Source organism: Eucalyptus grandis, chromosome 5, assembly GCF_016545825.1.
Source record: "Eucalyptus grandis isolate ANBG69807.140 chromosome 5, ASM1654582v1, whole genome shotgun sequence".
Lineage (NCBI taxonomy): Eukaryota > Viridiplantae > Streptophyta > Magnoliopsida > Myrtales > Myrtaceae > Eucalyptus > Eucalyptus grandis.
The window spans coordinates 58,791,217-58,935,395 of record NC_052616.1 but is presented as its reverse complement, the minus strand read 5'-3'; the positions used below and the strand labels follow the sequence as shown (position 1 = coordinate 58,935,395).

General features: G+C 39.3%; 6 protein-coding genes across 6 annotated transcripts in view; all 6 read left to right on the top strand.

Moving 5' to 3' along the window:
- Positions 1–51,304: 51,304 nt before the first annotated feature.
- On the top strand, positions 51,305–51,733 carry LOC120294084 (putative F-box protein At3g19560). The gene has a single exon (XM_039313988.1). The coding sequence runs from the start codon at positions 51,305–51,307 to the stop codon at positions 51,731–51,733; it is 429 nt and encodes a 142-aa protein (XP_039169922.1).
- Positions 51,734–51,852: 119 nt separating this feature from the next.
- Positions 51,853–105,368, top strand: LOC120294083. The gene is made up of 6 exons (XM_039313987.1): positions 51,853–52,554; positions 101,927–102,187; positions 102,338–102,367; positions 103,639–103,789; positions 103,877–103,996; positions 105,175–105,368. Exons 1-6 carry the CDS (start codon positions 51,853–51,855, stop codon positions 105,366–105,368), a joined length of 1,458 nt encoding a protein of 485 aa, XP_039169921.1.
- Positions 105,369–119,174: 13,806 nt separating this feature from the next.
- LOC104456132 lies at positions 119,175–120,944 on the top strand. The gene is made up of 5 exons (XM_039313986.1): positions 119,175–119,187; positions 119,256–119,433; positions 119,878–119,972; positions 120,056–120,207; positions 120,696–120,944. The coding sequence occupies exons 1-5, from the start codon at positions 119,175–119,177 to the stop codon at positions 120,942–120,944; spliced, it is 687 nt and encodes a 228-aa protein (XP_039169920.1).
- Positions 120,945–120,952: 8 nt separating this feature from the next.
- LOC120294082 lies at positions 120,953–121,606 on the top strand. Its single transcript, XM_039313985.1, has 3 exons — positions 120,953–121,072; positions 121,195–121,224; positions 121,313–121,606. Exons 1-3 carry the CDS (start codon positions 120,953–120,955, stop codon positions 121,604–121,606), a joined length of 444 nt encoding a protein of 147 aa, XP_039169919.1.
- Positions 121,607–121,626: 20 nt separating this feature from the next.
- Positions 121,627–136,168, top strand: LOC104416119 (magnesium transporter MRS2-I). Its single transcript, XM_039313984.1, is given in 17 exon segments — positions 121,627–121,770; positions 126,879–127,106; positions 128,654–128,708; positions 128,711–128,724; positions 129,585–129,735; positions 129,823–129,944; positions 133,735–133,814; positions 134,310–134,374; positions 134,377–134,412; positions 134,415–134,510; positions 134,513–134,532; positions 134,631–134,675; positions 135,400–135,444; positions 135,556–135,585; positions 135,751–135,808; positions 135,811–135,885; positions 135,999–136,168. Coding segments are annotated over 17 exon segments (1,434 nt in total).
- A 7,175-nt stretch (positions 136,169–143,343) lies between these two features.
- Positions 143,344–144,179, top strand: part of LOC120294081 (protein SIEVE ELEMENT OCCLUSION B-like) — a 2,954-nt gene continuing 2,118 nt past the window's right edge. The window contains exons 1-2 of the mRNA XM_039313983.1: positions 143,344–143,409; positions 143,922–144,179. The exon at positions 143,922–144,179 is cut by the window's right edge and continues 197 nt beyond it. Coding sequence (XP_039169917.1) covers positions 143,922–144,179 — 258 coding nt within the window. The 5' untranslated portion in view covers positions 143,344–143,409. The remainder of the gene's footprint in view (positions 143,410–143,921) is intronic.

The following is a 144,179-nucleotide window of genomic DNA, read 5'->3' as shown; positions in this document are numbered from 1 at the left end:
GTAAGTGCTTCTGCGTGGCCAAGGCTTGCCATGATTGCTAATTAGTTTTTCCCCATGTGCCCTGTGTATTGGTCAGAGAAGGAAATGCAATAGGAAAAATGAGCCAAGAGGACGTGCCATAATTTTTGTACTACACTCGTTTTAAATGTCAAAAATTTCAAACAGTCATTAAGTGCCTTTAAAAGATGCCGTTGAAGTCCTTTCTTGCCCCACTTTAAGGATTCAAGACTAAAGTAGGTTGCAATTCAAAACCTAACCCCTGTTTCCACGTGCAAATCAAAATCAATGCTTCATCTCAAACGCCACGCCCCTCCTCCTTTGGCCACCACCACCATCATCATTTGAACTCCCTCTCTCTCTCTCTCTCCCTAAGTCCTCGGTGCCCATAATTCCTCTTCCCTTCATTTTGAAAGCCACGTCGCATTATTTATTCTAAAACAATGGCACGTGATATTTTCAGCAACACAAGTGACCAATGTCACTTGAATGATCGATTTTTAGAAGTCTTGGCACTTAAATGATCGCCTGAAAAGTTACGATGACAAAATGAGCGTCGTACGATGGCACTATTAGTGTCCTTCTCTTAAGAATTGAGGACCCAAAAGCTAGTTGCTTTTTAGTAGTGGGATTAATGGCTTAGCTTTTGACGATCTTTTGAAGGACAGGAGTATCAATGGGAAAGGTTTGGCCAAATTATTAATGGCTCAGAAATATTTATCCGAACTGCATATTTTTACCTTTCCAGGCAGTAGAGAAGTAAAATTTTCTTTCCATGAAAACGAACAGCCGAAACTGCTGTCAGCAGAACGCAAAGAAGAACAAATTAGCACAAGTAAGAAAACCTACTGTCAGACAAGCCCGCTGACAAGAACCAAACAACTCGAGATTCAAGCTATGCATTGCAAGATTCCCTGAAGATGGCATAATAGGTCTATAATTGAACCGATAGCTAGTCTTGTTCTGGACGTCCAACCAGCTAACCTGCCATTGACATCATTATTGAAGCCTTTACAAAAAATTGATGTTGTAGAACTCTACAAGGGTGTGATGCTGCCAGAGGAAGAATGTCACAGTTGGATTCTGCAACATTCTCTCCAAGAATACTTCGATGTCCTCGATTGAAATTACCATTTACTGCAGTAGTGACGAGGGTTGGGTATAAACCAAATGGATGGGTTGTAAGTCCCTCTTGAAAGATTTTTGTTAATAATGATTGTCACAAGTTGAGGTAGAGTGTATGAGCAGGGCCTTCCTTTGAAAAATGACACTTTTATGGAATCCAACGGCAATCACAATCTGTGCAGGAAAGGGTCCATTCATACCAATAATGTTAAGGTGCATGTGTGAGTGAATTATATTAGAGAAATCCTACATTGGAATGTAGAGCAGTTAATATATTCTAGTTGGCCTATTACTCATTGGCTTAAGCTTTTTAGTTAAGGTAGATGTAACTGGATATATTGACGGGTTCGAATTTAGACTTCCTCTTAGCAATCTCCCCAAGTGAAGGTATCAGGATTTTGCTGCTTGCTCCCAATGGGTAGCATATGCATGTAGACTAATTGATCAGAGTCACAAAATGCAAATAAGCTACTCTAGTGTCTATCTTCCGATAGGAAAAGGTGATGTTGTAAGCCTTGTGGAGAAAAGTATGGGTAACCGTGCGTACAATCCTGGCTCTAGCAGCTGAAGAAGCTCTGTATCGATTCTAATCTCTTCTGTAAGACATCATTTGGTGTACCGTTTAGTCAGTTATATATTGAATAGAATTGCTGGGAAACGGAAGATACCTACATCTAGTTTGAAAGTGTCTACGGAGTGTAGCCATCATGGTGAGTTGTGCTAGGAAGTTTGCTTTTGATAAAGTTGAATACTAATGTGCCGCACCTGAATGTTGCTGCTGTCATTTTGCATTATAGTGCCTGGGATACTATAAAACCTTAGCATTTATCATGGCTCGGCCATTTTCGATCTAGTTCAATACAAATGCATGTGAAGCATTGTTTTATAACAAGCTCTGCTAGATAGTCCCTAGCCAATGGGTTGAACACACTCTGATTGCAATGTCGTGCAAAGTTGCCGATCAATGGGAAAGTCTCTTCTGACAAATTGGGAGTCAGTTGTTCTCCAAGGAAAGAGTACCCTTATGACCTCCACTTTTGGAGGATCTTTCTTTTGCTGCCGGGTGCACCACAAAGCTTGTTTTCCAAGCGATGCTTCTGAGCCATCGTCCGCTTAAGCAAACAGTATATCACTCAAGATTAGAGTTTCACCTGGACAGATTGAAGATCGAAGTTGAATACTTCCACATTTTTTTCTTCATTTTTCTTCATCATTCTATCAGCGAGTTGAATAAGTCTTCACACCTGAATACCAGAAAGCTTTCCTCAGGACTTTATTAAGTTTGAGTTACTTTTTGGTCATCTAGCAAAAGCCTAATGAACGGGGCTTGATTCAAGTTGGAAGAGAAAAGTGTTGATATGATCAATCCAACCACTTCCACCATTGCCATGGCATAGCAAGGCTTAGGCTAGCAGGTCTTGCAATTTGTGCCAGGTCAAAACTCATAAACTTTTGCCCTTTTTATATGGAAAAATATGAAGAAAAAAAAGGTTGTATCAGCTGAAATAATTCAATGAGGAGAATAATAGGCAGAGCTATGATGCCAAAATCACTACATCTCACTGCTAACAAGTCAGTCCATTTAAGAAAATCTAGTCATCCTCACAGAAGAGATTGTGCAACATATACTAACTCAATTCAGGTCAATGATGACCGCACGCACCCCCCCTTCTCTCTCTCTTCCATTTCCTTATGTTCATGTACATCACTTGGCAATAGTTACAAGGATATCATCTTTGTTTACATTAGCTTGCCCTCTAACTTTTGATCGAACATTTTGTATGGTAAAAAATGGTGGAAATCCAAAATTCATGATCAAGGAGTAGGAGGAGCACTCGCCTAGAACCGGATGCATGCCCACTTTTCCATTGAAAATCACGGCCGGTCTCGAAAGAGAAGGTGGTCACGTAGCCTAATTTAAAGAGTCGAGCTTTGTTATTTCCCTTCACATATTTGGGATTTATTTGCTAATTAGCACAGTAACTTGCAACGGGAGACGAGAAAATGTGTTAAGCTCTAAATTCATCTCACTTCCCAAGGCTGCACAGTTATGATCTAAGGTCATGTCTAATATGTTGAATTGAACAGATCATGCAGGAAGCAAGTGTTCTTGACATTCACTTGCAAGCAAATATTTATATTGTCAAGTACCACCCTGGATCTAACACTCATGCTGCGGTGCGTATCTGCTTTTCTCAGTCTATGATTTAACCAATGGATTTTCCACATGAGGACATAATAATTCTGGAGAGATCAACAAGCCTCGTGCACTTTTGAGTTCAGTTGAGCTTGTTAACCTGACTTGACATTTACCTCAAAGCATGCTTGATACAAGACATCTTGATTTTGCACGCAACCGGGAAGTCCGACATTTGGAAACTCCACCAGTTGGACATATGCATCATCATCGTAGATCATTGGAGATATTGATGATGGCACATCTCTCATCAACATGTCGTCGGTGTTTCTACACAGGCCATCGCCAATCCTGCTGCTTGGCATCGGTTTGCTTCTTCTGACAGGAAATGACCAATGAGGATGCAAGTTCATATTTTATTTGTGCCGGAGTTGGAAGAACGATAACCCAGCCGCAAGCAGTAAAGGAACGATCAAGGTACTCGTCCTTGCATTCCGAATGGTAGGCTTAACGAAGAAAATAATAAAATTGAATGATGAAGGTCGCGCATCTGCATGTTATGCTGAACTGTTAGGCATCAGATAACGCTGGAAAGTGATTTTAATGTTAAGTCTCTAACTTCTATTTTGAAGAGAGGAGAATTGCTCCTAGCTTCCCAAAAATGTTTGGTTAATCATCGTCATAAGCGAAGCGATACGCTCAATTATGGGCTGGGCTGGGCTGGGCGGTAGTTCGCCATTGGGACGCCCAGGCTTTACTTGTCACGCCCCGATTCTCCGAGCGCGTGCCCATCCCTTTTTGGTCGATTAAAAAGCGATGTCCCAGGATGCATCGCCGACCCATTCATTTTAATGCACACGCGGAAGCAAATAAATAATCCCAAGACAATAACACAATGGGATAGAAAAACAGGGCTACGATTTTCTCGAAAACAAAACCACACTTATATATACATAACAAACCATGTCATATATAATACAAGTCTATAAAAGCAAAGTTTGCAAACCAAGGGGGGGTTTCATAAAACTACAGATCCTCATCATCATTAAAGCCTTCAGCGGAATACACCGGGGACTTTGGATCTATCATGTCTGACTCCACGTCTACCACTAAACCTTCTGGAGGATCTGTTGTGCCTTTCCCAAATGCGATTTCCAGCACATACATGAGGACCTCAAACTCAGGTATGGGACCTTCTCTCTCTCCATCCTGAGCATGACGATATCATGATATGTATTGATGGGGTACCTTATGGGGTAAAGCCTCATCAACCCAGACCACGGTCTTCACCAACTCATAAATCCATCCCCTAGGGTGCCCATGTAGTGGGATAAAATTCTTTTGCTCTGTCACCTTCTTAGGTTGACCAAAATGCTCAGGAGGAGCTGCCATCTAGGGACCTGAAATGTTATCTCACAACGGGGTGAGATGACGTCTTAGCGAGTTCACCCCCTAAGACCTGACTAGGAAGAAAATACGCCTCAAGGGCTGCCTAGGCACAAATACGAGTCAAATGACTTACCTTGGCCTCAGTTCCTTCTTGCAAGTCAATATAATTCAACCACTAAATCGATCAATTCAACAAATCAATTCACCCACTCATATCGAACCATCGATCAATCAACTCATTCCATGTCAACAATAGATAGTATAGATAGTATAGCTCAGTCAATACTATCTATAAAGTCTGATCATAATCATGATTGCTCACTCTAAGCTGATAATAGATAGTATAGCTCGCACTAAGCTGATAGATAATATATTGCTCGCTCTAAGCTGACATATCATCCATAGGCTGAAATAGTATACTAATAATGCTCACTAGAAGCTACCAAGTATACTGCTCGCTCTAAGCTAACATATCGCCCGCATGCTGATATAGTATACCGGTATACTGCTCATTCTAAGCTGATGTATCGAGCCTGAACGCTGATACAGTATAACACTCTGATCATCTAACCATTTCACCATTTTTATCATTCCCGATAAAAATAATCGTGTGTGGGTACACGGTTGACCTTAGCCAAAATATAATATTTTCACATTTGAAAATCCCACTAATTTCAACAGTGCACAAATTCATTTTTGGTGTTGTCAACCGACGCCCGGTGATTTTCTAATTAATTATTGAAATTAAATAATTTTGGGATAAAATCTCAAAATTGCGATTCACACTCAATCAGCACAAAATAACAGTCAATTAAATAAACAGATCACACCACTACAATCAATATAAAATTCCGTTACCGGCTATTACGATCTAATTTTCAGAAAATAATTAATTAATTAAATTATTACGAAAAATAATTATTAAATACCAAAAATAGCAACTTAGGCCGGAAAAGCCTAATTAAAAGCCGAGATGGGCCTGAAAAATTTCCAAACCACTCTAGATAAATACTAGAGCTTGTCTAGGTTCTAATTACACTACTCTAACCACCTAACATGCAATAACGATTAATTTAACTATCCAACTAATCCATACTTAGTCTAACTAATCAATCCTTAAAAGTCATTAACTTACTAAGTATGGATTAGTGAGTTAAACTCACTTGATTGGCAATTTGCTTGGATCAAAACGACAGGGACGCATAGGAGCTCGACAAACTCCAAAGCGGGATCACCAAGTGGGGCCGGGAAAGGCTCGAAAACGGGCCAAACAAGTTGAAAACCCAGGGGCTTCGGTCCTGCTTGCTGGGCGCACAAGCTGCAATGGGCGGCCAAGGGTGGCAGGGGTGGACGACGACGGTGCAGCGGGGCCAGGAGGGCTGTGGCGGAGCTCCACAGTGGTGGAGGTGGGCTAGACTAGCTTCGGCTAAGCTTGATGAGGCCTGAGGGGCTCCAAACTGGGCAGCACAACAACGGTTGTTGGAGAAAACTCCTTTATTGTTTTGAAGTTGACAAAACGTTTCCAAAAATCTAGCTTAAAGACTTCCAAACTCAAGTGTTATAGTCTGAAAAAATCCAGACTCTATCGTCAAAGTCTAAAGACTGCTAGACTCAAGATTCAAAGTCAGCCCTCACTGATAGTTTCTAGACCGAAGAATGAAGACTTATCCAGATGCTGGATTATCCTCAAGGATTCGTTCCGTATGGTTTTTAGAAGACCTTTTGGTTGGATTTAGCATTTAATTGATTGATTATTCTTATTGGAACTTACTCCAATATGAAGATCTTTTGAAAGGCGAGCAAACTTGGAAGGCTTTACTTATGGAAACCCAAGATCCTGATTGTATGGATGAACAGGATTAACGGGCTTTCATCACCAATCATCCAACGACTCGAGATCACCTTAATTGATTATGTCCAACGGGTAGATTAGAAGAATTCCTTTGGTAAGTGCCAAGACTCTTCAGTTGTTCGAAGGAATGCGTGAAAGAAGAATTTCAAAGTCTGAATCTCCATAGTTCTTTGCTCTTTCATTCATCAAGCTCAAATTGTATACAAAAGAGAGAAACACATAGTGAGACTTTGTGAATAGACCAGTAGAGACTCTCCACTGAGGAAGTCGAAGATCACAAGTTGTAAAATCTCTTTTGATTAATAGTGAAATCTAGCCAGTGGGCTGTCAGCATGGGAGAGTGAACGTTGGCTTGATCTAAGCCGAACTATTATAAAATTTGTGTTCCAATTATCTTTCCCTCAACTCTTTACTTTTAATCGTAGCTTTGCTTAAAGTTGTTTACGTCCTTAATCAATTATCTTTAAGAGGTAATTTACTTTTATTTAGTCTTGCGAGAAAATTTTATTTACACCTATTTAGCCCCTCTAGGTGTTTACACTTGTGACACCCAGAGACACCTAAGGTCGCCATAGGTACCTATCACTCCACCTAATGAATACTAGTTACATTTCTTAGCAGAAGCACCGTAGTTCTTAGGCATTTTTTTTTTTTGAAAACGGTCCCAGCGCAACTTATTAGCGGAAGCATAAACAAGTCTCACCATTCCTCCCTCCAATAACCATAATGCAATGTACACCAACTACACATCATATGAAAAGATGAAGCCGAGCCACTTTTATTTACGTATTTTCATGATGGATTTCTCGGGTCGGTACAACCAAAAAGAAAAGCCAAGACTGTTAACTAAACTTGGCCATAGCTCAAAAAGTGAGATCTCGACCCTTATATCGATCACGTGTCATCCTTCATCTACAAGTGTCAGCTATCCCAAAAAAAACGTCAGCTCCCACTCCTCACGCGGGCCATTACACCCATCCTGGTGCATCGGGCGGTGGCGGTGGCAACATCCCCCGAATCACTCCGCCACGGTGAACGTGGACCGACAAGAACTCTTGGATGACCGGGCCCCCAGCCAGGCCCACATCATACATCACCAGCACCCGCACCCGTATGAACGTCAGACCAGGGATGGTGACACAATCAATCTCTCAACACTCGACCTCCACGTTAGAAGGAAGGCCGTAAAAGGTACCCCGCGTGACCGGAGGGAGATGCATCTTTCTACTCTGAAATGTTGGTCCCCAAAAGGGGTGAGTACAACCACTCAGCAGGTAAATGATCCATTAAACTACTCAATGCATCACACAGAACAATCAAAGCATCACAAACAAAGCACATATCATTCATGCATCCAAGTATAACTTACCTTGTGGACATGCATATGTCATCATACCATATGTGCATACACCACTTTGCACTCATCATCAAGCATCCATGCATGTCCCATCATGCCATAAGTGCATACACAACCATGCACTCATCATCAAGCATTCATGCATATCCATGCCTCGTGTGCATATGTTCCTTGCATATTGTATCATACAGCCATGCATACATGTCACCATACCATGCATGATTCAATTTCAACTTTTTATCTTTCAATTGGGTCACCACATTTCTCTTTCCCGGGACCGGTGATTGCATCCCACATTTTATCGCTCGCACCCCACCTGGCATTGCGAGTAACCTCCGGCACACACCACTGGGCATCCGGCACCCCCACATCCCGGGCATCTCGTATCCCAACTGGCATCACGAGGTATCCCCTCGGCACACACCACCGAGGCTTCCGGCACCCCCACATTCCGGGCATCTCAAAACTCCCGAGGACATCCGGCACCCCCACATTCCGGGCATCTGGCACCCCCACATCTTGGGCATCCTGACACTCCCAGCGCATTGTTGGCTCACACCTCTGACAGCATCCTCATTCATCATAACTCATATTCACAATTTATGTCTCAATATCAACGTGGCACATGATGTAATGGCAATCAAGTCAATTTCAGCTTTTCATTATATATCAAATGTCAAATATCATCACATGTGCAGCAAGATTCAATCACTTATAACAATACAATTTATGGGGCTCATGCAAAACAGAATAGTCAATGCATTATAGTCTTTGAAATTCGCACAATCCAGCTTGCACAGTTTTAGAAAATATTTCAATTAAATACCCAAATGACCTTTAAAAATTATGAAATTTGAACATGTGATAGTCAAGACATAAGGGCAGATATTTCATGAAGAACACTACACCAAAAGGCCTTCATATCATTCGATATAGACCAAGCATCACAGCACCATTATTATAACTATTTAACTTGCACAGTTTTTGAAAGTTTTTTAGTTAAATAGGCAAATGAACTTAAAAAATTATGAAATTTGAATATGTTTCAGGGAAGACATAAAGAGATACATTTCAGGAAGAACACATTGCCGAAATAACCTTATAAAAAATGATATGGCCCACGCATTGAAACTGACTAAGTCCGAACGCATCAGATTACACGGTTTTAGAATTATTTCCGATTAAATACCCTAATGACCTTAAACAATTATGAAATTCGACTATGTGGTAATCAAGAAACTAAGGTATATTTTTCAAGGAGGAATAAAAGTCAGAATCGTCCTAGTTAATTAAATATAGGCGGTTAAAGCTTCTGTTCCTAGTACCCAAATTTCCAGATTCAACACCCTCCGAAAAACCACGATTTCACCTACCTATTATTGTTTTTTTTCTCTAAATTTTTTATATGTTAAACCTCAAGATGTCCTTTACAACTTTTGTTAAGAAGTCAAAGTGAAAATTCAACAAAAAGTTGGCCTTACAGTCCATGTATTCATCAAAGGTAGTTACCGAAATTTCCAGATTTAGTCTTTCCAAAGAATAAATATTTCACCCACTTATACTTGTTCGTTTTGTCCCAAATTTGAGTATGTTATATTTAAAGAAGTCCTTAACAACTTTCATTTAGAAGTAATGGCCAAAATCCAACTCAAACATCACATGCAAGCCAATAGAACATCCTAGGTCGAACTGTTTTCTCAAGAACAGTTTACTAGCCTCAAACATCCCTCTTAAAACTTCAACTTTTAACACCCTAAACGTCCGAAATTTATCACCATTCAAGCACACATACTAGGCACAACATATAAGAGCAGATCAAGGATCCCACTTGCCTCTAAACCGAGCAAGCAGCGAGCACACGGCGACGGGACACGGCGGCGACGGACGGCGGACGATCGGCTTCCTTCTTCTTCCGCACGCTCACTCTCCCTTTCTCTCGATTTCTCTCTTCCCCTCGGTAGCTCTCTCTCTCTCCCTCTCTCTGACGATGCTTCCCCCTCATCATCAACCGGTTCTCTCAAATTTTCCTCTCTTCAATGATGAACAATCATTGATTTTGCATGAAGGACACTTGGACTAAGGGGGAAACACTTGGCAAAATCTTCATGAAAAAGGGTGGGCCTCTCATGGGCCAGTTCCTCCTTCCGGGCTCTCCTTGGTCGACGGCCCAATGGGGCTCCATCCGGCTGAGCTCGAGGCTAGCTTGGTCGACAGCTCCTCCTCCTCCTTTGGGCTTTGCGGCTAGGCCCAAATGGCCGAAGGGTGGGGCTTCTTGTGGGCTGGTCTTGAGCTAGAATTTTGGCCCACACCTCATTCTAATAATCCTCCTTAAACCTTAATTTTATAAAGACCTAATTGAAATTTATAATTCACAAAACTTTGTGACCTAATTTAATAAATCCCAATCCATAATTCACATGGCCAAAAATAGAATATTTCCTATTAAATAATTACCCACCAAAAGCTTGGCCAAAGTTTTAATGTAAGACATAAATTAGAGCACCCCTAAAGATTGGCAAGAAATTCCAGGATGCCACTATTCTCCCCTTCTTAGAGAATTTCGTCCTCGAAATTAGACAGTTACTCATGCCTTTTGAAAGAAGTAGGGGTACTTTTCCTTCATCTGATCTTCACTTTCCCATGTGGCTTCTTCCATATCATGATGTCGCCATAGTATCTTAACTAGTGGAATTGTCTTGGTCCTAAGGACTTGCTCCTTTCGATCCAATACTTGCACAGGCTCTTCGATGTACCTCACTTTTCATCTACTTTGATGGCTTCATGATCGAGTATGTGACCAGGATCCGGCTGGTACTTTCTCAGCATCGATACATGAAACACATCATGCGAATTTCCCAATTTAGGAGGCAGCGCCAAACGATAAGCTACATCTCCTATTCTTTCAAGTATCTCAAAAGGTCTGAAAAATCGAGATATTCCTTTCATTGGGGATACTTTAAGGAATACATGATCTCCCACACTAAATTCCAAAGGCCTTCTACGCCTATCTGTGTAGTCCTTCTGTCTACTCTGAGCTGTTTTAAGTCTTTTCCTGATAATTTCAACAGCTTCAGTGGTAACTTGTACCAGTTCAGGTCCTGTCAATTTCTTTTCACCTACTTCATTCCAATAGACAGGAGTCCTAATCTCCTTCCATGTAATGCTTCATAGGGAGCCATACCTATACTTTTCTGAAAACTATTATTATAGGCAAACTCCACCAATTGCAATCTTTCATCCCAATTCCCTTTAAAGTCAATCACACAAGCCCTTAACATATCCTCCAATGTTTGAATCACCCTTTCTGTTTGTCCATCTGTTTGAGGGTGAAAAGCAGTACTAAACTGAAGTTTAGTTCCTAAGGCAATTTGAAGACTCCGCCAAAAGTCCGAAGTAAATCTCGAATCCCGGTCTGAGGTAATAGTTACTGGAACACCATGTAAGCGTACTACTTGACTTACATATATATCTGCATATTTGTCCATTGGGTAATCTATGCGAACTGCTAGGAAATGAGCAGACTTAGTCAAACAGTCCACTATTACCCAGATAGAGTCATGTCCACTTGATGTCCTTCGCAATCCTTGTACAAAGTCCATTGTTATATGTTCCCATTTCCATTCTGGTATGTCTAACGGTCTCAAGAGTCTTGCAGGTTTGCGATGTTCCGCTTTTACTTGTTGGCATGTCAAACATTGAGAAATGTGCTTAGTCGTATCTGCTTTCATACCATTCCACCAAAATTGCTGACGCAAATTTCTGTACGTCTTTGTACTACCTAGATGAACACTGTAATTACTCCTATGTGCCTTCGATAGAATTTCCTTCTTTATTTCTTCGTTGTCGGGAACACAGAGTCGTCCTTGGCATCTTACCACTCCATCTTCAGAGACTTGAAATTCTGGTCTTTTTCCTAAAGACACTGCATCTTTCACTTTCATAATTTCTAGGTCAGACTCTTGCAAGATCTTAACTTTCTGAATAATTTCAGGTTCAATCCTTAATGCACTAAGCATACTAGTAAGACAATCCACTTTTAACTTAAACTCCGAGTCCGTTACGGACTTTAACAAGCTCCATTCGGCCATTCTTAAACTGGCCATCTCCATGGCTGACTTACGACTAAGAGCATCCGCTACCTTATTCGCCTTCCCTGGATGGTATCGTATTTCACAATCATAATCCTTTAACAACTCCATCCACCTCCTTTGTCTCATGTTCAACTCCTTTTGTGAGAATAGATATTTCAAGCTCTTATGATCTGTATAAATCTCAAACTTTTCCCCATATAAATAATGCCTCCATATCTTCAAAGCGAACACTATAGCTGCTAACTCTAAATCATGCGTTGGGTAATTCAGTTCATGGGGTTTCAATTGTCTAGACGCATAGGTTATGACCTTGCCATGCTGCATCAAAACACATCCCAATCCTTTGTGAGATACATCACTATACACTGTAAAACCATCAGATCCAGTTGGTATAGTCAGGATTGGAGCTGAAGTCAATTTTCTTTTAAGCTCCTGGAAACTCCTTTCTCATTCCCCATTCCATTCAAACTTCACGTTCTTTCAAGTCAATTTTGTTAAAGTACCTGCCAATCGTGAAAACCCTTCAATAAACCTTCTATAGTAACTAGCCAGTCCTAAGAAACTTCGGATTTCAGTAAGTGTCGTTGGTCACCATCTTAACTTTCGCCAGGTCCACTACAATTCCTCCTCCTGATACCACGTGCCCCAAAAATATTATCTGGTCCAGCCAGAATTCACATTTGCTAAATTTGGCATACAACTTATGATCTCTTAGAGTTTGCAAAACTATCCTCAAGTGTTGTTCATGCTCTTTAGGCCCTCTCGAATATATCAGGATGTCATCAATAAAAACAATCACAAACTAGTCTAAATAAGGCTTAAATACCCTATTCATTAGATCCATAAATGCAGCCGGTGCATTTGTCAATCCAAATGGCATAACAAGGAACTCGTAGTGTCCATAACGAGTCCTAAACGCAGTCTTAGGAATGTCTTCTTTCTTAATTTTAGCTGATGGTATCCCGACCTTAAGTTAATCTTAGAGAAGACCGAACTTCCCTGGAGTTGGTCAAATAGGTCATCAATTCTAGGCAAATGATATTCATTTTTAATGGTCACTTGATTCAATTGCCTATAGTCAATGCATAAGCGCATCGACCCATCCTTCTTTTTCACAAACAAAACTGGTGCACCCCAAGGTGAAGCACTTGGTCTAATGAATCATTTGTCAAGCAACTCCTGTAGTTGCACTTTTAATTCCTTCAACTCGACTAAGGCCATCCTATACGGGGCTTTCGATATAGGTCCTGTTCTAGGCATTAATTCAATTTCAAACTCAATCTCTCGCTCTGGCAGTAATCCAGGCAACTCCTCAGGAAATACATCTTGAAATTCGTTAACCACTCGAATTTCATCAAGCTTAGGCTCTTCCTTAGTATAATCTTTAACCATGGCCAGGTACCCTTGACATCCTTTGTCAAGTAACGCACGGGCTTCTATGGCTGTAATAAGTGCTATAGATAGGTTGGTCTGACCTCCCAAAAATTTACAATTAGATTGATCGGGTAAAATAAATTGGATCACTTTTCTATAACAATCCATTCTGGCCCGATACTTATGAAGCCAATCCATTCCTATGATAACATCAAAATCATACATAGCCGTTACGACCAAGTCTATTTCCATATCCTTTCCTCCCATTGTTATCTTACAATTTCCACACATCAGCGTAGACAATACCATATTCTTTAAAGGTGTAGAAACACAAAGAGGCGTCTCAAGAGACGTAGTTTCTATCTTATTCAACTGTTTATATCTTTCAGACACAAATTAATGCGTAGCACCCGTATCAAACAATGCATATGCCTTCTTGCCATTTATGAAAATCGTACCTGAGATAACATTTTTGGAAGCTTCCGCTTCCTCTTGGGTGATTGTATACACCCTTCCTTGTGCTGGTGGCCTTTGAGGATTCCTTAGTAGGTTTAGTCTAACAGCACTCTGTTGTCCCTATTGCACCGTGCCAACATTCATTCGCGACCTTTCTTGTGGGCAATTCCTCCTAAGGTGTCCCACTTGTCCACAACCATAACATCTCAGTCGTCCATTGCAAGGTCCTGGGCCATGACTCCCATCACACTTCTGACAAACATCAGGCTGATAGGGTGCTTTCCCTATATTCAGGCCATCTTTAGCTCTCACAAAATTTCCAAAATTGCTCTTTTTCTTTGCATTCCAAGTTTGACCTTGACCAGGATAAAGTCTCTTACCCCTTCTCACATCACTAAAGTTCAGCTGCCTCTTAAACTTTGACCGCTCTCTCACCAGCTCTTACTCCACTAATTGTGCCATTTCATAAATCTCATGATAATCTCTTATGTTAAAAGGCACCAGTTGTTTCCTAATATCAGTTCTCAACCCTTTCAGAAACTTCTTAGCTTTCTCTTCTTGATCCTCAATTAGCCTAGGAGCATACCTAGACAGTTCAGAAAATCTTGCCTCATATTGATCCACTGTCAGCTCTTTTTGTTCTAACTGAACAAATTCTGAAATTTTCTTGTGCTTAGCACAGTCAGAAAAATGTTTTCTATTGAAAGCTCTGACAAACTCGTCCCAATTAACATCAGTTTCTGGTGGAAAGATTGTGTCCCTCGAAGCTCTCCACCAAAACTTTGCATTTCCCTCCAGCTGGTACTCTGCCAAAGTTATTTTCTCAGCTTCACTGCAGTCCAACAACCGGAAAATTCATTCCATCCCATCAATCCAATGCTCCGCCTCCTCAGGACTTCCCATTCCACTGAACTTAGGTGGTTTCAACTTCAAAAATTGCTCCACCAGTCCCTGAGTACGGCGTTCTGCTCCGGGTTGTTGTTGCACTTGTCTTTCTATCAAATTTCCTATGTTGGCCAATGCCTGCAGGATATCTTCCATCCGGGGTTTAGCCCTTGAAGGATGATGACTTCCATATCGTACCATGATTTTCCTGCAGTTTCCAAGCATTTGCCTCAGGAAATATCTGTGACTCAATGTCTTCATTAAAAACAACAGCAACTAGGGAAAATAAGTAACATAACCATGTTACTGGTACCTAAAAGCAACTCATAATAACTACTGGGGATCTACGAGTGAATACCCATCACCCGTTATTCAAAGTTACCCAACTATTCCAGCTAATATCCTATCGTGTGCATTGTCATCAGGTTTCCTCAATTTCCAAATGAGGCTCCTTATCACTCCAATCTATAACCATTGCTCTGATACCAAAAAGGGGGCTGTGGCACCCCAAGACACCTAAGGTCGCCACAGGTACTTATCACTCCACCTAATGAATACTAGTTACATTTCTTAGCAAAAGCACCGTAGTTCATAGGCATTTTTTTTTTTGAAAACGGTTCCGGCGCAACTTAATAGCGGAAGCATAAACAAGTCTCACCAATCCTCCCTCCAATAACCATAATGAAATGCACACCAACTACACATTATATGAAAAGAAGAAGCCGAGCCACTTTTATTTACGTATTTTCATGATGGATTTCTCGGGTCGGTACAACCAAAAAGAAAAGCCAAGACTTTTAACTAAACTTGGCCATAGCTCAAAAAGTGAGATCTCGACCCTTATATCGATCACGTGTCATCCTCCATCTACAAGTGTTGGCTATCCCAAAAAAAAAGTCAGCTCCCACTCCTCACGCGGGCCATCACACCCATCTTGGTGCATCGGGCGGTGGCGGTGGCAACATCCTCCGAATCACTCCGCCATGGCGAACGTGGACCGACAAGAACTCCTTGATGACCGGGCCCCCAGCCAGGCCCACATCATACATCACCAGCACCCGCACCCGTATGAACGTCAGACCAGGGATGGTGACACAATCAATCTCTCAACACTCGACCTCCACGTTAGAAGGAAGGCCGTAAAAGGTACCCCGCGTGACCAGAGGGAGAGGCATCTTTCTACTCTAAAATGTTGGTCCCCAAAAGGGGTGAGTACAACCACTCAGCAGGTAAATGATCCATTAAACTACTCAATGCATCACACAGAACAATCAAAACATCACAAACAAAGCACATATCATTCATGCATCCAAGCATAACTTACCTTGCAGACATGCATATGTCATCATACCATATGTGCATACACCACTCTGTACTCATCATCAAGCATCCATGCATGTCCCATCATGCCATAAGTGCATACACAACCATGCACTCATCATCAAGCATTCATGCATATCCATGCCTCGTGTGCATATGTTCCTTGCATATCGTATCATACAGCTATGCATACATGTCACCATACCATGCATGATTCAATTTCAACTTTTTATCTTTCAATTGGGTCACCACATTTCTCTTTCCCGGGACTGGTGATTGCATCCCACATTTTATCGCTCGCACCCCACCTGGCATCACGAGTAACCTCCGGCACACACCACCGAGCATCTGGCACCCCCACATCCCGGGCATCTCGTATCCCAACTGGCATCACGAGGTATCCCCTCGGCACACACCACCGAGGTTTCGACACCCCCACATTCCGGGCATCTCAAAACTCCCGAGGACATTCGGCACCCCCACATTCCGGGCATCTGGCACCCCTACATCTCGGGCATCCTGACACTCCCATGGCATTGTTGGCTCACACCTCCGACAGCATCCTCATTCATCATAACTCATATTCACAATTTATGTCTCAATATCAACGTGGCACATGATGTAATGGCAATCAAGTTAATTTCAGCTTTTCATTATATATCAAATGTCAAATATCATCACATGTGCAGCAAGATTCAATCACTTACTGTGGCACCCCTCGACGGCCCCCGATCCGATTAGGGTCGCTACAGTTCGCTTACCATTCACTTTTCCTAATAACATGTCACTCTGATATCATTTCAATTGCAGCGGGTCCATACAACCTGAGGGTTTACATCTTTTAGATCGGTCCCTTACGCAATTTATATACGGAAGCACATCCAACAACTCCCTTCCCTATATTTAGAAAACAATGCACACCAACTAAACATTTATAGGTAAAAGCCGCACACTTTTATTCACTTAAACCATATGGACATCATTCATCGGTACATCAAAATGCCATAGTTTTCTATACTAGACTATACTTCAAAAGATGACCGACTTCTCCTCCCACAATCGTATGCTTAAGGTTCATCAACTAGTGTCGGCGTCCAAAAGTTCCCTCCTTTGCTATCCTCCTCCTCGCGGTCATATCCAACCGCTCAATCCATCTACTAATCTGAAATGTTGGTCTCCGAAAGGGTGAGTACAGCCACTCAGCAGGTAAAGGACCAATAAACCACTCAATGCATCATGCCACACAATCATCACAATCATAGCATTACATGTCATTGAAGTGTCCATGCACAATTTACCTTGATATCATGCACATGTCATCATACCTCATGTACATACATCATCATATAGTCATCACCATCATGTCATACACTTACCATCATCATGTCACATGTACCACCATGCCATAGGTGCACATACATCCATGCACTTACCATCATCTTGCATTTATGCACTCATCATCATCATATCACATGTACCATCATCATTACCATGCATCCATGCACATATCATCATCATATCACATGTACCACTTACCATCATCTTGCATTTATGCACTCATCATCATCATATCACATGTATCATCATCATTACCATGCATCCATGCACATATCATCATCATATCACATGTACCATCATCATTACCATGCATCTATGCACATATCATCATCATATCACTTGCATATACCATCATGCATATTTCAATTTCAATTTCTCAATTTCATCCTTTCATGTTGGACTGCCACATTTCTCTTTCCTGGGACCAATGTTTGCATCCCACATTCATCACTTGCGCCCAATCCTGGCGTCGCGAGAATCCTCCAGCACAATACCTGCCGGGCATCCGACACCCCCACGCTCCGGGCATCTCATACCCCAACTAGCATCACGAGGACCCTCCGGCACAATACCTGCCGGGCAACCGGCCGTACCCTTCTAGCCAGTCATCTTGCACCCCAACTAGCATCGCGAGGCATCCCTCGGCACAATACCTGCCGAGCTTCTCGAAACTCCAGAGGAAATCTCTGGGGCTCGCCATGAAAATGGTTTCCCCTACCCTCCGGAATTACGTACCGACATACCACTAGGCCTCCCCTGGAATTACGTACCGTATACCACCGGGCATCCCGACACTCCTGAGGCATCGTCGGCTCACACCTCCGACGGCCTTCTCATTTATCTCAATTCTCATCTTCAATTATAGTTCAATTTTAACATGGCATGTGATGTGATGGCAATCAAGATCATTTTCATCCTTTGATTCATACATGCATCTCCAATCATCATCATACATGCAGCAAGACACAATCATTCATAACAATATAATTCATGGAGTCCATACAATTTAGAATAGTCCATTTATCATGCCTTTTTGAAGTTTACTAAATTCCAGCTTGTACCATTTTAGAAAACATTTAAATTAAATATCCACATGATTCTCAAAAATCATGAAATCAGGACATGAGATAGACAAGACAATAAGATAACAATTTCGTGAAGAACACATGCCCTAAAGAGTTTCACACAAAAAGAGTTTCACACAAAAAGATATAATCCACACAAATACAGCATGCAATTTCGGATAGAAACAGATTGCGCAGTTTCTGAAATAATTCGATTAAAATACCTGAATGACCTCTGAAAATTATGAAATTTTACCAGGTTATATTTAAGACACTAAATTATATTTTTGCGTGAAGAAATCTAGGCCAGATTCGTTCTAAATAATTTTCTATAGTCATCCGAAGCTTCTGATTCTAGCACCGAAACGTCCAGTGTAGGTATCTCCGAAATATCGAGTTTTCACCCCCTTATTCCTCTTAGTTTCCTCTGAAATTTGGATATGTTTTACTTAAAAAGGTCCCCTACAACATTAATTAAGGGATCTAAGTCAAATTTCCAAAAAATAGTCACCATATGGGTCCATGAAGTCTCGGGTGTCCAGCACCGTGTCTCCAGATTTACCGTCTTCAAGAGTAAGTCGATTCGCTAGGCTAAAATTTCTCATTTTACTTCAAATTTGAGTATGTTAATATTTAGGATGTTCTCTACAAGTTTCATGAAGAAGTCGAAGAGAGATTCTTGATAAAAATCGATAATGCAGCCCACAAAACTACCAAAAGGTCAGCAAAACAGTTCCAGATCTAGTGTCTTCGTAAGAAGAGGGTTTGACCCCTTAAATCTCCACCATTTTGTCCCAAATTTTAGTATGTTGTATTTTAAGATGTTGGATACAACTTTTATGAAGAAATCAAGGTCAAAATCTAACTCGAAACATCCATGCAAGCCTCCACAAGTTTCTGGGTCAGGCGGTTTACACGAGATCAGCAAGCATCTTTCAAGAACAAGCCACACTAGCTTCGGTTCCTTACCTCTAAACATTCACGAATTCAACCACACATGCAAGACACATATGCAAGAGTAGAAATCGATCCTAACTTGCCTTAATTCAAAGTAAAACACAGCAAGAACGACGGCGGGACTAGGCGGGCTCGACGGCGGGGCATGGCGGCAACGAACCTCCTCCTTCCTTTCTCTCTTCCTCTCTTCCTCTCTTTCTCCCTTTCTCTCCTTTCTCTCGGCACCTAGACCGACCACTCCCTCTCTCTCTTTCTTTTTGGTTGTATATATATTTGCATGCACTCTTATTTTGCATGGGGGACACTTGTCCCTAAGAAGGAGACAAGTGTCTCCTTTGTTGAAGACACTTGGGCTGCGCATGGCAACGCTTCTCTTCCCGGGAAGAGTTTTTTTTTTTTTTTTTTTTCAGAAATGGTTCTTTTCTATTTCTGCTCCGGGGAACAATTTCTGAGTAAAAGAACCCGTTTGGTAACGACACAAAATTTCTACTCTTGGAATAGAAAAAGAATAGAAATGCGTTTGGTAACGTAACAATTTCTTGTTTGTATTTATTCATTTTTTATTCTTGCCGACGGATCGCCGCCACGTGCCCGCCGGTCGTGGCTGCCGGCCCGCTAGCCGCCGCCGCCGCACGACCGCCCGGCCGCCGTCGGAAGCCCATCGGCCGCGGCCGGCGGTCGTGCGGCGGCGGCAGGCGGGCGGGCCGGTGGCCGCGACCGGCGGGCGGGCGGCGGTGACGACGGTTGGAGTGATGGCGGGCGCGCCGAGATGGCGGCGGGGGTGGCAACGGCGGCGGCCGGCCGGTGACCGCGTCGGCGGCGGTCGGTGGCGGCGGTGGCTGGCGGTCTGCGGCGACGGCGACGGCGGCGGTCGGCGACCGGCGGCGGCGGTGGCGGTGGCTCCGGGCGATTGACGGTGGTCGCGGCAAGAAAAGGAAATAAAAGAAAATTAAAATAGAAAATTAGCTTATTTCTAGAAATTGTTCCCGGGACAAGAAGCAAATTGTTTTTGCTTCTCATTTCTGCTCCAAATCTATTCCTGGGCTAACTTTCTATTCCCGTGAATAGAAAAACAACTTGGCATTACCAAACAGGTTTATGTTCTTTTTTTGTTCCGGGGAACCAAAGAACAGAAATTTTGAGGAACAGAAACGTTGCCATGCAGCACCTTGGAGGCCATGCGGCTCCTCCTCCTCCCCCTCCATGCATTGACATGGGCCGGGCTTATGGCCCACTTTAGGCCCATCTCACTTGGGCCTAAAGTCCAAACTTAAATGGCCCAAGTTTATTTTTAATATACATCTTAATCCTCATTTAAATAAATACCAAATTGCATAATAAAATGGCCAAAAGACTTAGCAACACAGTTTAATAAAATCCAACTTATAAAATTCATGGCCAAAAACATAATTTCCTCATCAAATAAAATCCTTGGTCTCACATGGACATAGGATGTGTTTCCAACAACAATAATTATCCATTTATATAAATACCAAATCATTCTTATTCACTTGGCCATAAATCTTGAAATCATAATTCAATAAAATCTTACTTATAAAACACATGGCCGTGAGTTATTTTTGGGATGCCACACTTACAACAATACAATTTATGGGGCTCATTTAAAACAGAATAGTCAATGCATTAGTCTTTGAAATTCGCACAATCCAGCTTGCAAAATTTTAGAAAATATTAATTAAATACCCAAATGACCTTTAAAAATTATGAAATTTGAACATGTGATAGTCATGACATAAGGGCAGGTATTTCATGAAGAACACTACACCAAAAGGCCTTCATATCATTCGATATAGACCAAGCATCACAGCACCATTATTATAACTATTTAACTTGCACAGTTTTTGAAACATTTTTAGTTAAATAGGCAAATGAACTTAAAAAATTATGAAATTTGAATATGTTGCAGGGAAGAAATAAAGAGATACATTTAATGCATAGCTTATTGCCGAAAGAACCTTATAAAAAATGATATGGCCCACGCATTGAAACTGACTAAGTCCGAACGCATCAGATTACACGGTTTTAGAATTATTTCCGATTAAATACCCTAATGACATTAAAAAATTATGAAATTCGACTATGTGGTAGTAAAGACCCTAAGGTATATTTTTCATGAATGAATCAAAGTCAGATTCGTCCTAGGTAATTAAATGTAGGCGGTTAAAACTTCTGTTCCTAGTACCGAAGTTTCCAGATTCAACACCCTCCGAAAAATCACGATTTCACCTATCTATTCCTGTTGGTTTTCTCTAACATTTTTATATTAAACCTCAAGATGTCCTTTACAACTTTTGTTAAGAAATCAAAGTGAAACTTCAACAAAAAGTTGGCCTTACAGTCCATGCATTCATCAAAGGTAGTTACCGAAATTTCCAGATTTAGTCTTTCCAAAGAATAAATATTTCACCCACTTATAATTGTTATTTTTGTCTCAAATGTGAGTATGTTATATTTCAAGAAGTCCTTAACAACTTTCATTTAGAAGTCATGGCCAAAATCCAACTCAAACATCACATGCAAGCCAATAGAACATCCTAGGTCGAACTGTTTTCTCAAGAACAGTTTACTAGCCTCAAACATCCCTCTTAAAACTTCAACTTTTAACACCCTAAACGTCCGAAATTTATCACCATTCAAGCACACATACTAGGCACAACATGCAAGAGCAAATCAAGGATCCCACTTGCCTCTAAACCGAGCAATCAGCGAGCACACGGTGATGGGACACGGCGGCAATGGATGGCGGACGATCGGCTTCCTTCTTCTTCCGCACGCTCACTCTCCCTTTCTCTCGATTTCTCTCTTCCCCTCGGTAGCTCTCTCTCTCTCTCTCTCCCTCTCTCTGACAACGCTTCCCCCTCATCATCAACCGGTTCTCTCAAATTTTCCTCTCTTCAATGATGAACAATCATTGATTTTGCATGAAGGACAATTGGACTAAGGGGGAAACACTTGGCAAAATCTTCATGAAAAAGGGTGGGCCTCTCATGGGCCGGTTCCTCCTTCTGGGCTCTCCTTGGTCGATGGCCCAATGGAGCTCCATCCGGCCGGGCTCGAGGTTAGCTTGGTCGACAACTCCTCCTCCTCCTTTGGGCTTCGCGACTAAGCCCAAATGGCCGAAGGGTGGGGCTTCTTATGGGCTGGTCTTGAGCTAGAATTTTGGCCCACACCTTATCCTAATAATCCTCCTTAAACCTTAATTTTATAAACACCTAATTGAAATTTATAATTCACAAAACTTTGTGACCTAATTTAATAAATCCCAATTCATAATTCACATGGCCAAAAATAGAAATTTTCCTATTAAATAATTACCCACCAAAAGCTTGGCCAAAGTTTTAATGCAAGACATAAATTAGAGCACCCCTAAAAATTGGCAAGAAATTCCAGGATGCCACAACACTAGCCCTTACAATTGGTATTAGAGCTTGTGTACTCATTTTATTGAAGTGTTTTTACTTTTGAGTTAAAGATATATGATTAGTATTTTTGCTCCAGGTTTAGTTGAAGGCCAAAGCAACACAAGACCTCCCCACTTTGATGGGAATGAATACAATGTTTGGAAAAACAAGATGAAGGTATTCCTGATATCGAAAGATCCCATGGAATGGGAGAAAGGGATCATTCCTAAAGCTATATCAACCTCAGGGAAGGATGTTGCAGATGCTGGAGAATTGACACAAACGGAAATAACCAAGAGACAAGCTCTTGATGCTAAATCTGTCTACTCTTTATATTGTGCTTTATCTTCTACTGAGTATACCAGAATTTCATCTTGTGAAATAGCCAAAGAAGTCTAGGACAGGTTGCACGTCACCTATGAAGGAATTGATCGAGTTAAAGAAACAAAAATCAACATCCTACTCGGACAGTATGAAGCCTTCAAGGTGAAGCCAGGAGAATCCATCACTAATATGTTTGGTCGTTTCACATAAATTGTAAACGGTCTAACATATCAAGGACAACCAATTTCAGGACCGATGAAGGTCAATAAATTGATGTGAGGACTCTCCAAAGACTAGAATCATGTGAAGACCTCAATAAGAGAAACCTAGAGGATCATGCCTCTTTCTGTAGACGAATTGGTTGGTACAGTTCAATCATATGAAGTAGAGCAAATCAATGAAGAAGAAGATCCCAAAGGTAAGAAGTCAATTGTCTTAAAATCTAACGATGATTTTGATGTTATAGATTTGGAAGATGACTTGGACGATGAAGAAATAACACTCATGATAAGGAAGTTCAGGAAGTTAAACAGAAAAGGAAGAAGGTTTAACTGGAAGAAGTAGAGTACGCAAAGATTTCATAAGAAATCAACTGAGGAGAATGAGACCAATAAAGATGTGATTTGCTTCGAATACAAGGAAAAAAGGGCACATTAGACCCAATTGCCCTCGGTTGAAGAAAAAGAAAGGAAAATTAGAGAAATTCAAAAAGGCTCTCAAAGTAGAGACAGGGAGTGATACAAAATGCGAGGAAAATGATGAAGAGTATGCCAACATATGTCTAATGACAAATTCAGAATCAGATTCAGACTTTGAAACAGATTCAGACTCAGACTCAGACACAGAAGTCGAAGTGAGTAATTTAAAAATTCCTGCTAAAGTCTCAAAGTATATAGATGAACTATGTCTTAGTCTCAAAACATCTCTTAAAAGGATTTCCGAGCTAAAGAGGGAAAATTCTAAACTAAAACAACAGGAAAATTCTTGGAAAGAAAAGTTTGAAAATCTAGACAAAAGTTTTGTTATTTTGGAAGAAAATGCAAACACTCTTTCGAAAGAAAATACTTTTTTGAAAGAGGACATTTCAAATATCACAAAAATGTTTTCAAAAGGATTTGAGAAGTTGGAAAAGATTCTTTCAGTACAAAGACCTTATTTCAACAAATCTGGTTTGGGAATGACACTCGAAACCATTCCTTTAATTGATTTTCCAAAAGTGAAAGAAAGAATCAAACAAAGACCTACAAAAAAATTTTACAAAACCATTTTCAAAAAGTTTTTGTAAAACCTGTTGGCCGAAGTGCTCTCAAATGTTCGAAGTGTAACAGCTCAGAACATTTCGAGAAGGAATGTCCCAAGGTTTGGAGACCTGTTAAGAGGGATTGGGTAAAGACTGTATTTCGTACTAACTCCCTTGGACCTAAGAAAGTGTGGGTATCAAAGAAAACTTGAGTTCTTTTTATGATTGTAGGTCACTATCAAGAAAAAGATCAAATGGTATTTGGATAGTGGCTGCTCGAGACACATGATAGGAGATTCAAGTTGTTTTATAAAGGTCGTGCAAATAAATGGAGGAAAATTTTCTTTTGGTGGAAATAGCAAAGGAATGATTGTTGGATGTGGAACTGTAAGAATTGGAAGTCTTACAATCAATAATGTCTCATTGGTGGAAGGTTTGAATTACAATTTTTTTAGCATTAGCCAACTGTGCGACACTTGATTCAAAATTAATTTCCAAGAAGGCACTTGTTTGGGAATTAGTAAAGATCTCTCTCAATCTTTCACTGGACGAAGACATAGGAATATTAACTTCTGGATATAAAACCAGAAAGCTCTCAGTGTCTAATATCGATTCAAGATGAAGCAAACCTTTGGCATAGAAAGCTTGGCCATGTTAACATGAAGCAGATTGCCAAGATCTCCTCCAAAAAGCTTGTTCGTGGACCGCCCAACCTGACTTATCAAAAGTCTCAATCATGCATATCATGTGTATTGGGAAAATATGTTAGAAGTCTCTTAAACCAATAAATCAAGTTTCTACTAATCGAGTTTTGCAGCTTCTGCATATGGATCTTTTTGGACCAACAAGAACCCAAAGCATTGGTGGAAAGAAATACTGCCTAGTAATCGTGAATGATTACTCTCGCTTTATATGGGTATACTTCCTGGCAAGTAAGTTTGAAACTTTCTCTTACTTTTCTAAATTTGCTAAGAAGATTCAGAATGAAAAAGGTTATGCTATTTCAAGTATACGAACATACCATGGAGGTGAGTTTGAAAATCAAAACTTTGTAAATTTTTGTGACGAATCTGGTTTCCAGCATGTTTTCTCTTCTCCATATACTCCAGAGCAAAATGGGGTTGTGGAAAGAAATAATAAATCTTTGCAAGAGATGGCAAGAACCCTTTTAATTGAGAGTAATATTTCCTCTCGATTTTGGGTTGAAGCAGTCTCTACAGCTTGATATATTATTAACAGAGTATTCTTGAGACATATTCTAGAGAAAAATCTTTATGAGGTATTTAAAAGGAAGAAGTCAAATGTTTCTTGTTTTCATGTATTTGGTTGTAAGTGCTTTGTTTTGAATAATGCAATTGATCAAACTGGTAAGTTTGAAGAAAAATCAGACGAAGGAATTTTCTTTGGTTACTCAACCTCAAGCAAAGCCTACAGAGTATTCAACAAAAAGACTCAGTCTGTGGAAGAGTCTATAAACGTTAAGTTTCAAGACTCTACGCAGAATCAACTGAATCAGACTCAACTTGAAGAATCTGAACATGCTCTAAATGTCATAAAGTTTACTTCCCCAAAAGTGGTTCAAACTTCTAAAGCTCAACAACAAGATGAACCAGAAGATTCAACTGAAGCAGAGGATCAGCAGATTCATAAACGAACTAGCAACCGGAAGCATAAATCAAGTCATCCTAAAGAACTCATCATTGACAACATTGATGAAGGAATTCGTACCAGATCCAAAACATAAGAAGAGTCTAGTGCTTTAGCACTTGTTTCTGAGATTGAATGCAAAAGTATAGAAGAAGCCTTGGCTTATGAAAGCTGGATTGAAGCTATGTAAAAAGAGCTTAGACAGTTCAGCATCAACAATGTTTGTGAATTAATTCCTAAACCTAAAGGTAAATCTATTATTGGAACTAAATGGGTTTTTAGGAACAAGGTGGACGAGAAATGTAAAGTGGTCAGGAATAAAGTAAGACTCGTGGTCAAAGAATATACGCAAGAAGAAGGGATAGACTATGACGAGATCTATGCACCAGTAGCGAGGTTAGAAGCTATTAGATTATTACTCGCTTTTACTTGTTATAAAAATTTCAAGTTATTCCAAATGGATGTAAATAGTGTATTCCTAAATGGATTCATCCAAGAAGAAGTCCGTTGACATCTAAATTTTGGCGATCCGGTTAGTGATTTATTGCATTAAAAAATTGGGGATTAATTTTAACCCCTAAAAAAAATTAGTTAATTAATTAATTGCATACCATATAGTTTTAGGTGCATTTATTTTAATTTGCATTTATATTGGGTCAGTGACAGATGGGTTTGATTTGGTGGTTCTGAGTTTTAAGTTGACAAGTCGGACTAAGCCCACGAAGAGAGCAATTTGGCCCAAGCCCGTATTTGAAAAAAAAATCCTATTGCAATTTTTGAAAAAATCAATAGAGAATATTCATTTTTTACAAAGGAAATCTAGAAGAGGAGTGGAAAATAAAAAGTGATATTGCATGCGGAAAAGAAATCTTTGTGGATGTTGATTTGAAAAGGAAATTAAAATCCTAATCTTTGGCCTATAAAAAGGTTACTCGTGTAGGGTTTTGATGGGGGACACATACTAGAAACACATGGCCACAAAAAAAAAAAGAAAAAAGAGAGAGAACTCATGTTCTCCACGGTGAGGGTCAGCAAATCAGAAATCTCAAAGCATATTGAGAGAAAACACGTTGAGAAGAGACAAAGGAGCCTCATGGCCGAATACCCTCGGCTGTGCGACCCTTGCGTCCGAGACTTCCCCGATGTTGGTGCTGCCTCCTAGCCTTGACCAGCTTGCTGTCTTGACCAAGCCGCTTGATGCTCATCCGTGAGCCACCTACACCGATGATTGACGCTGCCGCTTCCTCCTCCGGCAACAACTTAGCACCTGCATTGCGAGGCGACAAAGCATCCAGTTACCGCAACAACGATGAGTTGATGAAGCTACTACACTGCGACGAGGTCACATGCACCGAGCCGTGATGCAACTCGACGGCCCGGTTGTGTCACCGATCCACCCGTTGCTCGAGACTGCACCACGATGACAATATATTACCGCAATCGCTATTCTTTACCAAGCTGCAGAATTGTATTTTTCTTTTCTTTTGTAGGTGAGTGACGCCGAGCACACCCACGGGCGAGAATCACCAAGCCGTCCCACCAAACCTAGAGTCCACGGTTAAAAGGGCTGTTGAAATTTTGGTGAAATAAGTAAAAGAGGGGAATTTGTCTTCTTTTGATTGTTGTCCAGAAGTTATAATACGAAAGATAGTCAAAGCTTCCTCACTGCGGAATTGCCCTGATGTCTTCGCGCCGAGCCTAAAGTTCATGGTCCTCAGAAGCTCGTCTTCAATCACTAATCCAAGCTAAAGCCAACGTGGATCTGCGAGTCTCGCTGAGAAGCACCTCCGGTCAAATTCTTCCATGGCCCCGCGTTTGGTTGTGACAATCGTGAAGGTCACGAATTCGAGCCACCGCTGAACCTATTTCAACGCTCTAAGCCCCAACAATTCCAAGCGAGATCTCGGCCCAGTGTGTCTTTTGCAAGCCTTTCCAGCTAGTAACCTTGGTCGAGCCACATCAAGCTGCAGTAACGTGTCTGGTTCCATACAGCCGAGACCGATCCTGCAAGAAGTGGCCTAAGAGGGTTGCTCGGTCAAAGTCTTCAGTGGAGGCATTCCACATTGACCTTCTTTTGGGAACAGACGAAAAGCAGGAATTAACCAAGGCATTCTTTATCATATTTCATGCTGGCGTTCCTTTAATATTATTAGTCGTGGAGTCCCTGGCGAGTTCATTGACTCGCTGTTGCCTTGCCATGCTGAGCCGTGAAGCCTCAACGTGAGCTGCTCCGACACCATCCTTTGGCCCAACGTCAAGACAAGCTGCGTCCCGTTGAGCTCATCTTCGAACCAAGCATCCCGTGAAATTTCTGTTTTGTAGGTTTGTCGATCGTAAGCACCACCGAGAGACCCATTGGCTAGCATCATTATGAACCACCACGTGACCTGCCTGCTCCAAGAGCCTTAGCCGTGTTCGGTCAAGTTCTCCCACAAGCCGTCCATTGACAAATTCGAATTTGGAATGTTTTCGGCAATTAGGTAAAAAAAATCTCATCTTAATTTGATTTAAACATCATATTGCCTAGATTGATGAGATTGATATCTAATTTAAGAGGTATAATATTCATTGGGATATATTTCATGATGCGCAACCGCGCCTGGGTTTTTTTATTCCATCTATAAGGCTTTAGATGGAGAAATTAATGAAGCGGGAATAAAATTGATATTTTGATCTTTAAGACTTAAGATCAATTTATTAATTTTATTAGCGAGATATTATTCCTTGAGCTGAATGATATATGATATCTTTGATGATTTTGAATGGCCTGGCACTTGTCTTGTCTTGATTGTTTTATTCATCTTGAAATATGTTTGAGCTAGATTAGGTTCACATTAGAATGTTGCATGCTTTAGGGTTATTTGCATATTTAGACTAAGCATTTTATTTGTCATGAATTTTTGAAATTAAAAAACATAAATTTAGGATGTTAGATTTTTGTTTCATTAGCTTAAGTTGCATGTTTAATTATTTAACATTTTTTTAATTTCGAAATTAATAAAAAAAACAACAAAAAAATCATCATGCATATGTCATGAAGAATTAGGGCATCATTTGTACGTCATTGCACATTAGGGTAAAATTGCATATTTCATTTTAAGTTTAGATTGATTTAGATAGACTGCATCTTAGGTTAGCGATTGCTAGGTTAAGATAATATCTTGGTTTTAATTAGGGTTTAGCCTGACCTAATTCTCAATATGAGTTGGATAGAATCTTAATTTAGTTAGATAATTTTCACATTTTTCCAATTTCGAATTTCATAAAAAATACAAAAAAAGTCTTAGAATAAATTAGTTTCAATCCTTAGGATAGATTGCATTCTTTTTTTTTTAAATAAAAAAAAAATGTCATTGCACATCATTTAGAATTAGATTCATGAAATGCATGCCATTTAATAATTTTTGCTAGATCCATTTAATTAGAAATTGACTGTCATTAGAATTAAGTCATTTAGTTATATTGCATTGCATAAAACATGATTCTTATTAATTAAATGAAAACAAAAAGAAATTGCATGTCAATTAAAAATCATATCTAGGGTTGATGATGTGAATTCTAATCTAACAACTCAGATGTTTTCGTTGCTACGAAGTAAGTCATGCATTTTTTTATTTGCTTTCTTGGGTGTTAAATTGGTGGTTCGTGCACCCACATAATCACCTCACATGTTAGGGAGATTTAAAATCAATCCTGTTGGAGAAAACTCCTTTATTGTTTTGAAGCTGACAAAACATTTCAATCAGTCTAATCTGAAGACTTCCAGACCCAAGTGTTAAAGTCTGAAGCACTCTAGACTCTATCGTCAAAGTCTAAAGACTGTCAAAGTCTAAAGATCGCAAGACTCAAGATTTAAGTCTGTCCTCACTGACGGTTCCAGACGAAAGAAAGAAGACTTATCCAAATGACGGATTATCTTCAAGGATATATTTCATATGGTTTTTTGGAAGACCTTATGGCTGGATATAGTATGATTGATTATTCTTATCGGATACTACTCCGATTTGAATGTTTGATTGAAAGACGAGCAAACTTGGAAGGTTTTACTTATGGAAACCAAAGATCCTGATTGTATGGGCGAACATGATTGATGGGCTTTTATTCTCAATCATTCAAACGACTTGAGATCACCTTAATTGATTCTATCCAACAGGTAGATTGGAAGAATTCCTTTGGAAAATGCCAACGGTTGTGAAGGCATGAAGGAGTATATAAGGCGGATTCTCTAGTTGTTCGAGATGGAGAGAGTGAAAGAAAAATTTCAAAGTCTGAATCCCTAAAGTTCTTTGTTCTTTCATTCGTTGAGCTTAAACTATAAACAAAAGAGAGAAGCTGATAGTGTGACGTTGTGTGAGAGATAAGGAGAGAATCTCCATCGTGAAATTGAAGATCACAAGCTGTACAATCTCTTTTGATTCATAGTGAAATCTAGCCAGTGGGCTGTCAACGCGGAAAAATGGACGTAGGCTTGGATTAAGCCAAATTACTATAAATCTTGCGTTTAATTTCTCTTACTCTTACACTCCTTATTTATTTGTTGCTCTACTTAATTGCTATATAGAAATTTGTTAATACTATTTGCATCCAGAGTTTATCATCATCCATAGGCATTTCAATTTATTAAGTGTTGCAAAAAAGTTTTCGTACACCTATTCACCCCCCTCTAGGTGTACGTGCTAGCCTTTTCAATTGGTATCAAAGCCTGTGTGCTTATGTATTGAAGTGTTTTTACTTCTTAAGCTAAAGATCTATGGCTAGTATTTTGGCTCCAGGATTGGTTGAAGGACAAAGCAACACCAGACCTCTCTACTTTGATGGGAAGGAATACAACGTCTAGAAAAATAAGATGAAAACATTTCTAAAATCGAAAGATCCCCTGGAATGGGATGTGGTAGAAAAAAGGAATCATTCCTAAAGCTACATCAACATATGGGAAGGAAATTGTAGATGCTGAAGAACCGTCACAAGCAAAGATAACCAAGAGACAATCTCTTGATGCAAAAGCAATTTATTCTTTATATTGTGCGTTGTAGCCTACTGAGTATAATAGAATTTCATCTTGTGAAACAGCCAAATAAGTCTGGGATAGATTGCATGTCACTTATGAAGGAACTGATCGAGTTAAAGAAACTAAAATCAATATTCTACTCGGATAGTATGAAGCTTTCAAGATGAAGTCAGGAGAATCCATTACTGACATATTTAGTTATTTTACAGAAATTGTAAATGGCTTAGCATATCAGGGGCAACCAATCTCAGGACCTATGAAGGTCAATAAATTGCTGAGAGGACTCTCTAAAGACTGGAACCACGTGAAAACTTCTATAAGAGAAACTCAGAAGATCATGCCTCTTTCTGTTGACGAATTGGTTGGCACGCTTCAATCATATGAAGTAGAGCAAATCAATGAGGAAGTAGATCCCAAAGGTAAGAAGTCAATTGCCTTAAAGTCTAACGATGTTTTTGATGATACAGACTCTGAAGACGACTTGGATGATGAAGAGCTAGCACTGATGATAAGGAAGTTCAGGAAGTTAAACAGGAAAGGAAAAATGTTTAACTGGAAGAAATAGAGCAATCAAAGATTTTGAAAGAAATCAAATGGGGATAATGAGACCAATCAAGAAGTAATCTGTTTCGAATGCAAAAAAAAATGGACACATCAAACCCAACTGTCCTATGCTGAAGAAAAAGATAGGTAAAATAGAGAAATTCAAGAAGGCACTCAAAGCAGAGACTTGGAGTGACACAGAATGAGAAGAAAGTGATGAAGAGTATGCCAATATTTGTCTGATGGCAAAATCAAAATCAGACTCAGACTCAAACTCAGAAAGCGAAGTCAAGGTTAGTAATCTAAAAATTCACGTTAAAGTTTCAAAATATATAAATGAACTTTGTCTTAGCCTTAAAAGTTCTCTTAAGAGGATTTCCGAACTAAAGAAGGAAAATTCCAAACTGAAGCAACATGAAATTTGCTTGAAAGAAAAATATGAAAATCTAGACAAGAGTTTTGCTATTTTGAAGGAAAATTCAGATTTGCTTTCAAAGGAAAATATATTTTTGAAAGAGGAAATTTAAAATATCACAAAAAGATTCTTGATGAGATTTGAGAAGTTGGAAAAGATTCTTTCAATTCAAAGACCATATTTCAACAAGTCAGGTCTGTGAATGACTTCTGAAACTGTTCCTCTAATTGATTTCCCAAAGGTAAAGGAAAGAATCAAACAAAGACCTACAAAAACCTTTTACAAGAATCATTTTCAAAAGGCTTTTGTAAAACCTGTTGGCAGAAGTGCACTCAAATGTTCTAAGTGTAACAGCTTAGAACATTTTGAGAAGGAATGTGCCAAGGGTTGGAGACCTTAAGAGAGAATGGGCAAAGACTGTGTTTCGCACTAACTCCTATGGACCCAAGAAAGTGTGGGTACCAAAGAAAGCTTGAGCTCTTTTTATAATTGCAGGTCACTATCAAGAAAAATATTAAATGGTATTTGGATAGTGGCTGCTCAAGACATATGACAGGAAATTCAACATGTTTTATAAAGCTTGTACAAGTAAAAGGAGGAAAAATGTCCTTTGGTGGAAACAACAAAGGAATGATTATTGGTTGTGGAACTGTGAAGATTGAAAATCTCACAATCAATAATGTCTCTTTGGTCGAAGGTTTGAATTATAATCTTCTGAGCATTAGTCAACTGTGCAACACTGGGTTCATAATTAATTTTGAAGAAGATATTTGTTCGGGAACCAGCAAAGACCTTTCGCAATCCTTCATTGGTCGAAGACATAGAAATATTTATTTTCTGGATATAAAGTCTAAAAGCTCTCAATGTTTGATATCCATTCAAGACGAAGTAAATCTATGGCATAGAAAGCTTGGCCATATCAACATGAAGCAAATTGCCAAAATCTCCTCCAAAAAGCTTGTTCGTGGATTACCCAACCTAAAGTATAAAAAATCTGAATTATGCACACCATGTGTGTTGGGAAAACATGTTAGAAATTCTTTTAAACCAATAAATCAAGTTTCCACTGACCGTGTTTTGCAGCTTTTGCACATGGATCTCTTTGGACCAACCAGAACTCAAAGCATTGGTGGAAAAAGATACTGCTTAGTAATCGTGGATGACTATTCTCGGTTTACATGGGTATCTTCCTGGCAAGTAAGTCTGAAACATTCTCTTACTTTTCAAAATTTGCCAAGAAGGTTCAAAATGAAATTGGATACACTATTTCAAGGATTTGTACAGATCATGGAGGTGTGGCACCCCTCGACGGCCCCCGATCCGATTAGGGTCGCCACAGTTCGCTTACCATTCACTTTCCTTATTAACATATCACTCTGATACCATTAAAATTTCAGCGGATCCATACAACCTGGGGGTTTACATCTTTTAGATCGGTCCCTTGCGCAATTTAAATACGGAAGCACATCTAACAACTCCCTTCCCTATGTTCAGAAAACGATGCACACCTACTAAATATCTTATATAAGTTAAAACCGAACACGTTTATTTACATAGAGCAGATGGACATCTTTAGTCGGTACATCAGAATGTCGTAGTTTTCTATACTCGGCTACACTTCAAAAGATGACCGACATCTCCTCCCACAATCGTATGCTTAAGGTCCATCAACCAGTGTCGGCGTCCAAAGGTTCCGTCCTTTGCTATCCTTCTCCTTGCGGTCATATCCAAATGCTTAAACCATCTACTAATCTGAAATGTTATTCCCCAAAAGGGGTGAGTACAACCACTCAGCAGATAGGGAAATCCAATAACAACTCAATGCATCATGCATATCATCATACATTGCAGGCATTACTTACCTTGAAGCCATACGCATACTATCATGTATCATCATATCAATTCATAACACATTCACGTGTATTATCATTGTAACATACATGTCATGACATCATTACATCATACATGACATCGTCATCATAGCATCATCACATCTCACATGTCTTTGAGCCATATCACATATCATCATCATTATCATTACCATGCATATTATCATGCATATCATATCATAGGTGATCATCCCTATTTCACATTACATATCATCATCATCATCATCATGCATATCATCGTGCATATAATATCATGGGTGATCATCATTATTTCACATCACATATCATCATCATCATCATCATGCATATCATACCATAGGTGATCATCATATCACATCACATATCATTGTCATCATGCATATCATCATGCCATGAGTTTATTTTCATCTTTATCTTTAAATTTGATCACCACATCACCCATTTCTCAAATCATCAATTTCATCATCCCTTCGGGCAAAGACCTCCGACAGGGTTCCCAGCATTCAGCCTCCCAGGCCACTGGGCTTCCGGCCCCCCTACATTCCGGGCATCTCGCATCTCAACTAGCATCACGAGGCATTCCCTTCGAGCAGAAACCTCCGACAGGGCTTCCGGCCTTTATCATTCTAGCCAGGCATCTCACACCCCAATCCTGGCATCGCGAGGCATTCCCCTGGGCACAAACCTCCAGGGCTTCCGGAATTATGTACCGACATACCACCAGGCCTCCCCTGGAATTACGTACCGTATACCACCGGGCATCCCGACACTCCCGGGGAATCTCGACAATCTATCTCTATACATTCCGGCCATCATCCTCCACCACAACCATCTCCTCATTTCCCATCATCCACATTTGCCAATATTTTAATCTCAATTTAACATGGCATATGGCGTGACATCACACAAGTCATACTTGGCATGGATTCACTCATGCATCTCAATTCAATGTCATACATACACCAAGACTTTATCACACATGCAACATGATATATTTATTTATTTATTTATTTATTTATTATTTATTTATTTATTTTTATTTAATATCTATAAATTCCCAAAATTACAAAAAAATTCAAGAAATCATTTAACAAACCAATAGGATGATAATTACATGCAAAATTCATGGCCAAATTGAATTTTACACAATCTCACAATTTTCACAAAACATCCTATGATTCTCGGACTAAACCAGAATGCACGGTTTCCGAATAAATTAAATTAAAATATCCATATGGCCTCCAAAAATTATGAAATTTTACTGGTTATAGCCAAGACGTTTTCGTACGAATCTAATGAAGAACTCCAAGCCAGATTCTTTTTAGATTATTTTATACAGTCTCACGAAGCTTCTGGATCCATTACCGCATTGTCCAGTGCACACATCACCGAAATATTGAGATTTCACCTAGCGATTCTCTTTCTTTTTCTCTGAAATTTGGATATGTTATACATCAAGATATCCTCTACAATTTTTATGAAGAGTTCTAAGTCAAATAACCAGATTATGGTCATCATTTAGGTTTTTGAAGTCTCGAGTGTCTCGGAACACATCACCAGAATAATCGTCTTCAAGATCTAGCCGATTTACTGGGCTATACTTGTTAATTTCACTTCAAATTTGATTATGTTGTAGTTAAAGATGTCCCCTAAAACTTCCATGAAGACATTGAAGTGAGATTTTCAACAAAAACCAACATGCAATCAAGAATCCAGCAAGAGGTCAGTAAAAACTTTCCAGATCTGGGGTCTCCGTAGAATGAGAGTTTAACCCCTTAAAGCTCCATCATTTTCCACCAAATTTTAGTATGTTGTAGTTTAAGATGTTAGCTACAACGTTCATGAAGAAATTGAAGCCAAAATCGGACTCCAAACACACATGCAAGCTCAAACAAGTTACTGACTCACACAACCCGAGCAAGATCAGTCACACGACTTAGGAACAAGCCAACCTTACCTCGGTTTTTCTCACTTAGAACACCCAAAATCTAACAAAAAAACAATATACAAGCATGCAAGAGAAGTTAGAGGACTCCACTTGCCTCTAAGACCAAGCAAACACGACCACACGGATGGCACACCGGCGACGGACGAACGGCGTGCGGGCGGCGACGGGTGGACTCCTTCCTCTCTCGGCCGTACCCTCTTCCTCTCTCTCTCGCACGGTTCTCTCTCTCTCCCCCTTTCTCTCTTGGCCGAATGGCTAACCAGCCATTCTCTCTCCTTTCTTGGTGGCTTTTATATTGCATGTGGCCTCCCAAGATGGCCAATGGGGGCAGCCACACCTTGCACAGCCTCCACGCCACTTGGCAGCTCGGAGGAAACACATGGCCTCCTGCATGCAAGATGGGCCTCCACCTTCGGCTGGGCTTGGGCCAGCAATGGGCCGGCGGTTTCTCCTCCTTCTTTGGGCTCCGCAACTAGGCCCAAATGGTCGAAAATGGGGTGAGGTTATGGGCTGGTTTTAAGCTAATGCTTTGGCCCATATCTCATCCTAATAATCCTCCTTAAACCTAAATTTTATAAACACCTAATTGAAATTTATAAATCACAAAACTTTGTGACCTATCTTAATAAATTTCAATCCATAATCTCACATGGCCAAAACTAGAATTTTTCTGTCAATTAATTATTCACTAAGAGCTTGGCCAAAGTCTAAATGCAAGACATTAATTTGAGCACCCCTAATGACTGGCAAGGAATTCTAGGATGCCACAGGAGGTGAGTTTGAAAACCAAGACTTTGCAAAATTTTGTGATAACTTTGGTCTTTAGCATAACTTTTCTTCTCCATATACTCTAGAACAAAATGGAGTCGTGGAAAGAAAGAATAGATCTTTACAGGAAATGACTTGAACACTTTTAATTGAAAGTAATATTACTTCTCGTTTTTAGGCTAAAGCAGTTTCAACAGCTTGTTATATTATTAACAGAGTATTTTTAAGGCCAATTATGGAGAAAACTCCCTATGAGTTATTCAAAGGAAAGAAGCCAATTGTTTCTTACTTTCATGTGTTTGGTTGCAAGTGTTTTATCTTAAAGAATGCAAATGATCGTACTGGTAAGTTTAAAGAAAAATCAGACGAAGGTATTTTTCTTAGCTACTTTACTTCAAGTAAAGCCTATAGAGTATTCAACAAGAAGACTCAATCTGTAGAGGAATCCATGAATGTCAAGTTTCAAGACGCAACGCTAAATCAAGTGGATCAGACTCAACTCGAAGAACCTGAACTTGCTCTAGATATTGCAAAATCCAATTTTCCCGAAGAGGTTCAGATTCTTGAGAATCAACAACATGATGAACCAATAGATTCAACTGAGACAGAGGATCAACAAACTAACAAACCAACTAACAACTGGAAGTATAAGTCAAGTCATCCCAAAGAACTCATCATTGGCAACATTGATGAAGGAATTCGAACTAGATCCAAAAGGCGTGAAGAGTCTAGTGCTTTAGCACTCATTTCTGAAATTGAACACAAGACTGTAGATGAAGCCTTAGCTGATGAAAGCTGGATTGAAGCCATGCAAGAAGAACTCAAATAATTCAGTATCAATGATGTCTGGGAATTAATTCCTAAACCTAAAGGTAAGTCTATTATTGGAACTAAATGGGTTTTCAGGAACAGAGTGGACGAGAAAGGAAAAGTGGTCCGGAACAAAGCAAGACTCGTGACCAAAGGATATACGTAGCAAGAAGGGATAGACTACGACGAGACCTATGCACCAGTAGCGAGGTTAGAAGCAATTAGATTATTACTTGCTTTTGCTTGCTACAAAAATTTCAGGTTATTTCAAATGGACGTGAAAAGTGCATTCCTAAATGGATTTATCCAAGAGGAAGTCTATGTGGAACAACCATCTGGTTTTGAAGATCTAAAAAAGCCAGACTCAGTCTACAAACTAAAAAAGGCCCTATATGGATTAAATCAGGCACCTCGAGCTTGGTATGGAAGATTAAGTACATTTCTAACTCAAAATGGTTTTGTTAAAGGAAAAGTAGATACTACCTTATTCATTAAAAAAGAATGTAAAGATTTCATACTTGTTTAGATTTATGTTGATGATATCATATTTGGTTCACCTAATGAAAATATTTGCAAGAAGTTCTCTAGATGCATGGAGGATGAATTCGAAATGAGCATGATGGGAGAATTAACATTCTTTATGGGATTACAAGTTAAACAATCAAAGGAAGAAATTTTCATTCTCCAAGAGAAGTATGCAAAGGATCTAATCAAGAAGTTTGGATTAGAGAATTGCAAAAAGATAGAAACACCTATGTCAAGTTCTTCAAAGTTAGATAAAGATGATGATGGCAAGAACGTGGATCAAAAGCTATACAGGAGCATAATTGGTTCACTTCTGTACCTTACTGCATCTAGACTTGACATTTTGTTTAATGTTTGTATTTGTGCTAGATTTCAATTGAATCCCAAAGAATCTCACTATTCTGCTGCAAAGCGCATCATCAAATATGTTGCAACAACTCCAAAGCTAGGTCTATGGTACCCCAAAGAAGGAGACTTTACTCTCTTTGGATATTCAGACACAGACTTAGCAAGATGCAAAGTGGACAGAAAGAGTGCCTCTGGTACTTGTCAACTACTTGGCAACAAGTTGGTATCATGGTTTTCAAGAAAACAAAGTACCGTAGCTCTTTCAACAGCTGAAGCAGAATATGTAGCTCTTGGAAGTTGCTGTTCTCAAATCTTGTGGATACAACAACAACTAAGAAACTTTGGAATCGAAGAATCCTGCACTGAGATCAGATGTGACAACACCAGCACCATCAATCTCACAAAGAATCCAATTCTTCATTCAAGAGCAAAGTATATAGAAATTCGACATCATTTTATTAGAGATCATGTTCAAAATGGAGAAGTTATGATTCAGTTCATTGATTCAAAGAATCAGCTGGTGGACATATTTACAAAGCCACTAGAGAAAAGCCTTTTTGAGTCTATACGCACCAGACTGAATATCTTATCTTCTATTGCATAAAGTCTAAAGGTATTCAGACTGAGAGGTAAAGTCTAAAGGCATCCAGACTTAGAATGACTAAGAGTTACGACTGTAAGTTAATTCTTTCTAAATGCTTAAGTTGTTACTTTTAGATGCTTTTTCAAATTGATATATTGCAATCATCACTTGCCTTTTTGATTTTAGATTTTATCCTTTCAAGATTTTAATTGATGACAGTTTTCTTTTTCAAAAAGACGGTTTTCCATTTTTGAAAAAGATAGTTTTTACTTTTTCCTTTGTGACGTTTCGTTAACCCAGATTTACCTGCTATAAATACCTTCAATTGTCTTGTTCTTTGTTTTCACTGTAAAACCCTAGAATACAATACTCGCACTTGCTTTCTCTTTTACTCTTGTTTAATAAAAAAGATCTCATCTTTTTCGAGCAAGTTGAGTATTTCTCCCATAGAAGCGACAATGTCTTCGAGAAAGTCTTCAAGGATTGCGAATAGGGGATCACAACGCATGGCTAAGGGTCCTACTCACTTTGATCTAATTGAGGAAGAGGATTTGCCTCATCAGTATCGGTCGAGTCAACAACAACAATCTCAACAGCGTCAGTCTCCTCCACTGCCTCAACCAGAAAGAGAAGCAGTGGAAGATATCAAACCAGTAAGAACACTGAGACCCAATGTAGCTTTTTCTCTTTACTCCAGACTGAAATTAGGAGGAACTCCTATGAGCTTAATCGATGATTTCCTGAGAGAAAGATGTTTCAAGAATGAAACTCTATTTTTAAGAGAGATGGAGAAGTTAGGGGTTGCACCTAAAGGATCGACTGACAAAGCTATTAGAAACTTTCCAAGCGACCCATGTTTTGGGACTGCTAATCAACCACAAGGATAGGATGACGACGAACGAATGTTCTCTCATTTTCAGCCAAGAATGGGAGTGGCTGTTAATGCTATTGGTGATGGAGTGAGCGTCTTTCGCTCCAAAGAGCATAAAAAGGTTTATTCTGGGTTGCTGAAAAGAGGGGTGATGAACCCTAGAACCGTTGACTTTGATTTTCTCGACTTTGTTCAAGTAAATTTGCGAGAGAAATTTGCACGACTTCAGTTGTAACGCTTCTGTTCTGAATCATCAGTTGCATTTCCAGAACTCATTGCATATTTCTATTCAAATCTATCCTTTTTAGGTGCGTATAGATTCTCTTTCACTTTCAAGGAGAAGGAATTTATTGTGGATGTGGACATTCTAGTTGATCTAATTGGAGTGGAAAGAGGGTGTTTCCAACCAATTAATGTATCTATTACTCATGCTACTTTAGAACTGGTACGAGACAGGTGTGTTGAGGGCAAAATCTCCTACATTAGGATGAATGCCACAAACGTCTTGCTGCACAAGATCGTGATAAATTGCATTCGTCCAAAATCAACTTCGAAGACAGACGTTTCTCATTCAGAAGCTAAATTGATGTATGCCATCAATGCTGGACTCAAGTTTTCTCTCCCGCACATCATCCCGTTCCACATGTACATGATTGTGGTAAAAGATAAGGGACAGCTTCCTTATTTTGCTCTCATCACTCGCCTTTTTAGGCATTTTAAAATTCACATTCCTGCACCCTTGTGCTTGACTAGTTATGCTCCTATGGTAATTGGTTTCAAGATGATCACAAAAATGAGACTGAAGGAGTTGAACAAGGTGCTAGAGAAGATGAAGGAGAAATCTCCAGCAAAGCCAAAATATGACTCTTTTGCTTCAAAGAGGAAGGGAAAGGAGCCCATGGATGCTCTTGTGTCAAGGAAGCGAAAACTCATCTTGCAGGATAATGAAGAGGAGGATGAGATGACTCTTTCAGCATTCACTTTAAAAAACTTGAAGAGTTTTGTTCAAATTCATGAGATAAGGGACGAGCACGAGGAGATGGAAACCGGAGAGGAGGAAGAAATAGTGAAGGCATATACAGAGAGAGAAGAATAGAGGGAAGTAAAGGAAGAGAAAGAAGAATGAGAAGAAGGAAGGGGAGAAGAGGCAGACGAAGGAAGAGAAGACTCTTTTGAGCCTACTTTGGCTGTTCCCTTGTCAAGCAATTCAGAAAAGACAAGGAGTGGAGATGCTAGAGCAACAGGGAAAGAACTACATCACTCTGAAGAAGAGATTGCACTGGAGGAAGAACTCTCTACTCCACCTGTCGGCACAAAAACAGGGGGAGATGCAGCAAAGAAAGGTATTTCTTCACCTGTTTTTACCAGTGATCTCAGTCGCTCTGCTGCAAATCCAGAGGATGCATATGCCTCCTACTTTCTAGAACTAGAATTTGAGGCATCATCTCCTGGTCAAAGTGGTCGAATTACTGAAGATCCATTTGTTGTCAAGACTCCCGAAACCGAATTAGCTGGACCAAGTGCTACACCTGATCAATCAGCAGACTTCTCAAGGTTGCTAGACATCATGTTAGATTTGCAAAAACAACTTTATGGTATGGAGTATGAATAAACGATCTCAAGAAGGCTTTCATGGTAACATCAATGTCATTGCAAGAACAGCTTATCGCCCTGAAGAATCAAATCTAGAACAATGTGAAGGGTGAAGACTTACAGCCGCTGAAGGATACTCTTGCAAAGCTTGAGAAGACAGTCAATTCCATGGGAGAATATTAGCTTGTTCGACTTCCCAAACAGTCTTGACTCTGACCCCACTTTTTCAAACAATTCTCTTTATTCGTTCTCCACTTTTTGCTGTTGACAAAATGGGGGAGAATGATGCAGATTTGACTCTGATTTGACTTTGGTTTATTTTGGTTTGGTTTGGATTTATTTTTGTGTTTGGACTTTGATGCTTGGACTTTTGACTTGGGTTTGTTTGACTGATGAAGTTGATTTGATATTTTGATGCTTGCAGTAACTTAGGCTATGATATTGATTATGGACTAATGTGTTTTCTATGGTTGCAGAATTAATTCTATCCCTAGTCAATTCATCTTTTATGAGATATCATGTTTTGCTTAAGTATTATTTTGCAGGACAAAAGTTTTCAAATCTACAGGAAAGTTTTGTCACTATCAAAAAGGGGGAGATTGTTGGAGAAAACTCATTTATTATTTTGAAGCTGACAAAACATTTCAATCAATCTAATATGAAGACTTCCAGACCTAAGTGTTAAAGTCTGAAGCACTCCAAACTCTATTGTCAAAGTCTGAAGACTGTCAAAGTTTGAAGATTGCCAGACTCAAGATTTAAGTCTGTCCTCACTGATAGTTCCAGACGAAAGAAAGAAGATATCTCCAAATGACGGATTATCTTCAAGGATATATTTCGTATGGTTTTTTGGAAGACCTTATGGCTGGATATAGTATGATTGATTATTCTTATCGGATACTACTCCGATTTGAATGTTTGATTGAAAGACAAGCAAAATTGGAAGGTTCTACTTATGAAAACCAAAGATCCTGATTGTATGGGCGAACAGGATTGACGGGCTTTTATTCTCAATCATTCAAACGACTCGAGATCACCTTAATTGATTCTGTCTAATGGGTAGATTAGAAGAATTCCTCTGGAAAGTGCCAACAGTTGTGAAGGCATGAAGGAGTATATAAGGCGGATTCTCTAGTTGTTCGAGATGGAGAGAGTGAAAGAAAAATTTCAAAGTTTGAATCCCTAAAGTTCTTTGTTCTTTTATTTGTTGAGCTTAAACTGTAAACAAAAGAGAGAAGCTGATAGTGTGACATTGTGTGAGAGATCAGGAGAGAATCTCCATTGTGAAATTGAAGATCACAAGCTGTACAATCTCTTTTGATTCATAGTGAAATCCAGCCAGTGGGCTGTCAGCGCAGAAGAGTGGACGTAGGCTTAGATTAAGCCGAATCACTATTAACCTTGTGTTTAATTTCTCTTACTCTTACACTCCTTATTTATTTGCTGCTCTACTTAATTGCTATATAGAATTTGTTAATACTATTTGCATCTAGTGTTTATCATCATCCATAGGCATTTCAATTTATTAAGTCTTGTGAAAAAAATTTCGCACACCTATTCACCCCCCTCTAGGTGTATGTGCTAGCCCTTTCAAATCCAAGTTGCATTCAAAAACAATTTTGAAAATAAAAAGAAATGGTATTGAAAGGACATTAGAGAGGTCTAGTGTAACCAAGTCCCCATACCCAAAGTTTCTGGTTTGTAGGGCTAAAATAATTCTCCCATTATTTTACTTAGGTGTCTAATCGACCTACCATAAACTGATTAGTGGCAACTCCTAGATAAAATTCACTTGTATGTTAAAAAACTTGAACATTAAGTCGCGAATTGTTATGGGCTTGGGAGAGCCCGAACTAAGTCTAGGCTTAGCAATCCATTAGCCTAATTTTAGGTGGTACACCCGAAAATTAGGTCGCGACAAAGTCTATGTGGAACAACCACTTGGTTTTGAAGATCCAAGAAAGCCAGACTCAGTTTACAGACTGAAAAATGCCCTATAGGGATTGAAGCAAGCATCACGAGCTTGGTATTAAATGTTAAGTAATTTCTTAACTCAAAATGGTTTTGTTAAAGGAAATGTAGATACTACTCTGTTCATTAAAAGAGAAGGTAAAATGCCCTATGTTGATAAATATTTTCTACTTGTTCATTAAAAGAGAAGGATCACCTAATGGAAATCTATGCAAGAAAGTTTCTAGAAGCATGTAGGATGAATTCGAGATAAGCATGATGGGTGAGTTAACTTTTTTTCTAGGATTACAAGTTAAACAATTAAAGGAAGGAATTTTCATTCACCAAGAGAAGTATGCAAAGGATCTCATCAATAAGTTTAGATTGAAGAATTGCAAAAAGACTGAGACACCTATGTCAAGTTCTTCGAAGCTGGACAAAGATAAAGAAGGAAATAGTGTAGACCAGAAGCTGTAAATGAGCATTATTGGTTCGCTTCTTTATCTTACTGCATTTAGCTCTGACATTTATTTAGTGTTTGTATCTATGCCAGATTCTAATCAAATCCCAAAGAATCTCATTTAATTGCTGCAAAGCGCATCATCAAATACGTTGCAAGTACTCCAAAGCTAGATTTGTGGTATCCCAAGGAAGGAGATTTTACTCTCCTTGAATATTCAGACGCAGATTTAGCAGGTTGCAAAGTTGATAGAAAAAGTACTTTTGGTACATATCAATTGCTTGGCAACAAGCTAGTTTCTTGATTTTCAAGAAAACAGAGCACCTTAGCTCTTTCAATAGCCGAAGCAGAATATGTAGCTCTTGGGAGTTGCTGCTCTCAAATCTTGTGGATAAGGCAACAACTAAGAGACTTTGGTATTGAAGAATCATGCACCGAGATCAAATGTGACAACACCAGCGCCATCAACCTCACAAAAAATCCAATTTTTCATTCAAGGGCAAAGCATATAGAAATTCGACATCACTTTGTTAGAGACCATGTTCAAAATGAAGAAGTTTTGATTCAGTTCATTGACTTAAAGAATCAGCTAGCAGACATCTTTACAAAGCCACTGGAGAAAAGCTTATTTTAGTCTATTCGCACCAGACTGAACATCATATCTTCTATTGGGTAAAGTCTGAAGGTGTTCAGACTCAGAACGTCCAAAAGTTACGACTGTAAGTTAACTTCTTTTTAAATGCAAGAAATTTAATTTTGGATGGATTTTTGAAAAGGTATGTTGATTTTTCAAATCAATACTCCCCTATTTTATTTTCTTTTTCAAATTTTGAAATTATGGCAGTTTTTCATTTTCAAAAATACAGTTTTTATTTTTCCTTTATGACGTTTCATATACCACCTTTCACTTGCTATATATACTGTCGATTTTCACATTCTCCGTTTTCACTCTCAAATCATAGAATACAAAAATCCCACTTGCTCTCACTTTCTCTCTAGTTTAATCCAAAAAGATTTCACATTTTTACGAGCAAGTTCGAGAATTTTCCCAAGAAAGTGACAATGTCTTCCCAAAGAAAGTCTTCTAGAATCGCAAGTAGGGGACTACAACATATGCATGAGGGTCCTACGCACTTCGACCTGATCGAGGAAGATGACTCTCAACAGCAGCAGCAGCAAAGTTAACAACAACATTCTCAACCGCGTCAATTTTCTCAACATAGGACACAAGATCCTCCACAAGAAGAAGAAGAAGAAGAGATCATTGAAGAAGTTGAACTTGTAAGAACTCAAAAACCCCAATTCTTGTTTAGACTCTATTCTAACTTGAAGGAGGGTGGTTCTACGATGACTTTGATCAATGAGTTTCTGAAATCACATTGTTACAAGAACGAAACGTTCTTTTTGAATACCATGGAAAAGTTAGGCATTGCGCCTAAAGGTTTGGCAGTAACGACTTTTGCGAATTTTCCAAGTGATTCACGGTTTGGAACTTTTAATTAGCCTAAAGGGAAGGATGATGATGAGAAGATGTATACGAATTTTCAGCCTAGGATGGGCGTCGCTGCAAATGTTCGTGGTGAAAGGACGGACCTTTTTCGTTCTAAGGACCACAAGAAATCCTACTCGAAACTGCTGAAGCGAGGGTGATGAACCCTAGAAGTGTGGATTTCAATTTTCTTGATTCTGTGAAAATCAATATGAGGGAGAAGTTTGCACTCCTTCAACTCGAACGTTTTTGCTCTGAGATGACTGTCACCTATTCAGAACTCATAGCTTACTTCTATTCAAATCTATGATTTTTGGATGCGAATAGATTTTCTTTTACGGTTAGGGACAAAGAATTTGTGGTTGATCAGAACACATTGGTTGATTTCATTGGGGTAGAAAGAGGGAGTTTCCAACCAATCGGTGTGTCTGTTGCTCACTTTACTCTGGAACTTGTTTGGGACAGATCTGTTGAAGGCAAAATTTCCTACAATAGGATGAACGCCTCCAATATTTTGCTTCACAAGATCGTGATCAATTGCATCAGGCCCAAATCAGCATCAAAGACTGATGTCTCTCACTTGGAAGCGAAGTTGATGTACGCCATCAACATTGGCTATAAGTTTTCACTGCCTCACATTATCCTCATGCACATGTATAGGACAGTGGTGAAGGACAAGGGACAACTCCCTTACTCTGCTCTTATCACACGACTCTTCAGACACTTCAACATTCATATTCCCGCTTTTCTGTATGTTAGAAGCATTGCTCCAATGGTGATTGGACTGAAGATGGTTACCAAGATGCATCTGAAGGAGCTCAACAAGGTTTTGGAGCACATGAAAGAGAAGTCCCCTTGTCAAGGAAAAACAAGACTTTGCAGCCCAGAAGAGAAAAGGCAAGGAACCAATGAACGAACCTATCAAGAAGAGGAGAACACTCATCTTGCAGGATGAAGAAGATGAGGATGATATTACTCTCTCTGCCTTTGCCTTAAGAAATCTACAGAGTTTTGTTAGTTTTCAAGAGACAGAGAACAGAGAGACAAGAGAAAGAGAATAGACGAAGAAGAGAGATGAAGAAAGAGAAGAGGAAGAAAGAACAGAGGAAGGAAGAGAAGAAGAGGAAGAAGAATGTCAAGATGACTCTTTTGAGCCTACATTGGCTGTATCTTTGTCAAGTGACTCAGAGAAAACAAGGAGTGGAATTGCTGGGAAAGGTAAAGAAAAACATCACTCAAGTGCTGAAGCAGAGCAAGAACATGAAGAAGAATTTATTTCTCCACCTGAAGGCATACAAACATGGGGAGCTATTAACAAAAGAGGTATTTCTTCACCTGCTCTAACTAGTGATGTTAGTAGATTTGCAGTAGATCCAAAGGACGTGTATGCTTCTCACTACCTTGAAGTAGAAATTGAGGCATCAACTCCTAGTAATGGTAATCAAATTGTTGACGATCTCTCATATCTCAAGACTCCTGGAACTGATTCGGCTGGACCTAGTGCTGCACCAGATCAAAAAGCAGGCTTTTCAAGACTGTTGGATATCCTTTTGGATTTGAAGAAACAACAATATGGTTTAGAGTTTGAGATAAAGGACCTCAAGAAAGCTTTCCAAGCAACTTCAGTTTCTATGCAACAACAGCTACAAGCCCTAAAGACTCAAATGCAAGATTTTGTCAAGGCTGAAGATTTTGTCAAGGCTGAAGATTTTGAGCAATTGAAGGAGACTCTGAGGAAGCTTGAGGAGATTGTCAAGTCTATGGGGGAGTTTCAACTTGTTCGAATCTCAAAGCAGTCAGGATTTTCACCTAACTCTTTTTTATCATTCTCCACTTTTTGCTGTTGACAAAAAGGGGGCGAAGTTTTCCAGATTTGACATGACTTATCTTTATCTTTGTTTTTTGAGTATTTTTACTTGGTTTGATTTTGATGATTTGTTTGGTTTGGAATTTGTTATTTTTGGTTTGGCTTTGGATTGATATTTCGACTTTAACTGCTATTTGAATCTTTTGACGTTTGTAGTGACTAAGCCTGTGATATTGATTGTGGATAGATAGTTATCTTATCTTGTAGGATTAACATGTTTTCTATGGTTGCAGAATCGATGCTATCCAAGTCCTAATCAACATACTTTTATAAGATATCATGTATTGCTTAAGTGTTGTGTTGCAGGTCAAAAGTTTTCAAATCTGCAGGAAAGTTTTGTCACCATAAAAAATAGGGAGATTGTTGGAGAAAACTCATTTATTGTTTTGAAACTGACAAAACATTTCCAAAAATTTAGCTTGAAGACTTCCAGACTCAAGTGTTATAGTCTGAAGAACTCCAGACTCTACCGTTAAAGTCTAAAGACCGCTAGACTCAAGATTCAAAGTCTACCCTCATTGACAGTTTCTAGATCGAAGAATGAAGACTTATCCAGATGCAGGATTATCCTCAAGGATTTGTTCCATATGGTTTTTAGAAGACCTTTTGGCTGGATTTAACATTTAATTGATTGATTACTCTAATTGGAACTTACTCCGATATGAAGATCTTTTGAAAGGCGAGCAAACTTGGAAGGTTCTACTTATGGAAACCCAAGATCCTGATTGTATGGGCGAACATGATTGACGGGCTTTCATCACCAATCATCCAACGACTCGAGATCACCTTAATTGATTCTATCCAACGGGTAGATTGGAAGAATTCCTTTGGTAAGTGCCAACGGTTGTGAAAGCATGAAGGAGTATTTAAGGCAGACTCTCTAGTTGTTCGAAGAAGTGCGTGAAAGAAGAATATCAAAGTCTGAATCTCCATAGTTCTTTGCTCTTTCATTCATCAAGCTCAAATTGTATACAAAAGAGAGAAACACATAGTGAGACTTTGTGAAGAGACCGGTAGAGACTCTCTACTGAGGAAGTCGAAGATCACAAGTTATAAAATCTCTTTTGATTCTTAGTGAAATCCAGCCAGTGGGCTGTCAGTGCGGGAGAGTGGACGTAGGCTTGATCGAACCACTATAAACTTTGTGTTCCAATTATCTTTCCCTCAACTCTTTACTTTTAATCGTAGCTTTCCTCAAAGTTGTTTACGTCCTTAGTCAATTATCTTTAAGAGGCAATTTACTTTTATTTAGTCTTGCGAGAAAATTTTATTTACACTTATTCACCCCCCTCTAGGTGTTTACACTAGCCCTAACAACGGCAAGAGGCTGGACGCGAGCGAGATGAGGAGTGGCATGCGGGTGTAGCTTTGGTTGCTTGGACGGCGGCTAGGGGTGGTTGGACAGTGGGAGCGGGATGGTTGCTCGATTTTATGGGCTTGCTGGAGCTTCACATGGCATAAATTGGGGGGGGACGGAATGGAGGGGGAAGAGGAGAAGGGGAGACAACCACTTGGATGGGGGCCACCTTGGTCTCCTCTATCTCTTTGTCCCTTGGACTTGGTCACACCATGTCACAGCCCTATCCCTTGCATTTTCTAGCTGCCGAAGCTTCCCTTAGAAGCTAGAGAAGAGGTTCAAATGTTGTGGGCAAGGGGGGCATACGAATTTGCACAACATTTTCCCTCAATTGGATTCAATTTCGCGGTAAATTTCAATTTGACGCGATTTTAGTGTGACCTAGGTTACCGGGTAGCTTTCAGAAATTTTTAGTGCAAATGGCTTGTGGTCGATTTTCTTCGAGCCACAATGAACCTCTTCGACACATTGGTGACTCTCAATTGTCGTGAAAATCTCGAGGTTTCAAATACGGATACGGGGTATCAAAACGACAGAAAAATTAGACTAGTGCCGATCGACCAGAATTTTCCAATTTTGTGGAATCACCTACGTTTAACCACACATCTCAGTCGAACCGACCTATTTCTGATTCCTAATCAATCTTTACTGTGCCATAATGATCTCTACAAATGAGCACGGTCGAGTAGTCGATTCCTGGTCGAATTTCCAAGTCTATTGCATTAAAATCTCTTATTAACTTTCCCTGATAGTCTAGTTATCTCGAGAGTGATCAGCTCTGATAACAGCCTTATAGGTGCATCGATAAAAGGCCCGATTAATTTAATTGAAACTAGAGCTGGAAAATTCAGGATGTCACATTACTAGCACGGTCGAATTTCCCTTATCAACAACTTATGCATGTCGTGGAGTTGGAAGATGAGCTCGAAGCTTTCGCATCCGCAGATGCAGTACTCTTTTGACCTAGCAAGCAGCTTGGCTGAGATCGATGCAGAGAGATTTTGCACTCTCTCCATGATAATGATTGTTCTTATGCCAACCCAAGGAAATTGAAACGAGCTGATTTAAAATCTGAATCAATCAACCAATATAACGCGAGATTTTATGAGAGTACTACCAATTATTCTAAAATTTAAAATATTTTAAATTATAAATTACACATTCATCTAACAACTTGATTTAGTTAGATGCTTTAATGATCGAAACCAAACATAACAATTCGGTTCTCAAACTTCACTCTAAAAGCAGCCACCAGCCATATTAAAAATTCATGGACGAACTTTGATTTGTTAATAGCCTCTCCACCATTCAAATAACAATTTGATTAATTTATCAATTTCCTAAGTTTCTAGGAACTGTCGTTCAGACCATTTTTACTATTCATTGCATCACTCGTGGCCTAAATTTTAGCACAAATTCATCCCCTTGTCTTTCCTTTTTCCCCCTTTCTCATTCCCCTATTCAGCAATTTTTGTTCTTATAATCCTTGGATTTTGAATCAATGTGCAATGCACTTAGTGAACTTCTAATATGTTCAACGTGGTTCCTAGGCTTTTGTTGCATATTTGATTTAATCCCTAAATTAAGTGAAAATGTTCAATGTTGTCTCCCATTTTAAATTTAACAGAAGCACAACATGAAACATTTTTCATTTAATTCAAAGACCTGATTGAACACGCACAAAAAATTCAAAGCTCACGTTGAACATTGACTAAAAGTTCAATGATCATATTGAAAAAATTAAAAATTTAAAAATTATATCGTACTTTAAAACTATTTGGATTATTATCCAAAGAATTTACAATGAGGGTGTTGCACAAGTACGGACTCATTACGGAAGCCCCCCAATCGACGTGTTGGGAATTCAAAGGTCTCTTCTCTTCGCACAAGGTGACAAATCGAAATACAAACTTGATCACATTCGCTCAAGGCATGATTTTGAAGAATGGCAGTTTGATCAAGCTGTGGACCTAATAGGACACAAGAGACTCTTCAGGAAAAAGCGGGCGCGGGAATTTAGGAACAAAAAATTCGATTGTCTCTCCTTCGTTTTTCTTGCTGTCCACAGCAAAAAGCTCACGCTGCTCCATTGTTGAAATAATATATTTTTAATTCCAGCGTGTTCTCCACGGCTTGAGAAGGAGAAAGAGGAGAAAGAGAAAAGGTAATTCACGCTTCTTTTTATGCATCATCCACCACCGTAGAAATAACACAGCACGCGGTCGGCCTAGTCCGGGAAACACGAGCCACAGGTATTTGCTGCGATCTCGTGCGTGATTGACGCTAGAATCGATCTGCTCGACGGCCACTACAAAGACAGAACCGTATGGCAGCGCATCGCCCTCAGGACGGCTGGGCCTTTACTAGCATGGCCGAATTTCCCTCGCTCATGCACGGAGCTTTCACATCTGCGCGGCAACCTTTTGCCTCGGCAAATAGCCTTGGCTGGGATCGAACAGAGGAATTTTACACTCTCTCCATGATAATGATCTTATGTCGATCTAACTAAATTGAATCAAACCAATTCAAGATGAATCAACCAATAAAATTCGAGATTTTGTGAAATCACTACCAGGTGCATCACTTAAAGTTCTACTCATGAGGGGACCGATTTGGGACTGTAAAGATTTGGGGCCCTCCCGCGAATTTTGTGAGCGCAAATTTCGGGAGACTAGGACTAATATATTCACTCTGTCGTCCTCTTCAGTTTTTACAGCTCAAGCTGCTCTCTGACTCCTCTCTCTCTCTCCCCTGCCCCCTTCCTCCCGGCATGTAAGGGGGTGAGGTTTTCGAACCAAAGGAGTAGCGTTTTCTCATCATCATCTTCTTTGATTGTGTGGATCAGATTGTGTTTTCTCAGGGTTATCTTCTTCGTCGCGGCTCGTCTTGAACTGTGAAGAGGCGAGATTCGGAAGTATTCTGGGAAATGGAGGGCCTTTCGGACGATCTGATCACCAAGATACTGGAACGAGTCCCGAAGAAGCCGCTGCTCGGGTTCAGGTGCATGTCCAAACAGTGGTGTCGCTTGATAGACGAACGTTTCTACAGGAAGTCGCTCCTCTACCTCTTCCCCATGTTTTCCTCGAGCCTCTACTGTATCGATCTGCGTTGGCCGGGTGACTTTGAGGAGATTGAGAACCCTCTTGTGTGGGAACGGATCGTGTTGCTAGGGTCTTGCCGTGGCTTCCTTTGCATTTATAATGAGGACAACGGCCAGGTTGCTATATGGAATCCGTCCACCAGGTGGTGTAAGCACTTGCCACCTGCAGATGCTGAGATAGCCCATAGATTGGGCTCCCTGCTTGCCTTTACGGATTTGGGTATGACTATTGGAATGATGAGTTCATATTGTTGATGCTGGTTCAGACCTTGGAAGATCCAATTGTATGTGCAGTTAGCATTTATAGATAAAGAGCTAATGCGTGGAGGTGGCTTCAAGGGATACTGCCATACTCTCTGGTTGATCCATGCACAATGGGGGTTTTCCTGCGCAGCCATCTGCACTGGATAATGAGACGTGACCCGATGCAGAATTCGGCAAAAGTGCTGGTGGCTTTTGATATTCATACTGAAAAATCCGTGGAGGCACACCAGCTTAGTTTTAAAGACAATAGGTTTCCAATGTATTTGGCCGTCCTAGGAGGGCGTCTTTGCTTTATTACTTATCGTGAGCAAGAAGGGGGTGTCCGTGCATGGATTATCAGTGGATATGGATCAGAAGAATCACGGGAGAGTTTGTTCAGGATACGTGACTACTTGATGGATGGGGTACTTCTCCAGCCATTGGCTTACTCCCAGAACAGTCGTCAAGTTTTGCTGCTGTACCATCGGACTCTCGTTTGGTACGATTTACTTACCCATGATGAAAAGCCGTTCCATATAAACGGCATGCCAGGCTTCTTCAAAGTAGCAACTTGTTTCTTCACAGAGTTGCACCTCAAGCGATTCGTGATTCTGTGCCTCTTCAGCGTGGATCCTCCGAGACTCTACTTTATCGGTTCCCTGACGGACGTGATGGAGAAAGAGCACCCTCAAGGGTGGCAACGGATCCGGTTGCTAGGGTCTTGCAATCGCGTATTTTACTTTTCTAAAGCGGACGACGGCCACGTTGCTCTATGGAGACAGGGGATTTTTGGGTCTTGCCACCTGCAGCCGCTGAGATACCCCATGGATTGGGTCTCTCTCCTGAGATAACCCATATATTGGATCCCTCTGTTCGAGTTTATGGATTAGGGCATGACGATAGGAATAGGGAGAGCGTGGTGTTGAGGCTGGTTCAGACCTTGGAACCAGTTGTACCTGAAGTTAGTATCTATAGAGCAAGAGCTAATGCATGGAGGTGGCTCCAGGGGATTCCATATTATCTGGTTGGTCCGCACGCAATGGGGTTTCCCTGCGCAACCATCTGCACTGGATAATGAGACGTGAGGGGTTGCAAGATTCAGCAAAAGTGTTGGTGGCTTTTGGTTTTCGCATCTGCACTGGATAATAAGACGCGAGGGATCGCAGGATTCAGCAAAAGTGTTGGTGGCTTTTGATTTTCATACTAAGGAATTTGTGGAGGTGCACCTGCCTGATTCTATAGACAATACGCTTGGAATGGGTCTGGCCGACTTGGAAGGGTGTCTTTGTCTTATCATTTATGTGGCATCCCAAAAATTCAAGACAAGCTCTAAGGTGTATTAAAGCCCATAATTAGGTAATGAAATTACCTATGGTTTATGCTTTAGCCATTAGTCTCCTCTTAAGACTAAGTGATATGTGCTTGTGTTCATGAGTTTTTAAATTAGTAATATATGATAAATTAATAAGAATGATTTATTCTTGGCCATGTGAAATTTAAAATTTGAAATCTATAAAAGAAATAATTAAAGATGAATAATTGAAAATAAAATTGTGGGTTTAATTAGGTTGGGCCTTAGGCCCAATGGTTTGAGCTTTTGGTGGGCCGAATGGCCGGCCCAATTGAGGCCCATGAGGAGTGACCGTCGACCAAGGGGGGGGGGGAGGAGTGGCCGGCCCACTTCTTCCAATTCAAGCCCAAGCCCAAGCCCAAGCCCATCTTGCATGAGCTTGGCCAAGTGGCAAAAAGAGACTTGCATGCATTGGCCATTGGGAGAGGCAAATAATCATTGCCAATGATGGAGATTTGGGGAAATAAAAGGAAGAGGAAGAGAGAGAGTGGCGAGAGAGTGGCCGGTTGAGGGCCACCGTCCAAGTGAGAGAGAGAGAGAGAGAGGGAGGAACCGAGAGGGAGAAGGAGCTCGCCCGTCGCCACCCGCACGCCGTCCGTCCGTCGCCGGTGTGCCGTTCGTGCGCCGCTGTCCGCTCGGTCTTTGAGGCAAGTTGGGACTGATTTCCACTCTTGCATGTGTGCCTTGCATGTGTGATTTGTTAGTGGTAAGTTTCGGATGTTAGGGTGGGCAAAATCGAAGCTAAAATGTGACTTGTTCTTGAGAATGCTTGCTGTTTTCGTGTGAACCGCCTGACCCAGAATATTATGAGGGCTTGCATGCATGTTTCGAGTTGGATTTTTACCTTTATTCCTTCATGAAAGTTGTAGCTAACATCGTAAGCTACAACATAATAAAATTTGGGACAAAATGGTGGAGATTTAAGGGGTCAAAACCTCATTCTACGAAGACACTAGATCCGGAACAGTTTTGCTGACCTTTTGGTAGATTTGTGGTTGCATGTCGATTTTTACTAAGAATATTTCTTCGACTTCTTCATAAAACTTGTAGAGAACATCCTAAATAATAATATACTCAAATTTGAAGTAAAATGAGCAAGTGTAGCCTAGTGAATCGACTTACTCTTGAAGACGGTAAATCTGGAGACGCGGTACAGGATACCCGAGACTTCATGGACCCATATGGTGACTATTATATGGAAATTTGACTTATATCTCTTGATGAAAGTTGTAGGGAACCTCTTTTATTAAAACATATCCAAATTTCAGAGGAAACGAAGAAGAAAAAAGGGGTGAAAACTTGATATTTCGGAGATACCTACACCGGACGTTTTGGTGCGAGAACCAGAAGCTTTGGATGACTATAGAAAATTATCTAAAAATAATCTGGCCTAGAAGTCTTCATGAAAAATATACTTTAGTGCCTTAAATATAACCTGGTAAAATTTCATAATTTTTGGAGGTCGTTCGGGTATTTTAATCGAATTATTTCGAAACTGCACATCCTGTTTCTATCCGAAATTGCATGCTGTATTTGTGTGGATTATATCTTTTGTGTGGAACTCTATTGGGTATGTGTTTTTCATGAAATTATTATCTTATTGTCTTGTCTATCACGTGCCTTGATTTAATGATTTTTGAGAAGCATATGGATATTTAATTTAAATATTTTCTAAAAATGGTACATGCTGGAATTTTGTAAACTTTGAAAAGGCATGAAATATGGACCATTTTGAATTGCATGGACTCCATGAATTGTATTGTTATGGATGATGGTGTCTTGCTGCATGATTGATGATGATTGAGATGCATGTATGAATTCAATGATGAATATGATTTTGATTGCCATCACATCACATGTCATGTTAAAATTGAACTATAATTGAAGATGAGATGTGGCATCCCAAAATTCAAAGCCAAGCCATAAGGTGTGTTAAAGTTCCTAATTAGGTGATAAAATTTCCATGGCTTATGCTTTAGCCATTAGTCTTTAATTAGATAATTTGTGCATATGATTGTGAAAATTTAAAATCGATAGATTAATAATTTATGCTTGGCCATGTTGAAAATTGAAATAAAAAATATTTATAGAAGAATTAAAAAAAAAAAAGGGTCAAAATTCGATTGGGTCTTAAGCCCAAGAGTGGAACTTTAATGGGCCAAGTTGGCCGGCCCATTAAAGCCCACAAGTGGGCTGTCGACCAGCCCAAGAGGAGGCCCAAGAAGTGGCCGGATGGCCCAAGCCCAAGAAGCCCAAACCCAATTCAAAACTCAATAGGACAAGTGGCAAAGGGGAAAGCCATGCATTGGCTGGTTTTTAGGCAAGTAATGATTGTTAATCATGAGGATTTGGGGGTATAAGAAGGGAAGAGAGAGAGAAGGTGGCCGGATTTCTTTTGGCTGAGAGAGAGGGTGAGAGAGAGAGAGAGAATTCGAGAAAGAGAGGGAGAGGCCGAGAGAGGAAGGAGGCGGAGCCAAGGGGTTGTCGCCGTCCGTCCGCCGTGTGCCGCCGCGTTCGCCGCCGTACGCCGTCGACCGTCCGGTCTAGAGGCAAGTGGGAGTCCTCTAGCTTCTCTTGCATGCTTGTATGTTGTTTGCATGTTGAATCTTTGAGTGTTAGATGAGAAAAACCGAAGCATGGAAGAGTTGTGTGTGAATGGTGTGACTGTTCTTGTTCGGACCGTGTGAGTCAGTAACTTGTTTGAGCTTGCTTGTGTGTTTAGAGTCCTATTTTCGCTTCGATTTATTCATGAGAGTTGTAGCTAACATCTTGAACTACAATATACTGAACTTGTGGAAAATTATGGAGATTTGAGGGGTTAAAGTCTTATTCTACGGAGACCTCAGATCTGGAGAGTTTTTACTGACCTCTTGCTGGATTCGTGGTTGCATGTTGGTTTGTGATGAGAATCTCACTTTGATTTCTTCATGAAAGTTGTAGGAGACATCTTAAAATAAAACATACTCAAATTTTATGTGAAATGAACAAGTATAACCTAGTAAATCGACTAGATCTTGAAGATGATGATTCTGGTGATGTATTCCGAGATACCCGAGACTTCATGGACATAGATGATGACTATAATCTGGTTATTTGACCTAGATCTCTTCATGAAGCTTGTATAGGATACCTTTATGTATAAAATATCTAAATTTCATAGGAAACGAAAGAGAAATGGTAGGTTAAATCTCAATATTTCGGTGATATGTACACTGGACGATGCGGTAAGGGATCCAGAAGCTTCGTGAGGTTGTATAAAATAATATAAAACTAATCTGGCTTGGAGTTCTTCATGAAAGTTGTACGAAAATGTCTTGGCTATCACTATGTAAATTTCGTAATTTTTGGAGGCCGTATGGATATTTTAATCGAATTTCTTCGGAAACTGTGCATTCTGGTTTTATCCGAATATTATGTGTTGTTTTGTGGAAATTGTGAAATTGTGTGAAATTCAATTTGGCCATGAATTTTGCATGAAATTGTCATCCTATTGGTTTGTTTAATGATTGCTTGAATTTTTATAATTTTGGGAATTTATAGGTATTGAATTTAATAAATAAATAAATAAAATAAATAATAATAATAATAAAATAAAATAGATTATTTTATTGGCCATAAATTCCATTTAAATTTATCTTGATGCATATGATAAAGTCTTGGTATATGTATGATATTGAGTTGTGATGCATGTGTGAATCCTATGCTAAGTATGTTTGATGTCACGCCATATGCCATGTTAAATTGAGATCAAAATGATGGTAAATGTGGATAATGATAAGTGAGGAAGTGGTTGTGGTGGAGGATGAGGCCGGAATGTATAGAGATGCATTGCCGATTTCCACAGGAGATTCGGGATGCCCGGAATGTGGGGGGCCGGAAGCCCTGTCGGAGGTCTTTGCCCGAAGGGAATGCCTCGCGATGCCAGGATTTGGGGTGCGGGATGCCCGACCAGGGAGTGTAAATGCCGGAAGCCCTGTCAGAGGTTTCTGCCCGAAGGGAATGCCTCGTGATGCTAGTTGAGATGCGAGATGCCTGGAATGTGGGGGGCCGGATGCTCGGTGGCCTGGGAGGCTGAATGCCGGAAGCCTCGGAGGTCTTTGCCCAAGGGGATGATGGAATTGATGATTTGAGGAATGGGTGATGTGGTGATCAAATTGAAAGCTAAAAGTGGAAATTAAATCATGATATGATATGCATGATATGATATGCATGATGATATGCATGATGATGATGATGATGATGATATGTGATGTGAAATAATGATGATCACCCATGATATGATATGCATGATGATGATGATGATGATGATGATATGTGATGTGAAATAATGATGATCACCCATGATATGATATGCATGATGATATGCATGATGATGATGATGATGATGATGATATGTGATGTGAAATAATGATGATTACCCATGATATGATATGCATGATGATATGCATGATGATGATGATGATATGATGATATATGATATGGCACGATGACATGTGTAATGTGATGATGTCATAATGATGATGACATGTATGATGTAATGATGCCATGATGATGATGACATGTGTAATGTAATGATGTCTTGATAATGATGACATGTATGATACGATGATGATACACATGAATGTGTTATAAATTGATATGATGATGCATGATAGTATGCGCATGGCTTCAAGGTAAGTAATGCCTGCAATGCATGTATGATTGCATGATGCATTGAGATGTTATTGGATTTCCCTATCTGCTGAGTGGTTGTACTCACCCCTTTGGGGACCCACATTTCAAATTAGCAATATGCCGCTTCCTGCCGTCACACGTGGTGTATTTTACGGTCTACCATCCGATATAGAGGTCAAGTGTGCTGAGATAGACTGTCCCTCTGTTCCCGGACTGACTTTTATTCGAGTACGCTGTCTAGTGATGTACGACATAGGCTGGTGGGGGCCCCGTCATTCGGAGTTCATATCTCGTGCATGTTCGTCGGGATGGAGCGATGCGAGGATGTTGCCGCCGCCACCGCCTGATGCATCGGGTTGGGTGTGAGACCCGTGTGCGACGAGTAGGAGCTGGATCTTTTTGGGGATAGTTAGCCGACACTTATGATGGGGGTTGTGCACGTGTGATGTTGAGGGTCGAGGGTTCTTTTTTAGGTTTTAGGCTGGACGTGGCTGAGTCCTAGCTTTTCCTTTTTGTTGTACCGACCCAAAAGAAGTCCCATCTTGAAGTAAATAAAGTGTCGTGGCTTGTTTATAAAATTATGGTGATTAGTGGTGTGTATTTGTATCATGGTTGGTAGGGGGAGAGATGGTGATGTTTTAATTTGCTTATGCTAATGGGTCGCGCTGGGACTGTTTTGTTTTAAAAGAAAAAAAATGTGTCTATGAATTAGGACACTTCTTCGAAAGACAGAAAGGTAATAAGGTGTAACATTGGCGCTGGTGACGACCTGCGAAGGGTTCGGGGTGTCACATGAGAATTGATATAAATGAGAAGGCCGTCGGAGGTGTGAGCCGACGATGCCCCGGGAGTGTCGAGATGCCTGGCTAGAAGGGTACGGCCAGTTGCCCGGTGGTCATGAATGGCCGGATACCGGAGGGCCTCGGGAGTACCGAGAGGTGTCGAGATGCCCGAAGAGTGGGGGAGCCGGAAGCTCGGCAGGTATTGTGCCAAGGGATACCTCGCGATGCTAGTTTGGGTACGAGATGCCTGGCTAGAAGGGTATGGCTGGTTGCCCGGTGGCCTTAAATGGCTGAATGCCGAAGGGTCCTCGTGATGCCAGTTGGGGTACGAGATGCCCGGAGAGTGGGGGAGCCAGATGGTCTGATTGTATCTTGGATACATGTGGGATGCAAACATTTGTCCCGGGAAAGAGAAATGTGGCTTTCCAAGATGAAATTGAAATCAAATTATGCATGATGATATATGCATGGCATGATGCATGATGATATATGCATGACATAATGATGAGGATACATGCATGGATGCATGACATGATGATGGTACATGTGATATGATGATGATGTTATATGCATGGATGCATGACATGATGATGGTACGTGTGATATGATGATGATGTTATATGCATGGATGCATGGCAATGATGATGGTACATGTCATATGGTGATGATGTTACATGCATGGATGCATGGCATTGATGATGGTACATGTGATATGATGATGATGTTATATGCATGGATGCATGTCAATGATAATGGTACATGTGACATGATGATGGTAAGTGTATGATATGATGGTGATGACTATATGGTGATGATGGTACATGAGGTATGATGACATGTGCATGATACCAAGGTAAGTTGTGCATGGATGCTTGTATGACATGTGATGCTATGATTGTGATGGTTGCATGGTATGATGTATTGAGTGGTTTATTGGTCCTTTACCTGCTGAGTGGTTGTACTCACCCCTTCGGGGACCAACATTTCAGATTAGCAGGATGCCGCTCCTTGCTGTCATGCGGGACATATTTTACGGCCTTCCTTCGGATGTAGAGGTCGAGTGCGTGGAGATTGACTGTCCCACCGTCCCTGGTCTTACGTATATTCGAGTGCGCGCCTTAGTGATGTACGATGTGGGCCTGGCTAGGGGCCCTGTCATTCAGGAGTTTATATCCGTCCATGTTCGTCGAGACGGAGTGATGCGTGGGATGTTGCCGTTGCCATCGCCTGATGCACCGGGATGGGTGTGAGGGCCCGTGCGTGAGAAGTAGGAGCTGAAACTTTTTGTGATGATTAGCCGACACTAGTGATGGGGGATCTTGCACGTTAGTCGTAGTGGGTCGAATGTTTCTTTTTGGGTTTATGGCCGAGTGTGTTTACATGTCCTGGCTTTTCTTTTGATGTACCGACCCAAGGAAACCCATCTTGAAAATATGTAAATAAAGTGTCATGGCTTTGTCTTTATTATGATGTTTAGTGGTGTGCAATTGTATCATGGTTGATGGAGGGAGAGATGGCGATGTTATATTTTGCTTCCGCTAAATGAGTCGCGCTGGGACCGTTTTTCAAAAAAAAAAATATCTATGATTTACGACGTTTCTTCTAAGAGATGTAATTAGGTGTAACATTAGGTGCCTGTGACAACCTAAGGGGGTTCGGGGTGTCACAATTTATGGTGAGCAAATGGGCGTCGATGTGTGGATTATGAGAGAATATGGATTGAGCGGACCATGGGATCCGTTGTTCACAATACCTGACCACCCGGAGAATAGGAGACTTGTCTGACCATTGGCTTACTCCCAAAATGGTCATCAAGTTTTGGTAGGAATGGACCGTGAGACTCTCGTTTGGTACAATTTACATACCAATGACGTCAAGGAGTTCCTTATAAACGGCATGCCAAGGTCTTTTGATGAAGCAGTTTGTTTGTGATTATGAATGAAGTGCCAAGATGGGGTAAGTACTTCGTGAAAAGTAGCTAGTTCTTTCGTGTTGGGCTAATTCTTCATAAACAGACATTTAATAACCTGGTTAGTGTAATGGATTTTGCTTGAACTGTTTCCTCCCTCTTGCATGTTTGTGAAAATGTGGAGTGAAAGAAACTCTTTTCCACAACTTAACCTGGTTATTGTAATGGATTTTGCTTGAACTGTTTCCTCCCTCTTGCATGTTTGTGAAAATGTGGAGTGAAAGAAACTCTTTTCCACAACTTAACCTGGTTATTGTAATGGATTTTGCTTGAACTGTTTCCTCCCTCTTGCATGTTTGTGAAAATGTGGAGTGAAAGAAACTCTTTTCCACGACTTTTGGATGGAAGAAGGAAACTGATGTTAAAACGATGAATTTCCTACTTAATGATAGCTCTTTCTAGAAGAAGAGTTGTTCAATTGATGCAACGGATGATGGGGTCTTTCTCTTTTTGTGGACAGGATAACTTTTGGGAAGTCGAGGAGACTACTAAAGTGGTTTTGTGATCTAATTAATTGGAAAATATGGACAAAGAATGGAGGAGATGATTGAGAAATAAGGTGAACTAATGTGGGAATTGGGAACTCGGAATTGAAGATTACGTGCCAATTATGTTTCACAAAATAACTGTCGTGTGCTTCTTTATTTTCCTTTTTGTCCATATTTTTACTAATGAGGGAAAGAATAAAGCTGTCTAAAAGGAGAATGCATGCTGTAGAAGAGGAGTTTATGTCTAATGCATATTAGGAAAACACAGTCACTAAGGTTTCTGTGGAAACAATAGGTTAGAAAATATCTATTTAAGAGCTATAACAGCCGAAAAAAAATGTTTTTCATTGCTCTAATTCATACCAATAAATAGGAATGAAGTTCCCTTCATCGCAATTACTGTTCCATTCAACATGTTAGCTTTGAGACCACCAAAATTAAGGGAAAAAGATGCGTATTAGTTTATTCTGGTCACATTCCATCCATTGTACCGTTATGGTTGCTTAATGATAGATTTAATTGTCAGTCTGCTTAGTCAGTAGCGGGGAACTGACGTTTGCCGACATAATCTCTCTGGTAAATATTTTGGTGACTTGGCTTACTCGAACCTCTCATCTTTACTGTTGTTATCGATTGTTTAATTGATTTGGAACTGCCTTCCTCTTGTCCAGGGATGGCTTGTTCTCTGAGCTAATGGAGGCATAGTTGTGCAAGGGTTATCTCTATGAACTGTGATTACCCTGATAAGTGAATTTGCTAATATATAACTCAATCTGAGGTGCCGATTTCTAAAGCAAAATTGACTTGTTTTGGAGGGAGGCAAACATTTGTTGTATCTAACTATGTACTTAAGCATGATACTGTGTTTTTCTTTTCTAGGTAAAATGTCTTATGATGACGCATGCTGTCTTGACCCATTTGTTTGACATGGTCATGGAGGAATGAAAGGCGAGCAAAAGTTATAGCTAATTAGTACAACTTTGTTATGACAAATGCGAAAACTGTAACGAAATTAAAATTAAAAAAGAAGAAAAGATCATGCAGATTTATGTGGAAAACCCTTGCGGGAAAAACCATAAGGAGAGGAGAAGCAAAATCCCCTATCGAAATTCAAGTATTACAAAAGGTGCATCAAGAAAACTTTGAGACTCTTTTTATCTCTACTTCAAGCTAATAACTTGCGGAAAAACAAATATTTATACTACTCAATTTTGGGCTATGGGCTTGGGCCTAACCCCTCTGCTACTAATACTAAACCCTCTATATATTTTTCTTAAGTTGGGTTGCCATAAATTTCAGTTTTGGTATCAAAACTCAATTTGGGTTGCGTACCCGAAATAGAATTCAAGACATACTCAATAGATGGAGACCTTGAAGGATTCCGTTAGTGAGTTTCCCTTGTCATTTGTTTATGCTCTCGACATTTCACCTTTTGTGATGTCTTTTTAACTCGCTATATATTTTATGTTTTATTTTGTTTCATCTGATACTATCATGCTTGTCTGATACTGTTGATGCATATTTGCCATTCTTGTGTTGAAAAATGTTAGCCTCAGTGGCTTTTTGTTTCTGAACTTCTTGAAGATGCGGATTCAACTTCCCAGCATGTGCCTGTTTGCTTAAAGATGTTGATATTTGTGGGTAGCCTTACCAACTTGTCATAGATGAAACTTTTTACTTTTCTGGTTGCATTAGTGTACCTTTGCTTTCTTATGCTATGCCTTGAACAATATAGGTTCCATCTGTTACTTCAATTTGCTCCGTCTTTTCTAGGCTCTCTGGGATTCAATCCTAGAACCTAGATCCAAGTGTCCCCCCCCAAAATTACATAGGTTGAGATTTGAACCTCTCACTCGCCACATCCCTTGTGGGATTCCCGACAACTAGGCTACAACTTACAAGGCCAGTGGTTTCAATTTGCCACAAGTGTGTAGATGGCTAGCCCATCCTCATCACTGGTGTCACGCCCCGAACCCTGGGTACGCGCACATTCCTCGGCGGTCGATTTAAAATGCGACGTCCCAGGACATGTTGCCGACCCTTTTTTTTTTTTTTGTTCTTTCTTTCAATTAATCACATGCGAAAGCGAATTAAATAAATACCTAGACAACCATCAGAAACAGGGATAGTAAAACATGGCAAGCAATGCCGAGAACAACATTTTCCTTTTTCAACTGTTAACCCTATTGGAGAAACTTCATTGTGTGTTCTGAAGATGACAAAACGTTTCCATCAGTCAAGTCTAAAGTGTTGCAGACTTGTCAGTCAAAGTCTAAAGATTGCCAAACCGCCAGACTCAAGATTCAAAGTCTATCCTCATTGACAGTTTCTAGACTGTCGAAGAAGACTTATCCATAACTAAGTATCTTGTTAAGGATTTGATTCTATCGATTGAAGAAGATCTATCGGCTGGAGATAGTATCTCGGAATCTGTTATTCGTTTTGATTTCAATTCGGGTAATTTAGATCCATTGATTGGCAAAACATACTTGGAAGGTTCTACTTATGGAAACCTAAATCCTGATTGTATGGGCGAGCAGGATTGGTGGGCTATCGTTATATTCCTTAAATAACTCGAAATCTCCCTAATTGATTCTGTCCAACGGGTAGATTGGAAGAACTCATTTGGTAAGTGCCAACGGATATGAAGGCATTGAGGAGTATATAAGGAAGTCGTTTTAGTTATTCGAGTGTGTGCGCGACAGAAGAATTCCAAAGTCTGAAGCTCCTTGTTCTTTGTCAAATTCAATTGTTGAGCAAAAACTTATACTTAAAAGAGAGTTTATATTTCTGTGAGACCTTGAGGAAGTGTAGCAGAGTCTCTACACCGTGGAATCAAGGAAGAGCTATACTGTAACAACTCTTTTGATTCTTAGTGAAATCCAGCCAGTGGGCTGTCAGTGCGGAAGGGTGGACGTAGGCTTGGATCAAGCCGAACCACTATAAACTTTGTGTTATTATTCTCTTCCATAAGCTCTTTACTTTGATAGTAACATTATTTGTTTGTTAGAGTCTAATTTCCTTTTCACAATCTATTGCTAAACAGAGTCGGTTCAAAAGTAAAATTATAATATTTTCTCTGCAAAATTTGTTTTCGCACCTATTCACCCCCTCTAGGTGCTCATACTAGCTTTCACAATTGGTATCAGAGCCCATGTACTCACTAAAATTGAAGTGTTTTTACTTCAGAGTTAACGATCCATGGCTAGTATGTTGGCTCCAGGTCTGGTTGAAGGGCAGAGCAATACCAGACCGCCATATTTTGATGGAAATGATTACAGCATATGGAAAAAAAATGAAGGCATTCCTAAGATCAAAGGATCCTTTGGAATGGGATGTGGTAGATAAATGAATCATTCATAAAGCTGCAACAGTTTCAGAAAGAGGGAAAGAAGCTATTGAGTCCAGTGAAATGACTCAAGAAGAGATAACCTTGATGCAAAAGCAATTTATTCCTTATATTGCGCATTATCTCCTACTGAATATAATAGAATATCTTCTTGTGAAATAGCTAAAGAAGTCTGGGATAGATTGCACATCACCTATGAAGGAACTGATCGAGTGAAAGAAACCATAATCAATATTCTGCTCGGTCAATATGAAACATTCAAGATGAAACCAGGAGAATCTATTACTGACATGTTTAGTCATTTTACAGAAATCGTGAATGGTCTTGAGTATTAAGGTCAACCAATCTCTGGACTCATAAAGGTCAACAAGTTACTGCGTGGGCTTTTCAAAGATTGGAACCACATAAAGACCTCAATAAGAGAGACACAAAGAATCATGCCACTCTCTGTTGATGAAGTGGAGCAAATCAACGAAGATGAAGATCCCAAAGGTAAGAAATCCATTGCGTTAAAATCTAATGATGATTATGATGTCACGGATTTTGAAGACGATATGGATGATGAAGAGCTTGCTCTCATGATAAGAAGGTTCAGAAAACTTAATAGAAAGGGAAGAAGATTCAATCCGAAGAAACAAAGTTCTCAAAAGCTACAAAATAAATCAGCTGAGGATGATGAATCCAACAAGGATGTAGTTTGCTTTGGATGCAAGAAAAATGGACACATCAGACCCAACTGTTCTCTGCTGAAGAGAAAGAAAGGAAAACTGAGAAATATCGAAAGGCACTTAAAGCAGAAACTTGGAGTGATATCGAATGTGAGGAAAGTGATGATGATTATGCCAATATTTGTCTCATGGCACAATCAGACTCAGATTCAGACTCTGAGACAGACTTAGACTCAGACAGTGAAATCGAGGTAAGTAATTTAAAAATTTCTACTAAAGTTTCTAAATATATTGATGAATTGTGTCTTAGTCTTAAAACCTTTCTCAAGAGGATTTCCGAACTTAAAAGGGAAAATTCTGCACTAAAGCAATAAGAAATTGTTTGGAAAGAAAATGTCGAAAGTATAGATAAAAATGTTATTACTTTGCAAGAAAATGCAAATAATCTTTCAAAAGAAAATACATTCTTGAAAAATGATATCTCAAGCATTTCTAAAAGATTTTCTATAGGATCTGAGAAATTAGAAAAGATTCTTTCAGAACAGAGACCTTACTTCAACAAATTAGGTTTGGGAATGACTGCTGAAACCACTCCTCTAATTGATTTTCCTAAGGTAAAGGAAATAATTAAACAAAGACCTACAAAAGATTTTTACAAAAAATATTTCCAAAAAGTTTTTGTAAAACCTGTAGGCCGTAGTGCTCTTAAATGTTCTAAGTGTAACCGCTCAGAACACTTTAAGAAAGAATGTCCTATAGTTTGGAAACCTGTGAGGAAGGTTTGGGCAAAGACTGTATATCACACTAACTCCACTGGACCCAAGAAAATATGGGTACCAAAGAAAGCTTGAGTTTCTTTTTTAAATGCAGGTCACTATCAAGAAAAATGTTAAATGGTACTTGGATAGTGGATGCTCGAGACATATGATAGGAGACTCAAACTGCTTTATAAAGCTTGTGCAAGTTAATGGTGGAAAAGTTTCTTTTGGATGAAATAGCAAAGGAAGCTATAAAGATTGGAAGTCTCACGATCAGTGACGTTTCCTTAGTAGAAGGACTCAACTACAACTTGCTGAGTATTAGCCAGCTGTGCGACACCGGTTTCAAAATCAACTTTAAGAAGGAATATGCTCAGGAACCAGTAAAGACTCATCTCAGACTTTCACGGGGCGAAGACATGGGAATATCTATCTCTTGGATATTAAACTAGAAAAATTCCAATGTCTAATCTCAATTCAAGAGGAAGCAAATCTATGGCATAGAAAGCTTGGGCACATCAACATGAAGCAAATAGCCAATATCTCTACAAAGAAGCTTGTTCGTGGACTACCCAATCTGACATACAAAAAGTCTGACCTATGTACACCATGCGTATTGGGAAAACATGTAAGAAAATCATTCAAACCAATAAATCAAGTGTCCACTAATTGTGTACTGCAGCTATTACACATGGATCTCTTTGGACCAACTAGAACTCAGAGCATTAGAGGTAAGAAATACTACCTAGTAATTGTGGATGATTATTCACGATTCACTTGGGTATATTTCCTGGCAAGTAAGTCTGAAACATTTTCTTATTTAATAAAATTTGCTAAGAAAGTTCAAAATGAGAAAGGGTATGTTATTTCCAGTATACGGACAGACCATGGAGGTGAGTTTGAAAATCAAGACTTTGCTAAATTCTGTGATGAATCTGGTTTTCAGCATGTATTCTCCTCTCCTTATACTCCAGAGCAGAATGGATTTGTGGAAAGGAAGAATAGATCTTTGGAAGAAATGGCTAGCACTCTTCTAATTGAAAGTAACATCTCTTCTCGTTTTTGGACTGAAGCAGTTTCTACAACATGCTATATTATCAATAGAGTCTTCCTAAGACCCATTCTGGAGAAAACTCCCTATGAGTTGTTCAAAGGAAATAAGCCAATAGTTTCCTATTTTCATGTGTTTGGATGCAAATGATCGAATTGGTAAGTTTTAAGAAAAATCAGACGAATGCATCTTTCTTGGATATTCAACCACAAGCAAAGCTTACAGAGTATACAACAAAAAGACTCAATTAGGGGAAGAATCAATGAATGTCAAATTTCAAGACTTTATGCAAAATCAATCGATTCAGACTCATCCTGAAGAACTTGAACCTGCTCTAGACTCTACAAAGTCTAAATCTACGAAGCGCTCGGACTTGAAGACCAAAGAACAAATGATCGTTGAAGAATCAAATGAAGAAAATGATCAACAGTCTGACAAATCAACCTGGAACTGGAAGTACAAGTCTAATCATCCTAAATAACTCATTATTGGTGACATTAATGAGGGAATTCGTACAAGATCCAAAAGACGTGAAGAGTCTAGTGCTGTTGCTCTTATTTCTGAAATAGAACCTAAGAGCATAGAAGAAGCTTTAACTGATGAAAGCTGGATTGAAGCTATGCAAGAAGAACTCAGGCAATTCAGTATCAATGATGTCTGGGAATTGACTCCTAAACCGATAGGTAAATCTATCATTGGAAATAAATGAGTTTTCAGGAATAAGATGAACGAGAAAGGAAAAGTCGTAAGGAACAAAGCAAGACTTGTGGCCAAATGATATACACAAGAAGAAGGGATAGACTATGATGAGACCTACGCACCAGTAGCAAAGTTAGAAGCAATTAGATTATTACTTGCTTTTACTTGTTATAAGAATTTCAGGTTATTCCAAATGGACGTCAAAAGTGCTTTCCTAAATGGATATATCCAAGAGGAAGTCTATGTGGAACAACCTCCCGGTTTTGAAGACCCAAGAAAACCAGACTCTGTATTCAGACTAAAAAAAGGCGTTATATGGTCTAAAGCAAGCACCTCGAGCTTGGTATGATAGACTAAGTAAGTTTTTGATTCAAAATGGCTTTGTTAAAGGTAAAGTAGATACTGCACTGTTTATCAAAAGAGAAAACAAAAACTTCTTGCTTGTTCAAATTTATGTTGATGATATTATTTTTGGATCTTCTAATGAAAATTTGTGCAAGAAATTCTCTAAGTCTATGCAGGATGAGTTTGAAATGAGCATGATGGGTGAACTATCCTTTTTTCTTGGACTTCAAGTAAAACAATTGAAGGAAGGGATTTTCATTCACCAAGAAAAATATTCTAAGGAACTTGTGAAAAAGTTTGGCTTGGAGAATTGCAAAAAGACTGACATACCAATGTCAAGTTCCTCGAAGCTGGACAAAGATAAAGGAGGAAAGAAAGTTGACCAGAAGCTATACAGGAGCATTATTGGTTCACTTCTTTATCTTACTACTTCTAGACCTGACATTTTGTTTAGTGTTTGTATTTGTGCCAGATTTCAATCAGATCCCAAAGAATCTCATTTAAGTGCTGCAAAACGCATCATCAAATACGTTGCATCTACTTCAAAATTAGGTCTCTGGTATCCTAAAGAAGGAGACTTTACTCTTCTTGGATATTCAGACGCAGACTTAGCAGGATGCAGAGTTGATAGGAAGAGCACCTCGGGCACTTGTCAATTGCTTCGGAACAAGACAGTATCTTGGTTTTCGAGGAAGCAAAGTACCGTAGCTCTATCTATAGCAGAAGCAGAATATGTGGCTCTTGGAAGTTGTTGTTCACAAATTTTGTGGATAAAACAACAGCTAATAGACTTTGGAATTGAAGATTCATGCACTGGGATAAAATGTGACAACACCAGCGCAATCAATCTCACCAAGAATCCAATTCTTCATTCAAGAGCAAAACTTATAGAAATTCGACATCATTTCATTAGAGATCATGTTCAAAATGGAGAAATCTCGATTCAGTTTATTGACTCAAAGAATCAACTAGCGGACATCTTCACAAAGCCTTTGGAGAAAAGTCAATTTGAGCTTATTTGTTCAAGACTCAATATATTAAAGTCTAAAGAAGTTTAGACTCAGGGATAAAAGTCTAATGATATCCAGACTCAGAAGATGAAGATCAACGACTGTAAGTTATTTTCGTTTTTAGAAATTTATCTCTCGGATAAAATCTCGAAAAGGTACGATTATCTATTAATCAGTAATTGATTGATCTCGAAAAGGTACGATCGTCTCCCCAGTTTTCGTGATTATTGCCATCATTCCTTTTTGAAAAAGGAGTTATTTTTTGAAAAGACAGTTATCCATTTTTCAAAAAGGCAGTTATTTTTGAAAATGCATTTTCTATTTTTTCTTTTTTACGTCGTTTCGTATGCCTCCTTTCGACTGCTTTATATACTGATCGTCTTCCTCAAAACCCTAAAATCACAGATCTTCGTTTTCTTACTTTTACTCTCTAGTTTAATCTTCCAAGTTCTCACCTTTTTTCGCGAATCGAGTTTGGAATCTCTCAAAAAACTGTGAGAATGGCATCCCAGAGAAAGTCTTCAAGGATTGCGAACAGGGGACCACATCAAATGTGTGAGGGTCCTACACATTTTGACCTCACCGAGGAAGAAAAATCTCCGAGACAAGAGCAGAGCCCACAACATTCTCAACAGCGTCAATCTCCTCAAGCTAGACCTCAAGGCAGTGTTCATAGATCGGAGGAAGAAATCATTGAAGGCACAGAACCCGTAAGATCTCAAAAGCCCGCTTTTATCTATAAGCTTTACTCTGCTTTGAAAAGGGGAGGGACTCCCTTGAATTGCATCGATGAATTTTTGAAAGATAAAGGGTATTGAAATGAAACCCACTTTTTGCAGACAATGGAACCATTGGAGATTGCTCCTGCGGGGTTGGCAGATCGAGCATTTGCGAATATTCCTAGTGATCCACGTGTTGGAGGTCTCAGTCAGCCTGATGGGAATGACGGATTTGTTTCGCTCGGATGAACACAAGCGACTTTACTCTAAGTTGCTAAAAAGAGGGGTGATCAATCCAAAGAGTGTAGACTTTGACTTTCTTGATTCTGTGAATGTGAAGCTGAGAGAGAAATTCTCTAAACTTCAGCTTGAGCAATTCTGTTCTGAGACCACTGAGGCATATCCAGAACTTATTGCTTACTTCTATTCTAATCTCAGTTTCTTGGATGCGAATAGATTTTCGTTTAGTATTTGAGACCAGGACTATGTTGTTGACATGGACACATTGGCGGATGTGATTAGAGTGGAGCGAGGGGCTTTCCAATCGATTAGTGTGTTTGTTGGTCTTGCGACAGTAGAACTTGTTCGGGATGGAACGGCTAAAGGAAGAATTTCGTACTTGAGGATGAATGCCTCTAATATTTTGCTTCACAAGATTGTGATCAATTGCCTCAGACCCAAGTCAACCTCGAAGACAAACGTTTCTAACTCAGAAGCAAATGTGATGTATGCCATCAATGTTGGAAAGAAATTCTCTCTACCTCACACAATCATGTTTCACATGTACAGAACGATGGCAAAAGACAGAGGGCAACTTCCTTACTTAGGGCTTGTTACAAAGCTTTCCAGATGGTTCAACATTCAGTTTCCCAGGATTTTATGTGTTCAATCATGTGACCAAATGGTAGTGGGACTGAAAATGGTTTCCAAAATGCGTTTGAAAGAGCTAGACAAAGCTTTGGAGCGATTGAAAGAGAAAACCCTTGTCAAGTCACACCAAGGTTCTTCAATGCCAAAGTGGAAAGGGAAGGAGCCCATGACAGCTCCATCAAAGAAAATAAGAGCACTTGTTTTGGAGGATGAAGAGGATGATGACGATGTTACCATTTCTGCTCTTGCACTGAGAAATCTTCAAATTGCTGTTCCAGAGACTGAGCAGAGAGAGGATCAAGACAGAGATGAAGAAGAGGAAAAGAGTGGAGAGAGAGAATCAATGCAAAAAGAAGCAGAGGAAGAAAGAATTGCAGAAGAAGAAGAAGGCAGAGGTGAACAGGTAGAAACAGAGCATGAAGCGTACTTCTCACCTCCTGAGGGCATTGAAATAGGGGGAGTTGCTGAGAAAAGAGGTACATCTTCAACTATTGTTACTAATGAAGGTGTTAGTCGCTCACCTGCAGATCTAGAAGACATCTATGCTTCTCATTTTCCAGAGGAAGGTCATGAGGTTTCATCGCCAAATCTGAGTGATCATGCTGGTTTGCCATCATCTGCAAATACTCCTACTGATCATGCAGAAGCCAGTACTCAGAATGAAAATTCAGGAGACCTTCGCAGAATTCTTGATGTTCTTATGGAGATGCGAGGACAGATTTATGCCCTAGGATGCGAAGTTCAGAACTTGCAGAATGCAGGTCAAGCCTCTTCAGTTTCCTTGCACGATCAAGTTAACACCCTCGCTCTTCAAGTTCAAGCAAATGCCAAGGGTGAAGATGTGGCTCAACTGAAGGAGGATTTGAAGAAGCTGGAAGGGATTGTCCAGTCAATGGGAGATTTCCAGCTCATTCGTGTTCCTAGGCAACCATGATTCAATTATCATTTTATCTCTACCTTTTTTAATGCTGACAAAAAGGGGGAGAGATGGTGCAGATTTGAAACTTGACTTTTGTTTGGTTTACTTTTTGAATGACTTTTGTTTGGTTTGGTTTGGCTGTGACTGGATTTGGTTTGGTTTATTTGATTGTTTGGTTATTTCAAGCACTATTGGTATCTCATGACAAAGATAGTTGTTTATTTACAGGACTAAATTTTTTCTTGTGGATGCAGATTCAATGCTGTCTTTACTAAGTCAATTATCTTGATGAGATATCCATGTTTGCTTGAGCTTTGTTTTGCAAGTAAAAAATATCCAAATATGCAGGAAAGTTTTGTCACCATAAAAAAAGGGGGAGATTGTTGGAGAAAACTTCCTTGTGTGTTTTGAAGATGACAAAACGTTTTCATCAGTCTAATTTGAAGTCTTGCAGACTCGTCGGTCAAAGTCTAAAGATCGCCAAACCGCCAGACTCAAGATTCAAAGTCTATCCTCATTGACAGTTTCTAGACCGTCGAAGAAGACTTATCCAGAACTGAGTATCTTGTTAAGGATTTGATTCTATCGACTGAAGAAGATCTATCGGCTGGAGATAGTATCTTGGAATCTGTTATTCGTTTTGATTTCAATTTGGGTAATTTAGATCCATTGATTGGCAAAGCATACTTGGAAAGTTCTACTTATGGAAACCTAGATCCTGATTGTATGGGCAAGCGGAATTGGTGGGCTATCGTCATATTTCTTAAATAACTCGAAATCTCCCTATTTGATTCCGTCCAACGGGTAGATTGGAAGAACTCCTTTGGTAAGTGCCAACGGGTATGAAGGCATGGAGGAGTATATAAGGAAGGCGTTCTAGTTATTCGAGTGTGTGCGCAATAGAAGAATTCCAAAGTCTGAAGCTCCTTGTTCTTTGTCAAATTCAATTGTTGAGCAAAAACTTGTACTCAAAAGAGCGTTTTATATTTCTGTGAGATCTTGAGGAAGTGTAGCAGAGTCTCTACATTGTGGAATCAAGGAAGAGCTATACTATAACAACTCTTTTGATTCTTAGTGAAATCCAGCCGGTGGGTTGTCAGTGCGGAAGAGTAGACGTAGGCTTGGATCAAGCCGAACCACTATAAACTTTGTGTTCTTATTCTCTTCCCTAAGCTCTTTACTTTGATCGTAACATTATTTGTTTGTTAGAGTCTAATTTCTTTTTCATAATCTATTGCTAAATAGAGTCGGTTCAAAAGTAAAATTATAATCTTTACTCTGCAAAATTTGTTTTCGCACCTATTCACCCCCTCTAGGTGCTCATACTAGCTTTCACAAACCCTAGGAAGTTTAATAGTACAAGCCTTTCTACGGCCACTTCCTATCGATCCTCTCAAAATCCTTAGGGATTAGGATCAACCTACTTCACTAACGGCAGGGCCAGCTACAAGGTGTCGCGTCTCGCACCCACCACATCCGCATTCAACAGATCTCCAGGATACGGCCTTGAGAAAGGTTAACTCACGACGGGGTGAGATAAAAATCTCAGTGAGTCAATACCCTACACCCCGATTAGGACGCAAATTCGCCTCGAATGTTGTCCTAAGCACACATCATACAGAACTTTCCTCGCCTCGGCACGTACCTGCACATTAGCTCAACATATATTCCATCATCATTGCAGCAAGCCCAATTAATAACCGGAACACATTATTCTCATCCGTCACACATTCACATAGGTCCCGATTAGAAAGTAAAACCGTTATGACATGTCTCATATCATGCCACACAGTTTTGTCCTATAATCAGGTGCAACTATCACAACCATTCAAGCATGTTCCGATTATTATGACCTCTCGAGCCACGGCCAACACAACAGTCGGCGGTCATCTGGACCCCGCCGGGCATTCGATAAAAATCGGGCATCGTCTCGCCCCGTCGAGCACGGAAACGTCTAGAACCCCCGCCTATACGGCATTCCATAAAGGAGCATCGGTCCGACCTCCACCACGATCGGCTTCCGGACCTCCGCCGGCATCCGATAAAATCGGGCATCGTCCCCAAACTCCTGTTGGGTGACGGGTTCCACTTAGTGACCATGCAAGCACGTCATCAATCAATCCATTTTTTATCTTCCGTCAACTAGCCCAACATACCAAAATCACTTTTAAAACAATAAACCTTGCAATTCTCTTTTTTTTTTGTTCAAAGCTTTTCGAAATAAATTCGTACGGAGTCACGTATTTGAAATTAACCCACCAAAATTTGCACGCATCTAATATAAAACCTTCTTGTTTTATTGAGGACATAAAATTTGGTGTCCAAATCCGACATTTTATTTATTTTCTATTTTCTTTCCCAACCACCCTTTTTGAAACTAAACTTGGGTAAGCCCCCATTTTTTTTGTTCAAAGCTTTTGGAAAGAATTTGTAGGTGCTCACATACTCAAATTAATTCGTCAAATTTTGCACACACCTAATTTAAAGTCTCATTGTTTTGATAAGAAGATAAGTTTTGGTATTCGGACCCGACACCTCATTTATTTTTTATTTTATAGTCCAAAAGGCCAACTTTTGCAATAATAATAAACAAGCATCATAGAATAACCATCCATGTAATATCATGTATAAGTTCTTGGCATGCCAAAAGTCAACCACATCACCAAATACACATTATTCAGCAAGCATGACACCAAGAACAACCACAAAACCACAACTGGTCCTAATTGGCAGAAACTGGGTCTACTCGTGCGTCTCGAAGTTTAATTCCAGAAACATAATCAAACGAGTTCAGAAAATTCTCAAATTTTAGTATGTTATAAAGGACAACTAAAAAAATATTTTTCATGAAGAAATCGTGACCTAGATCTGCCCAGAATGAGAGCAGTAAATTTCTCAAGTCATTACTAAAATTGTGTCCACGTTCAGAAATTATGTTTTCCAAAACCAGTCTAGTTCGAGGTCTGAAACTTGTCCGTTTACTTTGAAATTTGACTATGTTAAACTAAAATATGTGAGGAAAAACTTTTATGAAAAAACTCTTTCGAAATTCGCCAACCCGAGATTCTGTTTTGCAAATGATGAGGCTGTAATATTATTATTTTAAATCCCTAAAATCTTGAGGAAAATGTATGTTATGATTAAAGATGTATAGAACATTTTCTGAGAAGGAAGCAACCTCAAAATCTTAACACATTTTGATTCACAAAAATGCCAAACGACGAGTGTCCAGTAAACTAATCTGGGAGAAATCTACTACACCAAGCTAAATAATCCTCATTAGTACTAATCCAACCAACTAGATCAATACTAATCCATCTTAAGGATAATCTAACCAAACTAGATTAACACTAATCCATCTTAAGGATAATCTCACTTAATACTAATTTAACTAAGTTAATTAATACTAATCTAACCCCCTAAGCACAATTAACAACCTAATCAAGGATTAGGGAGTTAACTCACCGGATTAGGGCGACAGTGGGTTTACGGTGACGGCAACACGATGGCGGTGAGAACCTAAGACTACCGTGACTCGAATGGAGTTCAAATGGTAGTGGAAAAAGCCTCACAAGGCTCAGCCAAGGGGCTGGTCCGATTCTGTGGAAGGCTGGTCGCGGGGGCTGGCGGGCGGCTGAGCGGCTGGTTGGTGGTTGAGTAGTGCCGTGGGTGGCTGCTGGCTGAGGCAGTTGAAGCTGGTGGTGATGTGGGCATGAAGTAGATGCTGAACGTGGGTGGTTTGTTGGCTGTGGTTGCTGAACATGGAGTTGGCGGGCTGGTGAAGTGGGCGTTGGGTGATGACTGGCTAGCGTGGAGGTGTAAGGGTGGTGGTGAGGCGTGAGGTGATGGGGTGTGGTGGTGGGAACAGACGATGGTGAGGCAAGGAAAAATGAAAGGGAGTCAAAACCAGAGAAAGGGAAGAAATGCGTGAGGGAAGGGTTGGGGGAAAAAGAAGAAAAAGAAAGTGGCGGAGGTGGGGGGGGTGTGGCATCCCAGAAATTCAAAGCCAAGCCTTAAGGTGTGTTAAAGTCTTTAATTAGGTGATAAATTTCCATGGCTTATGTTTTAGCCATTAGTCTTTTTAATTTGATGATTTGTGCTTGTGATTGTGGAAATTTAGATTTAATAGATTAATAATCTATGCTTGGCCATATGATTTAAATTTCAATGAACAAGAATATCCCAAGACTTTGGCTGAGATAAAAATTTGGAATTCAAGAATATTTATAAAAATAATTTCAAAAAAAAGAAGAAGGAAAAAGGGGTTGAATTTTCGAAATGGGCCTTGGGCCCATTAGCCTAAAGCTTGGTGGGCCAAGCTAGTCGGCCCATTAGAGCCCAAGAAGGCTGTCGACCAGCCCAAGGAGGAGTGGCCGGATGGCCCAACTCCAAAGCCCAAGCCCAATAAAGTTTAAAAATCCAATGTGACAAGTGGCAAAGGGCAAGAGCATGCATTGGTTGGTTTTTAGGCAAAGTAATCATTACTAATCATGAGCTTTAGGGAGTATAAGAGGGAAGGAGAGAGAGAGGGTGGCCGGTTCTTTGCTCATTTGGCCGAGAGAGAGAAATCGTGAGAGAGAGAGAGGTGTGCGAGAGAGAGGAGGAGCGGCCGAGAGGAGGAGGAAGGAAGGAGTCGCCGTCGCCGCCGTGTCCGTCCGCCGTACACCGTCGTTTGTCCATCTTAGAGGCAAGTGGAGTCCGTAACTTCTCTTGCATGTTTGTTTTGGTGGTTGCATGTTCGATTTAGGTGTGATTTGTGCGAAAAACCGAGGTAAGAGTTGCTTATTTTCAAGCCGTGTGACTGTTCTTGTTCGGTTTGTGGAAGTCAGTAGCTTGTTCGAGCTTGCATGTGTGTTTGGAGTCCGATTTTGGCTTCGGTGTCTTCATGAAAGTTTAAGCTAACATCTTTTAGTATTACATACTGAAATTTCGTAGAAAACGATGGATATTTGAGGGGTCAAAAGTTCTATCATACGGAGACCCTAGATCTGCGAAATCTTCATTGACCTCTTGTTGATTTCTTGATTGCATGTTGATTTATGTTGGAGATCTCACTTCGTTGTCTTCATGAAAGTTGTATGTAACATCTTAAAATACAACATAATCAAATTTTAAGAGAAATGAACAAGTATAGCCAAGTAAATCGGCTAGATCTTGGAGACGATGATTCTGGTGATGTGTTCCGAGACACCCGAGACTTCAAGGACTTAAAAGACGACTATAATTTAGTTATTTAACCTAGATCCCTTCATGAAACGTGTAAAGGACACCTTGATACATGACATATCCGAATTTCAGAAGAAACGAAAGAGGATAGGTAGGTTAAATCTCAGTATTTCGGAGATGTGTATTCTGGACGATGCGGTAAGGGTTCTAGAAGCTTCGTGAGGTTAAATAAAATAATTTATAAGGAATTTGACTTGGAGTTCTTCATGAAAGATGTACGAAAATGTCTTGGCTATCACCCTGTAAAATTTCGTAAGTTTCGGAGGACGAATAAATATTTTAATTGAATTTATTTGGAAACTGTGCATTTGGTTTAAATCCGAGAGTCATAGGATGTTTTGGAAAATTGTGGAATTTGGTAAAAAAATTCATATTGGCCATGAATTTTGCAAGTAAATATCATCATATGGGTTGTTTAATAATTTCTTGGATTTTTGTAATTTTGGGAATTCTTTGATATTAAATAATAAAATAAATATATAAATAATAATAAAAGAATAATAAAAGAATAATAAAATAAAATGGATTTTTATTTTGGCCATGGATTCAATTCTATTTGTGTGGCATATGTGTGATGAGGTCTTTGCACATGTATTGTATTGAGATGTATATGTGATAAAGTCTTGGTATGCGTATGACATGGTCCTTGTACATGTATTGAATTGAGATGTGTATGGGATAAAGTTTTGGCATGTGTATGACATATGAATTGAGATGCAAGTGTGAATTCCATGTCAAGTGTGATTTGTTTGATACCATGCCAATTGCCATGTTAAATTGAGATAAATAAATGGTATATGTGAATGATGGTAAATGAGGAAGTGGTTGTGGTGGAGGATGATGGCCAGAATGTATAGATCATTGCCGAAATTCCCTGGGAGATTCAGGATGCCCGGAATGTGGGGGGCCGGAAGCCTTGTCGGAGGTCTTTGCCCGAAAGGAATGCCTCGCGATGCCAGGATTTGGGGTGCGGGATGCCCGGCCAGGGAGTGTAAATGCCGGAAGCCCTGTCGGAGGTTTCTGCCCGAAGAGAATGCCTCATGATGCTAGTTGAGATGCGAGATGCCTGGACTGTGGGGGGCCGGAAGCCCGGTGGCCATGGGATGGCTGGAATGCTGGGAACCCTGTCGGAGGTCTTTGCCCGAAGGGATGATGAAATTGATGATTGAGAAATGGGTGATGTGGTGATCAAATTTTAAAGATAAAGTTGAAAATTAAATCATGATATGATATGCATGATATATATGCATGATGATATGCATGATGATGATGATGATATGTGATGTGATATGATGATCACCCATGATATGATATGCATGATTATGATGATGATGATATGTGATGTGATATGATGATCACCCATGATATGATATGCATGATATGATATGCGTGATGATATGCAAAATGATGAGGATGATATGATATGCATGATGATATGCATGGTGATGATAATGATAATGATATATAACATGATATGTGTAATGTGATGATGTCATGATGATAATGACATGTATAATACGACGATGATACACATGTATGTGTTATAAATTGATACGATGATGCATGATAGTATGCGCATGGCTTCAAGGTAAGTAATGCCTGCAATGCATGTATGATTGCATGATGCATTGAGTTGTTATTGGATTTCCTTATCTGCTGAGTGGTTGTACTCACCCCTTTTAGGGATAACATTTCAGATTAGTAGTATGCCGCTTCCTGCCGTCACGAGTGGTGTGTTTTATGGTCTGCCGTCCGATGTAGAGGTCGAGTGTGCTGAGATAGACTGTCCCTCTGTTCCCGGACTGACTTTTATTCGAGTACGCTGTCTAGTGATGTATGACATAGGCCTGGCTGGGGGTCCTGTCATTCAGGAGTTCATTTCTGTGCACGTTCGTCGGGATGGAGCTATGCGAGGGATGTTGCCGCCGCCACCGCCTGATGCACCGGGTTGGGTGTGAGACCTACGCGCGATGAGTATGAGCCGAATCTTTTTGATGTAGATAGCCGACACTTTTGATGGGGGTTTATGCTCGTATGATGTTGAGGGTCGAGGGTTTCTTTTTGAGGTTTTAGGCTGGACGTGGCTGAGTCCTAGCTTTTCCTTTTGTTGTACCGACCCGAAGGGAATCCCATCTTGAAATATATGTAAATAAAGTGTCGTGGCTTGTTTATAAAATGATGGTGATTAGTGGTGTGTATTGGTATCATGGATTGGTAGGGGGATAGATGGTGATGTTTAGTTTGCTTCCGCTAATGAGTCGCGTTGGGACCGATTGTTTTGTTTTTTTAAAAAAAAAATGTGTCTGTGAATTAGGACACTTCTTCGAAAGAAAGAAAGGTAATAAGGTGTAACATCGGCGCTGGTGATGACTTGCGAAGGGTTCGGGGTGTCACAGGGGGGGAGGGGATGAATGGCAGAGGAAGTGCACGCATGAGGAGATGGAGAGGAAAGAGAAATGAAAGTCAATGCTACAACCAATCCCAAGCTTAGCCAAAATATCAATCCATGTCTTCTTGTCACTAAAGTCTTGTGGCCATCGAATGGAGAATTTAGCTTCAATTTCCCTAATTAAGCCATTTTGGGCATCCAAATAGCACAAAAATCCTCCCATCCGAATTTCCATTTTTCTTTTATTTTTGCCGAAAACTGATTTTTCCGCAAAATCCCGGACTCGACAAAAATTCTCTGAAAGATGAGATGATGTCCTAAAAATGAATTATGACACGCTCGAACATCCGAATTTCGAAACCGAATTCAATTTCGAGGTTAAAATCGACCAAACATGATTTTAATACAACCTAACCTATTAGGTAGCTTTTAGGGATTTTATTACATTTGACCTGTGGTCGATAATTTTTTATCCACGTTTGTGCATCTCCGACTCGTAGGCGACTCTCGCTTGTTGTAAAAATCACAAGGTTTCAATTACATGTCTCATGTACAATTTTGATAGAAAATTGGGTTAGTGCCGTTTGATGCGAATTTCGCAATCACGCGGAATCACTCGCAATTCAATTACATGATTTCGTCAAATCGACCTATATTCGATCACTAATTGATTATAATGGTGTCGTATTGACCGTTGCCGATTATTATGGTCGAGCAGTCGATTTCCGATCGAATTCTCTAGTCTGTCGCATTTATATCCCTTAACGGCTTCACCTAATAGATTAGTCCACTCGTGAGGGGCCCTCTCAGAGTAAAATGACCATAGGCGCATTGACGAAATGCCCATTTCATATTATTGGGACGGGATCGAATTTCAAGATGTCACAATTGGCATATGGTTACTAGATGTTGTGGTATTAATGTGGAAATAATAAGATCTTGCAAATAAATTAATGCAAGAGAACCAGAGAAATAAATGAGAAACAATAAAGGATACAAAAGATTTACGTGATTTGGTTCGAGTATCAATATCTACTTAGTTGGTCAACCAAGACCTCTGGCAATGCCACTCACAATGACATCCGTCCTAACTCTCTAATAAAGCAAACTAAAGAGTTGGAGTCAGTCCGTTGTATAAACATGAAAAGCTGCAAAAGCAAAGAGAAATTGCTAACTTATCCCCAACTATATGTTAAATTGTATCTTGTCCCCCTCGTCCTTCTAATACATTTAAATTTAAGTGGAAAAAAAGGTTTCAAGTGCGCTACAATGGTACCTCAAACCTAGATAAACGAAATGACCAATCTTTGTACATGATTCAGCTACAGCTGAGTTATGTGATGTGACTGCCGTGACTCTAATGTTTCGTGATACATTTTTTTTTTTTTAAACTATGCCGCCTAGGGGATATGACTTTGAGGTCCGAATACCATATGAAAACTGCAGCATCCCTTTTTACTGACGAGCCTGTTTCGAAAAATTGTATCTCACGGTCTCGTCTATGAATCGTCCGCAAATTTCCTGCGACGGTGAAACTCAATTGGTTTCTCATTGAATCCAACCCTCCTATTTCTTGCATTAGAAACAATCGGAATGGACAGAAGGAAACGACAGCCAAATGGGTGATATGCAAGAGGCAGACGGGCACTCAGAAACAATGACTAGATATATAAGTCAGAGTCAAACAAAAATGAATCTCGATTTCAAATAACTAAGAAGAAAGTTTAAGTTAAAAGTCCCGCCCCTGAACATCGTGAGATCAAGTTTAGATTTACTTTGGTTACAATTACTCATACGCTCGAATGCTTTTCACACTTAGGTTTAAGTCTAAAATAAATAAACAACGCAATTTAAAACTCACCATGTATAGAACTCCACGCCGCGATCAAAAGTGAGCGTCACTAAGTCGAGGCTTCGTCCTTCGTCCTTCGTCCTTTGCGACTGTCCTAGGAGTCCACCGTGCGGCTACCGTCAAGAAGAAACCCCTCGTCCTCTCGTGAGCAGTTTACTTTCGTCAGCAGAAAAGGACACGGAAGTTCTCTTGCAGTAATATGGAAGCAAGAGTCCTTAATGTCAAATTGCTGGATAATTTATGGAGAAGGCCACCACCAGAATATAACTAAATATACTTAATAGAATATGTGAACCCGTTTGTCTTGTAGGGATAAAGGATTTCTTCTTCTAAATAGTAAAGTGTACATGAGCTCAAACTCCAAACATAATTTAACATTAAATTATTACTTCTAACTATTTCTAAAAGAGTGATGCATTTATTACTTCTTGAAACTTTCAACGTAAGACATTTGTTTTCCTTCCCAATTCATGACACATTCTGTAATGACCTGACGGGGTTATTATTGCAACGTTTTAGGCATGTTGCTGATCCGTTTCTTTTCGATTTTATCTATTATGAGCATTTAAATATGTGTACAATAACTGTCTCCCAAACAACACAACAGTCAAGCAGCTAGGAAAACATAGCGCAAAACACACTATTTTTGTTCAATGTCAGCACATTTACAAGTCCTTTTTCTATAGATACTTTCTTTTTTACATTAATCTTCTACTAGTTGTAGGTCAAGGGATTTCTATCTCCTCTAGTGAGACCTCGTCTCCAACGGGGTGAGACTTCCATACCTACAAATCTAAGGAAAAATAACGGGATGAGTCGAAAATTCAGTAAGTAAAACCACTAAGCTAGAGTTAGGAGGACATCTTGTCATTGAATTTAGCATGCAAACAACACTCGCACCACCACATCGATGGAAAATCAATAGCAATTCTATTGTTGTATCTCGACTATATGCATGTGATCATTTCCAGGTTACCGTTAAGCCATAGTTTACCTTCGGCTTGTCAATAAACGAATCAACAACATATATCAACACGCATAAAATGTTCATTAACCATTTCAGATGGTTCTTCCCATACTTTTAGGGACTTCCAACTTCAAGCTGGGTATTCGGAATTCACCGAGCATCCTATACTCTTAGGGGCTTCTAGCTTTAGGCTAGGCATCTAGAATGCATCGCGCATCTCATACTCTCAAGAGCTTCCTATTCTCATAAACAAGGCAACGTAACTTGTCATTTGGGGTAATCATTTGCTCTTGGACCATCTTTATTCCAACTCGATATTATCCTCTTCGAGGCGTGCTCCTAGACCATCCCCTTAAGGATTTGTCCTTGGCATAGCCAAGATGCGTTAATAGAATTTATCTCTCCTTTATGTGACCACATATTCATCACACAATCCATTTCATTATCCTTTTATTTTAACAGATGCAAACAAGGCCTGAAGGCATACTCATACAAGCTGTGTGCCATGCCCTAAGCATCATAACTGCTAATATGTTGAGTGCAACACAAAACTTGTGGCTTGGACCTACACTCTTAGTGCCGAACCGAAACCAAGTGAGATTTAAATCAACATGCCTCTATGCTGATCTAAGGCCAAGCAAGGTTTGGATCCATCATGCCTTAACATTGGTCCCAAAACCAAGTGAGACTCATCTGTGACTCGTGGCATGATCATACTTACAATCATTAGCATGTACATAACTAAGCCCAAATGAGAACATGACCAATGAACTCACAGCTTGAATGGATACGCCTAAATGTCAATACAAGGCTGCAAAGACCTATGACTCGAGACGTGATTGTGACTCATGCATCCAAAAACATGAGCAAATCATACAAAAACATTCATTATCATACACACATTAAAGCATAGGCAAGCACACATCCTAACTCAATAGCGTAGCATATCGACCTTATTAAGGGTTATTAATTTCACTCACACTTGATGAATTAGGGGCAATTTGCCAAGGCATGGCTGAATGGAGAGGGCGATGGGCAAGTGTGGATGAGAGGGAGAGGGAGGCATACAAGAGGAGAGGAGAGGAGAGGAAGAAATGAGTCAAGGATGTGTAAATGAATGGTTGGTTTTTCTATTTATAGGCCAACTCTCATTAAATGGTCTTTATATGTGGTCTAATGAGATCACTTCTTATGGCAAGCCTATTTTGAAGATGTAGCACCCTATGGTTCTTAGGGAATTATTATGGACCCTTTGTGTTCTCTTCTTATTGGTCCACCTAGCTCATGTGTCATCATATAGTGATAGACTAAGCTTAACTTGCTCTCCAATTCAATCCTCTAGCCATCATTACACTGTCCTTAGCATGCCACCTAAGTGGACAACTCATGCTTTCATTAAATGCTCAAGATATGATCATCATGGGTCTTGGATTTTGTCACATGTTTCTAGTCTTTCTTGTTATCCAAGCCAATCCTAGCAATTATTAGCAAATTTCTATCTTGCCACCTAAGTGGACAAGTCATGCCTTCATTAAATAATCAAGATTTGAGGTTACCATTGGCTTTGAATTTTGGCTTGCATGTTTCTTATGACTTAGGCTACTTGTTCTTCAAGCCAAATCTTTATCTTGCCACCTAAGTCAACAAGTCATGCCCTCATTTAACGCCTAAGATTTGGGCAGATATTGGCTTGGATAACTTGCCACCTAAATTGATGGGTCATTCTTTTCATTTATGGACTAACTTCCAAAGAACATTTTGCAAACATGAGAAGGAAACCGAAGTAAGCGACATCATTATTGGATGAGAGTTTCTTGTGTTCATCTGTAGTTAACTACCCTATTCAAACTAAGGTTCATGGCTAATTCATGACTAGATGATGCTGGATGTAGCCAAGCCTATCCGACGTGGCTCGGTTGGTGGCTTATCTTGGCCAGCGCACAACCAGGACTGGCTAGGTGTAGGGCTGAGTTAATTGGGTGCAGGACTAGCTCATGGCCTGGTATAAGGCCAAGCTCATGGCCTGGTGCATGACTAGGATTGACCAGCACATGGCTGGGTGCATAGCCTAACGGTAGGGTCACTGAGTCAATCCACAACCAATCTTTGACCAGTCTATGATCCATTGCAAGTGATCTATGATCACTTCATGACCGATCAATAGCCGAGCATAATCAATCTATACTCAACCCTCGATTGTCACGTAGTTGCATTGTCACGCCTCGATCCTCGGGCGCGCGCCCATTCCTGCATGGTCGATTAAATAGCGACGTCCCAGAACGCATTGCCGACCCATTTATTTTAATACGCAAGCGGAAGCATATAATTAATTCCCAGACAATAAAACAATGGGATAGAAAAGTAGGACCAATTTTTCACAAAATACCTTTTTATAAACACACAAGTCTATAAACAAAGGTTTACAAAAGGAATCATCTCCCTACAAAAGAGAGTTGTCCTACGACTAGCTAGTCGGACATGGTCACCGATTCTTCAGGCTTCACCTCATGAACTCTGGGGCTCATGGTCCTTTATCAACACCATTTACGGACCTGAAAATGGTTATACAATAACCAGTGAGACAATGTCTCAGCGAGTTCTACCCCCTAAGACTCGATTAGGAAGCCAATACGCCATAAGGGCTGCCTATGCACAACACAGGTCAGAGGACTTACCTTGGCCTCAGATTCCACCTGCAATTCCATACAGTTCAATAGGCACCCAATCATTACCACATATCGAAACATCGATCGATCAACCTAGTCGATTACATGTCACTCAGACCATTCCTCAGTTATTTCATTCAATACTATCTATGAATCCGATCAACATCCAGGATTCCTCAATCAAAGTGAAATATAGATAGTACTATCCTATCTCCAAATGACATATAGAACCATCGAGCGGGTATGCATAACGTTCTATCTCTGAGACGACATATAGAGTCATCGAGCCGTTATAACATACATGTACATAACGTTCTATCTCCAAGACGGCATATAAAGTCATCGAGTCGTTATAACACACCGTTGGGTCATACCGTCCTATCTCCAAGATGACATATAGAGTCACCGAGCCGGTATACAAGCAATTCCTTCTCAAGATGACATGAAATTCATTGAGTTATTAAATCATACCGTCCTATCTCCAAGATGACATATAGAGTCACCGAGCCAGTATACATGCAATTCTTTCTCAAGATGACAAGAGAATCATCGAGCTATAATAGTATAACATCCATTTGACATACGAATCATCGAGCCGTTATAGTATTTTTGTTCCGAAGACACAATCAATTTTACCCTTTTTATCATACTTGATAAAAATATTAGTTCAGAGCCTAGAGACACTCAAAGATGCCAGGATGGAAACATTTCTAACCTATCCAAGCTGCATTTCTTGGCGGATCCTACTAGGCTGGAGAAAAAGAGGGATTTAGAAAGCCATGGAGATGTTTTCACAAAACACTCACTTTACTTCAAGGGACTCTGCCCAACACATTACACCCTCCTCGCCTTTTATAGACGATAAGAGGTCACAAAGACACTCACAAGGACCAAGCTCATGGGTCCAGATACAAACAAAGGCAGCGGAAACTTCCAGGAGGGAATTATTTGCACACTATGAACAGTAACAGTACTGTGAACAATACTTTCCCTAGCCTAGTGCTACAGTAAAAGTGAACAGTGACTTGCTACAGTGAAATTGTACGGACTCAACAGTCTCGTTCGTCACGAGCATTGTAGCTATAGATTGAGTCATATGAGCTGCATTCTAGAAGATGTTCCTCATATTTTTGTTCAAGAGCTTCAAGGTCTTCTGGTGAGAGGATTTGGTTCAGTCATCGTGATGAGGATGCTTCTACATGAGCCCAATGGGATGCTTCTTCTTCAGCCCAGTTTGTATTGTCACTTGTAGTGTTGGCAGGAATGCTTGGCTGAGGCCAATTGGATGGCTGTGCATAAAAGGATGTGTCCATGTTTTGGGATAAGGACGAAGGTCCTAGATTATAAGGATCTTGGGAAAGAGGACCTCCAAAGCGTGCATAGGAGTCTTGAATAGACTTGACAATATCATCTTCACTTGTCACTTCATGATCTTGGGATGATGCGGCTTGTCTGTATTGTCTTAGTGCTTCCTTAGCTTCTGGTGCTAGATCATAATGATCCCACGTAGTGGGTACATTATTCCATATTTCTTCGAGAATGGTTTTGTTTTCTTGGCACAAGATTCTTTGGAGTTCTCGGTACTGGTATGCACAAGATCTAACAAATCTTGGATAAGCTTTGTGAATTCGAGCTTCTCGGCTGTCTAAGTACGGTCTATAAGATGTAGTTCCTATTTCCTGTGGAGCGTCGAGGATGTTACCATTGTTTCTGAAAAAATGCCATGGACGTCGGAAAAACAGGATGGTATGGACTTCAGAATTTGGGGTCACAGTTCTCAGTTCTTTTTCCAAGAGATGTTTCCAGTGAGTAGGATGATGGAACCAATTTAGAAAGTCTAAGAGATTCTTACCACTTTTTCAACCTTTCTTCCAAGTAAGAATATCCTGGTGAGGTTGGCAATGAATCTTCTGGTTGGAATTTCAATAGCTATTAAGTACTTATTGGTTAAGTACCATAATAACGTCTTTAGTTGATCAGGGAAATCATATTCCTTCCACATAAGGGGATGAATGAATGGATAATTCAAATTTAACTCGAAAGTATAAAGAATCGAACCTCCATTGAATTTGAATAGATCTGTGTGGCATTGCCACATGAGTTTTCCAGGTTCTTAGTGAGACTATCATTCTGGATCTGTTAAATAATCTCCTGGGGATATTTCCAACTTGACAAATCTTTGATCTTCTCAATCTTATATTTCACTCCATGATTGAGCATATGAAAAGCAGGCCTCTTGATGTACATGTTGATTTCAGCTGGTGCTTTTGGTCTTGACAAGAAGTCAGCAAGCACATGCTTCTTTCCAGGAATATGTTTGGTTTCAAAAGAGTATTTTGAAAACCATTCAGCCCATCGAAGTAGTTGAGAATTTGGAATCTGCTTTGGTCATCTGGGGGAAGGATGCCATGTCTAATTCTACTAGAAAGTGATGGCAGATGAGATGGAATTAAAACTTTTTTATTCCATTTTCACTGCTAGAATTTCTTTGATAGTTGAATGATATGCATTTCAGCTTGAGAAAACTTTCCACTTTTGTGAGCACAAAGGTGTCTCTTACCATCAATTTCTTCAAACATGATGGCTGCCCAGTATTCATCACCGGCGTCAGTTTGAAGGATTCTTTTTCCTGTTGATGGTATTTGCAGTGGTAGAAGATTTTGCATAATCTCCTTAAGCTCAACAACTACTTTAGTCTGAGGTTATCCCAAGAAATTGCTGAACTTGTTTTGTCTTGAAGTTATCTTCAGGAAACTTCAATAATTCTTGAGCGATATGTGGCCCTGGATAGTATGTACCTTTGTTGAGGTGCATACCAAGAAATTCAATTTCTGTCTGGGCAATATTCATTTTCCTTTGAGAAAGCATAATACCATGCTTCTTCATGATTTCTGCGAACTGCTTAAGAAGTTGGCAGTGTGACTGCTCATCAGGACTGTAGAGCAGAATGTCATCAATATATACAGCTGCACTTGACAAGATTGGTTGGAAAATACGACACATGGCCTTTTGGAAAAGGGATGGTGCTACATTTAAACCAAAATGAAGAACTTTCCACTGGAAATGCTGGTTAGGGATATAGAAACCTGTTTTGGATCTGTCTTCAGGATGGATGCCCAATTGCCAAATTCCGGCTTTGAGGTCGAATTTAGAATAAATGTGGGCCTTGATTAAACCAGTAAATAGGGAATATCTGGATGGTAAAAGGAATTTATCATCTTGGAGAAAAAGGTTGAGGGGTTGATAGTTGATCACCAGCCTCATTTTTCCTCTGTTCTTCTCGGCACACTTATTGACATAAAAGGCTTCACAAGCCCATTGAGAATTGGAGATTTCAATAAGGCCTTGCCTCAATAATTCTGAGCATTCCCTTTGGGCTAAAGCCAAGTGTTTTGGCTTCATTCCCATATGACTCGCCTTTGTTGGGTTGATGTCTTCATTCTTTTTGAATGGAAGGCGGACAAAAAACTCTGGAAAAACTCTGGATTTTCCCATAGAGGATGAGAACATTTCTAAGCGAATTCAGAATGGGATTCTGAACAAGATTCCAATAATTTTTGCATGATTGGATCTAATAAACCCATTTGAATGGAAAAGAGTCTTTGAATATTAATGAACTCAGAGAATTGGTCTTTATACCTAAGACCTTTTCTAGGAATGATTCAAAACTGGGAAATTTGAGTCATGATGTCCCAACCAATGATTAAGTCTTTGTTGGGAAGGCTGGATCCAAAGATTTTTGTGGATATTGAACACTGGGGGAAGAACTGGACAGTTATGGGGGTGGTTCTGACATTCATGGAGAAAGTATCTCCTGAGGTAGAATTGAAATATCGGATATAAAGAGTCCAGAATTCTTCAGGAAGAACTTTGGTGTCTAGTATTGAACAGCTTGCTCCAGTATCAATGAGAGCAATGATAGTAATTGGTTTGACAAACTTTGAGGTGAGGATTTTTACAGGGAAATGGGGACAATGAGTCTGGCTCGAAAATATGTCAAAGCTTGGTTCTGGAGATGTAAATGATATATGAAAAATATCTTCAGACTCAGAATCTGACTCAGTTTCACTAGAAATGGGGTAACATGGAATGACACAAAGAATTTATTCACCTGGTTCTTCATCAATAGAGAATAGTGATTCGATATAATCATTTTCAAGAGAAATACCTATTTCATTCTCAATTTGATGTATCAAATAATGCTGACCTTTTCTAGCTTGGGGGCAATTTTTGGCAAAGTGCCCTTTCTGGTTGCAGATGAAGCAGCGATTTGATTTTTTGTGGCCTGTGCGATCTTTCCTTTTGCGAAGGTATCGCCATTTCTTCTTTCTTCGGAAGTGCTTGTGGCCATGTTTGGATTTCTTTAACCAGTACTTCTTGAAATGTTTCTTCTTTCGAGAAGACTTTCCACAAGTACCATCGGAGTCTTTCTTGGAACATTTGATTTTTAACTTTTGGTGAGAGCAAGCTGTCTGGAGTTCTCTGTCATTTGTGATGTAGGTACAGAGCATCTGGCGCTTCAGGCACAATTCTTCAAGGCATAGATGGATTTCTTGCTGTATTTCTCCCAAGGGAATATCTTGTACTCTTCTTTGTCTTCCAAAAAAGGATCTTTCAACCATCTGAGCTAGTTCTTTAGGGATAGAAGTCAGGAAGACACGTTTCAGATTTTGATCAGCTCCATTATGATAAAAAAGTTGAAGCATTTCCCGATAATGCTTATCAAGATATTTTTTTTTGGAGGGAGCAGCTTTTTCTTTCGAAAAATTCTTTTTTTTTCATTTCTATAAGATCAGTGGGTTTTCCCACAAATAAATGATATAAGAGAAAATACAGTAATTTTACTTTTATTCCTCCCACTTCTTTCAGCAGTCCAAAAATAGATTTCTTTTGCGCTGTAGACCGACGCCCGGTAATTTTTCAATTAATTACCAAAATTTATTAATTTAGTAAATAAATCCTAAAATCACACTTAAATCAATTCAACGCAAGTTAGCACTCAAATAAATAAACAGACTGTACCACGATAATCAGCATAAAATTTCAGTTATCGACTATCCCGGTCTAATTTCCGGAAAATATAAATTATTAAATAATTACGAAATTAATTATTAAATAGCAATAGATCCAACTTAGCCCCGTAATACGTAATTGGACGTCGAAACGGACCCAAAAATTTCCGAGGTTCGTTCAATAAATACTAGAACCTATATACTTGCTAATTACCACAATTAACCACCTAACACACATCGGTAAAGCATAAATTAATTACTCTAATATAATCTATCAACCTAATCACACTCAATTAAATCTAATCAACCCCTAAGCATCATTAGTCTACTAAGCGAGGATTAGTGAGTTAAACTCACTTGTTTGGCGAGCCGGTCGATTCAAATCGGTGGGAATGCTACGGGGATTGACTTCCTTCAAAGTGCACCAAACTTTCAAAGCCCGAAACCACCTCAAAACGAACCTACACCACCTATGGAAACCCACTTTCCTACTCTCTGTCCGCTGCTGGTTGAGGCCAAGAAAGGGCTACTCCAAGGCTTGGATGAGACGGAGATGGACTGAGGAGCAAAACCAGACCTAGGTGGGACTCCACGAGGGTCGGAGGTGGCCGGAAGGACTTCGGCTTGGCTCGGCCAAGTCTGAAATAGTAGCTGGGACGTGAGACAAGGCTGATGGGCGTCGAGCTGGGCGGTGACGCGGCAAGGCAGCGGCAGTACTTGCGTGGGGTGGTCCGGCCGTCACAGCGGCATATGGCGTGGACGGGCGGCTCGGCTGCTTCCCTTGCTAGTTCTAGACACCGAATAGCACACCAAGGAGGGGGGACAGGGCGGTCGACGGTGCTGAGGAGGGGAGAGGGGTTGGTTGCTCCTTTGTGGAAAAACTTGGTCCCAAATTCTCCTTCTTTGTCCCCCTTATCCTCATCCCCTTGCATGGCTGTCTTCCACTAGCCATTTTTAGACCCAAATGCCCCCATCTAGAAGGCTGAAGTGGTCTAAATGTTGTGGTGGATGAGGGGCTACGGATTTCATGGGTTTTGGCATCAAATGGACACTAATTGCTTCTCAATTCAATCCAATTTGGCCCTCATAATTTCAATTAGCACATCAATGATCAAATTGATATTTTCTCACCAATTGATCCTACTCGCTTCCCACTTTTGCAGTCGAAAACGATCCCTGACTTTTTCCCAAAAAGTATCAGGTTGTAGAAAAATCTTCTGAGATTGAGTTGACGTTCCTAGAATTTATTGTGACATGAAAGAACTTTCAATTTCTGAAATCAGACTCAAATTCGTGGTTAATTTTATTTGGTGCGATTTTAGCGTCACCTAAGCTACCGGATAACTTTCAGAAATTTTTCAGTGCAAATGAGCCATGCTCAATTTTCTTCGAGCCACAATGAACCCACTCGACACATTGACGACTCTCAGTTGTCGTAAAAGTCTCGAGGATTCAAATACGGACATAGGGTACCAAAACGATAGAAAAATCAGTCTAGTGCGGTCGACGAGAATTTTCCAATTTAGTGGTGTCACCTACGATTAGCCACATATCTCTGTCGAACCAACCTATCTTTGATCTCAAATCGATTTTTAACTGTGCCGTAATGGCTTCTAAATATGAACACGGTTGAATAGCCGATTCCTGGTCAAGTTCTCAAGTCTATTGTCTTAAAATTCCTTAATGACTTTCCCAAATAGTCTAGTTATCTCAAGAGTGATCAACTCTGAGAACAACCCTATAGGCGCGTCAATGAAATGCCTGATTCATTTAATAGAAAACGAGATTAAAAATCTAGGATGTTACATGCGTGAAATCAATCAATCTATGGTTGAGACACAGTCGCACGGGATCGATTTATGGCTGTTCGAGGTCAGTACATGATTGAGCAGAATCTCCCACGACCGATGCATCATTGTGCGAGATCAATCCATGATCATTCATCAATCTGTGGTGATATGTGGCCATCCCATGACCAACCCTTATGGTCGAGTAGTCGATTTGTGGTTGAATAGCTTGGGTTGAGTTGCACGATTATTGGATTGATTCATGGCCGATCCTTTGATTGGACTATGGTCAATCCCTTGGTCATCCTTCCGATTGGGCCGATCATTCCATGACCAATCCTTAGATTGGTCCATGGCCAATTCCCACTATTGGGACACCAATTCCATGGTCATTTTTCATGGGCCAGAATCGTGGATGTTACACATTCTATGCATGTAAGATTGTCCTTTAGTAAGTGAAAAACTTATTTGAAAAACAATTGGTAATTGCTTTTGTGTGCTCGAGGACTTGCCTTAATTGCCAATTGGTTTTTGTGGGTGCTGCATACTACTCAACTCGAGAAATGTATCAGGAGAAGTGAAGCTATTTGCCCCACTATTTAGATTCATGGGTCAACTTTTGACGACATGGACCGATGTATCATCGAGAAAGGTTTGGCAAAAAAATGAATGGATCGAAAATAGGTATCCCATTTGCACACCTTCCTTTTAGCCTGTAAGTAGAGAATACTTTTTTCTTTCCATGAAGAACAAACTGCTGTCAATATAAGTAAAATAATTAGCACAAGTAAGGAAACCTATTACCAGACAAGTCTGCTAACAAGAACCACACAACTTGCAATTGAAGCAATGGATTGCAATATTCCTTAAATATAGCATAATAAGTCGACCCCATTCATCTGTTTCTTCAAGTCCTCGAACCCATACTCTAATTTGCCCATGGCCAACAACACGTTGGTGAGATTTTTGTCAAAGGAGGACATGACATCCCTCAATTGAGTCCTATATGGTGGTTCTAGTACAACTCATGTGTTATATGGCCGATATACCCGAGACTGGTTTTTAGAATAGTACAAGCCAAATGGTGTATAATTCCGTTTCTGGAGGATGGTTCAATAGATTGCCTCTGGTTACATCAAATGAGTAACTGAAGAAATTTGCTAGTGTGGGTTTTAAGAAGTGATATCATAAGGTGTTCTTCCATATGGCCACACTAAATCAGGTCAAGTACTTATTAGAGGTGTGTCCGATAATTAGTATAGATGAGCAAGATATGATGACGCCTTGGAGCGTTGGAGGTTTGGAAGGTCAAGGACTTCTTATGCCCAAATTATATCCTTAACTGTTTAGTAAAATTCTCTATTTGATGTTTATTGTAATATTGGAACTGCCAAACGGTTATGGGAGTCCTTAGAAAAGAAATACAAGATAGAGGAAACAGGCACCAAGAAATTCGTGGTTGGCAAATTCTTGGACTTCAAGATGGCAGATTCTAAATCTATTGTGAGTCAAGTTTGAGAATTGCAAATAATTCCGAATGATATCTTTGTTGAGGGAATGTCACTTAGTGAATCATTCCAAATGGCAACCAATATTAAGATGGTGCCTCCAAGTTGATCAAATTCTAAAAAGTATTTGAAACATAAACGCAAAGAGATGAGCCTTGAAGATCTCATTTGGTGACTTAAAATTGAGGAGGACAACCAAAGGAATGTAAACACTCTTATAGAGCCAAAGCCCAACATTGTTGAGTCTTCCAAATCCAAGCAAGATAGGAAGAGGAATAAGTTTTTTCAAGGAAAAGACAAGTAGAATGAATAATCCCAAAAATTTCAAGAGATATGTTTTGTTTGCAATAAGCTTGGCCACTAAGCTAAGGATTGCAAGAAATGCCCGAATAAAGGCGAGGGCGATCATGCAGCCAAGCAACTGAATCCGATAGAGCAGGAAGATGATGAGAGACTAATTGTTATTGTGCTGTCTGAGGTTTCCTTGGTGTTGAACACTAACGGTCAATGGTTATAACAAGGTGCACAAATCACATTTGCATGGATAAACTTTTGTTCTCCTCTTATGAGAAAACTGAGGAAAAGGAGAAGTTCTATGTGGTTAACTTTGCATCAGCCAAGATTGTTGAGAGAGGAAATGTGATCTTGAAATTCACACCTTGCTAAATGTGTTGCATGTATTGAAGATCTTGAAGAATCTACTTTCTAACCCCATATTTATCAAGAAGGATGTCAAAATTGTTGAGAAGACATTTGTATGGATTAACTTTTGAAGACTGAGGAAGAGGAGAAACTCTATCTAGCTAACTCTGCATCAGCCAAAATTGTTGAGAGAGGAGAGGTGTGAAATTCACCTCTGGCCAGGAGATCACATTGCTAAATGTGTTGCATGTATCGGAGATCTTGAAGAATCTACTTTTTGGCCCCATGTTTATCAAGAAGGATGTCAACATTGTATTCAAGTCTAATAAGTTTGTACCTTCCAAAGGGGGATGTATGTGGGGAAATGGTACTTGTGTAGTGACTGTTAAAGCTAATGTAACTGTCATTGATGTAAACATGAAATTTATTACCCAAAGATTATCAATAAAGAGAAGTCTTTAGTTTATATTGTTATGTTTGCTTATCAATGGCGTAGTAGATTAGACCATGCAAACTATCATACAATGAAATGGACTTGGGGCTAATCTAGGGTTTAAGTTGGAGCTTATGCAAAAAAAATCAATCATCATGACATGCCAAATGCACCTACACTATCACTTGTATTTATAGTTTTTAAGGTTTGTTCAAGATAGATGATTGAATCTTTCTCTTCATCTGAGTGATTTCTTATATACGTTTCTCATGATTCCCTTGAAAATGCTGTACTGCATGATAGTCTTCATGTATGCACTAAGCCCAAGAATGGCATGTAAGTTTGCAAATATCTTTTATAGAACCTTCATGCCTCGGTTTCTGCAGATTAATGATTGCTTGAAGCTGTTGGCCGCTGAAGCATTGCTTAAGTTGGTTAAACTTTGCCATCATATTTATGGAGCTGACAATTAACTGATTCGTTAAGCATATCTTTTCTCTAGACAAAGTCTTCTTGTGAATATTGGCAAATTTCAATTGGAATGAGGGGGGAGCTAGGGGTTGTTTATGTTGCACATTATCGTTTCTCAACAGGTTATGATTGTCACACCCCAAAACCAATAAGAATGGGGGATGACACAGCCATCCTTCCTCCTAAAGAACGCGGTCTCTAAACTCCTAAAATCCAACTCCTAAAAGTCCCCACATCCATATCGCTCCCATACCTACTCATCGTTAGTCGATGAACCTGAAAAAGATTGGAAAATAGAGGGGTAAGAAACCATAGCTCAGTGAATATTGCATCTCTATCGAGCACCTACTATGCATAACTACCAAACCAAATCACAACTCTTTTAACCCAAATCTAGAATATAACAAACAAATAATAAGAGAATAAGTTACGTATACTTAAAAATAACTACATTTATACAAGAAACATTCATTTCACAATAACATCAAAACAAATGTCAATGGTCAAATCCATTGATCAATCTTATTAAGTCACATGCCAATGGTCCATTCCATTGGTTAATCTCATGTCACACATCAATGGTCTATTCCATTAATCCATCTCATATGAAATCACATGTTGATGGTCAATCCCAATGACTAAACTCAAATCACATGTCAATGGTCCATTCCATTGATCAAACTCAAATCACATGTCAATGGTCCGCTCCATTGACCAATCCGTTGCTCAATATTAAACCATGATCACGATACAATGCCTAGTGACAAGGCGACCAAGATCCCCCTAGCAAGGTCTCCACCTATTATTAGTCGGTGGCTCGGCTCATAAGTATATCCTAGACTAGAATGCACATACTCATAAGCCCCTCACTGGGCTCACAGTGATATTGAGCATCAATATCAATCTAGAACGACACCATCCACAATTCATAAAACCAAATCCATAAATAATTTCATATATTACCAAAAGATTTTGCAACTCAACTCATCCTCCAAAATACTTTTTATAAAACATTCTCAAATAATTTCAAGACTCGTCTCATAAATCAATTTTATAAACCGAATCAAACCAAATACATTTTAAAAAGCTCATCATAAATCGATATTTTTATAACATTCCATAAACCATCTCAAAGTCGAGCTTTTCATAAAAAAATGTTTCACAAATTCAAAACATGTAATATTTCTCAACTTCATTCATCAAACAAAGTATATATTTCCACCAAAAAGTTCTCTCACACTATTCTCAAATACCAAAATGTAGTAAATGTCGATCCAAATCTTATGCAACAAATATGCTTCTTCATATCTTGTAAAATATCAAATAATTGTCATTTTGAAGACATGGGTTTCTAAATTCTTAGAAGAGATAACAGCACTCACCTTAGAATACTTAGGACCAAATAACAAGTTTTACTCAAATTGTTGAACTCGTGATCCTATCAAATAAGCGAGAAGTAATGTTACAATCGAGTAAAATGCTACCTCAACTATGACTTGATTAAACTAAGCATGATCACTTAGAAAATGACTCGCATGCACCAATAAATCGCTAAACCAAAGCAATTACTCGAAGCTGTCCATAGCGCGAAGCTTGAGCACAAAACTTTATCATGCCATAATTTTCTCCACCGAACTCTGTTTCAAGCATACTTATAATCAATGGAAAACCTATCCAACATACTACGAGAACCCCAATTTAACCAACCCGAAATCAAGCTGTAATATAACAAAAAATGACCCCAAAGTCCTGGTCGCGCACTGTTCATCACGCGCGATAAACTTCAAAATTTTGTGTCAGGCAAACTATAAGATCAAATTACGATTTGTAAAATCCTACAGCTCCACAATACCCTAAACTATAATTTCTATAAAAATACGTGGCTCAATGACTCAAAAATCATACTTCGCCGCTTGATTTTCCCAAAGTTCCGAATTTTAACCCTTTAAGTTTGAAACTACTCCGATTGAACGAAGGGGGAGCACAAGTGCTTACCAGGTGTTGTGTTACATAATTGAGGTGATTTGGCAAGGCTCTCATGGTGAAAACGCATGAAGCCCCTTTTCTTATTTTCTCCTCCTCTTCTTCTTCTTCTTCTTCTTCTTCTTCTTCTTCTTCTTTCTCTCTTTCTTCTTCTTTCTTTGTGCTCGAGCTCTCTGCCGTCCCTCTCTCTCCCCTTCTTTCCTTCTCTCTTTCCCTTTTATCTCCTCCTTTTTATTTTCTTTTTTTCTTTGTTTCTTTCTTTTCTTCCTCTCTCTCTGTGTCTCTCTCTTCTCTTTTTCCTCTCTCCCGAAAACTCTCGATTCCTCTCTCTCTGCTGAAGCTTCTACCTTTTTCCTCTACCTTTGACTTCTCAACCCCTTATTTTACAATAATAATTATGTATATGGAATTTCTATTCTCCATATCACAGTTCATAATGCATAGAGAGCCATGCGTTTTCAACTAATGACAAATTTCTCAAGGACCAAGGAGATGAGATCACAAGCTCTTGCAATTTGTTCTTTTATTCAATTCTGATGCAGTTATACATGGATGCACGCAAGGCAGACTTACCCTATCTTATAGTAGTCATTTGACTGAGGGCTCCTCATTTGAATTCAAAAAAAGAAGAAAGGAAGAGGGACGTTTTTATGTGGTTGTTTGAGACTGCATGTGATGGGTTAACAATGAGAGTGTTGCATGATAAAATTTGAATCACTGAAAATTCACTCCAACGGCATGACAGGGAATTGGATTATCTCATTTTTGCCTGACATCAGCTTGGAGGTTTCCTGCAATCTTTAGATCATTTCATGCCAGTCTTGTGGGTGACACCAATCGCGTTTTTGCGTGTAAAGCCATCCTTAAGAGTAAATTTTAGCCAATATAGGCACGATGGATCTGGTTGTGCCCACTGTATTTTGACCGGCGGTTTCATTGCAGAGGAATTGAAAAAGTTGCCTACACCTATTAACATCTTTCATCAATTTGTTCAGATGAATTTCAAACTTCCAGACTACCTGAGTCTCGAAGGCCAAAACTAGGTACGTGATGACTGGCTGTATGTCCAAGCCTGAGATTTTGCCTATGTAGCTCTAAGGAACATATTTGCTCATAATAGGTCGATACAAAGTGTCACATTTTATATACTTATAAGAAGGTTCAAGAGCTTGTCTGGAGTACTGTAGGTGGTAGTTGGCATTTCATGTGAATGGTGTTCATGGGGTTAGCAATACTGTGTACGATGGTGTGTCTGTTATAACTAGTAATAGTCAGAGGTTACAGGAGCTTGCTCGTGTTATGGTTGTCCAACTATTTTTTGCTTTAAATCTTTCTAAAGAGCATTGAGGATCAATTATGATGTATTAGCTAAACTTGGTTTTTTCCTGTATTGTTAATCTTTCTCAGAGATGACGAAGCTGAACACTGTGAGACAATGAAGGCATGTAAGACGCATGGGACGCTTCGGTCACCTCATTCAAACCCAGGGGATGCTTTTGAAGATGACTTGGGTTGCGTACTTCCGGAGGCAGATTGTGTGGGTACAGTTGATTGTATAAAGAAATCTGTTACTTCTTCTCAAAACCAAGGCTATAAAGATGAGCAACGAGCTACAATTTTAAAGTTTTGTATAGTTATTGTATAAAGAGACAATATAGTGAAATCATTACAGATGTCATAGTTAAGAATAATGAATGTCTTTGCAACCCTTCTCCATTGTTTTGCACTGTATCTTTGTGAAATTCTAGGTCTTCATTTTTTGTCAAAGGGACAGTCTGTGTTTTTGGATTCATGTAAGCCCGCATGCATTACTCTTGGAAATCTTTTCGTTCACCGTGATTAAATTAGTAGTCCAATTCTAGGGTGAACTGATTGAGGGGTAAAAAGGTTTATTGGCGATTTTCAGTTATCTCGCACTGTTCAATGATGCAATCAGTCCTTCCCTTCGGTTTGCACGGTTAAAAGCATTGAGTTTCTGTTTCTGATAATTTTGAATGCGAATTGAAAAGGTAAGAGAGAATGTGTTTGAGGAGCGATTGGTGAATTTTTGAACTCAAATTTGGAATTACTTTCCCCTAACATATTTGGGATTTATTTTCATGTGAGCACAAGTTCTTCCAGTGGGAGATGTAGAAGCGTATCAAGCTCTAGATTCATTTCACCTCCCGTGGCTTTGACGGTTATGATCTGAGGTTGGATATACTCTGTTGAATTGAACAGGTCAAGATATGGAGCATAAAAACGGAAGCAAGTGTTGTTAGCATTTACATGAAAGGAAATATTTGTACTGTCAAGTACCATCCTGGATCTAGTAATGTCTACTTTCTCAGTCTAGTCAATCGATTCCCCTTTAAATGACATGTAAAGATGCGTGGATGCAATTTTAAAACCAGTATCAAGTCCTGCTTATGTCATCGACCTTCGGATGAATAACTCGTACATGGGGCCTCAATTCATGAATCAGGTCTACGGCCATTGGTATGTCGCCTCCGATCCAATCACCATGGCCTTCATACATTTCAGTTGCGATCCTTTTTCTCTGTTCTAAGGGTTCGGCTTGCAAAATAAGGATTCTTTTCTTACTCATCTTCTAGCTTACTCATTCTCCATACCTGCAGGTCTATAATTACACTGCCAGTAGGTGCTTCCAACGACACCTTGAACAATCATATCGTTCATGGATGAATGAATTTCTGGAGAAATGTCCTGATCTCGAATAGATCCAAAACTTCATTACAGAGGCTTAGTATAGCATGTGTGAAGATCTTTCAAAAATGGATCACAATTTCCAACACTCCCCCTTGATCCATTTTCGGGATAATCCAGACATTATGTTGTAAAGTCTCGGACATACCTTGAAATTTTTCTTGTAGTTTGTCCCATGCCTTTTATTCCATCTTCACTCCATGATCCCTTGTATTCTCTTGTCGAAACACTTGCACTTGCCTTTGAATGTGCATGTTTTTTTAGGAATGGAATCTTGTGTTAAGAAACAAAGAAAGGTCATTTTATAGGGAAGGAGGGCCCGTGTCTTTTAGGTCCCGTAACTTTTGCACGTGATGTCCGATTGGCGTGATCTTCACGCTATTGAAAAGCTTAACGAAGCTTCTCAACGAGCCTGATATTGCTTGGGTAAATCTCAAAGTCACGGACCAGAGGTTTTGGCCTATATTGGGACCGTAAGCTCGAGTCTATGAACTGAACGTCATGTTGGTGACTTAACACTTTCAAAAACAACCATTTACTTCGCCTTAGAGATATAGAAATTGCCAGTCCGATCTTGAAACTTGCAGTTATGGTTTGGGCTTCGGGACCTATTTTGGGTATTAGGAAGTTTGATTATCGTTTAATCGACAATTACTCCTTCATCCATTAATTGACACTACTTTTGTTGAGAGAGACACTGTAACCTTTAGTTTTAGGACATGAATTTGAAATCATATAATCACAAACTTCTTGACATTGCAAAAAATAAATAACTTTGTTACTGAAGGGTCACAAATTGATTGCGAGATCGGTGGCAACAATAATATGAAAACTCATTTTGACTTGTTGAATATATTTTATGTCAAAAATTCAGTTTAGACCTAATATCTCGCTGGTCAAACATTGATTAACTTTTGGTTAACTTTAGATTGAATGATTAAATATTTCAATTTTTTTTTTTTAAATTCGAGGTGTCAACATTTGTTCCTAGTTCATTTGATCGTATACAAATTTATAATGCAAAAGATGTTTGTAATTAGATTGGGGCTTTAAACATATATCTTAAAAATTTTACTTTCATTTACCAAAGATTTTAAACTTTTACGTGGTAAAGGAAAGGCTCCTCTCATTACATTAAATGCATTAAATGTCCAAAAAGTCTATTATATCAGTGAGCCTCCAAGGCTCTAACTTCTATCAATAAATTTTACCAAAACTCATGTGTATAAAGCAAGATGAATAGTAACAACACTGTTGAGTATATTATAGCATTGCTCCTATACGTGGCTTACATATAGTGTATCTGATAATTATATTAACTGATGAGATTTCGATACTGTAACTACACACAACTTAATTAATCTCTTAGACCAAAAATCACTTACGTGATATTCAATGAATATCGAACACCCCAAAATTGTCAAAGTCAAAAAAGCTTGGGTATATAAATACTTCAAAAATTTCCAGCAACTTGCTTTTCAGTCTCGTTAGACAAGCCCCCCTGGTACTGTCCGACACGGTACCGTAGCGCACGTTAAAAACACCCCTTTCGAAGTCACTATCAGGGCCGGCTTTTCTTCCTAGCTCCTTTCAACCCTCTTTTTTAAAATTTGTTTGGTGGGGATTGATTGCCCGATGCAAATTGCCATCTGAAAAGTTCATGAATGTAGGCTTGTCCGGTTGCTGCTCCAACCTGCACCTGATAGTACCAACTTCAATTTTTATCTAAAGAAGGCGGGGGGCAAAAAGCAGACATTTGACCACGCTAATGGATTCTATTGTGTATTGATTTTTGCAATAAAATAACCCTTTGATTTGCTATTATTGATGATGTTTTTTTTTTTTTTTTCATGTTCTTTAGGGGAGTCCTTACCTCACAGTTTCAATGGTTGACTTCGAGAGATTAAGGACATTTACACCAACATTTGCACATCATTTGACCTTGAATTTATATTGTTTTCCTCTTAACTTTCTTTTCGTTCAGATGATATGATCTAAACATAATATCCATGGCCGCCTCAATTTTTTCTTCCTCTCTTTGTGGATTAAAGCGTCATTGTTTGCGAACGAATATTAATTTTGACACGAACTGTGTAGAAAAGGAAAAAGAGAGACGGGATCTATGAAAAAGAATCGCCCAAGCTAAATATTCTGAATCGGACTTGCATAATTTATTTTTCACCCAGTTTAGCTTTCGAAATTACAATGATAATAAAAAAAGTACTCTTTTTATATCAAGGCCAAGTCTTGTTTTGTTGCCTTGAATAAAGGCAAGACAAAATGATTATTCTCGTCTCCACAGTGTAATTTGGAATAAAGAATAATGCGTGTCAAAATTTCAAGTTTAATTTTCGATCCGAGGATACGTTGGTACAATATTTAGTAGAAAAATTGAAATTCAAAGGAAGGAGCGAATGAATGGATGATTGGTAATTATAAAGGGGCAGCAATAATTAAGACTAGGATATGGTAGCTTCTGTAGAAGCTTGATATTAATTTTGCCTATATCTATAGCGAATCTAGAACCATCACAATCTAAAAACACCCATTCCTATTTCGAAAAATCACCAAACTCAAATAATTCAATAAAATAAAATCGCTGACTTTATCGATTGTTAAACTGATTTTTTTTTTTTTGGGGCATTGTACTCCTAATCACTTTAATAATTACCAAAAGAAGGAAATATAAAATATTATAATATAACGAACCATCATAACATATACAATATATTCCCCCTCCGTCGCGGAGTCTTCCGTATTCCTTCCACCGATGCAACTCTGTCGACGCTGCCTCCCCCACCACCACCCCCACCGCCACCCTCTTCGTTCGTTTTCGAGGGGTGCTTTTTCCAGGAGCTTTTTTGTGGATGGTTTCGCTGGTGGGACGTGTGTGTGTTCTGGGGATGGTTAGAGATGGCTCGAAGGGAGCGTGGTGCCGGCGGACCTGCAGCAGCAGCAGCAGCAGCAGCAGGCGGCGAAGAAGAAGGGCCAGCCGCCGCGGAGCTGGATCCTCCTCGACACGGCGGGGCAGGGGACGGTGCTCGACGTCGACAAGTACGCGATCATGCACCGCGTGCAGATCCACGCGCGGGACCTCCGCATCCTCGACCCGCTTTTGTCCTACCCCTCCACCATCCTCGGCCGTGAGAGGGCCATCGTTCTCAATTTGGAGGTCTCTCCTTTTCCTTTTTTGGTCTTGTTTATGAATGGGTCTCTCTGTTTCTCTCTCCTTTCTTCTTGAAGTTCCTTCAATTGTTGGTGCTGACTTTCTTTTTTTCTTTTTTTTTCATTGTTGCATTTGTGGGTGTTTGAACTTTTGCAGCATATCAAGGCAATTATCACTGCCGAAGAGGTTAGTGCGTAGCGGCTTGTGTCTTTCTTAGCGGTTAATGTCTGTTTATTGAGCAGAGCGGTACTTGTGTGATGTCTGGAAGCCCTGTGTATCGTCACTTACGGTTTGGAAGAACTTACTTTGGTTTAGCTTGGGATGTTTTCCTGTTTCTTTGACTAATTCCGTTGAGTTTTCCTTCTTGCATTTGATGAAGTGTTTTTTTATTTATTGCAATGAGTTCTAGTACCATTGACTGGAATTCTCAGGTTGCTAAATGTTCAGTCGCCCGGCGACCTCACCGGGCATCGCCGGCCCTCGTGTGAGGCCGTGCCTCGTCCGCCAAGCCTTGGCTGGGCCGAGCCTCGCCCGGCCAGGCGAGGCTCGCCGGTGGCCGAGGAGGCGAACGAGGCCCGCCTGGCCACAGGTGAGGCCGAGCTTGCCAGCGGCTGGGCGAACCTCCGGTGAGCTCGCCGGTGGCTGAGCGACAAAAACTCGAGAACGGAGTACGGAATCTGGTTTTCGAGCTTCAGTAAATCCCTGATGAGAATCGGGATCATCTGAGGCTGTGCAAAGATGGGGTCGGGCTCGTTAGTCACACGTTACATGGAAGTCCAAATCGTGAGTGCCACAAGATTTGCTACAAGACAAATTTAAAAATAAGAGTCGCAGTTAAAAAAAAAAAAAAAAAAAAAAACTCAAGTTGCATGAGTGCTGCTTGTTTTCACTCTACTCCCAGTCGTGATTTTAAAATAATAAAGACTACAGAGTAAATTTATCAAACTTCAGTATTTTTATTCCAGTTTCAAAACAATGAATGAACTAATTTTCTCCCTGGTTCAGCATAACTTGTCTTTCAGTTGCAAGCTTGAATGTCAACTGTTGAATGGCAACTGTTCAACACAGTGAAAGCCTTCAATTCTGAAATTATCATATGCCTTTTCCTTTTATTTCCAGCCAATTATGACTGAACACAGCTTTCTCGTTATCCTCAAGTCCTTAGATATTTCCTCTTTGCCGTTCAGCTACGCAGACCTTTTGCACGAACAGGTGTCTCTGTTTTTTATGTTAGACTGCTTAACTAGCTAGGTACTTATATTCATGCTTTTTCCCAGAGATAAATTACAACCTTTCTTATGAAATACTTAAATGGTTGTGCAAGAATGGAATTTGATGTCTTCTAGTGGTAAATTACTTTCCCTTATGTAGGAACTAAGTTAGTTCCGGGTCAGTTTATTTTCATGTTTTATATCATAAGTAGCGATGGCACTTGCACTTGCATTATTGGCTTGTAGGTGTTGCTTCGAGACCCATCAGATATAAATGTTATACCAGTTGTTGAGGAGCTCCAACGGCGATTAGCTGTAAATGCCATATGCCAGGGTCAAGATGATGCAGAAGAGTACTCTCATGTACAGAATGATGTTGAAGCTGGGGAAGATGATGGTATGGGGTGTGTTTGAGTTGGCTCTTTCAAATTGGATTTGTTTTAAGTGGGCCATCTTTTGATAGTTGTAATATGATGCAATGCAGAGTCTCCATTTGAATTTCGTGCCTTGGAGGTAGCTTTGGAAGCAATTTGTAGCTTTCTTGCAGCACGTACTACTGAATTGGAGACTGCTGCTTATCCTGCTTTAGACGAGCTCGTCAAAAGTAAGTAGATTCTCTTTCCCATCTCACTGGGAAATAAATAAACCAAAAATAAAAATGCTCTGTTAAGGTTCTTTAATTGTTTTGTTGCTTCTCCTTCTAAAGGAGTGATATGCGGCTGAACACTGTCATTTGCATTTTTTAGTGTAACTAATAATATTGTTTGTGTGGAATTAGGTATTGTTTTACTGATTGAAATGTTCTCGCAGTGTAGCTTTCATTTGTCGAATTCCAGGCATTTCTACTTCCCTTTTTAAAGGATTTTATGCCTGAGTGATTGGTGAACTCTTGAAGACTGGTCCATTTGGTTTTGCATGCTTAATGTGATATTATGCATGATCAGCTGAATTTTGTTAGTTGTTGTTTCTCCTAGAGATTTGTTGTTGTACTTGTGTTGATTGATCGAGATGATGCAATTTTTTTTATGGGGCTTTGCCTCTTTTGCTTAACACAGATTTTTGTACTAATCGAGCCATTACTCTTTATGCTTGGAATTCTACAACGATGTCTTAATGCTGGCTGGTCAATCATGCTTCTATGCTCAATCTCAGTTTGAAATGTTTCTCTTAAATTTGCATGTCTGCTGTCTATGGTCTTTGTAGATTGCAGCCGTAACTTGGATAGGGTTCGTAAATTGAAGAGTGCGATGACGAGGCTAACAGCAAGGGTGCAAAAGGTATTGTAATCACTTTTTGCCCTGCAAAATTATATAACTCCTGGTTCATTGCTGAAATCGAAATGGTTTACCTTGCCATTTTCTATCATGTTTTCGACTGAGTATGACATCTTCGTGAGTAACATAAATTTTGAGTTTTCCTTGTCTTTCTTGATTCTTTGTACTCATGCAACTTTAAGGACTTGGCCTAGACTGACTGACAATCCTATGTATGATAAAATGTTTGTATCTTCAAATTGAGTATTTAGATGAGCTTGTATGAAAAGTTAGTACTTGATTAATATATAAATAATCGAGATAGATTTTATTCTCTTCATGAAATGGTGTCCGACTGAAGACTGCGCTCTCTTTCTCACTCTATTTAGAGGAATATCGTTGGACAGAACCTATTGTTGATATTCTCAATCAGTATGGACTTTTCTGTCACTATACACGGGTGTCTTCTTCAGGGTACCTTTGACGTGAAGGAGGGTAACATCTTGAAAGGTTTTGTGGTACATTGCAGGTAGGGACGAGCTTGAGCAACTACTAGATGATGATGATGATATGGCTGACTTGTATTTGTCAAGAAAACAAGTTGGTGCATCTTCCTATAAGTGGTTCAGGAGCCCAAAATTGGTTTCTGTTCCCCTACCATTGGCTCAAAAATATCTCGAGCCAGTAGGGCGAGTGTGGCAACAGTTCGTGGAACGAAGATGATGTTGAGTTGGAAATGTTACTTGAGGTATCAAGCTATTTCCAGTTGACCATTATTGTGGATGGTATTTTAAGTTCTGCTGTTCCTTGAATAGGCATCAATGTCTTTTTTTTTCTTTTTTCAGGCTTACTTTATGCAAATTGATGGCATTGAACAAGCTGACAACAGTAAGTACTTATATTAGATAGGGAATTATCTGCACGATCCTTTAGTTTGCTGTAGTATTCGCCTGCATTTATCTGTTGTAAAATTCTTCAGTGGAGTGCTTCCATTGATGCTTTAGATAGGTAATGAATTTCAGCGATGCTTGTGCTGCTGGAGACAATTGTCATTTTTGTTGGCATCATTGTGATACATGATTATATTAGGAATGATCATTCAGGAACTCTCTTGTTAGTATTTACACTCATGTGGGTTGGGATGGCTAAATGAAACCTGTCTAATTACTATATTTGAGCTTATGAATCCATTAAAAATTTCTCTTTGCCAAGGAGAGACTATAGGTTTTCTACGTCAGTACAGGGTCAATAATTAACAGTTGTCATGGTGTTGGAGAATGAAATTTGTGATGTGTTGTTGTAATTGAAGTCGAAAATATCCTGTACTAAATAAAAAATCAATCTCTTTCATAATGATTTGCTTTTCTGTTTACCAGGGTAGCAGATAAATTATAGACATTTTTATTTTCAGTTAATTTCATGCCATTAAGGTAGTCGGAAATTTGAACTGATTCGTTATGTGCTCTGGTCGAATAGTTATTCAAATTTTCATTTTGCTTTCGAGATTGTTTGAGATGCATGACTAAAATGATTGTACTTTGAGAGTTTGATTTTCTGTATAATGTCCATATTTCGAAAAAATTTGATTTGCCTAAGTTGCCATGTGCAGCTTCGGGAATATATCGATGACACTGAGGACTACATTAACATCCACAGGTAACTGATTGATTAAGTTAGTTGTATATCATGTTTCTATAAAGAGAATCTAGTAGATAAAAAGGGGAAAAGCAAAGTTTTGCATGGAGTCAAGTCAATGTTTTCTTTTTCCTAAAATTCTAAGTACTTTTTCTTTCCTCAGCTTGATAATCATCGGAATCAGCTAATTCAGGTGCTTCTCTCTCTCTCTCTCTCTCTCTCCTCTGTTACTTTATTGTGTGCGTTCATGTTCTCAATTGTTTATTTTTTTTAAATGTGTACCTAAGTAGTTCACCTCTTCATTTTGTTGCTAATGTCCAGAGTCGTTGAATTGATTTATTCGATGTTCTCCTCTCTGTCTATGGTTGCAGCTAGAGCTCTTCCTGAGTTCAGGAACTGTTTGTTTGTCCATCTATTCTTTGGTTGCTGGCATTTTCGGCGTGAACATACCTTATGATTAAACGATAACCATGGCTACATGTTCAAATGGGTAGGCCCCTGAACCTTTAATTGATAACTTCGTTGTCTCATCTCCTTCTCGACTTCTCTTTTCGATTTCACTTTTCCTTAAAAAAAAAAGAAACTGTACCTAATGCTGGCAGGTCGTGATCGTGACTGGAATCGCTTGCGCATTCTTATTCATCCTATAATTGCATATGCTCGTCATAAGGGATTGGTTGGATCTTGACTTCGCATATTTCAAGCTGGCCTTTGGGACGACTAAAGGGCAGGGCCATGAGGGTGGAGTTTGTTTTGATTTGGATAGCTGAAAACTGTTATACTGGTGTGGCTGGGGTTGTTGGTGCGCCCTCTCATTTCCCATTTGAATTGACAACCATGCAAGGAAAAATACCTCCCAGGACAGTATTCATTAGCAGCAATCGTGGATAAAGCTTATAGGGAACCATTTTTCTCCTCTTATTTACAATAAATTTTCCTGATTTCACACAGGATAATTGGGTGTACCACAGATCTTGTTACACACGATACTTGTAACTAACTTTAGAATAATTGGTATTTGGTATATAGGACGAATTCTTGGTAGATTCTTATAGTGTTCTCTTTTGAGAATTTGCGTAACTTGTAGGACCATCTTGCTGAATCTATTCAAAGCCCTTACGATATAAATGCTGCATGTATTTGATGGAACTGGATTATGATTGATTCTTCTCTTTGTTTGTGGATGGCATGATAATCACGGGACATGATCGTCGCAGGAGTTAATACGGTTTGATATTGCATATCTCATGAATGGCTCAATGGACAATTCGAAATGAAAGATTTTGGAGTTTGAGCCTGCTTGGAGATTTGGTGTGTGTCTTTTGTAATGAAAGTTTATTATCTCCGGGCCAAATATGGCGGTGATCTTCTTTCTTGAAAACCTACCAAACTTCTAGATAGAAGGGGCTAGATCCTTCTCAATTTGAAATTTATTGAGCTTTACATAGGTGAAGAATAGAATCTGCATCTTAAATGGGGTTTGAGTTTCAGCTCTAAATGGAAAAGGAAAGTTCAGTTTCCGTGGCTATCATTTTTACAACTTGATTTGTTACCTGTTTGTATATTGAAGTGAAAGTGTAATTTCACTATGCATGATGTACTCTTTATTGCTATCGCAATGAATTGGCTTAAACTGAAGTTTTTAGTTTGTAAAAAGTTCAATGAAATTTACTTTCTTCCTTCTATGTCTATCTTGGCCGATTTCCTAACAGTCTCAAGTTTTAGAAAAATCGATCTGTCGAACAATTTGTTCGATTTTTTGTTCTCTTTTTATTTGCTAAGTTTTGTCATAAACCTTTCTTGCTAGAAATTCTCGTGAAATCATCACCCTAAAAATCAAGATGCCCCAAAATTAAAACTCTCTCTCTCTCTCTCTCTCTCTCTCTCTCATCAGCCACAACCATAGAGGTGGAGTCACGCGTGCCGCGGTCCCCTTTCTGTTAAAAATATGTCTCGAGTTTGAGCCCAATGCGAAATTCTGAATATTTCGAATTAAGATATGTAGAATTCGTCGCTAAAATAGGAAAGTCAACTTTGACTAGGACTATACAAAGATATGTCCTCGTGAGTGCTTGGTGTTCCACCGTTGATCAGTGAAGAATTAGTCTTGAAGCACATACCATTTGTCGAGTGCTTGAGAGGGATTTTTCTTTGTCGTGAATTACATCCCGAAGGTTTAGTGTTGAAACCAATTAAATCTTGTGGTAAGATTTGTGTATAATTCCTTCGTGAGATTGAAAATTATTTATTGAAGAATCACAAGGGCTAAACACTGCGTGTGTTATTGGGTGTAATTGAGGCTTGGGAAACACCGAGAGAGTGTTTGAGTAACTTGAGCGTGTAATCTTCTTGTATCGCTTGATCTATAGTAAATTCGCTGCTCTCCCGTGGACGTAAGTTCTTTACGATTGAACCACGTAAATCAGTTGTCCATTTATTTTCTTCTTAACTGTCTATATTATTGTTCGATCGCTCGCCTTTCGCAACATCTTTTGATCAACTCTACTGCACGACCGACAATCCAGCCTCAACCTGCAGCGGCTTGCTCATTGCAAGTCAAGGGACGGCCAAGTGTTAGTTGAGTACGCATCGGCGATGAGGATGACCACGAACGACAACAAGCTTGCGTGCTATGAATTCATGGCGTGCAGAGTCGGCAACGGATGGAAGGGGGCAAATTGAGAAAGGAAGAAAAGAAGGACGAAAGGATCGATCTAGACCATCCAAAATGCATTGTGATGGGGGCAAATTTGGAAAGGAAAAAAGGGTAAAAGGTGAAAGAAAAGAAAGAAGGACTAAACAATCAATTTACACCGTTCAAAATACACTGTACTAACATGTGGATGTCTCAAAAGGATCCCTAAGTTTAGATCATATCTCAGTAAAAATAGATGCACTAACCTAGTGCCTTGATAACTAATAAACTCAGATAAATTACTGACAAAAAGTGAAAGAAAGCTCAATATACAAAATCAAAAAGCGAGGATGGATAATGTTACAAAAGATCGAAGCCTAATCTTGTATGAATGTTGGACATTATTCTATTATGTCAAATTGAAAAGGGGGATACGTGCAGCACGAAACAATGTAATAGGTGCCTTTGCTTTCTTACAGAGATTACTTTCTAGATGCTATGTTCTTTCCTTGGCAAGTAAAACAAGTATCATTTTGTTCTGAGAAGCAGCACCTTGAAGAGTAACATGTTGGTTAGCTTTTGACTTTTGCCTTTTATATTTAACATTTGGAATTCAAATTTGAAGTATTTAATTCGTTATATCTTTCAGAAACCAGCACATATTGGCATTCATAGTCATCTATTAAGTCAGGACTCAACTGTTGGTGGTCTTAAGTCTCTAAGGGATTGGTTGGATTTGGACTTCGCATCTCTCATGCTGGCCTTTGGGGGATGACCATGGGCACCGACAAGTTCGCGTGCTATGCATTCATGGCGTGCAGAGTTGGCAAAGATGGAAGGGGACAGATTGAGAAAGGAAGAAAAAGGGTCAAAAGATGAAAGAAAAGAAGGACGAAAGAATGATCTAGACAATCCAAAATGCATTGTGAGGGGGCAAATTTGGAAAGGAAGAAAAGGGTAAAAGGTGAAAGAAAAGAAAAAAGGACTAAACAATCGATTTATACCGTCCAAATGCACTGTGCTAACATGCGGTTGTCTCAAAAGGATCCCTAAATTTAGAGCATATCTTACTAAAGATAGATGCACTAATCTAGTGCCTTGATAACCGATTAAACTCAGATAAATTACTGACAAAAAAAAAATAGTGAAAGAAAGCTCAATATACAAAATCAAAAGCGAGGATGGATAATGTTACAAAGATTGAAGCCTTAATCTTGTATGAATGTTGGACATTATTCTATACTGTCAAATTGAAAAGGCTGGGATAAATTGTGGCACAAAACAATGTAATAGGTGTCTTTTCTATCTCACAGAGATTACTTTCTATATGTTATTTTCTTCCTTGGCAAGTAAAACCAAGTATCATTTTGTTCTAGCGAAGCAACACCCTGAAGAGTAACACGTCGATTAGCTTTTGACTTTTTGCCTTTTATATTTAATATTTATAATTCAATTTGAACTTGAATTCGTTATATCTTCAAAAATCAGCACATATCGGCATTCATGGTCATCTATTAAGTTGGGACGCAACTGTTGGGTGGTCTTAAGCCTCTAAGGGATTGGTTGGATTTGGACTTTGCATCTCTCAAGCTGGCCTTTGGGACAACTAAATGGCAGGGCCACGAGGATGGAGTTTGTTTTGATTCAGATGGCTGAAAATTGTTATACTGGCGTGGCTGAGGTTGTTGGTGCACTCTCTCATTCCCCATTTGAGTTGGTAAACCATACAAGGAAAAATACATCAGGACAGTATTCATTAGCAGCAATCGTGGATAAAGTTTATAGGGAATCATTTTCTCCCCTTATTTACATAAATTTTCTTGATCTCACAGAGGATGATTGGGTGATCACATATCTTGTTACACATGATACTTGTAACTAACCTTCAAATAATCGGCACTAACAAAGTACATAATTCTCAGTAGATTCCTACAGTGTTCCTTTTGGAGGTGAATTTGTGTAGTGTTTTGGACTATCTTGCTCAATCTATTCAAAGCTATTCTAATATAGTGCTGCATTTATTTGACAAAACCAATTATGATCGATTCTTCTCTTGCTCACGCGGATGACATGTTTGTCACGGGCAACAATACTGTTGATATTACATACCTCATGAGATGTCTTCATGGACAATACGTGATAAAAGATTTTGGAGCTTGAGTTACCTTTTAGATTTGGTGTTCTTGTGAGATAAAAGTTATTTTGTCTCTCAGGCCAAATATGCTGGTGATTTTCTTTCTGGAGATGGCTGAGCTTATGGTTATGATAGGATCGACACCTATTGAAAATATTTGAACTTACAAGGACGATGAAACAAATCCTATTGTGTACTTCATCTGCATGCAACCACTAAAAGATCCAAAGGTTTCGACATGGTATGTTCGACAGTCCACTGTTCAAAAACATTTTGAGCTTCTAGATAAAAAGGGCTTGATCCTTGATCTTTCTCAAATTGAATCTTATTGGAGTCTTACAAAGATAAAGACTAGACTCTGCATCTTAAATCATGCTTAAAATTTCAGCAGTAAAAAGAAAAAAAAAATCAGTTTTTGTAGCTATAATTTGTTGATGTGTTACATATTGAGTTCTGCTAGCATAATGGTCTTTGAGTCATTGTGAGGATAATGACAAGTTGTAAGTCACAAATTTTCAAAATAAGGGATTTCATAATTATTTCTAATTATTTATTAATGATCCAGAACAAATTATTATTTTCACAATAGATTAATAATAGCCATATAAGTATTTTTCCAAAAAAAGAAAAAGAAAAGAGGGATAACAAATGAGCTCCACATTTTAGTTAATGAGGTACAAGCATGCGGAAGGTGGAAAAAGAAAAGGTTAAAGTGGTCAGTTCATATAACGGGGAGTTTGTGAGTTAAGTGAGGAAGGACATATAGGGAGGAAGTGTGAGATTGTGATTTCACCATAGGTAGAATTTATATGAGAAATGCTTATGTGAATGTTCTTAATCTGCTATAAGATTAATAGTCTGTTTTGGGCCAAAAATTAATAACAAATAATTAGAAATTATTATGGGGTCCACTTCTTTAAGAATTTGCGGTTCATGGATTTTTTTTTGGTGACCCAGGAACCGCCATACAGTGGGGGCGGCACAGAAACTTGGGGCGACCCGCAGGGACCCACCTCCCACGGGCCGCGGGTGAGTCGCACAATGGGGGCGAGAAGTTTTGAACCTCTTCCCTGCCGGTTGAGGGGCGAGGCGCAAACCATCTCGTCTACCGCGGGGTAAGTTGCGGTTCATGGTATGATGTTACTTTCATGGTAGCCCAAAAGATGTTATGTTAGTAAAGCCCAAATCTTTTTGTGTAGAGGTGTCGTCGTCAAGGGTGTTGTTTTCATAAGCAAAATGATACTTGGTTTCTTCTACTAAGGAAAGAACATCACATCTGAAAGTAACTACAGTTGGGAAGACAAGAGAATATTATGCTGTGTCGTGTGACACGTTTTCCACCCTTTTCAATTTTATGATATCGAATTACATTCGAAAGTCTGATAAGATTAGTGCTTTGATACTATAATACTTTCTTGTAGAGATCTCACTATTGAGGTGTTGTTTCCACAAGCAAAATGATACTTGGTTTCCTCTGCTAAGGGAAGAACATCGCATCTAAAAAGTAATTACCGTTGGAACGAAAAGCGCATGTTATGTCATGTAACACATTTCTCACCCTTTTCAATTTTATGATATCGAATTACGTTAAAAAGTACAACAAGATTAGTACTTTGATACTACAATTTTTTTATATAAAGATGTCACTATTGAGGATATTGTTTTCACAGGCAAAATGATACTTGGTTTCATTTGGTAGGATAGAAGATTGCATCTAAAAAGTTATTACTACTGGAAAGAAAAACGCATCTTACATCATGTGGCACGTTTCCCACCCCTTCCAACTACGTTAAAAAGTCCGGTAAGGTTAGCGCTTCGATACTATGATCTTGACTGTTGTCGAGAGAGGAGTAGGAGAATGCCAATGTCTCCATGTCTCTTGGACGGGTGAAAGGAAGAGAAAATAGGAGATCAATTAAGGTTAATCAAAAGGATGATGAAGAAGAAGAAGATGATGGATGAAACATTTCGGGCGAAACCTGCTTCTTTTGATTCGTAGATGGGTCGATCTCACAAGATGATTATGGATCATTAAACTTCATAGAAACGCATCATCTTTCTAAATAAACCCTCATTTAGTCATACTGTTGCATATTTGATGGAAGGAGTACATTGCTATTAAATAAATACATACAAAAGAGAAGCATTTTGGAAATTTCATCTCTGTTACTTTGATGTTGTCCAGTGAAATCATACAGAATATTACCTATTTCGTTGCACCAAGACACAAACTAACAATTTCCCCGGCGTTCGTTCCGTTATAGACCCATCAAATGGATAGATCGGATTGAGTTTGGGTTGGGTTGAAAATATTGTAATGCAAAATAGACCCATTTACTCCATTTTTAACCCATTTCCATCAATGCAAATTCTTGTAACTTATACCTAAGCCGGTCCATAATGCTAAAATACCTTCATGTTTAAACCACTTTAAGAAAACTCATACTGAAACTGAGGTGAGAATGTAGAGGAGAGTACAAGATCAAATGAGGGCAACAGAAAATGAAAGAAAGTCATAGAGGTGAATTGAATTTAAGTAAGTTATAAATCTATTTATGATCCATTTAACACCTATGTTATCTTTAAACCCATTTATGACTAATTTACTTGAATATGACTAAGCAAAAATTATCTAAAAAGTCTTAAACCTATTATATTTTTTAAACCTTTTCAAGTTTATTGATTTTTTTGTCGGTCATATTTTAATCTTACCTAACACTCACTCCTCGGATTCTCCTTGTCTTGCCTCCTTGCGGGTCATGAAATAAACCCACTGAAATGAAATCGTCACCCCACCCCAATCCCCCCTAAAAAATGTGGGGATTTGAATCCCTACATCCCCCTTCCAAGTTGGAAGGGGTGGCAACTTGAAGTTTATTGATTAAGTCTTAAAATTTTCATATTTTGCTAGCTGGGTCCATCTAATCAATTTTAGCTAGAAATTCACTTATGTGAACGTTAGTTTGCTACTAGCATGGACAATTTTTAATTATGTTTAATTTTTTTCAATTTTATTTATATATTTTCAATCTTATCTATAGGCAAGGATTGTAGCCACGATGCTTCTGCAACCCTCGCCGAGAAGGGGCAATTGCAGCCAAGCGTGTGGGCTGCGCGACCCTTTGCCAATTTGCCTTGTTCCAATCCCTTACCAACTCTACACGCCAAGCTTGCATAGGTATAGGACTTTTTGGGGCATCTTGATCTTTTGGGACTACATGCAATTACTCCCTACCTTTAGATGATCTAAATCCTTCTTATTGAATAAAGTCATCAAATGGGTAGGTCGGTTCAGATAAAAATAGTCCAATCCAAAATGACCCATTTATATACACTACAAATCTAGTGACCATACCCGACCCGACCCGTATTCAAACCATACCTAACATGACGATAACTAAAGCACATTCATGTTCAACCCAACCTATTTTAACCACTTCAAACTTTTCATATGTAAATGTTACCAGAAAAATTTCATATCGAATTGAAAAATAAATCAGCACTATAAAATGTAAGTAAATAAAGTGAAAAGGAAAAAGAAAACCTAAAATATTGTGATACTTATAAAAACAAGAAAAGTATGAACGTGTTGCGATGATACATACCAAATGCGTCCTTTATTTTCAAGTCACGAATCTGTTATGTTTGTTGCCAAATCCAATTTATGACCGAGTGTGTTCGTTCAGTTTCAAGATTGAGACGAAATTATAGGTTTTCTTTCTTCTTTTTTTTCTATTGAAAAACTTTCTAGTTTGGTCATAAACAAATTACTGATTGAAAGTTAAAAAAATTGCGAAATTTTTTTTTAGAAAGCCAAAAAATGTTGGTGAGTTTAAGTTATTATTTGAACATGAGAAGTGCTGGCTTTGAACTCAAGGAAAAATATGAAATAGATAAATAAATGAGGACAGAAATGAAACAAAGGCAAAACAATAAAAAGAAAAAAAAGAAAAAAGAGAAAGGACTTCGCATTGTGTCCCGTGGTGGATAAAACAAAAGAGCGACAACGTACTCTTCTTGTCAATTCCACCCTCCACCTTGAAAATGAGTCGCTATAATTGATCCAATTGCCAACCGAAGACAGAGGTAGACCTATTTTCTTCTCAATTTATTCTTCTGGTTATATGGACGAAAGTGGGTTTCAGGACAGACCCATTAAATTTATTTATCTAGCAACATCTGTTGGCCCAAGTAGTAAGGAGCTTGGTTTCCTTAAAAAAGGTCTCAAATTCGAGCCTTGTGTATGGAGCAGACGGCGCTGGGAGAGCCCCCATTATGGATGCGACAGTGCATGCATTCAATTAGTCAGGGCCGAAAAAGTCCGGATAGGTAGTCATAGACGGAAAAAAATTTATTTATCTTGAATTTTCTTTTCAAATCATTATAAATTATATAAAAAAAATTTAAGCTGACTCATTTATGATTCACTTTAATAAATAGTTAATTGCCCATTTTGATGACCCTTTTATTATCATATCCAAATATTCGATTTCTCATATTTGCAGTCTTATGTGTTCAGTTTTCGCATCCTTGATGCATTAAACTCAACAATTGATAATTCAATGATCATATCGGTTCCTCCCAACATAGACAAAGTTGGGATCTTGACATACTGGCATTTCAAAGTTCTCTATCGTCCTCTAATGAAGGTAATTTTTGTAAGGGGACATATTTGGTTAAGGGTATAATTAAGCTGGGACCAATCAGCGTCATTCTCCCATTTTGCATGGCGTGCGTTGGGCTGCACGGTCCGTCTTTCCAGTAAGTATCGTTACGTTCTGGAGTAGCAGTACCCTGGAGAGTAACATGTCGTCTAGCTTTTGAGTTTTGACTTTTATCTTTAATATTTATAATTCCACTTTAAGGTATTTGAGAGTGCTAGTATGAACAAAATAAAGGAGTTAGGGAAGAGAATAAGAACACAAGATTTATAGTGGTTCAGCTTAATCCAAGCCTACGTCCACTCTCCCACGCTAACGGCCTTCTTGGCTGGATTCCAATATGCAATCAACAAGAGATTACAACTGAGTGCAAACACTTAGTAGATCACACTATCTCACTAAGTCACTCTCTTGGTATTTCTCTCACGATTACAAACGTTTAAGCTCTCAAGAGACAAGTATATGATCAAAAGTCGCTCAGACTTTGGAATTATAAATTCTACGCTCCGTCTTTTACTTGCTCATCGGTCCATGATCTCCTTAAATACTCCTCCACTTCCAAACTACCCGTTGGACAGTATCCGGAGAATCGTCTTCCAATATACCCATTGGACTCTGTATCTAGAAGATTTGGTAGTTGTTGAGTGACAAAGTAAAATCCCAAATTGATTCCGATCGCTCATACAAACGAAATCTTGGTTTCCATAAGTAAAGCTTCTTCGTATAGAAAGTTCTTGTCTTCAAGATCCAATCGTCAATCAATTAGATTGAATCAATCAAATCAATCTTGATGTGGAATCCAAACGGATCCTAGGCTGTTGTATGATTGGGCTTGAGTTACGATTCATTGAATCTGGATGTAAAGTCGAGTCGTAGACTTTACAATATGAGTCGTAGACTTTACAATTTGGTGCGTAGACTTTACAATCTGTCTGTAGACTTTGTCAGGTCGAACATATACGCACGAGCAGTTTAGCTTTAAGGTACGTACCCGGTTCGGCTTGACATAGAGTGTCTTCGGTTCGGCATTCACGTTCGGTTTGGAATTTGTCGAGTGAGCGGACTCGATGTAGAGCAGACTTTGACTAAAGTCGCGGTCTTCGAGACTTTGAGTCTTGAGTGCGTGTCTTCGGACTTTGACACGAAGTCAAAATCTTGAGAATATATTTTGGACATGTGTTACGTTCAATCTTACGGTCGTCTTCGACTTTGATAATATCCTCTACATGTTCTAACATCTGCATGGTCTATTACTCAACCATCAAACACGTTAGTAGCCTTTGATTTATTTTGTCATCTTCAAAACATCAAAAGGGATTTCCCTAACAGTATTGAATTTATCATATCTTTAAAAACTCTATTATACTTACAACTCAATCATTAGCCCCTTCTGATTATAACCAATATTTCACATGTGACGTTCAGATTTTGTTGGTAAGGGCTCTGAAACCGGTGTTGGGTGATCTTGAGCCTTTCGTTCCAAAAACTAACTTAACGATGAAGCTTTCTCTCATGTTTATAAAATGACCATTAACCCCTTCTATAATCTATGTGGGATAATCCCATCACCAACTATGTTGCTTTTCCAACTAATCAAAGCATTATTCTCCGCTTCGCATGCATTCCATGTTGCGAGGTTGGCTATATAAAGAGATGGACGCAAGAGAAAATGAACATGCACGTCACTCGTCTTCTTCTTCCTCCTTGTTAAGTTACTCGATCTCTTGTTTTCGTCCTCCCATCGGGAAGATACATAGAAACCCTCTCCTGGCAGCAGCATGGCGAGTATTGTGACCAGTTCGGCCATAATCAACTTCATCAACAATCATCAGTTCATAGACACGACGATAGGAAAGCAAGTTTATGATTCCTCTATTGAAGAGAAGTGCAATGTGAATGATCTCCAAGAAATCGTCAACAACATCCTTCGAGGCGTCTTCCCGCTTGTCGATGAGAGCCACGAGAAGGTATTGAATAGGGACCGGCATCATTTCTTAATGTTGAATTTGTGTAGAAATTGCACCTAATTGTTTTAGTTTTTATTATTGCAGGTTTCAAATGATATCTCGCAAACCATTATTTCGAGCGAAATTTCACGTGTAATACACGAGATCAGGAGTCAGGTTTGTCATTATTATTAGTTCTGGTAACACGGTGGGGTCAAAGTGCCCCGTTTACATTCATCAAGCGAGTGACACGGTTTGAAAAACTTTTGCGTTCTTCTAGGTGGGGCAATTATGTAGACATGTTAAGCTTTTACTTTTACTAAAACAAGAAATAGCAACAACTTGAGGATGGTGAAAGCTGGAGTTCATGTAATGTTGCTTCAGCACACAAGCAATTGTTTCTCATTCATCATAGAACATAAGTAAATACAACATTAGAATTCTTGCCGATTCTTATCTTAAGCTTCGTTTATTTCACAAAAAATAAATGATTTAAAAATTATTTTCTTGATAAAAATCATTTGTATAATTTAAATAATTTATCCACTGTGAGCGATGAAAATATTTTTGATTCATTTTTTTCACTATTTTGTAAATAATTCAAGCAATTATTTTTCAAGAAAATTTTTCCAATTGATTTATTTCCCACATAACAAATGCAGTCTCGAAGACAAAAATAGTAGCTTTGCAAGAAATACTCATTTTTACTAGGGTTAATATCTGAAAAACCTCAAACTGGTACACCTGTGACAAATTTACCCAAAATTATTTTTTTGACCACCAAAAACCCAAAATTGGTATACCTTTAACAAATTTACTCCAAACTGGTACACTTGTGACAAATTTACTATATGTTAGTTTTCGTTAAATTTTATTGTCAAATTATTAAGTTAAATTACATTTGATAGATAACTAGTATACCGATTTGGGATTTATATGTCGTTTGTCACGAGTTTACAATTTTAGTGATTTTTGTGGTATTAATCCAATTTGTGGAGGGTATATTTTCACAAATTTACCAATTTTGGGTTTGCAATCGAATAAATTAGTTTAGGGTAAATTTGTCATATTTGTACAAATTTGGGGTTTTCATGGTAAAAAAATAGTTTGAGATAAATTTGTCATAGGTGTACCAGGTTTGGAGTTTTCATGGTCAAAAAAATAGTTTTGGGTAAATTTGTCACGGATATACAGTTTGGGATTTTCGGGTAGTAACCCTTTTTACTATTTATGATGTGAATTCCGAGGTTTCGTTTTTATTAAAGGAGAATGTCAATAACATTATACTAATGGATTTTAACATACTGGCTATATGTAACATTTGACTCATATCACGATATAGAGCTAATCATGTTATTTTTTAATTCCTCGTCAAAATTAAAACATACAAATGTATAACAATTTCAATATAAACTTGGGATGCTTTTATTTGATTTCAGAAGTAAAAATAATAATAATAAAGTCAAAACGACCTCCTCCTCCTTCTTCAGATGGCATGCAAGGCTGAGCGCGGCAGAGATGCAGAAGAGAGGTTGCGGGGCATATTCTCGACGCTATCAAGTTATCGATGAACCACCCAACTCCTGTTGGTCCTCACAGCCTTCGCTCAGCAATACGGTGAATTCTGGTACATCTCCAAAGATCCTTCCGAGGGCGGAAATGCCCTCCTGAAGGGCCTGAGCTCACTTAAGAAGAAGCTCATATCTGACAAGAAGGCGGAAAAGGAAGTTCCTCTCAACGAGGTGGTCGTCGACCTCTTGGACTGGACCAATTCCTGGTTAATCTCGAGAAGCTGGTGACACAGCACCGTGGGAAGCGCGTGCCTATATTGGCAGAAGCATTTCGACAATGCCCAAGTGGAGCTGCCAGGCCATCATCGCCATTGTGGCCGCCGGGGACTATTTCGCCTGGCTTATGGATGATGACAAGTACGATGCCAGCTTCTTGGTTTACTTCTCGGATACTGCATGAGTGTGCCGTGTGTTTCTCGACATCCCCCGAGAGAAAATACACCTTTTGTTCGCTTGTTCCGTCTTTCCCGTTGTTAAGACCCTTTAGATTTTGAAAACTGAGGTAACGGGAACACTCGCATCGAACCATGCGACTGCTCATATGCACTTTTCTCTGCTATATGCCCTGTCTATGACCCAGCGGTTTTCTTGATACTGCATGGTAACGCATAAGAATATGGGGCTCTGCTTTTTGGTGTACTGAATCATAGTTATGGCAGTCATCTCAGATCAGCGGAACCATTGGAACTGCATACTCTAGCGTCAAGTGTTCTCGCATTGCTCTGGGATTGCAAGAGGGAAATAGGTAGACCTGTCATGAATAGTTAATATTGAGCGTTGATTTCCTTCTCGTTTTAGACGGCTTAATGTCCATTTCATTGATGTTAGACCGGATAGACCGGATAGACCGGATGGAGGAGTATCATAAGTACGTGGAAAAGGTCAAAGCTACGGGGGACATCGTGGACTTTCTGAATTCACTGCTTACTGCGAAGGATTCCTTCCAGGATCCAATTGTTACTGGTCCCAATGACAAACCGGTTTGCCCTCTCCAGAATCTCCTTTTTTCGCCCCTTCTTCAATCTATTTTCTAGGAAATGTATACTGCGGAAGCAACAATCGTGCAATGGCGAACACATTATATTCCTCTATAGTTTATTAGCTTTTTTTAAGGAAGGCAGAAGCCAAGAAATTCTCCATTTATCAATTGCTTGTTTAGATATTTCCTTAGAAGCTCTCTATGTCATAGAGGAAGGAGAGAATATGTCTAATTTTATATGATGTGTCCAGACTGGTTACTCGGTTTAACACTATTTTCAGTATTTAATAGTTTACTGGTAAAGCATACCTGATATCCTAGGCGAATACTAGATAGAGACCAAACGGGAAAAATTCAACTAATGCTTGGATATCTTTGTGTAACTTTGGGAAGTATCAAACTCATTCATTATTGTAGCTCTTTGATTGCTTCTGCTTCTTTACTAACCGGCTTATACACTTCCTTCTTTTCTTGACTGGACATGTGCAGGTCAGGTTTGAGTTGTTCAGCAAGAAGAGTGTGTTGCTGATTATTTCGCATCTAAAGATCTCTATGGATGACATTGAGACTCTCAGGATCATTTATGAAGATCCTCAACGCCTTCGAAAAAGCCCTAAAGAGGACGACCAGGAAGATGGTAATAACCCTATTCAAACCGAGAAGGAGACGCTCTATGAGCTTGTTTGGATCCCTATTGTGGATGGAAGGCTCAAGGACTGGAAGCACTGCCAAATTTGAAGTCTCTGATGCCATGGGCTTATAGGGTAGATCCACAGAGAATGAACACGTGGGCACCTAAGTATATCAAGGAAGAGTGGCATTTCAAGCGAGAAACCATGGTTGTGGTGCTGGACTCGCATGGTCGGGTGGAGAACACAGATGCCATGCCCATGCTCGGATATGGGGGACGAACGCTTTCCCTTACACAGGGAATGAATTCACCCATCCTGGATGGGCATATGGAGTTGGGTTCAGCTAGTATTGAGAGCTGGTAGTCCAGCATGGGACATCGGATGCGGTAAACACGCTCATCTTTCTAGATTTGCCTTTCATGCTTGGAGATGAATCTAGTAATCTTACACCTAACACTTGTCATGTGCATACAGGCTAAGGATGAGTACATATTGTTTTGGGGACCTCCTGCTGTGGAGGTAGCCGCAGCTGATGCCGGCGGCGGAGTTCCTAGTATTAGGGAAATTCCCATTGAGGACATGAGGCGCTTCCGCACCCTCTTAAGGAGTTGCCTGATCTGTAGGTTGCAAGCTGTGCAAATCCTGAAAATTGAGAGCAACCCGTTGCGTGATCGCATGGTATATGAGATGAGTGAAGCATACAAGGCCTGTCAAAGAGGCGGGGTTGCAATCCTCACCAAGGGCCTGATCTGCAGGTGCAGCATGTAGGCCTTTTGAGCGATATAGAAATGGCGACGGAACAGGTTGCCGAGTTTTGGTGGACGGCTCTTGCAGAAGGTTTCGAGAAGAAGTATAAAGACGCTCAAGGACAGTCCATGTGCCTGCACGCCTACGTCCCACATTATACCGATCTCGAGGATTTGTACTGCCCTGTCTGTGGCCGATTCATGAGATACGATCTTTGCCTCATGTGTTGCCATTCCGATTCCGACTGAAGGGGGCTCGCAACGCGCGGAGCCCTTCGCTGGCGCTAACACTAAAGTAACAAGCTTCAGTTTGAAGCATGTTTGGTTGTGTGGAGTGTATAAGGTGTGACAAGTGTGTTTTACAAGTGTGGTGTGTTAATATTAGCCTCTTTGATCACAAGAGAGCTAACTGGTATTTACTTTCATATGCTTGTAATGCGCCTGTGCTTCGGGCCATAACAGCCTCTCAGGGCCTTACTGCCATTTCATCTAATAAATATAGAGATTGACTATGTTATGCGTGCTATCTTGTAGCAAGAAATTCTTGTTCCTAAGTCCTTCTGTTTCCCTTCGTCCGGTACTGTCCACATACGATCATATACATGAGCAAATGAATTAATCTATGCTATTCTAATTTCTTAAAATGCAAAATCGGGGTTCCATATTGAACTTAAATCAATGAATTGACTGAATTTCTTCAAATTAAGATATTTCGACGATAGAAGTCACAAAAGTCTAACTTTTAAAAGTGAGTGAATACGAGCAATACCATAAACTTTAGAGAACTCAATATCCCATTTGAATGTTAAGTTCCCTCGATGTTACATGTCAAGTACAAATGATTTTTTGTGTTCAACTTAAAAATATTGTCGGAATCCGGCAAATATCTCCTTTGGTAAGAACTAGCTTGACAAGTTGGGCCGTTCAGCAAACAGGCAAGTTGGGCCTGGGGTGAAAGACTACAATTAGGGGGAGATAGTCCATATAGTCCATATAGTCCACCATAGTACTAATCCTTTCTGGAGAGATCAACATTAGTCGCATACCACACGGCAATTGTGGCAATAAGTTCGAATTACATTTTGAGCAAACCTTTGGCCGATTTGTGCTTCGGGCATTTGCTATTTTATGTAAAAAGAATAGTAACCTTTGGATACATTGATAAACCTATTGTGAAAGGCTCACCAACTACCACGGAGCAATTATGGCTCAAATCGAATATTGCACGGTAATATCCTAAAACCTCATTTGATTTCTATGAACAAAGAATCATCAAATGAATTATCGTGCCAAATAATACCGTCCATCGGAATAAGGATTCCTTTTCAATTGTTTGGATGAATTTCGCCTTCTAGGAAAGAATATTACCCTAGTAACGATAGCTGCCGTTTAAAGAAATACAAATAAAACTCAAACATCACGAGATATTAATAAAACTCAATTTGTAATCCTTACTCCCTAGTCCCTGCTTAAGTGTTTAAAGAAGTTCATCATCTTTGAGATTGACATGTGCCATTTTTTCAACCTATTATACTTTTGTCAATTTAGTCCTAAACCTTTTAATTTTACCAGTTGAGTTCATTTGGTCATTTCTGATCGAAATTTGCTAATGTGGAAGTCAGCGGTCTTACGTGGTACGACCGGCAACATAGATAATTTTTAATAATATTTTAATAATTTTTTTTTTCGAATTTTTATTAATTTTTATTTTTCTGTTTTCTACTCTCTTTTTTTCTCTGTCTATGGTTGCAACTAGAGCTCTCGAGTTTAGGAACTATTTTGTTTTCCCATCTATTCTTTTGTTGCCGACATTTGTAGTGTGAACATACCTTATAATTGGAACGACTACCATGGATACATGTTCAAAGGAAAATTACCAAAAAAAAAATTATAAACTTATTACAATTGTACTAATTCGTCTTAACCTGTTTTTCTAGTCAATTCAATTCTAAATCTTTTGTAATTGTGTTGATTTAGTTCATTCGGTCAATTTTGCCGACCGGCATTAACGTGAAGACTGTCCAACCAATATTAACGTGGCAATTTGTTAATAATTTTTTCAATTTTTAACTAACTTTGTTATTTTCCTTTCCTGTTTCTTTACCTTGCCCGCAGCTAGCAAGGCCATGGCTCGGACAAAGGCTGCCATGGTCTCGCCAAGCTGTGGGCGAGTCGCCTTCACTGCGCCAAGTTGGCCTCGCCCGGATGCAGTAGAGGCCGAGAGAGAGCTATGACCGTCATTAGAGTCCATGAGCCGATGAGGGCTTCACGGCCCTCATCCAACCTCGCTGGCCACTATGGGCAAAGAAGCAAAAGAAGGAAAAGGAGAAAAAAAGAAAAGAAAAAGGAAGAGGAAAAATAAAAACTTAATAAAAATTTTAAAAATTTTAAAAATTATTTAAAAATTACTACGTCGGCATTGGTTGGATGGCTGATGTCCACATCGGCGCTTAGATGAATTGAATAGGTATAATTGCAAAAATTTTATGATTGAATTGGTAAAAAATATTTTAGGACTGAATTAGATGACCTATGTCAGATCCTACTAGCCAAAATTAGCCTAATGGACTGGATTGACATAATTGTAAAATGTTTAAGATTGAATTGACTAAAAACAAGTTTCATGATTGCAGTGTCATTATGCATGATGTACTCTTATTGTTATCACAATAAATTAGCTTAAATTGTAGTCCTAGTCTGCACAAAAGTTTAATGGAAATTAATTTCTTCCTTCCACGTCTTTCTCGGCCGATTTCTTAACGGTCTAAGCTTTTAGAAAAAATAAAGCCGTCTAATAATTTGTTCGTTCTTCAAATCCCCACCTTCTCGGGGGATGGGGTAGGGGCAGTAAGTTTCGGAGTGGGTTTATTCTCTCTGCCTGCAAGAGGCAAAAAGTCGAGTGAGTATAGAGTAGGCGTGAGTAGGATGACAAAAAAAAAAAAAACAAATTGTTCGTTCTTTTTGTTATCTTTTGATTGATTCGCCAGGTTGTGCTATAGTCTGCTAGAAATTCTCGTGAAACCCTACTCCGAAATATCAAGATGCCCTGGATATTCAAACATCTCTCTCTCTCGTCGGCCTTGACTAGATAAATTTGGGGGACGACTACGTGTCGGCGAGGGCACAGTGGCGACGGGGACGACGGCGGACAACAACAACCTCGCGTGATGCATGCGTGGCGTGTAGTGCAACGGACAGGAGGGTAGATTCAGAAAGGAAGAAAAGGGTAAAAGGTGAAATAAAAAATAAAGGACAAAAGAATCAATCTAGACCGTCCAAAATGCATTGAGCTAACATGTAGGTTTCTCAAAAGGATCTCCAAATTTAGACAATATCCAATAAAATAAAAATGCACAAATTTGATGCCTTGATAGCTAATAAACTTAGATAAATTATTGACAAAATAAATAAATAAATAAATAAATAAATAAAGCTTAATATACAAAATCAAAAGCAAGTATGGATAATGTCACGCTCCGAATCTCGAGCGTGTGCCCATCCCTCTCTGGTCAATGATAATTTTGCGACTTCCCATGATTTGTCGCCAAACTTTGTTTTATTGCACATGCGGAAACAGATTATAAATCACGACAATAATCATCTCGGGATAGAAAAGCATGAAAATAGATTCACAAACAAATATGCTTTTATATATATCTTGAGTCATGTATAAAAGTCTATGGCCAAGGATTACAAAGACTGGTCTTCCAAAAAGAAGCGGTCCTAACTAACCTACGCCGATCACCTCCTCTCGGCTCTAGGTCCTCCACTCGATGACCCTGAAAATGTTGTCCCACGGATATAATCTTAGCGAGTCTAAGCTTTAAACCCCAATTAAGAGGAAATACGCACATAAGTGTCCTAATCACACAATCATACAATCAATGAGACTTATCTCATCTTAGATCCACCATGCAGGTTAGTACAATTTATATCACAGACAACATGAGAGCATGAACAACAAATAAGCTCCAATAATTGAAACGCCACACTCAATTAATCATGCGTTCCTAGTTTTGATCTCGGCATATAACACGGCCTACTCTTTGTTCGGCAATCTTTTGGCATCGCCGAGCCGTCTCACCCCATTGAGCATGTGACGTCTCTTTATTAGACAGCTTTCACGAATGAGCATAGGGTCTAGAATTTCTTGCGACCAGTTCCGTTGTCCGGGGTATCCCAAATAGGGATAATGTTCCAGCTTAACAGCTTGGGACGATTTCTCTTAACGATCACACAATCACTCAAATATGGCCTAAGGCACCGTGCATTACACTCAAATGATTCAATTAAAATGGTGAACTTGGCATTTTTTCTTCATATTATAAATTCACATGAAATTACTCGTGTGTAAGTATACGGTCAACTTGACCTAGAAAATTGATATTATTCCTTTTTGAAATCCTATTTCATATAGTACTAAAAACTATTTTCGGTGTCAAAACCCTACACTCGGGATTTTCTGAATAAATATTGGAGATTCACAATTTTAGAATTAAATACCAAAAATCCAATCGGCACTCAATTTGCATAATTTAACACTCAATTGTAGAAATTAACCACACCATTGCAATCGCACAAAATTTTGGTTACCGCTATCTCGGTCTAATTTCCAGAAAATATTGAATAATTAAATAATTACTGAAATTAATTAAATAAATCAATTTAAATTCTAAAAATATAAACCTAGGCGGGATCATTAAATTAATAACCAATACGGACCCGAAAAATTGAACCTTTCTAGATAAACAGTACAATTTATTTAGGCCTTAGCTAAACCATGCTAACCACCTAACATGCTCAATTAAATAATTACATTTCTAATTTAATCTAACTAATCACCTAATTCCTAATAAAATAAATCTAAACACCCTTAAACATCATTAGCCTACTAAGCAGAGTTTAGAGTATAAAATGACCGGTTAATTATGGAAAATGGTTCACCGCGACAATGGCACGGCGGCCCGAAATCCGAATTTTCGACGGCGTCGGCGACACTCGGGTTGGGCCTAAGCGGGCCTAGCAAATCTCAGTCCATATGAGATTTGCTTTTGAATGGATGGGCTTGAGCGGGTCGACTTCGTGGGCTTGGGCCTCAAAATCACGGGCTTCGCTGAACTCAACGGGCTGAAGTTGCTGGACTAAAATTGGAAGTGAGCTGTTGATGGACTGAACAGAATGGGCCTGCTGGACTAATATTTCTGGGCTTCAAGGCTGAAAGTTCACAAGCGACAGCTTGGGCTACTGCAGGAATTCTGTGAACTCGTGGGCTGGGCTGTGGGCTGGCGTGCAAGCCGGGCCAGGCGAGAGAAGCAGCAAAGGAGGGAGTTCGCTGGACTGCTGGCTTCGGTGATGAAGGGCTGAAGATGCGGACGAAGGAAGCAGCAAGAGCTGCTGCTGGGGAAGACCACGCGGACGTGAGAGGTGGCAGCTGGGACGTTGCTGGCGCGAGCGAGCTGGCCGTTTGCTCGATGAAGACACACGGCAGTAGGGTCAACAAAGCAGGAACTCAGCTGACTTCGGTGGGCTTTGGAGATGGCAGCGCGGCAAGACCGAAACTGTTTCGGTGGAGAAGCTGGTGGGGGCTTCTTCAGACGGTGGTAGCTCGGCAAAATTGAAGACGCGTGGGCCTAGGTCTTCGGTGGAGCTCTGGGCTTCTTCGGTCAACAATGGCCTTGCTGAAGAGAAGAGTTGACCGGTGGATGGCGTGGCAGCAAGATGGAGGGAAATCGTGGAGAACAGACGTGGGGAATTGCAGACTTCAATTGAAGACAAAAGGATGAAGGAAAGGCAAGAGCAGAAGCTGCTTCGTACGTGGGGTGCGGGGTGCTTTGACTGAAGGAAAGAGACGTGCCCGAAGATGCGAAGGAGGAGGAGGCCAGTGAGGCGTGCGACTGAAGCTTCGGGGAGAGAGAAAAGTCCATAAACCTATCCAAAAACTTAATTGCTTGGTCCCCAAATAGTGCTCAATCTTATCCCTTATCTCACAATATTTTCTTGCAATAATCTTCACAATTAAACTCATTTTGATGCCCACAAATGCTGCCCTTTTTCTAATTCCGAATTTCCTCAATAAAGCTTCAACTTCCACCCAAATTCTTCAATTTGATGTCCAAATTTGATGTAGAAAAGTCCACATAATTCTACAAGTCCCTTCGTCATATAGCTCGGTTTGCAAGTGAAAATCGCCAATTCGGCGATCAATTTCCGTTAATTTTATGTGATGTCCGAATCCATTTACGTAAAAACCTCGGAATCTCTGAAAATTTTTCGAGAATGAGTCGATGTCCCTAAAATAGCTCGTGACACCACGGAACTTTGGATTTATGAAATCGGGTTCAAATTCACGGTTATTTTCAATCCGCGCGCTTAGCATGACCTAATCTTTGGGTAACTTTTAGGAATTTTTTTGTGCAATTGACCCGTGATCGATTTATCTCGAGTCACATAGTGCATCTTCGACACATTGGCGACTCTCGATTGTCGTGAAAATCTCGAGGTTTCAATTACGGACACGGGGTACCCAAACGTCGAAAATCAATTTAGTGTCGATTGATGAGAATTTTGCAATCGGGTGGAATCACCCACACCTGATCATGTATCTTAATCGAATCGACCTATCTACGTCTCGATCGATCGACGATGCCGTAAAGTTTCTTACGGATCGACATGGTCAAGCGGTTAATTCCTAGTCAAATTCTCAAGTCCATTGCGTTTTGATTCCTTAATTGCTTTTCTAGATAGACCAGGTTATCTCATGAGTAGCCAACTCGAGAGAATAGCACTATAGCGCGTCGACGAAAAGCCCAATTTATTCAATTGAAATCAGATTTGAAAAATCGGGATGTCACGAGATAATGTTCCAAAGTATGGAAGCCCTCATATTATATGAATGCTGGACATTATTAAATACTGTAAGATTGAAAAGAGTGGGAAATGTGCATCACGAAACAATGTAATGGTGCCTTTTCTTTCTCAAAGAGATTACTTTCTAGATGCAGTGTTCTTCCATTGGCAAGTAAAATTAAGTATCATTCTATTTTGAAGAAACAAGCACCTTGGAGAGTAACATGTCGACCCGCTCTTGTGCTACCCCTGCACCATCCTCGGCCGTGAGAGGACCATCTTCTCAATTTGGAGGTCCCCTTTTATTTTTCAGTCTTGTTTATAAATGGGTCTCTCTCTCTCTCTCTCTTTCTTCTTGAAGTTCCTTGAATTGTTGGTGCTGACTTTCGGTTTTTTTTTTTCACTGTTGCATTTGTGGGTGTTTGAACTTTTGCAGCATATCAAGGCAATTATCATTGCCAAGAGGTTTTGAGCAGAGCGGTACTTGTGTGAAGTCTGGAAGCCCCGTGTGTCGTCACTTCTGTATCGGAAGAGCTTGCTTTGGTTTAGCTTGGGATGTTTTCATGTTTCTTTGACTAATTCAGTTGAGTTTTCTTCTTACATTTGATGAAGTGCTTTTTCATCGCAATGAGTTCTAGTACCATCGACTGGAATTCTGAGGTTGCTAAATGTTTAGTCGCCGGGCCTTAATTAGCCGAGCACTGATTTTCTCCCTGGTTCAGCATAACTTGTCTTTCAGTTGCAAGCTTGAATGGCAACTGTTCAACACAGTAAAAGCCTTCAATTCTGAAATTATCATATGCCTTTTCCTTTTATTTCCAGCCAATTATGACTGAACACAGCTTTCTCGTTATCCTCAAGTCCTTAGATATTTCCTCTTTGCCGTTCAGCTACGCAGACCTTTTGCACGAACAGGTGTCTCTGTTTTTATGTTAGACTGCTTAACTAGCTAGGTACTTATATTCATGCTTTTTCCCAGAGATAAATTACAACCTTTCTTATGAAATACTTAAATGGTTGTGCAAGAATGGAATTTGATATCTTCTAGTGGGAAATTTCTTTCTCCTTATGTAAGAACTAAGTTAGTTCTGGGTCAGTTTATTTTCATGTTTTATATCATAAGTAGCGATGGCACTTGCATTATTGGCTTGTAGGTGTTGCTTCGAGACCCATCAGATATAAATGTTATACCAGTTGTTGAGGAGCTCCAACGGCGATTAGCTGTAAATGCCATATGCCAGGGTCAAGATGATGCAGAAGAGTACTCTCATGTACAGAATGATGTTGAAGCTGGGGAAGATGATGGTATGGGGTGTGTTTGAGTTGGCTCTTTCAAATTGGATTTGTTGTAAGCGGGCCATCTTTAAATAGTTGTTATATGATGCAATGCAGAGTCTCCATTTGAATTTCGCGCCGTGGAGGTAGCTTTGGAAGCAATTTGTAGCTTTCTTGCAGCACGTACTACTGAATTGGAGACTGCTGCTTATCCTGCTTTAGATGAGCTCACCTCAAAAGTAAGTAGATTCACTTAACCATCGAAATAAATAAACCAAAAATAAAAATGCTCTGTTAAGGTTCTTTAATTGTTTTTGTTGCTTCTCCTTCTAAAGGAGTGATACGCGGCTGAACACTGCCATTTGCAGTTTTTAGTGTAACTAATAATATTATTTGTTTGAAAATAGGTATTGTTTTACTGATTGAAATGTTCTTCAGTGTAGCTTTCATTTGTCGAATTCCAGGCATTTCTACTTCCCTCTAAGGATTTTATGCCTGAGTGATTGGTGAACTCTTGAAGACTGGTCCATTTGGTTTTGCATGCTTGATGTGATGTTATGCATTGTTGACACCTAAATTTTGGCGACCTAATTAGTCATTTATTGCATTAAAAATTAGGGGTCAATTTTATTCCGGAAAAATAATTGATTGCATAGCATATAGATTTAAGTGCATTTGCATTTTTGCATTTGTTTATTGGATCGGTGGTGGATGAGTTCGAATTAATGGTTCCGAGCTTTAAATTGACAGGCTAGACTAAGCCCACAAAGAAAGCAAATCGGTCAAAGCCTGTATCCTCGGAGATATTTTACGGATTTATCTTTGTGAGATTTCAATTCAAAAGCAAATATTACGTTTGGAAAAAAACAAATATTGCGTTTCGAAAAGAAATCTTCGTGGATATGGATTTAGAAAATTTAAAAACCTAATCCGTGCCCTATAAATAAGTAAACATACGTAGGGTTAAAAGGGGCGGACATATTGATACATATGGCCACATTGAGGGCAATTCTGAATACACAGAGACACACCGTGAGATAAGAGAGAGATAGAGTGCTTCACCAAGCTTGGTCGAGATTCCCTTGCCACGTGAGTCCCGCGGCCACATCGCGCGCTCTCATGCTCACAACGCTGCCCCCACTGTGAGACCACCATCGGGACGAGCTGCTGCACTAGCATCCTCAGCTGCGTCGTGATCCCCCGATGAAGCATCCCCGTGAGCCACGAATCCCAGCAGTTCAATCCTACAATTTGCTCCACCTTGACGCTCATCCAAACAACATGTGGCGGTGGGTACTTTAAAAATTTATAAAGATGTGTGCTGATCAAAGAAGCAGAGAACACATCCACACGTCTGAAGAAAGGATTCCACCGCACATGAATTGACTCCGCTCTCGATGATCCCAGTGTGATTTGCAAGCCACGGTGACCATCCCCACTCCGCCGTCCGACAAGTCCAAATTCGGAAACGCGTGACATCAAAAGAATTTCGGTTAATTTGGTTCCCATATATTCTGTTGCCATTCCTTGAAATATTCTAATGTTGGTTGAATCCCCTGATATAGAAAATGATAGCCACGATTGGGAGGAGACGTAAAAAAAGGGGAAAAAGTTTCTTGCTTCTTTTTCTCTTTGTAGGTCAACAGAAAATCAATACAAGGGAACTCGATACCCTGAGAGACGAAGCAGAGTGGTGATTTTTGGCTTGGTTTGTTAGTCCTTGCAGCGAAATCTCCAGCAATTCCAGGTCGGTGAGCAACTTCCAGCAAAGTCCGGGCACCGCTTAGCGAGACCCAGATTTCCCATTGAATTTCATCCGAATCCAGCGAGCGAAGCCAGTCAAAATTTCCCCACCGTCTGGACCTTGAGGAGGGTACACGTAGCAAGGGAGTTTCCACTTAGTCATCATCCTCCACCATAGATCTTGGTGCATATATATAAAAGAAAACAAAGAAAGGTGTCTCCTAATTGTCTTTGCAAGTTCCTAGTGTTGCAGGCATGCCGAGAAGTCTATGTCGTAAGGCTGGGAGTTAGCTGTGCACCTCCCCACCGCCTCGTGAGCCATCACTTGTCTCAAATCATCGAGGCATCACCGTGAATCCACTATCTCGGCTGCTTTCCAAGCCGAACCTCCGTCTGCAGCAGATCGCCACCACGATCCATTGTTAGTTGTCATCCACCACCTTGTTGCCCGCCGATTGCGATCGGTCCGATTGCGCAAGGTCCAAATTTGGAAATCAATATCGGATTAGGTAAAAATTTCGTTCTATTTGATTTCGAATATTTCGTTTCCTCATTTGAAATATCCGTTGATGCATGTGATGGAAATTCCGATACGCTATGATGTCCGTAATTTGAGTGGCCTTTCAAATTAGGAAATCTTCCTAATTTCGCAACGTGCATATGATTGATGGTCCGATTTCATGCCCGAAATACGACCGCAATCGCACGGAAAAATCACCAATCCGATCTCACGCTCGAGATACGATTCGTGATTTTATTTAAAAATTAGCCGATCAATCTCATGCGCGAGATGCGATTCGTCAATTTATTTCCTAAATTAAATGGACATGGATGATATCTTGCTTGATTTGGTGCCGTGCTTTCTTGATGCCTCTATTTGATTGCACCCATAAAGAAAAACCCAAAAATATTTATTTGAGTTAGGTTAAATGCATGTTAGGATATTACTGGTTTTAAGGTTATGTTGCATGTTTAGGATAGGAAATTTATTTCGAATTTCTTAAATAAAAATCCAAAAAAGCATTCATTTAGGATGTTAGTTTTTGTTTAATTTAAGTTGCATGTTTAATTATTTGGCAGTTTAATTTCGAATTTCATAATAAAAAAAGAAAAATTAAATTAGGGCATTCTTTGCACGTCATTGCATATTATGATAGATTGCATGCTTATTAGGAAAATAAAAATGTGCACGTCATATAGAATTAGGTTCATACAATGCATGTCATTTAGTAATTTTGGTAGGTTCATTTAATTAGAAATTGCCCGTCATTAGATTAATTTAGATTGCATGTTTAAGTGTTGCATTTCTTTAACTTCGAATCTCATGGAAAATAAAAATTATTTAGAATAAATCATCTCATGCTTAGGATAGACTACATGCTTAGTTATGTCATATTGCTTAGGTCATATAGCTAAGTCATGTTGCCATGTCATATCATTTCATGTTAAATTAGTGGCATGCATTGCATATTGCATGATTTTCATTAATTAAGTGAAAACAAAACAAAAATTGCGTGTTAATTAGAAATCATATTTAAGGCTGCTGATGTGAATTCTAAACTAACAACGCAGATGCTTTCGTTGCTATGAGGTAAGTCCTGCAATTTATTCATTTGCTTTCTTGAGTGTTAAATTGGTGGTTTGCTCACTGCATGGTCACCTCACATGTTAGAATTTAAAATCAATTCAAGCTGTCTGCAAAAACATTTTTGAAATTAAAAGAATGGTACCGAAAGGGCATTAGAGAAATCTAGTGTAACCAAGTCCCGGACTCACAAATCTCTGGTTCGTAGGAGTAAAGTAAAACTCCTATTACTTTACTCGGGTTTCTAATCAACCCACCAAAAATAGATTAGTGGCGACTCCGAATTAAAAAATTTGCATGTTAAGAACTTGAACCGAAAGTCGCGAATTGGTATGGGCTTGGGAGAGCCCGAGTTAAGTTTAGGCTTAACAATCCATTAGCCAAACCCTAGGTGGTTCACACCCCGAAAAATGGGTCGCGACATGCATGATCAGCTGAATTTTGTTACTTGTTATTTTCCTAGAGATTTGTTGTTGTGGTCGTGTTGATTGATCGAGATGAAGCAATTTTTTTTTAATTTTTATGGGGCTTTTGCCTCTTTTGCTTAACACAGATTTTTGTACTAATCGAGCCATTACTCTTTATGCTTGGAATTGTACAACGATGTCTTAATGCTGGCTGGTCAATCATGCTTCTATGCTCAATCTCAGTTTGAAATGTTTCTCTTAAATTTGCATGTCTGCTGTCTGTGGTCTTTGTAGATTAGCAGCCGTAACTTGGATAGGGTTCGTAAATTGAAGAGTGCGATGACAAGGCTAACATCAAGGGTGCAAAAGGTACTGTGAGTCAATTTTTCCCTGCAAAATTATATAACTTCTGGGTCATTGCTGAAATCGAAATGGTTTACCTTGCCATTATCTATGATTTTTCGACTGAGTATGATATCTTCGCGAGTAACATAAATTTTGAGTTGTCCTTGTCTTTCTTGATTCTATGTACTCATGCAACTTTAAGTTGGCCTAGACTGACTGACAATCCTATGTATGACAATATGTTTGTATCTTCAAATTGAGTATTTAGATGAGCTTGTATGAAAAGTGAGTACTTGATTAATATGTAAATAATCGAGATAGATTTTATTGTCTTCATGAAATGGTGTCCGACTGAACACTGCACTCTCTCTCTCGCTCTATTTAGAGGAATATCGTTGAACAGAACCTATTGTTGATATTCTCAATCATTATGGACTTTTCTGTCACTATACACGGGTGTCTTCTTCAGGGTTGCCTTTGACGTGTAGGAGGTAACATCTTGAAAGGTATTTGTGGTATTGCAGGTAAGGGGATGAGCTTGAGCAACTACTAGATGATGATGACGATATGGCTGACTTGTATTTGTCAAAGCTCAAGTTGGTGCATCTTCCCCTATAAGTGGTTCAGGAGCCCAAATTGGTTTCTGCTTCCTACCATTGGCTCAAAAATATCTCGAGCCAGTAGGGTGAGGTGGCAAACAGTTCGTGGAGACGAAGATGATGTTGAGGGTTGGAAATGTTACTTGAGGTTTTGAGCTATTTCCTGTTGATATTATTGTGGATGGTATTTTTAAGTTCTGTTGTTTCTTGAATAGGCATCAATGTCTTTTTTTTTTTTCCCCTCAGGCTTACTTTATGCAAATTGATGGCACATTGAACAAGCTGACAACAGTAAGTACTTGTATTACATAGGGAATTATCTGCATGATCCTTTAGTTGCTGTAGTATTCTGCCTGCATTTATCTGTTGTAAAAATCTTGCAGAGTGCGTCCATTGATACTTTAGATAGGTAATGAATTTCAGCGATGCTTGTGCTGGAGACAATTGTCATTTTTGTCGGCATCATTGTGATACATGATTATATTAGGAATGATCATTCAGGAATTCTTTTGTTAGTATTTCCACTCTCATGTGAGTTGGGATGGCTAAATGAAACCTGTCTAATTACTATATTTGAGCTTAAGGAATCAATTAAAAATTTCTCTTTGCCAGGAAGAGACTATAGGTTTCTACATCAGTACAGGGTCAATAATTAACAGTTGTCATGGTGTTGGGAGAATGAAATTTGTGATGATGTTGTTGTAATTGAAGTCGAAAATATCCTGTACTAAAATAAAAACAATCTCTTCATAATGATTTGCTTTTCTGTTTACAGGGTAGCAGATAAATTATAGACATTTTGATTTTGTGTTAATTTCCGGAGCCATTAAGTTAGTTGGAAATTTTGAACTGATTAATCCGTTATGTGCTCTGGTCAAATAGTTATTCAAATTTTCATTTTGCTTGCTCAAGATCGTTGTGATGCATGACTATAATGATTGTACTTTTGAGAGTTTGATTTTCTGTATAATGTCCATTTTTCAAAATTTGATTTGCCTAAGTTGCTCATGTGCAGCTTCGGGAATATATCGACGACACTGAGGACTACATTAACATCCAGGTAACTTGATTGATTAAGTTAGTTGTATAGCATGTTTCTGTAAAGAGAATCAGAAGTAGATAAAACGGGAAAAGCAAAAGTTTTGCATGGATAAGTACTTTCTTTTCTCAGTTTGATAATCACCGGAATCAGCTAATTCAGGTGCTTCTCTCTCTCTCTCTCACTGTTATTGTGTGCGTTCATGTTCTCAATTGTTTCTTTTTTAAATGTGTACCCAAGTTGTTCACCTCTTCATTTAGTTGCTTATGTCCAGAGTTGTTAAATTGATTTATTTGATGTTCTTTGACTCTCTGTCTACGGTTGCAGCTAGAGCTCTTCCTGAGTTCAGGAACTGTTTGTTTGTCCATCTATTCTTTGGTTGCTGGCATTTTGGCGTGAAATATACCTATGATTGGAACACTAACCATGGCTACATGTTCAAATGGATAGGCCTGAACCTTTGATTAGTAACTTCATCGTCTCATCTCTTCGACTTCTCTTCTTGATTTCACTTTTCCTTAAAAAAAGAAAACTGTGTCCTAATGCTGGTAGGTCGTGATCCTGACTGGAACCGCTTTGCGCATTGTTATTCATCCTCATAATTGCATACGCTCGTCATAGGGATTGGTTGGATCTTGACTTGCATCTCTCAAGCTGGCCTTTCGGACGACTAAAGGGCAGGGCCATGAGGGATGGACTTTGTTTTGATTCGGATAGCAAAAAACTGTTATACTGGTGTGGCTGAGGTTGTTGGTGCGCCCTCTCATTTCCCATTTGAATTGACAAACCATGCAAGGAAAATACCTCAGGACAGCATTCATTAGCAGCAATTGTGGATAAAGCTTATAGGGAACCATTTTTCTCCTCTTATTTACACAAATTTTCCTGATTTCACACAGGATAATTGGGTGTACCACAGATCTTGTTACACACGATACTTGTAACTAACCGTCGCAATTGGTATTTACATAGTACGCAATTCTTGGTAGATTCTTATGGTGTTCTCTTTTGGAGGTGAATTTGCGTAACTTGTAGGATCATCTTGCTCAATCTATTCAAAGCCCTTACGATATAAATGCTGCATGTATTTGATGGGACTGATTATGATTGGATTCTTCTCTTGTTTATGTGGATGACATGATCATCAATGGACATGATCGTCTAGAGTTAATACAGTTTGATATTGCATATTTCATGAATGGCTCAATGGACAATTCAAAATAAAAGATTTTGGAGCTTGAGCGTGCTTGGAGATTTGGTGGTCTTTTGTGATGGAAGTTTATTATCTCAGGCCGAATATGGCGGTGATCTTCTTTCTGAAAAAACCTACTAAACTTCTGGATACAAGGGCTTGATCCTTCTTAATTTGAACTTGGCTTGGAGCTTTACATAGGTGAAGAATAATCTGCATCTTAAATGGGGCTTTGAGTTTCAGCCTAAATGGAAAAGGAAATTTCAGTTTCCGTGGCTATAATTTTGCTGATTTGTTAGCATTTTGTGTATTGAAGCGAAAGTGTGATTTCATTATGCATGATTTACTCTTATTGCTATCGCAATAAATTGGCTTAACCTGAAGTTCTAGTTTGTACAAAAGTTCAATGAAATTTAGTCTCCTTTCCATGTCGGTTTTGGCCGGTTTCCGGTCTGTCTTAGGTTTTAGAAAAATCGATCTGTGAACAATTTGTTCAATTTTTTTGTTCTCTTTATTTGCTAAGTTTTTCCATAGACCTTTCTTGTCAAGAAATTCTCGTGAAATCATCACCTAAAAATCAAGATCCCCAAAATTCAAATCTCTCTCTCTCTCTCTCTCTCTAACTCTCTCGGCCACGACCATAGAGGTGGAGTCGCATGCCGCAGTCCCCTCTTTGAGCAGCTCTACTGCACAACCGACAGTCCAGCCTCAGACCTCAATCAGAGTTGGCATAGTTGGTGAACCTGCAGCCACTCGCTCACTGGTAAGTCAGGGACGGCCACGGGTTAGCTGAGTACGCAGCAGTGATGGGGACGACCACGGACGACGACAAGCTCGCGGGCTATGAATTCGTGGCGTGCAGAGTTGGCAACGGATGGAAGGGCAGATTGAGAAAGGAAGAACAAAGGTAAAAGATGAAAGAAAAGAATAGAAGGATGAAAGAATCGATCAAGACCATCCAAAATGCATTGTGAGGGGGCAAATATGGAAAGGAAGAAAGGGTAAAAGGTGAAAGAAAGAAAAGAAAAGAAGGACTAAACAATCGATTTCACCGTCCAAAATACCACTGTACTAACATGTGGATGTCTCAAAAGGATCCCTAAGTTTAGATCATATTCCACTAGATAGATGCACTAATCTAGTGCCTTGATAACTAATAAAACTCAGATAAATTACTGACAAAAAATTGAGAGAAAGCTGAATATACAAATCAAAAGCAAGGATAGATAATGTTACAAAAGATCAAGCTCTAATCTTGTATTAATGTTGGACATTATTCTATCCTGTAAAATTGAAAAGGCCGAATACGTGCTACCGAAACAATGTAATAGGTGCCTTTTCTTTCTCATAGAAATTACTTTCTAGATGCTATGTTCTTTCCTTGGCAAGTAAAACAAAGTATCATTTGTTTTGGAGAAACAGCACCAAGAGTAATATGTTGATTAGCTTTTTGAGTTTTTGCCTTTATATTTAATATTTCAAATTCAATTTGAAGTATTGAATTCGTTATATCTTAAAAAACTAGCACATATTGGCATTCATGGTCATCTATTAAGCTGTGACTCAACTGTTGGGTGGTCTTAAGCCTCTAAGGAATTGGTTGGACTTGGACTTTGCATCTCATGCTGGCCTTTGGGGACGACCATGGACAACGACAAGCTCCGCGTGCTATGCATTCATGGCGTGCACAGTTGGGCAAACGGATGGAAGGGGGCAGATTGAAAAGGAAGAAAAAGGGTAAAAGATGAAAGAAAAGAAGGACGAAAGAATCGATATAGACAATCAAAATGCATTGTGAGGGGGCAAATTTGGGAAGGAAGAAAAGGGTAAAGGTGTGAAAGAAAAGAAAAAAGGGACTAAACAATCGATTTGGTACTACCCAAAAAGCATTTGCTAACACGTGGATGCCTCAAAAAGGATCCCTAAATTTAGACCATATCTACTAAAGATAGATGCACCAATCTAGTGCCTTGATAACTAATAAACTCAGATAAATTACTGACCAAGAAAAAAAAAAAGTGAACGAAAGCTGAATATACAAAATCAAAAGTGAGGATGGATAATGTTACAAAAAGATTGAAGCCTTAATCTTGTATGAATGTTGGACATTATTCTATACTGCAAAATTCAAAAGGCTGGGATAATGCACATGCAAACAATGTAATAGGTGCCTTTTCTTTCTCACAGAGATTACTTTCTAGATGCTATGTTCTTTCTTGGTAAAAAACCAAGTATCATTTTGTTCTAGAGAAGCAGCACCTTGAAGAGTAAATACGCCAATTAGCTTTTGAATTTTGCCTTATATTTAATATTTCAATTCGAATTTGAAGTATTGAATTCATTATATCTTCAAAAACCAGCACATATGGCATTCTTGATCATCTATTAAGTTGGGACTCAACCGTTGGGTGGTCTTAAGCCTCTAAGGGATTGGTTTGGATTGGACTTTGCATCTCTCAAGCTGTGGCCTTTGGGACAACTAAATGGCAGGGCCATGAGGATGGAGTTTGTTTGATTCAGATGGCTGAAAATTGTTATACTGGCGTGGCTGAGGTTGTTGGTGCACTCTCATTCCCCATTTGAGTTGGTAAACCATACAAGGAAAAGTACCTTAGGACAGTATTCATTAACAGCAATCGTGATAAAGCTTACAGGGAATCATTTTTCTCCTCTTATTTACATAAGTTTTCTTGATCTCACAGAGGATGATTGGGTGTACCACATATCTTGTTACACACGATACTCATAACTAACCTTTCAAATAATCAGCACTAACCAAATACATACTTCTCAGTAGATTCCTACAGTGTTCCTTTGGAGGTGAATTTGTGTAGTGTGTTGGACCATCTTGCTCAATCTATTCAAAGCTATTCTAATATAGTGCTGCACTTATTTGACAAAACCGATCATGATCGATTCTTCTTTGCTTGTGTGGGATGACATGTTCGTCACAGCAACAATACCGCTGATATTACATATCTCATGAGATGTCTTCATGGACAATACGTGATAAAAGATTTCAGGGCTTGAGTTACCTTTTAGATTTGGTGTTCTTTTGAGATAAAGTTATTTTGTCTCTCGGGCCAAATATGCTGGTGATTTTCTTTCTGGAGATGGCTGAGCTTATGGTTATGATAGGATCGACACCTATTGAAAATATTTGAACTTACAGGACGATGAAACAAATCCTATTGTGTACTTCATCTGCATGCAACTACTAAAAGATCCAAGGTTTCAATTTGGTATGTTCGACGGTCCACTGTCCAAAAACGTTTTGAGCTTCTAGGTAAAAAGGGCTTGATCCTTGATCCTTCAAATTGAATCTTAGTGGAGTCTTACAAAGATAAAAGACTAGACTCTGCATCTTAAATGGGGGCTTATAATTTCAGCGGTGAAAAAAAAAAAAAAAAATCAGTTTTTGTGGCTATAATTTGATGTGTTATATATTGGAGTTCGCTAGCATAATAGTTTTGGGTTATTGTGAGGGTAATGACATGTTATAAGCCACTAATTATTGAAAGAGTAGATTCTATAATAATTTCTAATTGTTTGTTATTAATTTTTTTGCCATCCAAAACAAACTATGAATTTCACAATGGATTAATAATAGTCACATAAGTATTTTTTCCAAAAAGTAAAAGAAAAGAGGATGACAGATGAGCCCCACATTTGAGTTAATGTGCTACAAGCATGCGAAGGTGGAAAAACCAAAGGTTAAAAAGGTCAGTTTTGTGAGTTAAGTGAGGAAGGACGTATGGAAGGAAGAGGACCATTTTCATTCTAACTTTGTACAAATTAGAACTTCTTTAGTTCACTTTAAGACCATAACAATAAGAGTTAATTATGCATAATGAGATTGTGATTTCACCATTAGGCAGGAATTTATACAAGAAATGCCTATATGATTGTCCTTTATCCGTTGTAAGATCAATAATCTGTTTGGGTCATGAAAAATTAATAAAAATAATTAAATTAAGTTGTAAGATTCAATTCTTTAAGAACTTGTGGTTCATAGAATAGTGTTACTCTCTACGGTAGTCCAAAAACTACTATGCTAACAAAGCCCAAATCTTTTTGTATGGATATGTCATTGTCAAGGGTGTTGTTTTCACGAGCAAAATGATACTTGTTTTCATCTACTAAGGAAAGAAATATCCCATCTGAAATACTGCTGTTGGAAAGAAAAGAGGCATATTACGTCTTGTCGTCAGGATATAATAACATTTTTGTGTAGAGATGTCATAGTTGAGGGTGTTCTTTCATGAGCAAAATGATACTTGATTTCATTTGCTAAGGAAAGACATCCCATCTAAAAAGTAATTATTGTTTGGAAAGAAAATATATTATGTCGTGTAGCATGTTTCCACCCTTTTCAATTTTATGATATCGAATTACACAAAAGTATCAAAAGTCTGATAAGATTTTGTACTTTGATACTATAATATTTTTGTGCAAATGTGTCATTGTTGAGGGTGTTGTTTTCACAAGCAAACGATACTTGCTTTCATCTAGTAGGACGGAAGATTGCATCTGGAAAGGTAAATATTGCTGGAAAGAAAAAGCATCTGCATTGTGCTACGTTTCCCACCCTTTCCAATTTTATGATATTGAACTACATTAAAAAGTCCGATAAGATTAGTGTTTCAATACTATGATCTTGACTGTTGCCGAGAGGGAGTAGGACAATGCCAATGTCTCCATGTCTTTTGGATAGGCGAAAGGAAGAGGAAATAGGAGATCAATTAAGGTTAATCAAAAGGATGATGAAGAAGATGATGATGGGATGAAACATTTCGGGCGAAACCTGCCTCTTTTGATTCGTAGGTGGATCAATCTCACAAGATGATCATGGATGAAAATTTTTAGAAACGTATCATCTTTACGGATAAGCCTCATCTAGTCATCTTGTTGCCTATTTGATGGAACTTGAGTACATTGTTATTAAATAAATACATACAAAGAAGCATTCTAGAAATTTCATCTCTATTCCTTTGATGTTGCATGATTGAAACTGTACAAATATTGGCTATTCATTGCAGCAAGACATAAACAACATTTGCAGGAGTACGTTCTATTATGAACCCGTCAAATGAATAGTCGGATTGGATTTGGATCGGATTAGAAAATATGCAAATAGACCCATTTACTCCATTTTGACCTATTTGCATGTAATGTAAATTCTTGTGCCTCATATTCAAGCCGACCCATAAAGCTAAAATACCTTTATATTTAAAACAATTTAAGAAAACTCCACATTCTTGTGAGAATGTGGGATGAGTGAATGTGAGATCAAAGAGGGCAAAAGAGAATAAAAGAGAGTCATATGAATGAATTAGATCTAAATAAGTTGTAAATCCATTTATGACCCATCTAACACCCATGTCATGTTTAAACCCATTTCGACCATTTTACTTTAATATAACTAATTTGAAAATTGTCCAATAAGTCCTAAATTTATTACACTTTTGTCAATTCAAACTTTAAGTCTTTCAAATTTGCCAAGTAAGTCCTAAATATTTTTACTTTCACAAATTGAGTCCATCCATAAAATTTTGGCAAGAATTATTGATGTGAACACCAACCGTTCTCTGACATGAATAATTTTTAATAATATATTTCATAATTTTTTAAAATTTTAATTTATTTTCTTGGACATTTTCATCTTTATTCTTCTGGTTATATGGGCATGGATTTCAAGACAGACCCATTTAAATTTATTTATCTTGAAATTCTCTTTTCAAAACACATTATAGTTTATATAACAAATTTGAGTTGACTCATTTATGATTCACTTTAATAAAAATGAGTTAATGGCCCATTTTGATGACCCTATTACTATCTCATATCAAAAGATTCGATTTCTCATATTTGTAATCTTCTGTGTTCATTTTTGCATACCTGATGCATTGAACTCCTACAGTTGATAATTCAGCGATCATATCGTTTCCCTGAGGTTGGGATCTTGACATACTGACATCCAAAGTTCTCTATACTGCGTCCCCTTAATGAAGGTGCTTTTGTTAAGGAAACATATTCGGTTAAAGGGTTTAATTAAGGTGGGACCAATCAACGTCATTCTCCCATTTTGCATGCATGCGTTGTGCTGCACCGTTGGCTATAAAAAGAGACGGACGCAAGAGAAACAAGCACGCACGTCCATCTTCTACTTCATCCTTTTGTTAACCTCACTTGATCTCTTGCTTTCTTCCTTCCGCCGTTGAAGATACATGGATAAACGCGCGTTGTCTGTCCCCTCTCCCTTCGGCGGCGGCGACAACAAGCCGAAGACTGCGCTCAGTTTCCACATCATAGACCACCAACAGTTCATAGATTCGGTCATAGGAGGACATTCATATGATTACTCCGAAGAAGCAAAATGCAAAGTGGATAATCTCCACGGAATCGTCAAGAACATCATTTCTGTCGCAACCCAGTTCGTCGATGGGAAAACGTTCCCAAAGGGGTATCGAATAGGATCGATCTCATTTCTTAATATCGAATTTGACTTTCCTCATTATCCAAAAATGTCATTCCTAATGCACGGCTTCGTGCATCCGTTCGATTATTGGAACCGAAAGATTCAAATAACCCCATGTAATTTAAAATTGTCATTCATTTAAATAATATTCGGATGGTCAATTAAGTAACAGAAAGGCTAGTGTAATTCTTAGAATTGAACCTTGTAGAAGTTGCTCCTAATCGCTTTAGACTTTATCGTCGCAGGATCTTTCAAAGGCCCCGGAATCAATATTTCGAGCGACATATTACAGCTGATCGAGTGCATCAACTGTCAGGTTTTCTATTGTTATCATTATTTTTTTTTCCTTAGGACACGGGATATCCAAACCTGTGCAAAATAATTATTTCCCACAAATACATGCAAACCCGTTTACGCACATAAGGAGAGGCTCCATGCACACGATGGTACGGCTCGCAATGTCGATATAAGTGGGTGAGGCCGTGATTCATGCATGTTTTGGTATTTACGAGGGCGTTTACATTCTTTGAAACCGAATATTAGGAAAATTATAAAGTGAATTATATTTTCTTTTAAAATAAATTTCTCGCCAAAATTAGGAAAATTAATATACAAGAATTGAAAAATAAGTACTTAATCAGGATTATTATTATTATCCGTTTATATGTTTGAGATGTTTTTAATTGATTTGAGAAGGATAAAAAGTCCAAATCATCAGAATGTGCCATTGGGTGTTACTAAGGCTGTGAGCCCCCGAAAGGGACTTAGGCGGATCCTTGATTATCTAAAAAAAGTCCAAATCATCATCATCTTGTTCTCCTTCTTCAGATGACATGCCAGGCCAAGGAATTCAAAAATATGGAAGAGACGTGGAAAGCGATATTCCAGAAGCTACGAAGCTATCGATGGACCACGCAAGTCCTGCTCGTCCTCGCAGCCTTCGCTCTGCAATACGGCGACTTCTGGTATGCCTCGGAAGCTCCCCCTGAGGGCAGAAATGCCATGTCCGATTACCTCTGGAAAGCCCTGAGATCATTGAAGAAGAAGGTCATATCCGACGGCAACAAGGTGGCGATAAAACCTCTC

Bases quoted from the DNA above. Each gene is read 5' to 3' on its own strand.
- LOC120294084 (XM_039313988.1), top strand. From the start codon at position 51,305: ATGGAGGGCCTTTCGGACGATCTGATCACCAAGATACTGGAACGAGTC.
- LOC120294083 (XM_039313987.1), top strand. From the start codon at position 51,853: ATGGGGGTTTTCCTGCGCAGCCATCTGCACTGGATAATGAGACGTGAC. The intron at 102,188-102,337 runs GTCTCTCCTTTT...GAACTTTTGCAG, and splicing joins CCATCGTTCTCAATTTGGAG to CATATCAAGGCAATTATCAC. The intron at 103,790-103,876 runs GTATGGGGTGTG...GATGCAATGCAG, and splicing joins TGAAGCTGGGGAAGATGATG to AGTCTCCATTTGAATTTCGT.
- LOC104456132 (XM_039313986.1), top strand. The intron at 119,973-120,055 runs GTAGACCTGTCA...CATTGATGTTAG, and splicing joins GGATTGCAAGAGGGAAATAG to ACCGGATAGACCGGATAGAC. The intron at 120,208-120,695 runs GTTTGCCCTCTC...GGACATGTGCAG, and splicing joins CTGGTCCCAATGACAAACCG to GTCAGGTTTGAGTTGTTCAG.
- LOC120294082 (XM_039313985.1), top strand. From the start codon at position 120,953: ATGCCATGGGCTTATAGGGTAGATCCACAGAGAATGAACACGTGGGCA. The intron at 121,073-121,194 runs GTGGAGAACACA...TAGTATTGAGAG, and splicing joins TGCTGGACTCGCATGGTCGG to CTGGTAGTCCAGCATGGGAC. The intron at 121,225-121,312 runs GTAAACACGCTC...ATGTGCATACAG, and splicing joins AGCATGGGACATCGGATGCG to GCTAAGGATGAGTACATATT.